At 36.1% G+C, this 121,896-nt stretch overlaps 2 protein-coding genes across 4 annotated transcripts; both read left to right on the top strand.

Annotated features, from left to right (window-relative positions):
* Positions 1-260: 260 nt before the first annotated feature.
* Positions 261-63,168, top strand: LOC128983065 (uncharacterized). Of its 3 annotated transcripts, XM_054402200.1 has the most exons (8): positions 278-389; positions 4,031-4,141; positions 8,303-8,480; positions 18,728-18,873; positions 24,850-24,906; positions 27,327-27,534; positions 49,194-49,344; positions 62,208-63,168. In XM_054402200.1, the coding sequence occupies exons 3-8, from the start codon at positions 8,388-8,390 to the stop codon at positions 63,029-63,031; spliced, it is 1,479 nt and encodes a 492-aa protein (XP_054258175.1). In that variant the 5' UTR covers positions 278-389; positions 4,031-4,141; positions 8,303-8,387; the 3' UTR covers positions 63,032-63,168. The 3 variants fall into 3 exon arrangements, with proteins under 3 accessions (XP_054258174.1, XP_054258176.1, XP_054258175.1); XM_054402199.1 differs by lacking the exon at positions 4,031-4,141 and having other exon boundaries at positions 261-389; XM_054402201.1 differs by lacking the exons at positions 4,031-4,141; positions 24,850-24,906 and having other exon boundaries at positions 262-389.
* A 35,778-nt stretch (positions 63,169-98,946) lies between these two features.
* On the top strand, positions 98,947-100,759 carry LOC129005049 (pyruvate kinase-like). The gene has a single exon (XM_054433826.1). The coding sequence runs from the start codon at positions 99,020-99,022 to the stop codon at positions 100,706-100,708; it is 1,689 nt and encodes a 562-aa protein (XP_054289801.1). The 5' UTR covers positions 98,947-99,019; the 3' UTR covers positions 100,709-100,759.
* Positions 100,760-121,896: the final 21,137 nt, after the last annotated feature.

Here is a 121,896-nt window from a genome sequence, read left to right as displayed (position 1 = left end):
CAGAACTATTTTTGAGATTAGTAAACCTTTATTGCCAAAGTGTTCTCTACTACAGCGCTGTTCACGGAGGAATTTTGAACTAAATGCCTCATTTGTACCTCCCCTAAGTCAGACCCATGTTTTATCTATGTCAGTTACTGACATAGATAAAACATGGGTCTGACTTAGGGGAGTAGGGGAGTCAGTACTCAGTCACTCAGTCCAGTCGACTCAGTCCTCTCAGTCAGTACTCACACTCAGACTCAACCGACTCAACCATCCATCACTCAACAAAACAAACTCAAACCCAAACCAAACTCACAGTTCACTCACATCACATGAAAACAATTCACAAAATTACAATTAACGCTGGTTTTTTTACAAATTAACTGATATGAAAATGATTAAAGGTGGGTTGGTTAGAATAATTAAGTGAGCTTAAGAAACAGCTTTACTCGTTTCTTAAAGTTAATCTAAGTTTTGCTGGATTAGTTAAATAGATTGTTTATTTAGTTTTATAGGTTAAGTTAGCAAGTGTAAACTAACCTCTAGAGCGTTTATCACAATACTAATACAATATTTTATGTTCGTTATGCTCATTATAAAATCTTGAGGCTGCCAATTTACATTGTAAATTGTTATCTTTTCAATATCGATTGAAAATATTGATCGGATTAGTAAAACTTCATGAGACTTTTTTCATTATCAGGAAGTTTGGTTAGGTAGGACAGTTTCATTTTATAATAGATATATTTAAAAATATCGATTATTAATCAATATTTTCAATTTGATAGTTTCAATCGATATTAGCACGATTACTAGAAAAATACTGGTATGGATCATAAACATAAACAAATGACGTTTTTGGCCCGAAAATAAATATATAGTTTAACATTGCTTAAATGGAACTGCCAAAACATATGTTCAATGCTAAGTTATTAGTATAGGATTCGGGCCAACAACGTCGTTTTGTTTATGTTTATGATCCATACCGGTATTTTTCTAGTAATCGTGGATATTAGTATAGCCCAGATAAGAAACTGTATTCGTTATCTTTACTAACTTAACCCTCCGAGTGTCCCTTGTTTTGGCCTTAATGTCTGCCTATTTTTTGCTCATTTGCAAGGTTTTATTAAAACGGATCTGAGAAGCTTGAAAACAATGTTAATTATACTGTTCTATATACCATTTTGTTTGGAAAATCATGGGCTTCAATATTATACATAGAAAATAAGGAACATTTGTTTCAAAAAAATGTTTTAGGTAAAAAAAAATATTTTGGAAAATTTTCAAAAAAAAAATAAGTTTGTGCTCAATAAAATTGTATAAATTATAGGCCTATAAATATTTGAAAATAGCCTAGCCACTTTGTTCTAAATTTTATGAGGATTGCAAATATATAATAATATAAGGAAGTAGATTTGCAAATAAATAAGTTATGGGCAAAAAACAGATTTCAGTACATAGCGTTTAGCTAAGAATACATAGCCTAACCATAGCTAGGAATCTGGCTGATAATTTACATCAATATCACTACCTACTTCTTCAGGATCATCAACCAGCCCTTCAAAATCACTTAAATCTTCTTATAATGCACCACGTATATCACTACTTTTGATTTTTAACACTAAAACAATGATAAACGTAATAAAACACATCAGTCATCGGTCCGAGGGTAACCTAGCTGTTTACAAATACGCACGTCAGCTGTCTGCTACAATTACGATCGGCTCGGAGAACATAAAGTGCTTAGAGACAGACCTCTGGAGAAAGCTTAGAATCTAACGAAAAGAACGATACCTAAATCGATCCAGTTCAATCCGATTCAGTCAGTCATAGAGCCTTCGCCGTAAACAGTGTTTGTGAGTCGCTGCAGCGACACAAAACACTACACAAAGTGTGTTATGTGTCGCTGCGGCGACAAATAACACTCGGAGGGTTAAATCTCTAGTTATCAAAGTAGGCTACTGTGTAAACGTTATGAAATTTCAATAGGCTAAAACTCATTAGACTAAGTTTTTACACTTAACATAACTTAAGGCCTAATTTGACTATTTATTGCCAAACCTTTTTGCAGCTTAAAGCCACTGACTAACCAACACAAGTAGGCTAGCCTAGAATTCTCATCCCATTGTAAATTTTGATTCTCGTTTCTAGTGTTTAAAATAGTTTAATTAATTTTGAATTTCTACCACATCAAGTTCATACTTACTTACATGACATAACGTAGGACAAAGCTGTTAGCTGTCAGCTTATGAGAATATAACAAAATTGTCTAGCCTACATCCCTTATCTTAGTTCATGTCCGGTGACACTGATCGCTACTTAGTGTTGATGAAATTTTGTTTCTATTGCATTAGGCCTAGCCTATTTATGGTTAATTTCATGCATTGTGCTTTACTGTTGGGTTATATAACTAGGCGATGAGTTATTGTTGGTACTTTCCTGTTAAAGGGAACATTCATTATTATCGATGATTTCTTTTCGATAGCCTAAGAATCGATATTTTTGTTTTCCTTTACGATCCATATTCCATATGTTTTAATATCTTCAAACGTATTTAAAATATAGACAAACAGACATAGGTAGCAAAAATGTTTAAGTTATATAGGTAGGCCTACTTGGTTCAATAACCAAGTTAGCCTACCTATTGAGTTATAGTTCGTATTAGAGAATAGGATTAAAATCTTGTTTAGGCAAAGATATCAGTCTATATATTGGATTAAGAAATGAAACTAACCTAACATGAAACCAAACTTGCTGTTTTTTTTTGTCCTAGGACGCTAGGCACGAGCCTGGGATTGTTTTTCACATTACTTCAGGCTAGACCTAGGGGTTGCGGCATTATCACTTAGGAAAATCCATTGGTGACTTGGCGGGAATCGAACCCGGGACCTCAGGGACTGAAGTCCCGCGCTCTAACCACTACACCAGCTCGCTCCCCACCAAACTAGGCAGAGTTACCGTTTCAAAATTCTGTTTGATAACAGAAAAGGCAAATGGGGAATAGGCTATCAAACGGAATTTTGAAATGTTACAGCAAGTTAGGTTAGTTTGGAAAACAGTTTCATTTCAATATAAACTATTTTTTATTTTTTGTTGATACTGAACAATATTTATTTATCGTAGTTGTCAGCTGATAAGTTTCAGTTTGTTAAAAAGTTATCAATACTTATATGGAATAAAAAAAAGTATCGATAGCCTATCTCGAAAAGAAATCATCGATAATAATGAATGTTCCCTTCAACAGGAAAGTACCTTTTTGTTTATGATTAGATCGTTTAACGATGTTTTTGTTTATGATTTGGTTTTAAATGATCGATTGAAATAGGTAGCCTAACAAGAAACAAATTGTAAAATTAAAAACTCTACCTTTACAGTGCGCTGAACAGAATTAACAATAAAATTGGCTTCAGCTGTTTCATAAGGATGAGAAATCTAAGTTAGTAAGCCGAGTACCTATGCTAATTTAGTCAGATTGAAAGGTTGGTGCAGGGACGTAACTAGGCTATTCAGCACCCGGGGCAAACACCTATTTTGACGCCCCCCCCCTCAATTGGACTGAAACTAATTCCTTACAGATCTTCTTTGTGTGGTGTTATTATTTAAAGGAGATGAGGAGCATTCGTTCCTGGTACTTAGTTTCCTTACAACACCAAAAAATGTGTGGTGTGTCCATCAGTACAATACATTAATACTATTTAGATCTTAAAATGCTTAACCTCAAGTTCAAAGTACTAAGGCCTAGATATATGTGGTAAATAATTGAATACAGTACGGTAAAAAATGAAAATGAAATTATCTACACAGGTAAAGTTACACTAAACCTGTACTTTAATATATTTTAACAGAATCAGTTTATACAATTAAACAAAACAGAAATCATAGATACAGAAACTGTAAACAAAAGTCAGTAAATTTTAAATTTTACAAATACTTATACACACACACTCACTCACACACACATAAATACGTGTCGGTGATCGCCCATGCGCACAAGCCCCTAGGACAAACCTACCATGACCATGCGTTCAAAATAGAGATTTTTCAGTGCTGCCACAAACCAGGAACGACTATCAAGGGATTTAATAGATAAAGAGAGATCGTTCCAAAGACGGCAAGCAGTTACAACAAACGCCCTGTCGTAAACTGTGGTCATATGGTGAGTTATAATGATGCATGGTGTGAGTATCTAACACTTTCTTCAGCTACAAACCTAAAATCATCTACAAAATATTTTGGAAAATAGTTTTTTAATATTGAATAGGTTAGCGAAAGAATTTAGATTTTAATTTTGTACGGTACGTATTTTCAAAGACAAATAGTTTATTTGAAAACAAAATTATTCACGAAAATAATATTGCTATTAGCACGCAAAGAAACAGCAGCGCAACCACATTTCGTCTCCTGAACCACTGATTACGAGTAGAATGAAGTATTTGTATATATTTATTTATTACATGCACGGCAAACGCCATTTTACAAGAGATTTTAAGTTGACAGTTATTGTCAACTGACATTGAGTATGAACTGTTGTCAACTACACTAGTGCACAACATACGCAATTAGTCAAGGTCAGACTAACACTCAGTTAGTGTGGTGACTGGTGTGAGGGATGGGGAGCGGAGGGGTAGGTGGCTGCCGGGAGGGGGGTGGAAGTGTTCTGACGCCGCGCCGGCTCTGTCCTAGTGACACTTCGACGACAGACAGACAACGCAGTATGCTCATCCTCATACTCGCTCCGTACAAATTCATACGGACCGTTAACATGATTCGTAAACAGTATAATAACAGTCAGATAGTATTCATCATTTCACTTCGTACTTTAAAAATAAAACATTTAATAATTTTCTTTTGCAACACAAGACGGATTAAAAATATTTTCAATTTTTGTTTGAAAAAATCTGTGCCATGTTGGCGCCCCCAACAACAGGCGCCCATCCGGGGCTCATGCCCCGCGTGCCCCCCCCTAGTTACGTCCCTGGGTTGGTGCGAAACACCATCAATTTCTTGAGGTTGCATTAACAGGTCGGTGTGTGTAAACTGTGACTCTGCCAAATCATTGCACCCTAACTTATAAACTTCGTACGAGAATGGGGTTATCTGCAGTTGGTGATGTTTCAAAATGTTATGTTATTTGTATAAAATGTAAAGAGGTAAATGACTTAACTTAAACGTTAGATGAAAAAATTGCGTTGTGATATAATTTTGTGTTTTCATAGTATGTTAATTATATTGATGTTATTTGAAAATTCAAGTAAAATAGCCTATTGTAATGTTATTTGTTTAATGTAAAGAAAAAAAATTACTTGCGTTAGATTTTGTGTTTTTAGTTTCATTAGTATTTGTAATTTTAGATAGATAACAGATAGATAACAGTGCTTTATTTTTCTGAATCGTTTACAAATTTACAGATTGTATTATTTTTATGCACAAAAGACAATAGTCATTTGACCGTCTGTCTGGTTGGCAAAATCCACTTCCACTATATAAATAAAATCAATACTGCACTGATATAACAAATAATAAACATAAAAGCACTCACTTAAAAGCTAAAATAAAATTTAAACTAATTTACATTCATTCCAATTTTTTGAACTGCACCAAGGATTCTAATCTATTGCCTACACATACTAATACACATACCTACTTATCATACTAGGCTATACTGTAAATACATACATACACACATACAAACATACAGATATATTCTAACATACAGTTTTTAGAGTTAAACCAAGAATTTCCTTATACAGTAAACAGTTAAATAATAAATCTTTGAGATAAAAAGTATCATGAATGCTGAAACATAAAATACTGCTCTAATAAAATGAAAGGAAAAAAAAACAGAGTATATGATTGTTGAGATTCATCATCAAATAGCCTAGTATATAATGTTTTAAACTGCTTAATTCATGTATGCTTATTGTCACCTGTCGTTCAAAAGATTACCCTCCACTTGAATACCTTTGTATTTGTAATTTTTCTAAGGTGCCTCGAAGAGATTGTGCACGCTATGAAAATAATAGGGCTCATAACGCAAATAATAGGGATATGATGAGAAATAATTTTTTTCACCCGTATATATTAGGCCTATATATCAAATATAGGCTATCAAGAGTTTTTAAGTCACAAAGTGACGCAGGTTGTTAGTTTCTGTTTAAAGCCAATATGTATCCAATTATTGTTGTCCTTAAAAATAACACAATTTTAATCCTTTATTGCAGTAGAGCCCCACTAATCTGCCATTGTCTAGTCCGACTTCTATCTTAAACAGACCGTGCCATCACCTAATGATTACAATGTTATCACGGCATTTTATCACGTTGTGTGCGGATGTTCCCATTTGTGTGCGGCCGTTCCCACTTGGGTACGGTGCTCAACCCCCATAGGGTGGGTCCGTACCCGATCAGGAATGCTCGGCAATGCCTTTTGTATATCTTAGTTTTTGCTCTAGCGTCTGTCGAAGGCTGTCCTATACCACGTTAGGGTGTAGTGTGTCACTTGCTTTTGTTGTGGTATAGGTTGGTAGTAAATTTCCCTGTAAAATCCCTATCTGGCAAACTTAAAAATCAACTTTTTTCCCGTCTTTCTCCCTCCAATTGGCAAAACAATGGGACCGGCTATGTTTCAAGCAGTGCTGCTATCTGTGGGTGTTTAAGCGAACTACGTCGACTCTCGTCCTAATGTAGGACATTACCGCATGTTATTTGCTATTTGTCACCGAAATTTGAAAGCCAATCACCCAGCAATTGGGTTTGTTCGACGCTGCAGGCTGTGCCACACTGGGGCTACGCCTGCCATCTGATGGGCCGCAGCAAATGTGTTAACTTATAATGACCATTTCCCTTCGTTGTGTGGACATTATTACTGTTTCCCGCAATCAGCATCATCCTCTAAGATCGTGCAAAATAATTGTACATCTAGAATCTAAATCCTTCGGTCTCGGGGACATTACCATAGTTTTCCTCAACTGTGAGAAATTCCTGAATTAGAATTTCTTCTGTGTTAATGGAAACAACACCGTCTTCCGCGATTGCGGCGAAATCCTACACAAATCCCGGCATCATTGAAAACTGCATCATCTTCTTCGGCGAACGTGGCAAAATTCTAAACATGCTGCTTCTCAGATAATAATCTTTTCTTGTTCCGTCCATGGTCCTGGTCCTGTAGGTGACACATGCGTGGTTGTACTGTATTAGTGTTGGCCTAGCTCATTATTGCATTTCCTGGAGCAGTAGTCATACTACCAACCCACTGGTGCTTACTCTTCAAGCACCATCTCACTTGTGGTGCTAGTGGCACTTCAGTTTTTAGGGGCACTCTTTCTGGCCGGCTGAGTTGACTAACGTGTGCCCCTGATGAGTGTAGCTTTAAGATCTTTCTACATAATATGTGGGTTCGATTCCGGTATGTTTGCAATCAATAAATACTAAGCTTACTGATGTGACACATAGCTGGTGGAAGGGCCTACCTTACAAACAGTGTCTGGCTTGAGTGGAAGTTGACGGCATTATTAGTGATTTAAATACTAATTAGGCTACACACAACCACACATCACATGTTTTGCTTCTTTTCAGTCTAGCATAGTGGGATGGAGCATATCACAGGATTTTACTCTGGCTTTCATTTAGATAAATGTATGGACATATTGTGTTGAAATAAATATGAAAAGATACAAAACATTTAAAACAAGTAGGCTAATAAATATATAGTAATAAATATAGGCTATATAAAGACTTAACAAAAGTAGGCCTACATTTAGGTAGTCTATAAGGAAATCATAAAATTATTTCCTTGTCAAATGGGTTAATCTGATTTCACAATGTAGAATGAGCAGTGAAAATTTATACTATGATGCTAGGCTATGTTACGGAGTTATTGAAAAGTTGTCAGGGTGCAAACATGAAGTGGCTCAAGATAAGTACCTACAGTACAACACTAGTTGCAGCATACTTTCAAATGAGGAAACTTTGAATTGCTTGATTTATTTTCCAAAATATTAGCCAAGATAACTTACTCCATTTATATCTGGTAACTTCAATGACTGTTAGTTATCTGGCCAACTCTACGGTACTGTATAGGCCTATAGTCTCTAGCCTATGCATAATCACAAGGTATCATATGCAATTAAACATCCATGGGCATGTAGCCTGTGCCAACTAATTAAAATCTAATACGAAATTGAAAAATTAATAAATTGTTGGAACACTTGGCCTGCAGCCAAATTTAGCACTCTAATCTAAGTTAGTGCTGCTGATCTAGGACCTTTAGATTTCAACCTATTATTTTGTTTAAATTTATAATTAATGATTTTTTATAGGAAACATCATCATCTTCAAGGTCTCCAAGATTAATACACCTTATTGATTCCAAACTAATTTTGCTTGAAAATCCGATTCAAAGCAATGGAAGATCCAGCCTACATCCAAAGTCTGTTTGACATTAATTCAAACTACTCCTGCTACTTTTGTGTTGGAGATCCACGAGAAGGCCTAGTTGTAAGTCATGGCTAAGTTCAAGTTTATAATCCATTGACTGCCAGTTATTCTCAAATTTAAAATCGTACAAACAATGCTGATGCTAATATGCTACTCTTGGGTTTTGTATTTGATTATCATTTGTATTCAAAGACATAAAGTGTGGTATTTATAATTAATAGCAATGATTGCTCCTTTTTGTTTACGCATGTCTCATTTAGCTGAGTGGTTAAAGTGCTCGCCTAACAGCAAAGCTGAGGATGAAAGTTAATAATACCGGTAGGCCTAACTACTATAGTGGCTGGAAGGTCTAATTCTCATTTTCAGACCTTTCGCTACCCGTTCAAAATGCAAACTCCTTTTAGACCCTCAGCAACTCATTGAGCGGAGCGAGCGAAGCTCTTATACGTCGACTCTTATGTAATACGCTGCAGATAGTCGTAGTACTCACCCGTGCGGACGTTAATCCACACCTGGGAGTATCGCATCCACAGAGCATGCCTATAAATATCCACAATTCTTCAATTTTGATTATTAGCGAATTTCCCTATAGGGAAGTAGCTATTACCGTAGGTGGCACGGTAAGTGTTCAGTAAACTTGAACATTTTATTTCATCGTCTTTGTTTTACTTAAAACTAACTCTCTTCTCAGCAACATGTGTTTGTCGTCATATAAAATTATTCCTTATTATTATATTGTTAACATATGTTGCATTCAAAATGTAAATAAATCAGAGTGCTAGGGTAGTTCTCCTATCTCAAAAGTGTCTTAATTTTTTCTCCCTCTCATAATCTCAATTTAATATTCCCATTTCTCTACATTTCATACCTCTGGTCCTTCGAACTAATTCTCATTAAACCCTTTCTCATTTATATTCCCCTTTCTCAATCATTCCCTATAATTGAGCGGAGCGAGAGAAGCGAGCGAAGCTCTTATACGTCAACACTTATGCATTTCGTAATACGCAAACTCCTCCTAGACGGCTGAATCAATCGTTTTCAAATTTTGCATGGTGATAAAGACCATATCGGTGAGTGCCAACATCTACATGGCGTTAAAAAAGTCTCTCAGGAATCCGCCCCACTGGGTCTCAAAGTTTCAATGTAATCCTTATGGAAGCAGTATTTGACACATAAACAAAGACATATGATCAGCTGTTGACTTTTGAATGCAGTAAATAAAGAAATAGCTGATAGCATTATTCCACAGATATTAGAACAGAAACGGTATGGATCATAAATATAATCAAATGGCGACACTAGCTTGAGGAACATGATGTAGGAAGTGGTGAAGGAAGTAGTCAAGGCGAGCTGTCAGGAGTATAGAAACTGTTTATGACGATTAGATTAAGGTATCTACAATCCTAAAATGCAATGGGAAGGGAGGAAAACAGGTCCGTGATGTAGGAAGTGGCGAAGGAAGTCAAGGCGAGCAGTCCGGACTGTGGGAACTGTTTGTGACGATTACATTAAAGTATCTGCAATCCTAAAATGCTATGAGAAGGGAGAAAAACAGGTCCACGACGTAGGAAGTGGTGAAGGAAGTAGTCAAGGCGAGCAGTCCGGAGTGTGGGAACTTTTGATGACGATTAGATTAAGGTATCTGCAATCCTAAAATGCTATGGGAAGGGAGGGAAACAGGTCCGTGACGTAGGAAGTGGTGAAGGAAGTAGTAAATGCGAGCAGTCCGGAGTGTGGGAACCGTTTATGACGATTAGATTAAGGGTTCTGCAATCCTAAAATGCTATGGAAAGGGAGGGAAACAGGTCCACGACGTAGGTGAAGGAAGTAGTCAAGGCGAGCAGTCCGGAGTGTGGGAACTTTTGATGACGATTAGATTAAGGTACCTGCAATCCTAAAATGCTATGGGAAGGCAGGGAAACAGGTCCAAGATGTAGGAAGTGGTAAAGGAAGTAGTAAATGCGAGCAGTCCGAAGTGTGGGAACTGTTTTTGACAATTAGATTAAGGGATCTGCAATCCTAAAATGCTATGGGAAGGGAGGGAAACAGGTCCAAGATGTAGGAAGTGGTGAAGGAAGTAGTCAAGGCGAGCTGTCCGGAGTGTGGGAACTGTTTATGACGATTAGATTAAGGTATTTGCAATCTTAAAATTCTATGGAAAGAGAGGGAAACAGATCCGCGACGTAAGAAGAGGTGAAGGGAGTAGTAAGGTGAGCAGTGTGGAGTGTGGGAACTGGAAACGGTTTGTAGCAGTTAGATTAATGTATCTGCAATGCTGAAATGCTATGAGAAGGGATGAAAGCATGCCCACGTCATAGAAAATGGTGAAAGAAGTAGTAAAGGCTAGCAGTGCTGAGTGTGGGCAATGTTTGTGGCAATTAGATTAACGTATCTAAAATACTAAAATGCTATGGAAAGTGATGAAAACAGGTCCACGATGTAGGAAGTGGCTTAGGAAGTAGTAAAGTATGAACATATTGTGAAGTGGCAGTTAGATTAATGTATCCTCAATCCTAAAATGCTATGAGAAGGGAAGGAAACAGGCCCCACGACGTAGGAAGTGGTGAAGGAAGCAGTAAAGGCTGGCAGTGCAGAGTGAGGGAACCGTCTGTGCAGTTAGATAAATGAATCTAATACTTAAATGCTATGAGAAGGGAAGGAAATAGGTCTATGACTTAGGAAATGGTAAAGGAAGTAGTAAGGCTTGCAGTGCAGAGTGTGGGAACTGTCTTTGGCAATTACTGTACATTAATGTATCTGCAATCCTAAAATGCTATGGGAAGAGAGGGAAACAGGTCCACGACGTAGGGGGTGGTGAAGGAAGTAGTAAAGGTGGGCAGTGTTGAGTGTGGGAATGGATTAATGTATCTGCAATTTAAAAATGCTATGGGAAGAGACTGTAGACTGTAGGTTAAAATAATTATGAAGCACGAATCGTTACATATTTCGATACATGCAATTGCTTACAATAGAAATTTACAACTGAGTTGACAACAGCTGAGTTTTACTCCATAGAGGCTAAAAACGAATTTTATTCCCTAAAGAGTAAAAATGCTACTTTAGACCCGCAACGCATGCACCAATGATCACTGTTTTTACTGCAGTATGACAAAAACAATATAAAATGAACCCTTGATGACTCCGCTCAATTTTGTGGATGCCTCTGCGAACGCCACCTAGTTTGTACATACAGTTTTTCTTAAAATGTAAGCCACCACAATGTAAACATTTAATGTTTATTTGTCTGAGGGTGGATGTATCACCAAGGTGGTACTGCCACTCTTTAACCTTCAAATGTTCCATTGGGAGATTGATGCAAGCGGCCACGTTCGAATTTTTTCCAGCTACTCACAGTTCTTCGACTTACTGGTGGCATTTAATTTTAAATTTGGATAAAATACTAAAGTTAACCAAACAACAGAAAACACTACACAACAGAATTTTTTAAATTACATGAATTACAAATAATCACTTTCAACCATTCATTTCATCACACCGAACTGTAACTAAACAACTCGATAATTTAGTAAAATACGATGTAAAGTAAACAAATTAAACTATTACAAACAATTTGTTGTCAAGTGTCTTGCTAAGAAACTATTAATTTATGAACCAGTCTTAATAAAAATATAAATTCCGGCTTTGCTCTGGAAGTAATAATCCCTGCAGTCTGTGATTAACCTTAAAAATCATTACAAACTACGTCCATATGTTTAGTTGTAAACAAAGGAAAATGAGTTTGATATACTGTCAACAGATAGCGCTGCCATTCCCTAACTTTAGGCCTTAACTGTGCACTTTAGGCCTGTACTTAAGTGATGCCCATTTTTTAATTTTCTGAGACGTATTTGCACATCTACGTAAAAATACCTTTAATTTGACACCTCAAACGTTAAAATCCGTCAAGCCGTTATCGAGTTATGACTGTTAAAAGAAAACTGCTTGCGTATTAATATATAGATACTGAAAAATCCGGTACTTTCCTGTTAAAGGGAACATTCATTATTATCGATGTTTTTTTAGATTCATCGATATTCTATTTTTTGATCCGATATACCGATATTAATGAACGAGATGTCAGCTGACAACTACGATAAGTAAATATTGTTCAGTATCAACAAACAATTTAAAAATATTATATTGAAATGAAACTGTTCCAAACTAACCTTATCTAACCAACCAAACTTGCTGTAACATTTCCAAATTCTGTTTCAAATTACTTACATGCCTTTTCTGTTATCAAACGAAATTTTGAAATTATAGCCCTACAGCAAGTTTGGTTAGTTATGTTAGGTTAGTTTAGAACAGTTTTACTTATTTCTGGATCCACATAATATACTATTTTTGCCTAAACAAGATCGGATGTCAATTTGTAATTTAAATGTGTTTGAAGATAAAACAGAAGGCATGTATTGTAAAGGAAAGCAAAAATATCGATTGATATATCGACAGAAATCAGATCGATAATAATGAATGTTCCCTTTAACAGGAAAGTACCAAAAATCCAATTAATGAAAAAATCAGACATATCAGGGAAAAATCTAACACATTCACATATAAAAAAAAAAATACTCCTAACCAATTAAATCAAAATTTGCTATGAATTCAAAACATATGTTATCAACTGTTTATTTATTTTATTTGTTTACATACTTTTATAACTCATACTGTAATCATGGCCTTAGTGCCGAAATACGTATCAGTTTAAATAAAAATTAATTTCAGGGTACTCTGGTTTAAGCAAATTTCCCATATAAGGAAAAAGCTATTACCGTAGTACTCATGGTAAGACCTGGACCCGGGACCGATTTACTTTATCGTTTTGAGCTCCCTAGAGGCCAAAAACACCATCCGTTCAAATTCATATATATATACCCAAATTTTATCAAAATCGGATCATTTTTGCTATATTTATCGTGCTAACAGACTCATATATATATATATATATATATATGTATATAAAATCCAATGTATGTTTGTATGTATGTTTGTTTGTTTGTCCTTTATGGACTCCGAAACCGCTTGACAGATTTTAATGAAACTTTCAGGCATTATTAAGCATTATTCAAGGATGGTTTGTGTGAAGTTTGGTGCAGATCCGTCAAAAGGGCTCCGCCCCAGTGGCTCTGGAGTTTCCCATGTTAACCTTATGAGTACTCATATTTAAATGGAATTAAAGAATCTTAACAGCTGGTTCATTTAAAGAATTTGAATACTTACTTACTTGAATACTTGAAGTCTATGTCGTTGACTGATGATATCGGTATGACTGCGTCATATTTACTTAATACTAAGAAAACTATTTACACACTATTTACACTGTGGCAATGGCTAAAAAGTGGCTCGTTGCCTAGCTCTTCAAGGCTGTAAAGAGGCCTATTAACCAGCTTGTCACGTAGGGCCGTCTTAAAATCGTCTAGGTCCAGATCGCGTACATGCACCGGCAAGGAATTAAAAAACCTTATCGCAGACCGAGGATAGCTCTTCAGTGAGCGGGCTAGGCGGCATCTCGGCAAATCAATGTCACAAGCTTGACGGGTATGGTGACTATGAATATTGTCTCTCACAACAAAATGGTGGATATTAACCTTCAGCAGGATCAAGACATTGAGGACATACTGGCTATAAACAGTCAACACACCCAGCTCCAGGAAGATGGGACGACAGTGCGCTTTGTAGCCAGAAGATGTTATTATCCTCAGCGCCTTTTTCTGTAGCAGACGTAATTCCTGTGTCCATGGAGAATGGCCCCACAGAACCAGGCCATACGTGAGGTGACTGTGAAACAGCGCATGATACACCGCTAGCAAATACGGTCTGGTAATGGTGGTCCTAAGCTTCCTTAAAAGGCGGAGAACTCTTGAGAGCTTTACACATACCTTTTCAATATGGTGGTGCCAACTTAGCTTTGAATCCATCCAGAACCCAAGCAGCTTCACGCTGTTTTTCTCTAGACCGATCTTCAAGGAACATAAAAGGATCTGAGTCTTCTCCTCGTTGATCTTAAGTTTGTTGGCTATAAACCAGTCCTTGGCCAGCATCAGGGTGCTGTTTGCCTCCTCCAGCAGCGGGTCGATGTTCTTCCCCTTTGTGACCAAGGGTGTGTCATCTGCAAAAAGGAGGGCATGGCTGGTTGTAGCAAGGTCATTGATCATTATTGTGAAAAGAAGAGGGCCCAGGACCGATCCCTGCGGAACACCATGGGGAAGAGAGCCTATAGTAGAATAAGCACCCATAATTGTTACTATTTGTTTGCGGTTGCCAAGGTAGTCCGCAAGAGAGCAGAAAACTGCGCCACCGATACCATATTTTCTCAGCTTGGCCAGAAGGATGTCATGTGACACAACATCGAAAGCCTTGCTGAGGTCACAAAGGCTGAGGTGGACCGATTCATTTTCCTCAAAGGCCTGGGATATGGTGTCGACCAGGCTCAGGAGTGCGGAGGTGGTAGATCGACCACTACGAAAGCCATGCTGTGAGTCCACCAGTAGGCCATTATTTTCAAAGTATGAGAGGAGTTGTCTCTTCATCACAGTCTCCATCACCTTAGAAAAGATAGGGAGGATAGAAATGGGGCGAAGATTTTCCATCAGTGTAGGGTTTCCTTTCTTGAAGATGGGCACAGTACAGGCCTTCTTTAGAGAGTCCGGAAAAGATCCATGAGCCAGGCACAAGCTAGGAGGGTGCTAGGGGGTACCTAGCTAGGAGCTAGGTGCGTGAGAGGAACGGCCACGAGATCTGCAACAGCCCTAAGAACATGTGTAGACATCTTGAAAGATCATCCAAGAAAGGCCATAGACATCTTGGCTCTTGGAGTCTTTGAAATTCTTAATCATTTGGGATATCTCTCTTACACTCACCCTATTCCAGCAGGTAAATGAATGGACGGAGGAGTAGTCCGGCACAGAATCCAGAGGATCCGTCTGCAACACAGGTAGATCAGAGATGATGTTTCCAGCCACACTTGTAAAATATTCATTTAACTCATCAGGGGATGCTTGGATTTTAGGCCCGGGACCTGGCGCTCTTTCTTTATTGATAATGTCCCACGCAGCTTTACATGGGTTAGGGGCACTAAGGATGCATTCTGCATTAAAGGATTTCTTGGCCACATTGACTCTAACCCTATAGTTCCTCTTGATCTCCAAATAAAGAGAATAGAGCTGCCCTTTCCTACACATATCACTGGAGCCCTTATACAGGTCATGAACAAAAGCCATGTAATTTCTCATCCTCCTCAGTTCAGGGGTGTACCAACAATAGGCTGATTTGTTAAGCCTTGAACCAGAGCCAACGGAATAGACTTTACTCTTGGGGTTATATAATTAGGCTGGAAAAACATGATTAAATTCATCAAAAAATATACTAGAGAAAAGCTCAAAAGCAAGTTTAGGCTCGGTCAATGTGTACAGGGTACTCCAATCCACATTCGAGAGCTCATACCTAAACAGAGGCAAATTTTCCATACAGATGGGTCGCTTTATGATAGAGTAGTCCTTGAGCCAAGAAGGGTTTGAATTAAGGCAAGGTTTTGATTCTATGATGTTCAATAGCATTAAGAATTTAATAGGTTTAACAACAGGGTGCAGCATTATTATTATTATTTTTTATTTATGACAACAGCTAATTTGCAACCAAAAGGTGAGTGAGCGTAGCAAACGAACTTCAACCCGGAGGTGAGTTAGTGTAGCGAACGAGCTAACCTGAAGGCAAGTGAGCGCAGCGAACAAACTTCAACCAGGACTCATCTGGAAAATGAACTAGCATTTGACATAAAACCTCATTAGGACAGAACGACGTCTGTCGGGTCAGCTAGTATATTATATATTATGGACTAGATATATATATATGAGTCCGTTAGCACGATAAATATAGCAAAAATGATCCGATTTTTATGAAATTTTGGTATAAATGTGTAGGCCTAAACCTACATTTATTTGAACGAGTTCACAAACCAGCATGAGCTATGGACTATGGGAACGGGGGTTTATGGAGGGTTTTATGGGGTAAAAATATATTTTTCCCATTTTTGACTCTAAAAAGACAAAATTTAAAAATTTCTTTTCAAACCATTTTGTAGAGCTTAAAAACAAACAATTTAAAATGTTGAAGCGTTATTGTGCACCTAATGGTTCCGGAGAAAATTAAAAAGAAGTGTAAATTTAAAATTCCCAGTTATTCTTATGGAGAATAAGTCAACTGTTGTAGTTTGCTTGTTTATGAAAATAAAATATTTTGATCGAATTTGGAAAACACATTAATTTCTTACTGAACTATTTACATTTTACAACAAAAAACACTTTTTTACCCTCCCTGTTGCAGCAAACCTAAGTAGGCCTACTCGTTAAACTAATTATATTTAGGGAATAAATGTGATATTTTTTAGGAGGCATTTTAGTGTAAATCCAAACAGGCAGATAGAAATTCGCTTAGTCTGCAGGTTTGCTGTGGCGGAGGTATTTATTATTTTACTTATATATATATATATTTATATTTATAGGCCTATATTATATATATATATATATATATATATATATGTGTCCGTTAGCGCGAAAACTTCAGCAAAAATGATACGATTTGTGATAAAATTTGGCATAAACGTGTAAACCTACATTTATTTGAACCAGCATGATGGGACCATGGAAATGGGGGTTTATGGGGGGTTTTACCATTTTTTACCCAAAAATCATAAAATTTGGCGATTTCTTTCCACACCATTTTGCAGAGCTTAAAAAAACAAATAATTTAGTATATTAAAGCTTTACCATGCGCCTAATAGTTCAGGAGAAAATTCCATAAAATTGTAGATTTAAAATTCCTATGGTATTCTTATGGAGAACTAGCTGGCCCGACAGACGTCGTCCTGTCCTAATGTGGTTTTATGTCAAATGCTCGTTCATTTTCAAAATGAGCTCATTCGCATGGCTCAATCATGTCCTGGTTAAAGTTCGTTCGCTGCGCTCACTCACCTAGGTTGGAGCTCGTTTGCTGCGCTCACTTGCCTTCAGGATAGCTCGTTCACTACGCTAACTCGCCTCCAGATTGAAGTTCGTTCGCTACGCTCAATCACCTTTTGGTTGCAAATTAGCTTTTGTCATAAATTTAAAAAAATAATAGTGCTGCACCCTGTTGGTAAAACTATTAACTTTTTAATGCTATTGAACATCACAGAATCAAATTGTTTAGTTGAACCAGCTGTTAAGATTCTTTAATTCCATTTAAATATGAGTACTCATAAGCTTAACATGGGAAACTCCAAAACACTGTGGCGGAGCCTTCTTGACGGATCTGCACCAAACTTCACACAAACCCTCCTTGAATAATGCTTAATAATGCCTGAAAGTTTCATTTAATCTGTCGAGCGGTTTCGGAGTCCATAAAGGACAAACAAACAAACAAACATACATTGGATTTTATATATATACTAGCTGGCCCGACAGACGTCGTCCTGTCCTAATGTGGTTTTATGCCAAATGCTCGTTCATTTTTAAGATAAGCTCGTTCGTTAAGCAATCCCTCTATTACGTCCTGGTTGAAGTTTGTTCACTAGGCTCACTCACCTTTTGGTTGCAAATTAGCTGTTGCCATAAATATAAAAAAATAATAGTGCTGCACCCTGTTGGTAAACCTATTAGTTTTTAATGCTATTGAACATCACAGAATCAAATTGTTTGGTTGAACCAGCTGTTAAAGATTCTTTAATTCCATTTAAATATGAGTACTCATAAGGTTAACATGGGATACTCCAGAGCCACTGGGCGGAACCCTTTTGACGGATCTGCACCAAACTTCACACAAACCATCCTTGAATAATGCTTAATATTGCCTGAAAATTTCATTACAATCTGTCAAGCGGTTTCGGAGTCCATAAAGGACAAACAAACAAACAAACATACATTGGATTTTTTATATATATAGATATTGGAAGATAAGTTAACTGTTGTAGTTTGCTTGTTTATGAACATATTTTGATTAAATTTGGAAAATGCATTTATATCTTACTAAACTATTAACATTACGGTATATATATAAAAAAAAAAAAACACTTCCCAGGACCCTCTTTGTTGCAGCAAACCTAAGTACTCGTTAAAGTAATTATATTAAAATAAGGAATGAATGTGATATTTTTAAGGAGACATTTTAGTGTAAATACAATCATTCAAATGGAAATTCGTTTAGTCTGCAGGTTTGCTGTAGCGGCGATATTTCTACTTTGTGTTGTAGGAGCGCATTGGTCTTGTGCCTCCCATGTTGATACTTTTGCTAAGATTTTTTTCTACTTTGTCTATTGTTGTACTTTGTTGTAGGAGCGCATTGGTGTTGTGCCTCCTATGTTGATGGCCCACAGTCTGATGTTCCGGCGCACCCTTGATATACAGAGATCTGAAGTAAAAAAAAAATGGGATATTACTGTAACCGATATTACTCCGAAAGCCTTCAGAAATGTGCTCAGGTAAATATATTTCAAGCAAATTTGTCATCATTATTATGTTTTTTTCTGTCTCATTAATTTAAGTAAGTGAACTCATAAACTAATGAGATTCTAATTCTAATGAGAGTCAGTCATCGGTCGGTGACTTGCTGGTCAGAAATCGTTTTTCAGTGATTAGTACCAAATGTGATGGTTCAAATCTTTAAAATTAAATAATATTAAAATCTATGGACTAACATAAATTCAATAACGGAAAATCGGACGACAGTGATAGTTCTTGAGTAACAAATCAATAACTATTTGCAGAATTAAATGCCCGGAGCGCCGGTAACGAAGTACAAAGTTGCCATAAAAGACCACCAGGGGGTGCGTGTTGCAAAAATTACTCGTTTCTTGTAGTGAAGGCAGTCGGAGATAGAATGTTCAGGGAGTGAGTTGTACGTGTGCGCGGTGGATAACAGACTACGCCGACGCCATCTTGTGACACCATGTGAGTTGAGCGTGTACTGCGTAGTGACCGTTACTCGTTATATCCTCTAGTTATTCGTCATACTAGAACTATCACCACTCCACATTTTGATCGTTTGAACAGTAATAACAGTATTAACTACTTCTTATATAGTTAAACTCCAAGTAGGCTTAGTTAAGTTGTGTAACATGTGACATTTTTCGTTTCTTTCATCTACATTAAAACTACATAAACTATTACTGTGTGGTTTTTCATCAAAAATCCCGAAGCCGATCCACCTAAATAACAACAAACGAAGGGGACCGTAGTACAAAGGAGTAAATAGACATATCTTTTGTGGGAGCTCAGGTAGTCAGTTGCCATTTTAACCCTGGAGTGCTCACGCTGTTTGCTATATGGCGAGAGCTCGTGCGGGGTAAATAATATTTACCCCATAATTTTTATTGGATTAAAAAAAAGAAGTTTATTCTGAACCCATTACAAACCTCAATGTGAGCTGTATTAAATGTATACGGGTGGCGTCATCCTGTAATCCAGCTACTAGGAAGTCACGAATTGTGGATATTTATAGGCATGCGCTGTGGATGTGATACTCTCTGGTGTGGATTAACGTTCGCACGAGTTAGCACTATGACTATCCGCAGTGCTATCCTGATAATTAGACCAATTCGTATATACCAAGGCAAAAATGTGGTTCGGATTCCACTATATAAACTGTAGGTCCCTTAGTTGGCATTAGCTGTAGGGGCTATTAATTAACAGCTGTGTCTAAGGAATATGTCGGACTTAGTCAGTAACAAGACTACAGGATCGCGCCACTCTTCCTACACTCATCTCCATTCGTACTTGGCTTAAAATTCCTACTTTGTATGGTCGCCATTTCATTGAAAGTATTAAGTATTAAAGTATATACATTATTTTGAAAAAAAAGAAGAAATATAAACTTGTAAAAACAGTCAATTTATTACTCTTGATTACTAACAACCACATCGAATGATTATGGTCACCATGGTTCGTTTGGGGTAAAATGTTTCAAAACAATGTTTCCATCACGGTTTGTACAACTATTATATTTTATTAGTATAATATACTAATGTATATACATATATTATGTTCTAAAATAATTACAATAGATATTATGTATTTGTATTGTAATTATTTTAGAATATAACACAATAAAATGCTAAAAATAATAAAAGTAGCATTTAAGTAGGCCTACTCTACTAAATCTCAATAATACACTATATTGACAGACATAATGAGGCGGTTCTCGAGCTTGGGTTTATCGTAGTACGGCCCCAAAATCCGGAAATAACAGGTATTTGCGCTGCGACTTAAACGGATTCACGAGCTCAAGACGTTATAAGCCGCCGACCAAACTGATAGGCTCCACTCAATTAGTGCAGGGATAAAACCTGGTATTAAAAGTTGGGTTCACAAGTCCAATTATAGATAGTCCCGGCTTTCCCTCATTAATCCCGATAGGTTCACAAGTGAATTCCGAGACCAAAGCAGATGGTCCGAGCCCAAAAGAACAAAGATGTTTGAGCTCGAACTCAGACCTGGTAGAAGGCAGGTTTAAGGTGACATCATGCCGGTTTTATCTAATTAGCTCCTTTATTTTTATTATTTTTTAAAAACTAATGTTTAGATATGGTTCCTTATTCAATTCCGAACAATTTTATTACCCACGACGCATATTAAAAAAATATGTAAAAATGGTAAAAAGGCTCATAAAACGTAAAAGAATTCATAAATACCCCCGCCGCAGCAAACCTGCAGACTAAGCGAATTTCCACTTGTCTGATTACATTTTTACAAAAATATTTCTATAAATAAGACATATTTATTCCCAATTTAAATAGCATTAGATTTAACGAGTGCTTAGGTTTGCTGCTACGGGGAAGGTAAAAAGTGTTTTTTGACCAAACGTCAATAGGCTAGTATAGTATGAAAAAAATTTGTCAAATCTTTTTAACATATATCTATTATAAACAAGTAAACTACAACAGTTTTCATTTTCTCCATAAAAATAACATGGGAATTTTAAATTTACACTTTTTTGAATTTTCTCTGTAACCATTAGGCATACAACAATGTTCAATATACTAAATTATTTCTTTTTTTAAGCTCTACAAAATGGTTGGGAAAGATATTCCAAAATTTTATGATTTTAAGGTCAAAAATAGGAAAAAGCCATTTTTACCCCATAAAACCCCCCATAAACCCCCGTTCCCATCGTCCGATCATGCTGGTTCGCAAACTCGTTCGATTAAATGTAGGTTTACACGTTTATACAAAATTTCATCAAAATCGGATAATTTTTGTTCGAGTTATCGTGCTAACGGACACATATATATATATATGAATTTGAACGGATGGTGTTTTTGGCCTCTAGGGACCTCAAAAGGAAAAAGTAATTCGGTCCCGGGTCCAGGTCTTACCATGAGACCTACGGTAATAGCTTAGGCCGGCCACACACAGAACCAGGCAAGGCGGGGCGTGACAGGGCATTTTGCCCCGGGGCGTCTTGTGCGACGGGAATTGCACGGGCGCATATGGAGCTCCACACACAAGACCAGGCGAGGCAGGGCACGTCGAAAAGACGCCCCCGGGCGCCCTCAGGGCAAAATGCGAAGGTCTCCAAAATTATGCCCCGAGGCAAGTCGCTGCCGGGCAGAACTTTCTGCTCATGCGCGTTCATGTGGTTTATTCCCTTACGGGCTAATTTTGATAAGAATTATTTTACAACTGATAAAATTTACATACAAGACTAACAATTAATACGACCAAAGATTACACCCTTTGATAAGACTATACAGTGATGATATTACTACAGTGGTTGAATAACTAATAATTTATCTTGGTATTGATAACTGAGGAAAGAGAGGGCTAACGTTCATATCTTAAGGGTTTAAAAAACCACTCCTCTGGGGGTATGACTTTGAATTTTGTTTTCTACTAGTGTACATGTTGCTCGAATTCGAGCAATTGCAAAGTATTACAGGAGTTATTTCAAAACGAATAACAGTCATATTTACAATGAGTTTAAAAGAGTCAACTCAAAGACAACACAGGCAACACAGGTGATTGATAGAGGGCCAATTGAGAACGGAAAGTCGTGTTGGGGTAGTGTTGGGCCAGGGTCAGGTGCTGAATGTGTTGAGTTAAACACAGAAAACATACTACTAAACCTATTACGCGCCACTGTTCTGTAGTTGCGGTCGTTATCACGATTAAACTCCTGTCTATGTTTCGTTGTCGTCGCGTCGGCGGCATTTAAAAGAAAAAAAAACAACAAATAAACAAATTATATCTACACAAAACAACGATAAATGCACAAATTTAAGTTACAATCATGCTAACACGATCCGTCATAGCGACACAAAACAACGATAAATACACAAATTTAAGATACAACCATACTAACACTATTCGACTTGGGGGTTATGTTTAAACAAACTCAAATATTAAATAAACATACTCAATGTGTTTCATTGGATTGAAAAATAAATAACAGCAGTTAAATTATACAGCTGATCAAAATGTAAACAATTATGTTCTTCATAAGGATAACATGGGAACTTTCAAAGCCACTGGGGCAGAGCCCAAGGGACTTTTTTCAAAAATAAAAGGCCAGTTTGCAAATCTACGCGGCACGCTCTTTCCAATGAGACGTCAATGGATAAAATCGGTTAAGAAATGGCGGAGGAGTTCAACCGACAAAGTTTCATGTAGCGTATTAATTATATAGGTTCTGCTCCCAAGTATAAAGTCAAATTTAAAAGTTGGCTAAATCGGCTCAAGGCTCAGAAATAAAAAATCCTATATTAATTTTCAGGTTTATGGGGGCTAAACTTTTTACTTGACGTGCCCTGCCTCATTCTGTGTGTGACAGCAACAAGACAGGGCTTAAGTCAGGCGTCTCGTCGTGCCCTGTCGCGCCCCGACACGCCTGGTTCTGTGTGTGGCCGGCCTTATTCCCTATATGGGAAATTCGCTAAAACAACTCTAAACGAAAAATAAATTATGCACGTATCAAAGTAGTATAATTACAATGATATTTTTACTGATAAACGTCTTTTTAGCGAATTTTCCTATCTAGGGAAGTAGCTATTACTGTAGGTGGCACGGCAAGACCTAGGCCCGGGACCGATTTACTTTTTCATTTTGATGTCCCCAGAGGTCAAAAACACCGTTCGTTCAAATTTATATATACTGACTTCATGTTTCTGAGAAACTCCATTATCAAGTCACATTTATCATAACCAGAATCATTTATCATTTAATTTAACATTCACAGAAGTGTTAACAAAATAAGAACAAGAAATTAACAATAATAACATCGTGGGTTCGCCCAGACCTGAGATACCCTGTAACATAATTAATTTACATAAACATATTCAATCTTCTTTAGGATTCATTCATTCAGTAGATCTTGAGGGAGCCTTCGTCGTAGCCTCCTGTTCTCAGTTGCTTCACCAAGATTTAAAGCTAGTGCAACAGGAACATTGTTTAAATACTTCAGAAATTTGGAGGTGGTTGTTTCAATAAAGGCCAAGATAGACTCCACTCCTAGCTCTTCATGTATATGCCTGTTTCTAATAAACCAGGAAACATTCGCCGCTATTCTTAGAATTTTGTTTTGGATCACTTGAATTTTGAAGAGTTTGTTTTTTGATATAGTTAATCCCCAGATAGGATTTGCATATGTAATCAAAGGCCTAATTATTGATTTGTAGATTAGAATTGTACAAGCTGGTTTCAGAGTAGATTTCCTATTGATCAAAAGGAAAAGCTTTGAAAGGCGTGCATAACCTTGGGACAGTTTTTTATTGACGTGGTAGTTTCAATTAAGTTTTTTTGTCCAGCCATATCCCAAGATATTTTATGGGCTGGTCATCAGGGTTTCATGGTAGAAAGTTACCATATATTTGAATTTCAAGTGGCAATGTATGTTTTTTCAATGAAAATATTTTGGCCTCACATTTAGTTGAATTTAGGTGAAATTTCCACTTGTAGAACCAGTTGATGAGAACGTCCACAGAGTATTGCAGGGAATATGTGGCCTCGTGAATATCGGAATGTTGGCACAGGATAGCAGTGTCATCAGCGTACAGAGCTAATGAGGCATCTTCTGGAAGAGGGATGTCTGCCATGTACAGATTGAACAGTACAGGGCCCAATATTGATCCTTGTGGAACACCTGCATTGGCTCGTCGAATAGGTGATTTAAAAGAACATATTTTAACAGAGAAGGCCCTCTGACAAAGAAACGATTTTACTATATCGGTTAAATACTTTGTAAATCCAAAACAAAACAATTTTAACAAAAGATTGTCATGCCATACCTTATCAAAGGCCTGAGATATGTCAAGAAATGCCGCTACTGTGTGCTGCTTCCTCTCAAACCCTTTGACTATCGTTTCATAAATGTAAGATTTGATGTATAGGTGAATGTTTTGGCTGAAATCAAAATTGATTAGCAGGAATTATATATGCAGTATGTAATAGGCAATTTGTTTCAGGATGATTTTTTCAAAGACTTTAGAAAGTGAAGACAGCAAGAGCAAGTTGATTGGACGGTAACTTGATGGTGAAGACTTTGGTTTATTGGGTTTATGAATAACTAATATTTCTGCAAGCTTCCAAATAGAAGGGTAGTAAGATTTAGACAAATAAGCATTAATAATTGATGTGAAATATGAAAAGCATCCTGAATGTGACATCCATTTTCCTGATGAAGTCAGAATTGAAGATCAATCACCTCGACGTTCCGCGAAGGGCCAAATACCAGTAGTTTAGGCTCAGCATACTGTATGTGACATCCAGATTTCCAATGAAATGAGAATTGAAGATTAATCACCTCAGTTACGCAGATCAACACGTGTTCGGCAACCGCCAAGTTACCTTGAGGCTTATGTGTGAGCTTAAACTTATGTGGGGAAGATTGTTATAATCTATATAAATAAAACGGTCGTGTTAGTTACACCATTTATAACTCAAGAACGGCTTGACCAATTTTAATGATTTTTGATTTGTTTGATTCGTTTTTCTCTCGATCAACATATATATATATATATATATATATATTGTCCTAGGACGCTAGGCACGAGTCTGGGATTGTTTTTCACATTACTTCAGACTAGACCTAGGGGTTGTGGCATTATCATTTGGATAAAATCCATTGGTGACTTGGCGGGGATCGAACCCGGGACCTCAGGGACTGAAGTCCCACGCTCTAACCCCTACGCCAGCTCGCTCCCCACCGATCGATTAACATATAGGCATATTCAGTTTTAAATTTAACCGTAGTGCTAAGTCCCACTGGCCTGTAAAGTTTGTATGTTAAGCTTATGGAGCTATTGGAAGAATGTAAATAAACAAATATATTAATTGAAGTCAGCTGTAATAGTTGTTTACGCAACGATTGCCTAAAGGTAGTGTTAACGACACGAGTAGAAAATTTAAGGTACGAGCCTTGGCGAGGGCCAACTATATACAGGGTGTCCAGCTTCAACGTGAGAACCATTAATGGGTTATTTGGTAAAAAGGAGGGAGGGTAACAATTAATAATGTTTAATAATATATGGGGTCATTCACTGGTGCAATGATTTACATGTGATAAATTGTATTTTCAACACTCTGAACATAACACATGAATTTTTATCATCAGAAGTACAGGAGAATCCTACAGACACAGCGTTTAAACTATTATTTACACTGTAGCTTAATAGCCAACTTTCTCATGTCTGACACAAGTGGAAACTCAAGCTTAAACGGTCATTCACTGGTGACCTTGTCCTAATACAACAAACACATCAAAACAAAATGCTGGTGGTGGAGATTAGTGATGTGGGCCGGGTAAATACCCAGTGGGTAGGTAAATATAAATTGGGTATTGGGGTAGATACCCAAAAAATGGGCATTTATAATTTTTATTAAAGTTAAAAATGATTGAGATTTTTTTGCAATTATTACCCTGTAAGGATAGTAAAATGATGATAAAATGAGCTAAACAAAATTTCATATGGTCACTACTAGCATTGTACTTCTGGGTATAATCGCTATAAATACCCAGGTCTGAGCATAAAGCATATAAGGCATATAAATACCCTGGTCGCATGGTTGCACTGGTCCTGACTACTTATGTTTTTTTAATTTCTATGATAGATAGATGAATTTATTTTATTGAAAGTGAAGAAAAATAATTTATTAAGTAATAATTATTATTTAGAAAGACAAGAACGTTTAACCTAGTAGTGGCCTTTGTGTAAACAACTTAAGAAAATAATTAAAATTCAATCTGTAGGATGGCAGGATTTAATAATATTTTTGTTCTAGATCTTTTGTTGGTATCGATGGTATCAAAATAAAAAAAAAAACTAATTTCATAAACTTGTGATACAAAACATTTGAATCTATAGCACAATAAATCTTTCAAAATTATATTAAGTTAGACCAAAAACAGGAGATACATTTTTTTAGTAGGTTTATCCAAATATATTATTGTTTCCAACTAAGCGGTAACACAGAAAAGTTAAATTACTTTTAGTATTCTGCCATTCTGCCTATGTCAATCCTAAGGCCTTAGGACTGTCTAGCCAGCCATTTATACAGTAAAAAAATAACTAGGCCTATCATCCTAATATCACCACTGGAAAGTTCAATGACATAGGTTATACCATATTATTTTAATATTTTCCGTGGGGGTGGTTTAATAACAGTAGAAGTAGGTTTAGGTTCTCTATTTCTCTGATGAGGTGTTGTCTTGATTTCATAAAAAAATTGCTAAATCATTTAATAATAGGTACTAGCAAAGCTTCAAGTAGCCTAACTGTAAAAGCTGTTACATACTCTCCAAATTTATCATGTAATGATAACAATAACATAATAACATTAGTACTAACTGCTGCAACACATGGTCCAGACAAAATGTCTCTTGAAGTAAATTCTGGAAACTTTTGTTTATTGTGAATTGATAATTTATTTAGTTTGTATACAGATACGCATATGGTTACAACATTGTCAAGAATCAGTCACTACCTCATTCAGTGGAGCTCCTTGCCTTGACGGACCGCTGGGTGATGAAGGCCATGAGTAATGACCTGGCCAACCACATCTCCTCCCTCCTCACACCAATCAACGTCTGCCTGGCGATGACAGACCCAGTCTGCCTCAGAGTCAAGCGGGTTGAGGATGAAATTGCAAGGGTAAATCACATACTGTAAAACTAATATTGTTTCATCAAGGGCCTTTGACAACCCGAGATACTTAATTTTAATACAGCACCAACAAAAGTTGTTCTCAAATTAAGGTTTTCAACAAGCACTAGTCGTGGCAAAGTGAAATAATTCAAATCCCTTGGAAAAAAGTAAAAATTCCAATGCTAAACTTCAAAGCAAGTGAGCGCAGCGAACGAGCTCCAAACTAAAAGTAAGTAAGCGTAGCAAACGAACTTCAACCAGGATGTGATAGAGCGATGCAAATGAGCTCATCTTGAAAATGAACTCATCTTGACATAAAACCACATTAGGACAGGACGACGTCTGTCAGGCCAGCTAGTGATGAAGTAAAAACCTTTATGTCAGTTGGTTAAATGGATTTTAAAACATATGTTAAAGATTTATTCTAAACTTTTTTTGTAAATTTACTAACATTTATATTTAAGGTTATGTTTTTAGGAAAAAGCATTTAGCTTGGATTAAATAAATAAATATAGGATGGAGAGGACACAGCTAACTCACCTGATGAAAGGTTGCAGATGAGTCAAAGAACACATAAAATCACACACATAATTTACTTAATATTTCGCCTCTTTCAGAGGCTTCTTCAGAAGTAGGCCTAGATGGTAGTTACAAAACAACAGTTTAAATAGGATGACACAGTTTGAATTCAAAATGTCTGACAGGTTGTCCAACTGACACTGCACAAAGCACTAAATACAGGCACATTGCAATATTGTATTTACATATAATATGTACATTGAAAAGCAAATTAGTTTTGTCCATGAAAATAAATACTTAAAGAGTTAGCTGTGAGGGTGAGGATATGAGGATATTATCTAATGTTGAGGTTAGGTGGGGTTCTGGAGTTGGTCACAAACTGGTAAGCTAATTCCCATCTTCTGAGCATTGAACTATTGCATTGGTTCTTTGGCAATGATTTTAGAGCTTTTATGGTGAAACAGTCATCAAATAGAAGTTGGTGGGATAAGGCATGTTGTGCAACTGGTTTTTCTTTGCTAGTTTTAACATCATGTCGATGGCCGTTCATGCGTTTTCGGAGAGTCTCGGTTGTTAGGCCTATGTACTGGGCTGGACAATGTGAACATTGAAGCTGGTAGATAAGGTTCTCTGAGCTGCAGGTATGATGGCCTTGGATTCTGTAATTTTTATTATGGTATGTGCTGGTAAAAGTTTCTGTAGGATGGTGTATCTGGCAAGATTTACATCGGTTTTCATTGCATGGGTATGAGCCCGGTCTTGGTTTCTCAGATGGTATTTTTGATGGATTTGGGAGTTTTGGGTGGACTAGCATATTCCTCAAATTTGGGGGTTGCCTATAGATTATGGAAGGGGCTCTTGAAAGGAGGTTTTTGGTTTGGCTGGAGGACTCTAGGATTTTGAAACCTGTTTTAAGGAGGTTGTTTAGTTGTTGCAGGCCAGGGTGGTAAGTGGTTATCAAATTTACTTGAAGATGGTTGGTATTTTTCTTTGTAGTTGGACGTGGGTTCTGAGCCGCTTGGATCTGAGATTTTACGAGAGTGCTAGGATAGCCTCGGTTTTCGAAGGCTTTTTGAAGTTGGGTTTGGTATTGTGTACGGTCTTTCGGTTCTGAAATTAGGCGATTTCCCCTTAGGGCAAGACTGTAAGGAAGTGATCTCTTGGTGTTATTCGGATGACAACTAGAAAAATGGAGGTATTGTTGGTGGTTGGTCGGTTTTATGTGGATAGATGTGGTGAGGCTATTGTTCCTTAGATGAATTGTAAGGTCTAAAAAGTTGATGGAAATCTCAGAGAAATCCCAGGTGAAATTTAGCGGTCCAAAACTGTTGAGGTCTTCCAGGAACTTCCGTAGTGATTCTTCACCGTGGGTCCAAATTATGAAAATATCGTCAATGTATCTAAACCAGCAGATGGGGAGGTGTTCACGGCTAGACAAAAACTTTTCTTCATAATTCCCCATGTAGAGATTAGCATAAGATGGGGCCATTCTTGTACCCATGGCAGTGCCCTTGATCTGTAGGAAGTGTTTGTCCTGAAATTGGAAATAGTTCTTTTCCAGAATGAATTTTATCAGTTGAGTTATAAACGAAGTGGTGGGTAGGGATCCTTTGGGTCTGTTTTGAAGGTAGTTTTCTGTTGCTGTTAGGCCGTGGACATGAGGTATGTTTGTGTAGAGTGAGGTGACATCAATAGTGGCCATGAGAGTGTTAGCGGGCTAACACTCTCATGGCCACTATTGATGTCACCTCACTCTACACAAACATACCTCATGTCCACGGCCTAACAGCAACAGAAAACTACCTTCAAAACAGACCCAAAGGATCCCTACCCACCACTTCGTTTATAACTCAACTGATAAAATTCATTCTGGAAAAGAACTATTTCCAATTTCAGGACAAACACTTCCTACAGATCAAGGGCACTGCCATGGGTACAAGAATGGCCCCATCTTATGCTAATCTCTACATGGGGAATTATGAAGAAAAGTTTTTGTCTAGCCGTGAACACCTCCCCATCTGCTGGTTTAGATACATTGACGATATTTTCATAATTTGGACCCACGGTGAAGAATCACTACGGAAGTTCCTGGAAGACCTCAACAGTTTTGGACCGCTAAATTTCACCTGGGATTTCTCTGAGATTTCCATAAACTTTTTAGACCTTACAATTCATCTAAGGAACAATAGCCTCACCACATCTATCCACATAAAACCGACCAACCACCAACAATACCTCCATTTTTCTAGTTGTCATCCGAATAACACCAAGAGATCACTTCCTTACAGTCTTGCCCTAAGGGGAAATCGCCTAATTTCAGAACCGAAAGACCGTACACAATACCAAACCCAACTTCAAAAAGCCTTCGAAAACCGAGGCTATCCTAGCACTCTCGTAAAATCTCAGATCCAAGCGGCTCAGAACCCACGTCCAACTACAAAGAAAAATACCAACCATCTTCAAGTAAATTTGATAACCACTTACCACCCTGGCCTGCAACAACTAAACAACCTCCTTAAAACAGGTTTCAAAATCCTAGAGTCCTCCAGCCAAACCAAAAACCTCCTTTCAAGAGCCCCTTCCATAATCTATAGGCAACCCCCAAATTTGAGGAATATGCTAGTCCACCCAAAACTCCCAAATCCATCAAAAATACCATCTGAGAAACCAAGACCGGGCTCATACCCATGCAATGAAAACCGATGTAAATCTTGCCAGATACACCATCCTACAGAAACTTTTACCAGCACATACCATAATAAAAATTACAGAATCCAAGGCCATCATACCTGCAGCTCAGAGAACCTTATCTACCAGCTTCAATGTTCACATTGTCCAGCCCAGTACATAGGCCTAACAACCGAGACTCTCCGAAAACGCATGAACGGCCATCGACATGATGTTAAAACTAGCAAAGAAAAACCAGTTGCACAACATGCCTTATCCCACCAACTTCTATTTGATGACTGTTTCACCATAAAAGCTCTAAAATCATTGCCAAAGAACCAATGCAATAGTTCAATGCTCAGAAGATGGGAATTAGCTTACCAGTTTGTGACCAACTCCAGAACCCCACCTAACCTCAACATTAGATAATATCCTCATATCCTCACCCTCACAGCTAACTCTTTAAGTATTTATTTTCATGGACAAAACTAATTTGCTTTTCAATGTACATATTATATGTAAATACAATATTGCAATGTGCCTGTATTTAGTGCTTTGTGCAGTGTCAGTTGGACAACCTGTCAGACATTTTGAATTCAAACTGTGTCATCCTATTTAAACTGTTGTTTTGTAACTACCATCTAGGCCTACTTCTGAAGAAGCCTCTGAAAGAGGCGAAATATTAAGTAAATTATGTGTGTGATTTTATGTGTTCTTTGACTCATCTGCAACCTTTCATCAGGTGAGTTAGCTGTGTCCTCTCCATCCTATATTTATTTATTTAACATTTATATTTGAGATTTATTGTAGTGTTTAATCAATCTTTTGTATGAAGTGGAATAGCCTCAATGGCCAATCTTAAAAACAACCTGGGAATAAAGATGAAATAGGTAGGTTCCTCCATACAGGTATTTGTTCATTATAAGTAAGTACTATGACAAGTTCCAATGGGCGGAAAAAAACAATATTGTTTGGAGGGGATTTTAACCAGGTACTGCCTGTTGCTCCAAGCAAAAAACGTTCAAATAATATAGCCTAGCAAGCACGGTAGTAAAGGGAGCATCCATATATAACGGTTAAACCTAGAGGTAGTTTCTGTTTCTTAAAACTAACCAAAAATATGCATGTCGAAGATTCTGCTGAAAAGTAATTTTGAGATTGGTTTTGATTACTGGGTAATGGAACCCTAACCAGTCGCAAACTGGTAAGTAATCAGGCATTGATTAAGCCTTTTTTTGATAGAATATGTAAAGTCAATCGCACCTTAAGGAGGAATACCACCACATAAACTTACACTAGGTTAATAGTAGTTTATTTAAATGTTGATCAGAAATGGTTAAGTTTGGTCAATTGGATGCCTTTACTTTACAGTAGTTTTGTTAAACCATTACAAAAGGAGCATAAACTTAGAAATAATAACTGGTAGTACAGGTAAAACTCTCCCAAGAAAAAAAAAAAAAAAAAAAAAAAATAGTCTGTTTATGAAACTTGCAGGAAACGTAGTACTTACCATTAGGTTTTGAAAACTGAAGAGTCCCTAGTGATTGTGGGGGACGGGGGTGGAAGTACTATTTTATAGTGGTTAAAGTTTATGGGGGTAGTGATTTTGAAAACACTTTTATAGATGAGTGAACGAAGTGAACGAATCTATGTATCGTGTATAGCGGAGTCGGAGAAAATTTGTCCGCTTGTCCGTGTGTGTGTGTGTGTTCGCACCAAAAACTCAAGAACCGTCGCACTTATAGCGTTCAAATTTTGCAAAAATTATTATGGCACCAGTGGGAAGACACCATTAAAATTCTAGACGATTCCGCTCAGTATTAATTATAAAATACTTAAAAAACATTTTTAAATTTGTCCCATAAGAATAACATTAGGAGCTACCTTCTTCTTCTCTTTATTTGTTTACGTTTTGCGACCAACAATTTTGTTGTCTACCTACTTAAGACAGAGAGAACGATTTTTACTCTAAGCTCTTTCATTCATGGAGTAAACAGTTTGGCGTCTATGAATATATATCATTATAATTTCACAGCTTTCAGAATAATGTTATTTAAGCTAATTAAATTTCACAACTTTCAGATTATTAAATTGAACTTAACAACAATATTAGTCGGCAGTTATATACCGTTTATGTTTAGTATTAAAATTCACCTTTAAATTAAAAATATATATGCATGTATTTAGAACAAAGCAGCTTTTTACATTTTTCAATTTAATGTTGGCATTGAATATTAAATATTCAAAGATGTTGGTATATCTTTATACTAAAAAGCTATGCGAGGGGGGGGGGATAGGTCCACGACGTAGAGAGTGGTAATGGAAGCGGAAAGGTGAGCAGTGAAAAAAAAGGAGTACGGAAACCCTTTATGACTGTTAAATTAATGTATTTGTAATACTTAAATGCTATTGAAATATCGGGAAACAGGTCTACGATGTAGAAAGTAGTGAAGTAGTGAAAGAAGTAGTCAAGGCGAGCGCTGCGGAGTGTGGGAAGCCTTTGTGACAGTTAGAATAATCTATCTGCAATTCTAAAAATTCATGGGAAGGGAGGAAACAGGTCCACGATCTAGGAAGTGGTGAAGGAAGTAGTCCATGCGAGCAGTCTGGAGTGTGGGAAGCCTTTGTGACAATTAGAATAATGAATCTGCAATTCTAAAAATGCTATGGGAAGGTAGGGAAACAGGTCCATGACACGTAGAAAGTGGTGAAGGAAGTAGTCAAGGCGAGCCGTCCGGAGTGTAGAAACCCTTAGTGACAGTTAGATTAATGTACCTGCAATACCAAAATGCTATAGGAAGGGAGGGAAACATGTCTAAGACGTAGGAAGTGGTGAAGGAAGTAGTCGAGGCGAGCATTCCGGAGTGTATAGCCCCTTTGTGATAATTAGGATAATGTACAGTATCTGCAATTCTAAAAATGCTATGGGAAGGGAGGGAAACAGGTCCACGACGTAGGAAGTGGTGAAGGGAGTAGTCAAGGCGAGGAGTCTGGAGTGTGGCAACCCTTTGTGACAGTTAGATTAATGTATCTGCAATAATAAAATGTTATGAGAAGAGAGGGAAACAGGTCCACGACGTAGGAAGTGGTGAAGGAAGTAGTCAAGGCTAGCAGTCCGGATTGTGGGAACCCATTGTGGCAGTTAGATTAATGTACCTGCAATACTAAAATGTAGGGATGGTCAAGTCTCGAAATTTCGGGAAATTTTAAATCTTGTTACATGAGACGAGACTTCTTTTTGGCCGAGATTTTTATAGAGACGAGAATAAAAAAAAAAAAAATTAAAAACGCCTGCAGAAAGTCAATGCAATACCCGCAATACAGGAGCGTGCTGTAGTTGCGTTTCCTTTGCGAAGGCGTTCTTATTTAATTAATTCTTAAAACGTAAATATTACTTTAATTATTTTAATAATATTACTTTAATAACATTTGAGAAGTTTTGTTAAGTGTAAGCAGTGTGAGGTATGTTTTATTACTATAAAAAGTCAAAACAAGTACTATTTTATAAAAATTAAAATTGCTTTTATTTTAAGATTTATTTTATTTTAGGATAAGTTGAACTCTATCCTAACTGATATCGATATCACTATGTTTCCTAATCGTAGGCATTTTTAATAAGTTAGCCGTGATTAATAAAAAAATGTTATGCTGATGTTTTTTAATAAAAGATTGTAAATATTCTTGCCTATTATCAATCATTATTTTTGTAGGCCTATTTAAACAGTCATCTAACAATGTTACAAAATCAGGTAAAAATGTTGAACGTGCATTTCCCGTTGTGTATGAGAAGGGAAATCCCGTCTCGATCTCGTCTCGAAATTTTATGAGAAATAAAAAATCTTGTCTCGTCTCGTCTCGAACTAAAAATCCAATCTCGTCCATCCCTACTAAAATGCTATGAGAAGGGAGGAAAACATCTCCACGACGTAGGAAGTGATAAAGGAAGTAGTCAAGGTGAGAAATGCGGAGTGTGAGAACCATTTGGTGACAGTTAGATTTATGTATCTGCAATGAAACAGTTGCAATACTAAAATGCTATGGAAAGGGTGGGAAACAGGTCCATGGCATAGTAAGTGGTGAAGGAAGTAGTCAAGGCGAGCAGTGCGGAGTGTGGGAACCGTTGGTGGCATTTAGATACATGCATCTGCAAAACCAAAAGGCTATGGGAAGGGAGGAAAACAGGTCCACGTCGTAGGAAGTGGGGAAGGATTTGGTAAATGCGAGAAGTTCTGAGTGTGGGGACATTTTGTGGTAGTTAGATTAATGTACATTCAATACTAAAATGCTGGGGGAAGGGAGGGAAACAGGTCCACGACGTAGGTAGTGGCGATGGAAGTGGTAAATTTAAGCAGTGCGGAGTGTGGGAACCGTTTATGGCATTTAGATTCATTAGTTAGATGAACATTTATTGGGTTTTTAATCATTTTTAGATGATATAATAGCGCTATCGTTGATGTAAATCATCATTGTAAGCAATACGATATTTTTTTGGAGATTCCTTACACTGTGCTTTGTGCAATTTATTTAAGTTAGATTAGTTCAGTTTGGCTTAGTTTTGTCTATGATAGGCCTTATAAAAATATGGAAATAGGCAGGTTTTATTTATACAAAAGACGTTTAGTACAGGAACGATGGATTTACCTCCTATCGATAACTGTTGGAAATCCATTACGTATATTACCAATGACTTTGGTTAATTAATGGACGAGAAGTTAGGATTGTTGTTGACTGAGATTTGGTTGATTTGCCCATACAAATAATATTATTGTGTTCACCAGTGACACCGGTAAGTAGGCTAGATGTGGGTGGACTCTTTCATTATTGCGCTCATGTTAACTCATCCCGTTACGCGCAGAATAAGCGTAATATACTAGTTTATAGGATCCAAACAAGTGGGGTGTCATTTTCTGTGTTTCTTAGGATGCAGAATCGAAAACAAGCATAACAAAATCAATACAACCGACAGTTTATGAGAAAAAGACAGATTTATTTATGAAAAAATAAATATGACAAGTTAATTAAGGTAAAATAATTCAGTTAATATCAATTATTATTTCCCTCACTGATCAGGTATACAAATGTTTGGGCACTTCTAGACGGGGTAGGGAGTTGAAATTTGTCACACTTTTTGGTAAAATTTTGGTCAAAGCACTGGGGGAATCCAAAAAGTCACATTTTCAAATTTTAACCCCCTCTGAATTTCCAATTCTTCCCCCCCCCCCAAGGTTATTCTTATGGAGATTAACATTTAAAGTTACCGACTTTGGTACGTCCATCTAGAAACGAGCTATAGAACTGAAATTTAGCAGCATTGTAAAACGTGATTTTAATAAATCAAAGAAAAACATTCAAAAAGTCACATTTTCAAATTTCAACCCCCAAAAATCCAAAATGGCAGAAACCTAAAAACCACAAAACACTTTTTCAAATGGTTAAAGCTTGAAAACGGCAAGAGCTTGAAAAGTTTTGAAAGAATTTTCATGGGCAGGAATTAAATTTTCTACAAAATATTTTTGAGTGATTTTCAAAATTCCCACTCCTTCAACTTACAAAAAATACCCCCGCCCCAGCAAACCTGCAGACTAAGCGAATTTCCTTTTGCCTGATTGGATTTACACTAAAATGTCTACCTACTTAAAAATATAACATTTATTTCCTATTTTAATCGAATTAGTATTACAAGTACTAAGGTTTGCTGAATCAGGGAGGGTAAATCTGTTTTTTTTTTTTTTGTAAAATGTTGATAGTTAGTAAGAAATAAAAACATTTTCCAAATTTGATAAAAATATATTCATAAAAAAGCAAACTGCAACAGTTTAGCCTACTTGTTCTCCATAAGAATAACATAGGAATTATTAAATTTACATTTTTTTGGAATTTTCTCAGTAACCATTAGGCACATAATAACGCTTCAATATACTAAATTATTTGTTTTTAAGCTCTACAAAATGGTTTGGAAAGAAATTGCTAAATTTTATATTTTTTGGTTCAAAAATGGGAAAAACCTATTTTTACCCCATAAAACCTTCCGAAAACCCCCGTTCCCATAGTCCGATCATGCTGGTTCGCGAACTCTTTCGAATAAATGTAGGTTTACACCTTTATACCAAATTTCATCAAAATCGGATCATTTTTGCTCGAGTTATCGTGCTAACTGACACATATATATCTTATACAGGGAGCGGCAGAAATATCTGACGGTTTTCAAGCGAGTACAGTCCGGCAGCCGAGTGGAGGGGGGTGGTAGGGAGCGGCTCATTCTCAAGGCCAAGTGACCCCATTTCAGTCGCCATGGAGCAGTGGACCGGTATACATTGCACGTTTGTCGTTGAGGCGTATTTTAAAAGTGACGATTCTGTTGTTGATACGCAACGTAAGTTTCGTAGGCATTTTAATGTGGCTCGTGGGGAACCTATCCCATCCCGAAACACCATCAAATTGTGGGTGGATACCTTTAGATCCACATGATCAACTGCAAAACGTAGGCCTACAGGCCGTCCAAGGTCAGTCAGGACGCCGGAGAACGTGGAGCGAGTGTGACAAGCTGTGCTAATGAGCCGGCATTGCCCGGGCTGCTCTGAAAATGTTTGACGATTAGCGTGGTCGTGAGGCTGAAGTTTTTGGACGATTGCTATTTTATATTGGTAAAAGTGAAGGTCTGAGTTCAAAATTCGTCGAATAGAGCGATCAGACATGCCAAGAGCAGCAGCTTGTCTACGCGCCGGGCATAATTACACAATAATTATACAATCTATATATTAAAAAATATCGGTTTTTCTTTTCCGAGTCCGTCCGCCTCTTCTACCCGACCGAGTTTCATGATTTTGGTCTTAAATTAAAGGTATGCATGCGTAGATTTGCCATCAAGCATCAGCATTCATTTATCTACAGTATTAGTTGACCAAAAAACATAAATTAGATTTTTTTTTATTGTTACTTCTATTGAAGATATATTTCCTCAGTTATAATTACGTAATCCTATATGTTTTGGTCTAAGAACCTTCAGTGAAATACCAGCTTTCATTTGAGCCCTTGATTATTAAGATCGGACGTACCTGAAGCGCGCTGCTGAATTCCAAACAATAAAAAATGTAATTATTTTGGGATTTACCGACGACCAGTGATCAATAACCCCATTTTTATTTTAGTTTGTTTATATGTTTTGTTCTTAAAATACTCCTAGAAATAAAAGCTTTCATTTGAGATATAGATCGTTCGTATCAGTTATGTTCAAAATACTGTATTACTCAATCAAAAAACATAAATTTGATAAGTTAAGGAAAAGTTACTCTTTGTAAAGGAATAAACAATAATTTTATATTCCTCTATGTCAGCTGTTTACAAATGTTTAACAACATTTGTTTACATCAATCATATGTACTTTTGTATTTTTCATTACAACAATTCAATTCTTTCTAATAAGTCTTACTCTTTTTTCTCTTTACGTTTTTTATCAAATTAAGTTTTTTTACACTAAATTCACTCGGTCCTTCAGTATTATTCCCCATAAGTTTAATTGTTTTTTTTTTTTTTTTATTATACAACAGGTCTTTTAAATGGTACAAGGCTTATTGTAAAGAAAATGCATAAAAATATTTTAGATTTGGAAATAATAACGGGGAAGAACATCGGGCAACGTGTACTCCTGCCGCGCATTCATCTTTCGCCTTCAGATACAACTGTGCCATTTTATTTCAAGTGAAGACAATTTCCAATTAAGGTAGCATTTTGCATTACCATTAATAAAGCGCAGGGGCAAACAATTGATCGGGTTGGAGTCTACTTGCCTGAACCAGTTTTTAGCCATGGTCAGCTGTATGTCGCCTTATCGAAAGGGAAATCATTCGAAAACGTTAAAGTGGAAATAAAACCAAAAGGACGACGCACATTGAATATTGTATGGAGAGAAGTGTTGTTAAGGCAGATGATTTAATATTTGTATTTATATTTTATTTGTTATTTAATGTAATGGTGTAAATAAACAAATTTTATTTATAACATAAATTATTATATTTGAGTAAAATGTTAACACTAATATTCAGTTTAATAAATTATCTTAAGATTTTCTGAAATAAATTTCAATGCTGCGGAGCAGCACGGGTCCTCTTGTCCTATATATTTTAGTCTAAGAACCTTCAGTGAAATACCGGCTTTCATTTAAGCTATTAGCTATTCAAATCGGAGAAGTTTCAAGCAAACGCAAGGTTAGCAACCAACATAAAAATAATTTTCATAAGCCTTTTCTATGAATAAAAATCAATCTCTCCAGTATTGTTAAGGTTTTTAAAGGTTTTGGCCTCAAAATAATCAGTAAATTAAAGGCTTTAATTTGAGCTAATGATCGTTTGAATCAGTTAAGCTCCAGATACTGGATCATTCAATAAAAAATCATAAAATAGTTTATTTCTCAGATATTATATTTATTTTAACGCTGCAGAGCAGCATGGGTCTTCTAGTATATATATTATATATATGTGTATATAAATGTATATATATATATATGAATTTGGATGGTGTTTTTGGCCTCTAGGGACCTCAAAACAAAAAAAATCAGTCCCGCGTCCAGGTCTTACCATGAGTACTAGGGTAATAGCTTATTCCCTATATGGGAAATTCGCTAAAAACCTACTTTTAAAATTTGGTAAATTTCTTTAAAATTGTTAACGGTCTTTAAAATTGTTTTGCAATTTTGCAATTTTTTTGTACATATTATTAATGCTTTGTATTCTCCTGTGTAAAAAATTTCACCCATTACATGTTTTAATAACTTTAATGAATAACACCCCCCCCCCCCGCTAAATATCGACCCCCGCCAATGTTATTATAGGTATTATAGGATGTTATTATTATCAGTCTAAATCACGTTTACCCATTTCTAGATTAACTAAAGATCTGAAATTAGGCACAATTGTAGGTCTTGCGCCCATTTCAAAAAGTGACATTTTACAATAATAACCCCCCCCCCTCAACTTTCCCAATGTTATTCCCACAGGTGCATCGGTCTAAATCACATTACCCACTTTAAGATTACCTGGATATGTGAAATTTGGTAGGATTGCTAGTCTTGGTCTCAAAAAACCCAGACCATTTCATAAAGTAACATTTTCCAAAAATAATCCAAAAACAATCGGGTGGGGGGCCACCTGATTTAACAATTTCTCCCCCCACCATGTTATTCTTCTGGGGAATAGCATTGAAAGTTTCTGACTTTGGAATTGGGCATCACAACCTTTTAACAACACGCTAGAAGAATTCCCTGGAACAATAGTAAAAAATAGTCCCGATCAACCCAGCATAATAAAAAACGTTACATTTTCAAATTTTAACACTCTAAAAATATCATTTATAAGAAAACATTTTTTTCCCTTAAACGGCGATATCTCCTAAATTGTAAGATTTAAATTGTAAATAACTTTCCTAAATTGTAAATAACTAAGCCATTCCTAAATTGTAAAACTATCATGCCATCTGAAATCCAAAATCTTATCTCAGAACAAATTTTTGAATGTTGTTTAATTGAAATACAAAAGGCTGTATCAAAGGATAAATTACTTTTAATTGGTTGTTACAGAAATCCTATCAAGCAAAACGAATCAGAGTTTATTAGAAGGTTTAACATTTTAATTGAAGTTCTCAACTTAAAGTACAAATACATAGTTTTTATTGGCGATATTAATATTGACATGCTTGACAAAAATTATAGAAATAGGAACAGTTTATTACATATTGTGAGAGCAAATGGATTTTCTTCATTAATTGACTTTCCAACTAGAATCACAGAATCTACTCAATCTACCATAGATAATATTTTTACTAATTTGGAACCTTATAATTACAGAGTAACAGGCATCAACACTCAGTTGTCCGACCATGATGGTCAGATGCTGGAAATTTTAAATACTGTGACTAAACATTCTTCCCAAAAATTTTATTTTGAGTATAAAAGAAAATTCTCTGACTCACAAATTGACCAGTTTAAAAACTTACTTCAATGTGAGTCATGGGCAGATCTTTATGCCTCTCCAGTGGAAAATAAGTAGTCTAGTAAAATTATGATTTGACCTGGGCAAAATTGCTTTATAAGCCATTGAAGTGGTATTCGACTCAACAAATGTTACTTTACAACATATCAAAAATCCGACAAAATCCGACCATGGGAAAGTGTCTAAAAGTAAACTTTAAAATGGTGGCTATTTTTCTTAAGAGCCATTTATTTTAAAACACCTATAGTCAGATAAATATGGGATATGGCCTTAAAACAATGCAAGAAAACATTGTACGGTTTTATTTGGTATAGTGTTAGGTGCGCAGAGTGACGTACTAAAAGTTGCCAAAAATCTGTCTACAGGAAACCCCCTATAATGACGATTAAAAATGGCAGTTATCCCCAACATTGGACACATTAAAAAATATGTCACATGCATTTTCATGCATATTTTTTATACATTCACTTATTTGTTATTTATTATTTGAGATTACCGCCGATATTTATTGTGTGGTTAGTCCTTTAATATGATAGGGAACGCATTTTGGCCGCCATCTTGGATCTGCCATATTGGTTCCGCCATATTGGATATAAATATAGATTTTTAAACGTAATGATAGTGTTGTGACACATCATTATAAATTAGATTTTCACGCTGATTTCAATGCAAAAATCCGTCTTTAAATATATTTTTTCGTTTTGAAGATGTATTCAAACTAAAATTCTCCCTTATCCATTTCTTATGGACGTTACGTAGTTTGAACATTTTTTAAGATAATTTTTCTTATATCTCAAGTTTTTACTAACGCTTGCAATTTGTTCTAGCCTTAAAATATTTGGCGATAAAAGTGTTTTTATTTAAGCCATTGATCATTAAAATCGGACGTGTTATAGACAAGCTACAAACCCTTACACAATATTAAATTTAACTTTTTAAAAATAATTTTTTATTAAAAGATGTATATCTTGGGTTGTTAATATGTCACCAAGTTCTTTCTTGTCTCAAATTACTCAGTGGATGTTTAGCTTTAATTTTATGTATCACTTAATAAAATCCGACAAATTTAAAATGAGTCATGAATCTTTATTTAACAGTAAATTATTCATTTTACAAAATTTGTCTTTAGTTTAGGTCATTTATCCCCAATTCTAATAACTCTCAATAAGTAATACATAGCTAAAACAGAAGTCAATAATGTTACTATTTATTTAAGACCGTAAAGATTTTTGGAAGTTGTTTAGAATTGGGGATATATGTCTAAAACTGAAGAAAAATTTTGAAAAACAAATAATCTACTGTTAAATAAAGATTCGTGACTCAATTACAATTCATCAGATTTTAATAAATTGTTAATAAAATTAAAGCCAAAGATTCACTAAGTATAATTTGAGACCAGAATGAACTTGGTGACATATTAACAACCCGAGATATACATCTTTTAATAAAAATGTATATCTAAAAAGTTAAATTTAATATTGTTATAGGGTTTGTAGCTCGTTTCTAAATCATCCGATTTTAATGATCAATAGCTCAAATGTAAACCCTTTATCACAGAATATTTTAAGGCTAGAACAAACTGCAAGCGTTAATAAAATCTGGAGATATAAGAAAAATTATCTAAAAAAATGATCAAATTACGAAACGTTCATAAGAAATGTATGGGGGTACGACTTTTTGTTTTGTAGTCTTTTTGCATTGCCTGTTTCGATGTTGCATACTATAGTATTCATGTTTACTGTTTCCTATAATAGTTATTTCTCACATATATTTGTTCAAACGTCTGCGAATAATGTCCTTCTTGGTGCAAAAACTCGTACTACCGTACAGTATCTGAAATACCGCCAACCCTAGAGTGATTATTGAAACTGGTCCATTCTTCTTTTATAACCCATTGTGCAACTGTGGATGTAAACACAATGGCCTGTCTTGTTCTGCTTTTTGAGGGGAGTGCCAGATCAATGAATGTAAGAACATTGAAACAAAATGATAACAGTTATTTAAATGAATAGTTTGTCCAAGAAAACCTATTAAATTTAGTTCTTTTTAAGTAACTATGGAAACTAAAATGTACATACAAATATGCCCTTGTCGTTTTAATAAAGTCTATTCTTGTAAATATTAGATATTTCAACATTCAATCTGATATTTAATTTATGTATATGTGCTTTCCGTCATCCCATACCGCCAAAAGTCCTAAAACAAATATCTCAAAAATATGAAATTTTGCCGCCATTTTGAATTTGATTTTTTAGTAATTTCCCATGGTCGGATTTTGTCGGATTTTGGATATGTTATAAAGCATTATTTTCTGTGTTGAATACCACTTCAATCGCTTGTAAAGCAATTTTGCCCAGGTTTAACGGTAATTTGTCGTATTTTTCCTGGACTAAAGTATAATATATTTTATGAAACATTTTGTTATTACTTTAACATATGTTTCCCTAAATCTCTGTCAAGGCAGCACACACAGCCTAACTTGATTAGCAATGAGTTAAAAGAAGAAAAACAAAAAAATTTTAATCTTAGCCAAACAGCCCGAGAGTTAAAATGTAAATCTTTATATAAAAAAGTTAGGAAATTAAATAAAACATTCAGGTCAAAATTGAAGTATTTTAAAAAGCAATATTATAAAACAAAAATTAACAAATAAAACAATGTAAATAGAACCTCTTGGTCTATTATAAATTCAGAAGTGGGAATAGGATCTAAGAATGTACAAAACATTAATTTAAAAGTAGGTAATAAGTTGAATTCTGACCCTGTATTTATTTGTAACAGTTTTATTGAATATTTTTCAAATGTAACTAGTATAATGTCTAACTTTGAACCAATGTCTGAGAATCAGGTAGACAATGAAATATTTCAGTTTGGTAAAAGGTTTCGATTCAGCTTTGTTAATGAGAATGAAATAGATATAATTATTAATAGTCTAAAGAACTCTTTTAGTATGGGCTATGATGAGGTTCCTGTGGTTCTTCTGAAAAAAGTCAAGACATTTTTACTAAAACCAATCACCCACCTAGTTAATTCTTCTTTGATATCCGGTATATTTCCTGATAAGCTAAAAATTACAAAATTAAAACCACTTTTTAAAAAGGGGGACAGGCAAATGGTGTCAAATTACCGACCTATAGCTTTGTTACCCTCTATATCTAAGATTTATGAAAAAGTAATTTATAATCAATTGGTAACATTTTTTGAAAATAACAATCTGTTTGACAACTTTCAACACGGGTTTCGCAGGGGTAAATCAGTTATAACTGCTGCCACTGATTTTATAGAATCGGTCATTGATAGTCTGGATGGTAAATTTAAGGTAGCGGGTTTGTTCTTAGACCTGCAAAAAGCATTTGATTCAATATCCCATGATTTATTAATTTCAAGGCTTAGTACCTTGGGTATAGAGGGGACTGCTTTAAATTTGCTTAAATCTTATCTCTCTCACAGAAAACAGTTTGTTGAAATTATCTATCATAACCGTAAAAACTATAAAATTCCATTAATCTTATACCACTGACTTAAAATATGGGGTTCCACAGGGATCCATTCTGGGGCCTCTTTTATTCATTATTTATTTAAGAGATTTTCCGCAACTTAGCAATTTAAGTAAACTCTGCTTGTATGCTGATGATACCAATTTGAAAATCATAGCCTCAACAAATGAAGAATTAGAAAGCAAGGCAAAATAAGACATATGCGTTTTAAATGATTTTTTTAACTCCCAAAATCTAAATCTCAATGTGGATAAAACAAGTATCATAAATTTTCAAACTCGAACTACCAGAAATCAACGTCGACCGATTATTAAATTTAATAATAAAACCATTGAAGTTAAGGATAGTACTAAATTTTTAGGATTAGTAATAGATAAAAGACTCAATTGGAACTGTCATGTTGAAAAAGTACTTTCAAAAGTTTCTTCTGGATTATATGCCTTAACTAGATTAAAAAACTATTGCGAAATAGAAACTTTGAAGTTGGTTTACTTTTCATACATACATTCAGTGATTTCATTTGGGATTTCCCTTTATGGCTCAACCAATAAGAGAAACTTAAAATATATATTAAGAATGCAAAAAAAAAAGCTATAAGAATAATTTACAACCTTCCACCTAGAACTTCTGTTAAGAGAATGTTTAAAACAGAAAATATAATGACAGTTTTCGGTATGTATGTTTTTGGAACAGTGGTATCTGTTAAAAACAGATTTCATGAAATAGAGCTGGTTGGAAGGAAACATGATTATCTTACAAGAAATCGAGGCAAGTTAGCATTAAGTCCTCATAAATTGCGCCTTTTCGAAAAAAAACCCAAATACGCCGGAACAAAATTCTATAATTAACTTCCAAAGGACATACAAGCAGAAGTAAATATAAAAAAATGTAAAAATAAACTTAAGAAATTTCTCATTAGCAGGGCTATTTATTCATTTGATGAACTGTAATTGACTTTTCTTTCCCTACTAATCAAAGTATGTTTTAACTGTTAGTTTTATGTTCTTTTACAATTTTTCCCATTTACTATAAGCATGTATGTTTTATTATAACTTATAAGAAATGTGACACTATTCATGTATATATTTCTAATGTACTTGATGAATAAAGATAATTTGAATTGAATTGAATTGAATTGAATCTATACTCCGCGCCAAAGCTGGTGGCGGCTGAGGGATTAGGACGGCCAGGTCGGTGAGCAGGTCCGACCTATGTAGTTCTACCTGGCGGTCCTAATCCCTCAGCCGCCACCAGCTTTGGCGCGGAGTATAAAAGTGGTAAGAGTTAGCAAAGATTTTAGGGAATTTTCACAGTCATAAAATAGTTATACAAAACCCTCTTAGGCGTCTCCAAAAATTGCCCCTTCACCCCCCAAAACACCACATAGTACAAACTTTTTTCAAATTGCTTTTATTTGGGACATGTTATAAATTATTTTTATTTTTTTGTACACATAAGTTATACCGTATGGTATTTTTAATGCTCTAACTCTGAAGGAATACTCACAAAAGCGATATTTTAAAATTTTCACCCCTCAAAATATTTGAAATGGTGGATTTACAAAATATTTTTAATGGGCACTACTTGTGCAATGGTCTACGTCAATAATTCACAAACTTGCTAGGTACTTGACATCTTATACTAATACTCAAAATATTTAAGAAATTTGCATTATCAAATATTGACCCCTCCTCAACAAATAATTAATTGATCCCCCCTCACAAAAAATTCTTAAATCACTTTCCTTGTGCTAAGGACTAGAACTATCTTCCACAGTTATTAGCCTTCGGTTATAAACAAGGGATACTTACGATTCTTTATTGACTAACAGCTAGGGGGCCTGGAAGTGGAGCCCCCAGCGAGCCAAAGGTGAGTAATTAATATTAACTGGATTGTTTTATCCTAATAATATTTAGTTTTTCATGAATAAATTTGCCTTTTTCTCATTACCTGTCATTGTATTGATTTTATTATGCCTTTTTTTCGATTTTGCATCCTAAGAAACATAGATAAATAATTGAACCCCCCTCCTCACAAAAAATTCTTAAATCACTTTCCTTGTGCTAAGGACTTGAACAATCTTTCCCAGTTATTAGCCTTTGGTTAAGGGATACTTACGATTCAATCCCACCCCCCAATATTTAATTAAAATATCCTTAAATGTCAACTCCCCCCACAGATATATAGAAACCCACCATTATTGCTTGTGTTAACTGCTTCAAATCCGACAGAAACTTGAGAAATGCTGTGAATGCTATCTAGACCACTTCTAGGTGTGCTACGGACACAAGAAATTTTTGCTGACTTACAGCCAGGGGGCCTGGAGGTGGAGCCCCCAGCGAGCCAAAGGCGATTAATATTAACTGGATTGTTTTACCTTAATTGATTTGTAATATTTAGTTTTTTATGAATAAATTTGTCTTTATCCCATAAACTGTCTTATTAAGTTGTAATGATGTTATTAGGTCTTTTTTCAATTCTGCATCCTAAGAAACAGGGTTATCCTGCATTCTGTTTTTGTAGAGTTATTGGTAACGGAGAAGATTAAAAAAACTGTAGGTAGATTTAAAATTCCCACGTTATTCTTATGGAGTATAATGTTAAATTGTTGTAGTTTATTTGTTTATGGATATATTTTGATCAAACTTGGCAAATTTATAATATACTAAGGTATAATATAAAACAAAAAAAAAAACACTTTATTAGTTGTAGCAGCAAACCTAGGTACTCATTAAACCTAAGATTTAATAACAAATCAATTCAGATACTGCTTAGTCGGCAGGTTTGCTGCGGCGGGGGTATTTCTCATAAAATGTCGGTTGTATTGACTTTATTATGCTTTTTTCAATTCTACATCCTAAGAAGCATAGATAATGACACCCTACTTGTTTGGATCCCATAAATAAAAATGTTCCCAAAAATCACTACCCCCAATTTTTAACCCCCCTAAAATGGTATTCCACCCCCCTTATCACTAGGGACTCATCAGATTTCAAAAACATGGTAAGTACGGTACTATGTTTCCTGCAAGTTTCATGAACGGACTATTTTTTATGTTTTCTACTAGTCTTTTGGTGGAAATTTACCTGTACTATGGGTCGGGGTGCTAATTTAGCGGATTTGGCCAAGAACCAAGGTTATCTCAACACACCTTTATTTGCCTTTTCATATTTGACAAAGACAATTTCCAATATTTTAATATGATCATTAACTATGTGAAGTGATTAATTCAGGAAGGGTCACCTAGCCTAAACTTACCTCCGTTCGCTTGAGTAGTCCAGGGTTCTCACGCTAACAGTCTCCGTTGCTCGCTTCTGCTTTTCGGCCTTCGTAGATAGTACCTTTGTCGTCATACACGCAAGAGTAAACTATGGTTGTATGTCAGCACGACGACACACTGACTAGGAATAAATCGGCACTAAATACGATGCTTACTATGTGAATTAAAATACATGACCAGCTTCTAGGCCTAACAAAAGGAATCGCTTCTCAAATAAAAACTAAAAATAATACTCTCCTAGTGAACAAAAATGTCGTAACACGCAATAATAAAATAACGAAATAAAATTAATCAGCTCATATGCCAATGCACTTCTTGGCTTCGAAATAACTAAATATAATACTTAATATTAAATAAAATAAAATCGCTTTAGATAAATAAACTAAAAGGTGTAGGCTACTGCGGCACTGCACTCGCAGTGCCGGCCGGAGAAATAGAATACACAAATCTCTTACAACTAAGATGACTTGTCTAATAAATAACTTTTATTCGCCAAAGTAAAACGGGAAAATAAGACTAATAATGTAAGGGTATACTGCAGTACTTACGCCTGTCGATACTTATTTCGATTTATATTATTGTTTTTATATCTCGCTCGTTGCGAGTCGCATCCACAACTTATGCTTGCTGCAGGTCCGCTGTATGGTCTCATGAGAGGGTGTTTAGCGAACGTACGCTCGCCGTCAACTCTCTCAAGAATTGTCCACTGTCCGGCGGTATCGGCTTCTCCCCACCACCGCTACGTCAGCGCTCCGGGGTGGTGACGGCCAAGTCACGAACTAGGACACTTGACATGCCTAGTGTTATGTCGGTCATTGTTGTGCTCGAGCAATTCATGGCCTTAAAATAATTAAAACGTACCCCTAACAAAATTGGTCCGTTACAACCATAAGACCAAATCTACCTTAGTAAACCAATATTTATTCACAAAAATGTTTGCTGTCTTTAGCAGGGTTTTTTATTTTTTTCCCTAGGACGCTAGGCACGAACCCGGAATTGTTTTCCCCATTACTTCAGGCTAGACCTAGGGGTTACGGTAATATCACTTAGATAAAATCTTTTGGTGATTGGGCGGGGTTTGAACCCGGGACCCCAGGAACCGGAGTCCCGCTCTCTAACCACTAGACCAGCTCGCTCCCCCGCCTTTAGCAGGGTTAAACCTCTGGAGTCATTCAAATTATTTATTGAAAACAACATCAACAAAAGCAAACAAAGACAAACAACAAACTGTTTTTCACACAAAAGATATGTTGTACTGGGATATCTATCCTGACACATAGTTATTTGATTCAGAGTTTATATATTACAATAATTTGTTTTACATTTGAGCTTTTTAGGGACCTATGTCCCTACAAGCCACTAGTGTCTATATAATTCAGTGTTTTATTTCAGCTACAAAAATGTAACAATGGGATAGTAAATACTTTAAACCAGACAAATGAAGTTATTACAGCATTCTACAGCCCTATATTATTTTATAGAACCGTTTTGGTTAACCGGGTTTTTGTTAACCCAAATTCGGTTAACAGGGGTTCTACTGTATAATAAGGAAATCACTTGTTCTATCCTTCAAGTAAAGCTCACTTTACTGAGGATGGGTCAATGCTTCTGAATCCCAAATTATGGTTTCTAAATTTGACATACAATTGATTACTTTATGACCTTATTATGATAGAAAAACTGTTATTTACTTGCTACAGTGATTTATTTTCACAACAGTTGATCAAAAACAACCCAATGAGGGTGCTCAACAGCCCGTATATACACCGGGTGTGTCCAGCGGGTATGAGGTATATTGTTCTACTCAAGTCTCTGAAGGCCTCGGACATAGATGTGTGGCGAACTGTCATGACATGGGCACGGAGCAAAGGTTAGTATACCTACAATAGCTTGTCATTTTATTGTCTTTTAATTTCTGTTGCAACTTCCTTATAGCAAGGGATAAAACTTAAGTCTGTTACTATCTAATGTTGACCAGGCCAGTTAGCTCGCTTACAGATTATCCGTGTTTCCCATTCATTAACAGATTTCGTTAACAATTTCTTCAGTTCAATTCCAAGTGCTCTTATCCATTGACGTCCCCAGAGTGCTTCATGTCCGGTTGGAACAATGTGGAGTTCCTCTTTGACAAATCTTCTGCAGTGAGAAACTATTATTTTCACTTTTCCTTCAGGTTTGATAATATGACCTGAGCAAACTCTGAAAGCAATGTAAGGCCTTGTCGATTCCATTGAAATGTCTAATTTGAGTTTGCCAAAATCATTTTTGGATAGAGAGGTGATAATTTTGCTCCTGTGTCTTTGAAATGTTGTGGTTTACCATTTTAATCAGTTTACTGTAATCATGTATTTGTCTGAGTTGTTCTTTACTTCAAACAATTCGGGCTTGGGTTAATATGCATTTTAGGGTATTTACCAGATTTTTTACATTTGTTTTTTTTTATTCAAAATTACTCAAAATTCAACACTGATTCGGAAAATTACATTCTTTTTCTGCGAAAAACCCCGAAAAACAAAGAAAACGATTAAAATGTTTTGATAAAAATACGTCATGTGGTCTCTAATTATCCGGAATAATGAGCAGATCACAAATATTCAATATCAAGCGAAATATTTACAAAAATGTGCGGTGAGATTAGGTTATGGGTACCACTTCACCTAAAATGTTCTTATAACGCTTTTATTTTGTTTGATATAAAAGCTAAAACTTTCTGTTATAAAGTAAAGTTTATTTATTAAATCAATATTAATATTTTTAAAAAGGTAGAAGAGCCTTAGTTTAGATTCATACAATCAATCAGGAAAAGGGACATTTTAAGAACGATAGTATAGTGGGCTACAGGGCCTAAAATGAACTTTGTACCTGTCCGCCCTATAACCCATCAGAGGATGAAGCCGAGCAATAAGGGGCAGTCTCAGTCATGATAAAGGCTCGTGAAGACCTATGCTAGTACTCCTCAGTATATTTAATATTGTGCGTTTGCCATAAGCAGAGTTTTACCTTAAACATAAGTTTATTCCGGGTATAATACTTTCTAAATGACTTTTGGCACTGTGACCTTTTTCTATCACAGTTGAACCTTGATAACAAGACCCTCGATAACAAGTAATTTTTGATAGTCCGGTTGCCAAACCCTATATTTTTGGTCGACCCAAAATTTTTGGATTTTTTTATTTATAGATAGTTACTAGGACATTAAAACTTCAAGAAAATGCATGATGACATTCTGTCACCTTTGGGCAATTTGAGATTTGGGCGCCATCTTGAATTTTTCCAAATATTTTTGGATTATTTTTATATTTGGTCTATAGGGTTGTTGTATATCATTTTATATGTTTTTAAGTACGATGAGATCAATGGGAGGACTTCAAAGTATCTAAAAAATAGTTGTGTCTCAGAAACCGCCGCCATCTTGAATTTTGCCTTTTTTTAAATTAATTTTATATTTGTTATATAGGGTTGTTTTATATCATTTTACTTTTGAGTACACCGAGATTAATAAACACACTCAAAAGTTTGTAGAAATGAATAGTCTTTTGTTAGCAATCGCCGCCATCTTGAATTTTGCCAATTTTTAAAATTAATATTATATTTGTTATATAGGGTTGCTGTATATCATTTTATATGTTTTTGAGTATGCTGAGATCATTTAAAGCACTCAAAAGTATGTAGAAATAGTAGTTTCTTTAAAATTGCTGCCATCTTGAATTTTGCCAAATATTTTTATTCATTTTACCTACTTGGAGTGTTTTATTTGATCCCACAAGAAGCAAGCTTTTATCAGTAGTGTTCCTTACCAGCTGATTAAGGAAGTTAGTATACAATGTACAGTGTACAAGACACGCACAAAGAAGAAATGCAGTCTCAAATCATTTCTGATTGAAAAGACAGAGAAGGAATAAGAAATAAACTGAAGCTCTTCATTGACCCTTTGGCACCTACTATAGAACTCACCCACAAAATATAGTAAACGTAGCGTCTGGCTTGGTTCTATCGGATACTGACACAGTGAACATTGGTGATCAGCAATTAAAAATATTTCAAGGGGGTTGGCCAGCAAGTTTCCATTTGCCAGTGAAATAAATAGTTGTAACTAGCTTTTGTACCCGTGCTTTGCAACGGGAAGAGGACCTGAAATAGAAACATTTTGATCTTAAAATCTGTTGTATAAAATATACACATCCGCCAACGCTTTTACAAACAAAATTCAACCCTAATGGCCTTTGTGCTCAATGTGGAAAGGGACCAGGTTTCTGCACTGTACGTAACAACAGACCTAATTAGAGTTTTGAATACCTTCATCTTTGTCTTGGGGGTCATCAGATTGGATTTGAGGTTAGCGTAATATGCTCTGTTACCAGCCATGATTCAGTTTGTGATTTTTTGTGCAACAGTGTTTTTGCTATTCAGCTCTGCCCCAAAGTAAACAAACCCATCCACATTCTTAACACATTTGTTTTATATCTTTAGTACATATTATTTAATTAACAAATGAAATTGAGCGTTTAAGATGGCAGACAAAACTAATTATTATCAAAACATCAGAGGACAAAAACATTAATAGTAATAGGCATTAGGTATATGTTTCATTGCATCTATTATTTTTCTCTAAAAAAAAATTCAACGAACAACATAATATAGAATCCAGTTCTTTTATTTAGTTCCATAGTCTACTGCCTTTACATTTTCACACTTACCATTAAGTAAACATAATAACAAATATTTTATTGATTTTAGAAACAAAAGAACACTGTGTACAGCTAAGTTTTATGATATTTTCCTTAGTTTGATTTAATCAGTGGTGTAGTGAAACACAACTACTAAATTTACCTAAATATAAAAAAATCTATGTGAAGTTCAAGTTGTTTATCCAACACATTTTAAGCAGTTGGAATTCATAAAAAAATCCTCCAAATTTATACAAACCATCTATACACTGTAATTTTCATACTGTTTCCATGAAATAACCAATAACATTATTTTCATAACTTAAGACGCTTTAAAAAATCCAAAGCAGAGCCGGAGTTGATACAGCAACGGTTATAGAATCTTTTTTTATAATCATTGACATAGTTTTTGAATAAATAATCCATGATAAAACTTAAGATTAAAATATACATCATATATAGTTATGGAAAATATTATAATCAATTTCTTTGTATCAGCTGTCTGAAATTGTGAAATATGCAATTTACCAGTTCTTCTTGTTTAAATTGAAATGTCAAAGCAAATGTAAACAAACATTATTAGTGTTCTCATCGCAGCCATGGAGACAAATCAATATTTACTTTTAAAATCCTCACCTCAGAAGTTTTAAAGCCAAAGGGGCAAAGCCCATGGTCAGTATCAAAGTGTGAATAGTCCTATAATGGTCCTTGGTATGGTAGCTATATTATTGTAAAATTTAAGCCCAGTCGGTTCAGTAGTTTTTGAGCCTATTAGTAATACACATACAGACAGACACCATTAGGTTTTTATATAATAGTATAGATTGGGTCTACATCAAAGAAACACGTAAACATTGGCAGTGTTAAGGTTTTCAATACAGCTGGTATTACTTACTCCTCAGTTATAGGACATCAAGCAAGCTCAAACCAAGTAGATGTAAGTCATCTTCCGTCTCAGGAACTGTCACCTGTACAACGTCAATGTTAACAGATTCTGGAGAAATTAGGAATTAGGATCTGCAAAGCTAAATCTACTGTAAAGAAACTTCTCCAGGTTTCGTCCTCAACAAGAAAGACGTGCATTGGAAACACACTTATTGTGATTGATGGATCTGCACTTTTATGGTGTGTGCAGTGACCAGAAAAGGGTAGTGTTCAGGACTTCATAAATTCACTTAAATCATATATAAGCAAACCTTTGCAATACGGAAATGTGAACCTGCTTTTGATCGGTGACAAGCAGTATAGTACTAAGGATCACACAAGATTGTGTAGATCTCAGGAGTGACATGAGTTCACACACTCACATATACAACACCTCTGCCTCTATGTAGGGACATTTTGGGCTCAAATGAAAACAAAACAAGATTAATTTAACTGGTTTGCAGAAGCATTATTAGAGACGAATCTTTTAACAAAGGCTATATTACCAAACTCAGACTTATTGTAAAAGGTCCACAAGAAGAACCCTACGAGATTTATCGAGGAGAAGTAAAAAAAATGCATGATCTAAGAAATACTTAAGAAGAAGCAGATACGATTATTGTACATCAAGTTATATTAGCTGCTGATGATGAAGACAAGCAGATCGTTGTTTTATCAGATAACACAGATGTTTTTCCTTCTTTACTTCTGCAAACTTGAAAACGTTTTTGTAACTATTCTGATGGAATCACCTGTTCAGGGTTGCTCAAGAATTGACATTAGTGCATCTGTCGTCAAACGTCAAACAAAATAAAATAATACCTGATGTGCTTGCAGCTCATGCTATCACTGGATGTGATACCACTGCAATGTGTTATGGATTACGGAAGATTAAAGTAATTAAGGTTTTGAAAAATGGACACTCCTTATCATCGGTTGAAGAAATACATTTATTTCATCAAAGTTTATGTCTGCATGTTATGGTGTATCTATTTGTAACACAACTTCTGAAGCTCGTGTCAAAATGGGGGCTGACAAGTTCGAAGTGCAACAACTCAATTGCCGAATCTGTGCACACTACCACCAACAAATTCAGCAAAGAAAACCTTAAGCGAGCTCACCTTCAAACCTGTATTTGGAAGCATTCAATGAACTCTGACCCACCAGATTAAGATCCACTGCTTCACAGTTTCTACAAGGATGAGTACTGAAGGGAATTTTGAAGTTGGTTAAGTGCTCTTGTAGAAATGTATTGCCATGCAACAGCGATCGGTGTAGTTAAAGGAGTGCCAGCCTACTATGCACCGTGGTCTGTACACATGCTCAAACAGTTTTTGTTCCAATGATTTGACACGTGTTGCTGAATTAGAAGAGAAGTAGACTGGGATGAAGACTGTTGAAGAACCAGTGGCAGACTGATCTCTGTTTGGACAATGTTTGTTTGTTCTTATTCAAAAATGTTTTATTTTATACCAATACTAAACTTCTAATCAATATTAGAATTTCACTCATTAGGTTGTTTACTTGAAAAAATCCACTATTTTGTTTGTACAATAAAAAGTGACATACTTAAATAGTTATTTGTGTAACTAGTGAGCAAAGTGGCACTTTGCTACACACGAGAGCAATGTTTACGCTCGAGCAAGGCTCGTGCGTAATAATCTCGAGTGAGCAAAGACCTTTTGTACTTGTGTTACACATTATATTTTTCCTACAGTCACTATTAAGCATAATAAATAGTCTTTCAAACACTATATAACTCGTTTTTAGGTTAGGTTAAACCCAAGCCATGAACGGAATGGGAAATACTGCACCAGCTGATTGCAGTCGTAGTATCTTTAAGTGTTTCAAGAGTACAGGTATAAACAGTAATAATCAGTATAAACACATAATAAACAAGTAGATTGTTCTTCAGAATATGCCAATAAAACATTTTCTGACAGTTTTGTAACTTTCTTACTTACGCGCCAAGAGGAAAACAGTTTGTTTGCTCATTCATACTTCTTTCTAGATTTTTCAGGTAACAGGTTTTTAACGAAACATGTTTCAAGTTTCTGCTATTTCTGGTCTACCATTATATTCACAATCACTTTCACCAAGTTCATTATTTTTAAACATGTTAGGCCCACTTATAATTAATCTTTCAAATAGGTACACTTCAGGTTATGTTCAAACCAAGCGTTGAACGAAAATATAATATAAACACGAAATGACAGGTTTAATTGGAGTTATAATAGTTAATCAGCTGATCATAGTATTATTATTATCTTTAAGTGTTGCCAACCTATTTCCAAGCGTACACGGATAACGTGCATAAAAAAACCACACTGTTTTGTGTTGTTTGGTTGGAATCCTGATGTGAGCCAAAGTATAAACTGTACGACAAAGAAGAAAACCGTGCGACAAATTAAGTAAATGCAGCAATTAGCAGCTTTCTGAACTATAAACAGTGCAAGGAAGCCAACTTTGTCGGGTGACTGTAGGGAAAAAAATATTCACAACACCTAAAAGAGGAAGTATGTATGTATGTATATGGACTCCGAAACTGTTCGACAGATTGTAATGAAACTTTCAGGAATTATTAAGCATTATTCAAGGATGGTTTGTGTGAAGTTGTGAAGGAAGTTTGGTGCAGATCCGTCGAAAGGGCTCCGCCCCAGAGGATTTTATGGGGTCCAATGTCAGACTTTTGCAACTACAATGTTTACAAATAAATATAACGAGCTGTTGGCCCGTCCTACGTATGAGAATTGAGTAATCAACTAAAACTGGAGTTTTGTCAATATTTCCATTTCTAATCCAAGCAAAGTTTAAGCGGGTAAACATTTATTGTAAACAAAAAGCTGCCAAGATGAATTAAAACATGTAAACTTTGTTGCTTTCATATTCATTCCTCAAAAAGTCGAACAGAAAAATATTTTGCATAACCTTTCCTTTGAAGACTCGGGGGCAGAGCCCCAATTTGTATACATCAGTGGTTATAGAATCTTACTTATTTCGTATAATCAATGGAAAAATCACAGAATTATAAACTAACCTCATAGTTCTTTAGGATATTTTTATATTCAACCAGCTGTTAGTTAAAACAAATTATATTGCTCTAAAACAAACTTAAAATTTTAAAGACTGCTCTGAAAAATGAATTAGAACATCTACCATTTTACCATGTATATTTAAATAGTCTGTCATTCTCTTATCGAATAAATTAACGTATCTATCAGTATTGCATTACACATAGAATAAATAAGTCAACTCAGTGCATGTCATTATTATCCAAATGCTGAATTTGTGTCATATACTCTTAATGTTTACAGCTGTTTGTTAAGCAAATGGTATTATACCAAAAGCTAGTGTAAAATGTTAGCGTCGACTGCTAGACTTTTTAAAATTTTAAACTTATTTTCTAAAAAACTGAAACCCTAATCTAAAATTATAGCTTCGACATTCCCTAGTTCTCAAAATTATCTGGTTGATTCAGAATCGTGAAATAAAAAAAACCTGTCACGTTCTAATACGAGTTATAGATTTAAAAGCAGATGTTTACTTTCACCAACTGTTTTGTAGGTTTGAATTATCACAACATTCTGTATAAGTCATGATTTGAAATAGTGCCACACTGTTTCCGGATAGAATACAGCACAGAAGACTATTTTACTTTTGGATAAGTCCAAATATATTAAATCCCAATCGCAGCACACCTGTGCACTCAACAAAGTTTAAATTCTCCACTATAAAATATGTAAACATAAAAAGTAACAACCTTTATCAAAGAATTATAAACATTAAAAGGGGTGGCAATGCCTTAATATTTGTATCTTTTGTTCTATACCCACACAATAGAGTGTGAGTCGGTGGCTCAGTCTGTAGCGCCTCAGACTTCGGGCCCAAGGCAGTGATGTCGTGGAATCGGATCCTGGTCACTGCTGTTAACATTTTATCAGTACAGTTCTCCTTTGTACTGTACCGGCTCACCCTTTGCTTTGCTGGATACGTTTCACACACAGATCTGTAGTCTATGTGGACGGGCAAATGCAAGGTTAAAAGAGGCTGCTAACCACTAAAAATATATATAGGCTACAGGGTGTTCAAAAAAGGTGGGAACATATTTTGCCTAGTGATTCCTTGGATCAAAATAAAGAGAAAATCAAGAATAACATTTTTTCCAAAATCGCTTCGTTAACCAGATATCCGCCATTTTGCATTTTTTACATAAACATTTTTATCTTCTAATTTTTTCAACCGATCTTTATGAAACTTGGTATGCAGGTTAAGGTAGAAGAGACCCGTGTTCAAAAAATATTTCATCTTGATTCAACCTAAAATTTCAAAATGGCGGCCATTTAAAACTTTTAAACTTAAATTACTAAAGAATGGCTGATTTTATGAAAAATTCAAGAGCACTTTTATTTAGCATTTTTAATTACCTATCAAACGATACCAAGTTCAAAAAGATTGAATAATAAATAGCCGTAATAACTGTCGTTGACTACGGTAATAAACTGAAAGTAATTTATTGAATTTTCGTGTAAAATGCTATACGGAACTGATGATGGTAATTAAGCCTGTACTGTACTGACTTTTTCAGTGCACTGCAGACCCCTACTTTTCAGTGTTTTTACTGATCTCAGTGTACTTAAAAACATATATATAATTATCTACGACAACCCTATACAATGAATATAAAAATACTCAAAACATTAAGATTCAAGATGGCAGCGAAAACTCGAATTGCCAAAAGGTGACAGAATGTCATCATGCATTTACTTGAAGCTTTACATGTCCTAATAACTATCCATTGAAAAAAAACAATCAACAAATTTTTGGTTTTGTTTTGGGCTTGGTAACCGATAACATGATAACATGTCGAGTTATTTTAAAAATTCACTAAAATTTACTTTCCCCCTGATTACATTTTATTGCAAACCTTGATAACAAGTCTACCTCGATAACAAGTCTACCTTGATAACAAGTCTACCTCGATAACAAGTCATATTTAATAATCCCAATGAGAGTCTTGTTATGGAGGCTCTACTTTTTTTAGGGAGAGGTGGGAAAATGCGTTTACGCAAACAGGTGGCTAGCCTATAGTGTGGGACTCCAACAGATTTAAGAACCAAAGACCACCCACTTAAAACCTCCTCTACTCTTCAGACACTAGCCTGGGAACACTTGTCGCACTTCATCAGAAGTAGGCTGAGATTGCCTATGCCCGAAGATCTTACTCTGTGTTAAGCTGTTAATTTCCTACACAATTTAGACTGCGATCCGATCTAGATCGTTATATTTAACTTTAAAGATATTCCGGACAAATTGCGACCAGCAGTCCCACCCTACATCAAGGTCTCACAAATCGATTCAACTGACAGAACCCCAAGATGTTGAGCATATCCCATCTTGTATAGTGGAAAAAGGTATGTCGGCATAGTCTAGAATGCTTGGGCAGTAAATACAGTCAGGTGAATTGGTTTTGGCCATCAAGTGCAGGAAAATAGCGGTGGCCTGACAAGAACTGCGTGAGATTGTATTGTATGTATTGTGAGAGGGGTGGACTCGTGGTCCAAGCACGTCAACCGAAGCTTATTCTGCATCCCACTTGCCACTAACTGGGTAAGCCTATGCCTGTGTCCTTGATTAGGTACAGGAGCTTTTGCCCAATGATAGCGTCCGGTTCATCACCTGGCTGCTTTAGACCAGAGCCCTTCTCCTGACCCCAAGTCCGTCGCAATCTAGAATAATGTGTTTTGCAGTCTCATCAACGGGTTACAAAGTCGACACTCCTGATTGTCATTGACAATTCCTAGATTGTGGAGATGTTTCCTGAAATGGCCGTGTCCAGTGATAAGAGTAAGTACCTGCTTGACCTGCCAACTTTAGCTTTAGCAGCCAGCGAGTGAAGAGGGTGCTAGGTTCTGAGTGCAGTTTTTTGCTAAGTGATTGTCCAGGATAATTACGCCAATGCTCTAGGTGTTGTCCCCTGCACAATTTGTTGATTTCATGTTTAGCGGTAGCTTTGCTGATTCTAAAAAAGTCTCTGGTCCAAAGAATGGCATGCTCGCACCTTTTTTTGCCAGCATATCTACACTCTCGTTGCCGCCAATGCCTTTATTAGCCTGGAACCCAGCCGAGAGTTACAGAGTTCCTTGTGGAAAGTTTGCAGAGGGTGTTGAAACACTCCCAGACCAGTTTTGAGGTGACTTCATTTGAGTCAAGAGCTTTAAGAGCAGCCTGACAATCAGACAAAATAACTATCCTCCTGTCTTGGTAGCATCTGGCTAGTCCAAAGTTGGCACAAGCCAAGATACCATAGATTTCTGCCTGGAAGATGGTACAGTATCATCCCAGAGTTGCTGAAAGATCTGTTCTTGGTGATCAACTGAATACTCCAAAGCCAGATTTTCCATTGATTAAGGAGCTGCCCGTTTACCAGATGAAGCTCTCCGTATCTTGGAGATGCCCTTCCTGATGTTTCCACTCTACCCTGGAGCGGAATTCAACATTGAAGGGTATGGTGAACACTGCTTCTGTGCTTAGGAAGTCCGAGGTCATGTCAAGCACAGGACACGCAGCCAAAGTCTTGGCAATGGCCTGCCCCTGACAGGCCGCCTCTCCACAGATTTGCAACCCTCAAAGAGTAAGCTGCCTTGAGGGCTTCAGATTTGATAAAGATGTCCAGAGGTAGCAGCCCAAGAGCAACTTCTAGTGTAGCTCCTAAAGGCTCCAGTGGCTTGTAGCGTACCATATGGCTATGACAGTTACCTGATATACCTTTGTCCATCAGACTAGCGAACCATAGGCCCTGGTAGCAAGACGTCTGGCTCTCAATGCTGCCCGTCGCAATTCTACGATCTCGTTTGTCCACCAGTACACAGTTCGCTTATCGCACCGGGATCTCCTTCAAGGCACTGATTCATCGCAGGCCGAGACTATCAGCCTCATCAATGATGTAACTGATGTCTCTGCGTGAGCCACGCCAGATACAGCAGGTACCACCGGCTCTCCCAGTAGTAGGTATGACTTCGGTGAATTTGGCCACGTCCAGCTTTTTGGTGTTCCACCGAACGGGCACCTGCCGAGACACGGTAGCTTGTCTCTGATGACTATCCAGGACATCAAAAATGATGTACTGCTGGTCACTGGCTGTATAACCCTCCAGGACTCTCCAGGCTCGTATCCTCGGCAAGAGGGACTCAGATGCAAGAGTGATGTCTGGGATCGTTCCCCTCATTCCGGGACGCTGGAAAGTTGGCGTGTTGCCCTCGTTTATGACAAGTCCAGCCCTGGCAGCAAAGTCCAGGGAAACGAAAGTAGCCAGTTAATATTTTAAGTTATTACTTTTAGTGGATTTGGATTACTAAATGTTTATCTACTTACAGCAGATCTATGGAATAATAATCATTCTCTTAAGCGTTCTCTTCCCGTTGCAAAGCACGGGTATGGTGGTTTACCAACAGGGTGCTGCACTATTATTTTTTATTTTTTATTTATGACAACAGCTAATTTTTACCAAGCAGAAACAAAAATCTGTGATACATGGAATGGATGGATTTTTTACAGTAATGTTTCGTAGCCAGTTAATACTAATAGTAAATTAGTAAAAGTCTATCTACATACAGCAGATCTAGGAAACATAATAATTGTTCTATTTAGCTTTCTCAAGCTCCTTGCCATTATTTTCAAGGAACAAAATTGTCTCTTCTGCATCTTTACCCGGTTGCAAGGCACGGGCTTAGCGGCTAGTATTTCATATTAATAAATACACACACTGTAAAACATCTAACATATTTATTGAATGACGACATTTTTTATTAATTTCTATTGAACAATGAAGTATGTAAACTGTAACAACAAACACACCTGTCTTAAGAATCCTTGGAGCCTAGACTTTCTAATAAAACAATAAAAAACTACAAGAAAATGTATAATCCCACAGTGATATTTAAATTACAATCACTGTTACAATCTGATATTTAAGTTGCAATCATAGTTATTGTAAGAGTTACAGTGGGTTCATTCATACATTGAGACTGGTTCATTGTAACCTCAAAACAGCAGTGGAGAGGAGTCCGACCGGTTGGGTTCGATAGAGAGGTCCTTCACCATTCGCACTTTCGTTTAGTCGCCTACGGTTATTCATTGAGACAGGAGGTCGATATTTGGGTCAAGTGTTTATTCATTGTGTCTTCACCCCAACAAGGAGTGTACCGTCGAGCAATGTTGTGAAGTTTTGCTTTAAATTCTGCATCCGAGACCGTTGCCCTCATCTCGAATATTTTGTTTCGGGTCATACTGGAACACCCAGGTCATTTAACGTTGTCCAGAAAATTTAAATCTTCCTGAACTCAGTCCAAGATATCTTGTAAAATCTCCACCCTTGACAGTTTTTTTTGTTCCTAGCTCAGAACTTTTGGCACCAGCTTCACGCAGACTCTTCTCATTGCCAAATTCTCCGTAACTATAGTGTGGACGGTTCCCTTTGAAAGGCCGGTCTTCTTACTGGTGTGGGATATGGTTAGACACCTGTCAGACGTGTACTTTCACTTTGACGATGTGAGCTTCAGTTCGAGTGATTGTCCGGCGTCCAACGCGATGTTCGCCTTCGACGAGTTCCCAGCCTTCCGTCTTTTGGTGCCACTTTGCACCACTTTGCCACATTTGGCACCCCTCAAAACACTTGTGTGGCTTAAAGCATCATTCGCATAAGCTTGTTTAATGAAGGCAATTGTCTCAGACGCGGATTTCTGAGTTTAAAGCAAAAATTCGCAGAGTTGGTCAACGGTACACTCCATGTTGGCGTTACGACACAATGAAAAAAACACTTGGCGCAAATATCGACCTCCTGTCTCAACGAATGCCCGTAGGCAACTAAACCAAAGTGCTCCTAAAGGGCCCCTCTATCGAACCCAACAGGTCGGATACCCCTCCACTGTTCTTTTGAGGCTACAGTGAACCAGTCCTGATACTGAATGGAGGGTGTATACCAGTTGTTTTCAAACAGACCCAGGGGTGTGACAAGGCACCAGTGTCAGTATCAGTATTGAGACTCGATAAATTTCTAGTTATAATGAATAACATTTTTGCACTTAAAAAGTTTTGTTATGCTTAAAGCAAAAGTTACCTAACTACGTAATATGTTTTGTTACAGTTCAGAAGCAAAAATTTGTTCTGGCCCATTCATATCAACCAGAAAAATATATTCATCCCAAACTCTTAGTCCCTTGTGGGAAGTTCATGAGGTTGTGTTCATTGAACATGATTGATCTTGTAGAGGAAGTGCTTGCAAATCACCCAGATAGAGAACAGAACATTGAAGCAATCATCAAATACCACTACATGAATGCCAAGCCTTCAAAAAGCTTGTATATTTGTACAGAGAGCAAAAATGCTCACCATTTGAAGCATGAAAAGTTCCTAGTGAAAGTTGTGCCTATTTGTGACGCCTGGGTTGATGCGGTCTATTTGTTGAGTTCTACTATTACCGTAACCAATCAATTGAGTAGTCCTATTGAGCTGTTCTCCATTGTATGCAGTGGTAAACAGAAACTCGCTCTTGATTTCAAGGAGGCACAAGAGCTCTTGTCTTCCTCAAACCCTGTCTTACAGTCTAATCACAATGATATCAGTTACAACGCCAGTTGTTCTGTAAAAGTAAATTGGACTGGAAAGGAGGAATCCCCAGTGTATGAGGTTAAGTTAGATACTGATGTTGCCTATGGTCATGACTTTCAAATTACGTTGAGTTCAAAGGATAAAAGCCTACGTTTACAACCTTGTGAAAGCTACACTATTGTGACAAACTTCTCAAAGCCACACCCTCTGTGGTACAATCTTGACAGAGACCAAATCACCCCAGGTCAGAGTAATGACCTTGAAATGTGTTGTGGTTTGGTCGACAAGGAAAGGATGTATTTTGGTAGTCATATTAAATATATTCTTTATAGAAAATGTATTGAAGACAAACAATGTTGATTATTGCAAAAGGGAGATATCTTCGACAACAGTATTTAAACAAACTTTTTGGGAGTTTTTAGTTATGAATTTATTTTTTTACAATGGTCTTGAGTTGTATAAATAAAGAAATATGAATAAAAATTGCATTTATATAATTGATTTTGTCAATGCCTTAAACCTTTAATAACCATAGACAATGATGGCTTAGCTGTTCAAGGACCACAGAATCTGGTTACTATCTTGTTGTAAACTTCAATTTAAACAGTTTAGACTTACCCTAAAATACCCCCGCCGCAGCAAACCTGCAGACTTAGCGAATTTCCATTTGCCTGATTGGATTTAAACTAAAATGTCTCCTTAAAAATATCACATTTATTCCCTATTTAAACAGAATTAGTTTAATGAGTGCTTAGGTTTGCTGCAACAGGGAGGGTAAAAAAGTTTTTTTTTTATGTAGAATATTAAAAGGTACTGTGGTTTCGTAAGAAATTAATGTATTTTCCAACTTTTATCAAAATATGTTCATAAACAAGCAAACTACAACAGTTGACTTATTCTCCATAAGAATAACATAAGAATTTTAAAATTACAATGTTTTTGAATTTTCTCCGTAACAATTAGGCGCATAATAATGCTTCAATATACTAAATTTGTTTTTTTAAGCTCTACAAAATGGTTTTAAAAGAAATTGTTAAATTTTGTGTTTTTAGGGTCAAAAATGGGAAAAACCTATTTTTACCCCATAAAACCCCCCATAAACCCCCGTTCCCATAGTCTGATCATGCTAGTTCGCGAACTCATCCAAGTTTATCCCGCCTTACACCTTCAAACCAAATTTTATCAAAATCGGACAAAAATTACTCAAGTTATCGTGCGGATATAAAAATTTGAACGAATGGTGTTTTTGGCCTCTGGGGACATCAAAATGAAAAAGTAAATCGGTCCCGGGCTTAGGTCTTACCATGAGACCTACGGTAATAGCTACTTCCCTATAGGGAAATTCGCTAAAATGGCTCAAAACTATTTTTAATCAAGAAAATTTTTATTTATTGTTTGAATATTAGTGAGCTGCTGGAATTAGGTCAAAATGAACCCACCCACTCTACCTAGCTCGGCAGGGTAAATTTTTGTAGGATAAATTTTTGTAGGGTAAATTTGAAGCTACTTCCCTCATGTTAAGACCTCAACCCGGGACTGATTTTTCTTTTATGGCCCCAGAGGCCGTTTTTGGGATTTATTTTACAATTAGGCCCCCCATCCAATTTTAAGTTTTTTTAATTGACCGAGCAAAGAGAGCGGATTAAACAGCCAGTTACAGTATAGATTTTATATAGGAAGGGGGAAATTATATTGGTTATGTATTTAAAATAACTAGTTGCTCTGCCCGTGCTTCACTACGGGGTGAGAATGCAGAAAAGAATAATTCGGTTTGGTTTTACTATAAGATACTATAGCCTAGTATAGGCCTACTATAAGAAACAGTTACAACACACTTACCAGGAAACATATAGGCAAAGGCTCAATCGTGCTTATTGATTATTTAAATGAAGGTCTATTAATGTATTACTATAATTTTATACTAGTGAAGATGTTGCTCGAAATCGAGCAATTGCAAAGAAGTAAAGTAGTTATTTAAAAACGAATAAAAGTCATAATTTCCCATGAGTTTAAAAGACTCAACTCATAGATTACGTACCTAACAGTTCCATATAATCAACATTTCTTGTAAATATTTTATCATTTTTCAAAAGCTGATCTGGTTTTTTAGTGTATTCAACAAATGTTTCCCACTTATAGCAGCATTAGGTTGTCCAGTCCATCTTGATCTTCGTCAATGATAATGAATGTAGGGCCTAGTCTGCATGGTACTACCCATTGTCGCCAGTACGTTTACAAATTTCAGTCATTTTTTTATAGCGATAACATTTTGTTTACATTAATCTTAATCTGCCTGATTTTCTGCATAACCTCTCTGTCACAATTTTATTTGTTTCAATTGCGAATGGGCATACCACTGAGCTATAATAATATAACTGGAGTAACCACTCTGTGTTTCAAAAACGTACCACTGTTTTTGCTGGTTTTGTTTCAGAGTTTCGTTTTGTTAGGTTGGCCAGGTGATCGGGTTGGTGGGACTTGTCAAATTAGAGAGGCAAAATCAAGATGGCGTCATCCTGTTTTGTTGATGATAGTAAACAAAAATCTGCCAACTCAACGTTATGATTGCAATATAAGTTTATTTGTTTATTTTACAAGCAAGAGCAACCCATTTTAACAAGATCATAAACCGATGGTCGTTATTTAATCAAATGCCGTTAGGCTATTGGCCTAAACCAATATCTCCAAACCAGGAAACTTGACTAGCCTATTTTCACCACATAGCTTTAAAAGAGGTAAATAAGTTAGTATTTATTTACTATCAAACAAAAACAATTTATAATGTTTCAAAATAACTTTAAATACAGAGGTTTTAACGTGCAATAACTTAAATAAGCTTTTGATACAAGTCCCTGATATAACGGATAACATAACCCCAAATAAATAGTATGGTTAGGTTTGAATGAATTGGAATTATTTGACAGCATCCCACCAACCGATCACACGGCCAACCTAACAACACGAAACACCAAAAACAAACCAGCCAAAACAGTGGCACGTTTTTCTCTAACGTTTAACCAGAGAGTAGTGACTCCAGTTATAATCTAAATCTCAATGGGGCATACGGGAGGGACGATGGCTAAAGGTGTGGTGACGTCATATCTCGTGGCTATCTTGAGGCAACACGATTACCGTAACTAGTAGTACGCTTATTCTGCGCGTAACAGGATGAGTGAACATGAGCGCAATAATGAAAGAGTCCACCCACACCTAGCACACTTACCGGTGTCACTGGTGTACACAATAATGTTATTTGTATGGGCAAATCAACCCATGAGTCGGGGCAAATAATGGTGAGTCGGTGACTCAAGTCGGTAGCGTCACGCGAACTTCGGGGCCAAGGCAGCGATGTCGTGAGTTCGGATCCTGGTCACTGCCACTAAATTTTATCAGTAAAGTTCACCTTTGTACTGTACCGGCTCACCAATTGCTTTGCTGTAAACGATCCACGCACGGGCGAGGTTAAAAGAGGCTGGACCAACCTCTTAAAAAAACCAAATCTCAGTCAACAACAATCCTAACTTCTCGTCCATTAAATAACCAAAGTCATTGGTAATATACGTAATGTATTTCCTGTTTCCCTCTCTTCTCATAGCATTTTATTATTGCAGATACGTTAATCTAACTGTAACAAAGGGTTCCCACACTCCGGACTCCTCGCCTCGACTACTCCCTTCACCACTTCCTAAGTCGTGGACCTGTTTCCCTCCCTTCCCATAGCATTTTTAGAATTGCAGATACTGTACATTATTCTAATTATCACAAAGGGTTTCTACACTCCGGAATGCTCGCCTCGACTATTTCCTTCACCACTTCCTACGCCGTAGACGTGTTTCCCTCCTTTCCTAGAGCATTTTAGAATTTCAAATAGATTAATTTAACTTTCACAAAGGGTTCCCACACTCCGGACTGCTCACCTTGACTACATGCTTCACCGCTTCCTACGTCGTGGACCTGTTTCCCTCCCTTCCCATAGCATTTTAGAATTGCAGTCACATTAATCTAACTATCACAAAGGGTTTTTACACTCCAGAATGCTCGCCTCGACTACTTCCATTTCCACTTCCTACGTCGTGGACCTGTTTCCCTCCCTTCCTATAGCATTTTAGTATTGCAGGTATATTAATCTGTCACAAAGGGTTTCTACACTCCGGACTGCTCGCCTTGACTACTTCCATCACCGCTTCCTTCGTCGTGGACCTGTTTCCCTCCCTTCCGATAGCATTTTAGAATTGCAGTTACACTAATCTAACTTTCACAAAGGGTTTCTACACTCCAGAATGCTCACCTCGACTACTTCCATTACCACTTCCTACGTCGTGGACCTGTTTCCCTCCCTTCCTATAGCATTTTAGTATTGCAGGTATATTAATCTAACTGTCACAAAGGGTTTCTACACTCGGGACTGCTCGCCTCGACTACTTCCATTACCACTTCCTACGTCGTGGACCTGTTTCCCTCCCTTCCCATACCATTTTCGAGTTGCAGTTACACTAATCTAACTGTCACAAAGGGTTTCTACACTCCAGAATGCTCACCTTGACTACTTTCATTACCACTTCCTACGTCGTGGACCTGTTTCCCTCCCTTCCTATAGCATTTTAGTATTGCAGGTATAGTAATCTAACTGTCACAAATGGTTTCTACACTCCGGACTGCTCGCCTTGACTACTTCCATCACTGCTTCCTACGTCATGGACCTGTTTCCCTTCCTTCCCATAGCATTTTAGAATTGCAGTTACACTAATCTAACTGCCACAAAGGGTTTCTACACTCCAGAATGCTCACCTTGACTACTTTCATTACCACTTCCTACATCGTGGACCTGTTTCCCTCCCTTCCTATAGCATTTTAGTATTGCAGGTATAGTAATCTAACTGTCACAAATGGTTTCTACACTCCGGACTGCTCGCCTTGACTACTTCCATCACCGCTTCCTACGTCATGGACCTGTTTCCCTTCCTTCCCATAGCATTTTAGAATTGCAGTTACACTAATCTAACTGCCACAAAGGGTTTCTACACTCCAGAATTCTCGCCTCGACTACTTCCATTACCACTTCCTACGTCGTGGACCTGTTTCCCTCCCTTCCTATAGCATTTTAGTATTGCAGGTATATTAATCTAACTGTCACAAAGGGTTTCTACACTCCGGACTGCTCGCCTTGACTACTTTCATCACCGCTTCCGACGTCGTGGACCTGTTTCCTTCCCTTCCTATTGGAATTTAAAATTGCAGTTATATTAATCTAACTGCCACAAAGGGTTTCTACACTCCGGACTGCTCGCCTTGACTACTTCCTTTACCGCTTCTTACGTCGTGGACCTGATTCCCTCCCTTCCTATAGCATTTTATTATGGCAGATACATTTATCTAACTGCCACAAAGGGTTCCCACACTCCGGAATGCTCGCCTTGACTACTTCCTTCACCACTTCCTGCAGTCAGGCAAGTGCAGTGGACCTGTTTCCCTCCCTTCCCATAGCATTTTTAGAATTACAGATACATTATTCTAATTGTCACAAAGGCTTCCCACACTCCGAACTGCTCACTTTGACTACTTCCTTCACCACTTCCTACATCGTGGACCTGTTTCTCTCCCTTCCCATAGCATTTTTAGAATTGCAGATACATTATTCTAACTGTCATAAAGGCCCCCCACACTCCACAGCGCTCGCCTTGACTACTTCCTTCACTATTTCCTTCACTACTTCCTACATCGTAGACCTGTTTCCCTATCTTTCCATAGCATTTAAGTATTACAGATACGTTAATTTAACAGTCATAAAGGGTTTCTGTACTCCTTTCTTTTCACTGCTCACCTTTCCGCTTTCTTTACTACTCTCTACGTCGGGGACCTGTCCCCCCCCCTTCGCATAGCATTTTAATATAAAAATATACCAACATTTTTTAATATTTAATATTCAATGCCAACATTAAATTCAATAATGTAAAAAGGTGCTTTGTTCTAAATACATACATACCTATATACTTTTAATTAAAAGGCGAAATTTTAATACTGAACATAAACGGTATATAACTGCCGACTAATATTGTTAAATTTAATTTATTATTATGAAAGTTGTGAAATTTAATTAGCTTAAATAACATTATTCTGAAAGCTGTGAAATTATAATGATATATATTCATAGACGCCAAACTGTTTACTCCATGAATGAAAGAGCTTAGAGTAAAAGTCGTTCTCTCTGTCTTAAGTAGACAACAAAATTGTTGGTCGCAAATCGTAAACAAATAAAAAGAAGAAGAAGGTAGCTCCTAATGTTATTCTTATGGGACAAATTTAAAAATGTTTTTTAAGTATTTTATAAGTACTACTAAGCGGAATCGTCTAGAATTTTAATGGTGTCTTTACACTGGTGTCATAACTATTTGTGCAAAATTTGAACGCTATAAGTGCAACGGTTCTTGAGTTTTAGGTGCGAACACACACACACACATACTCCAGCGGACAACTTTTCTCCGACTCCGCTATACACGATACATAGATTCGTTCACTTCGTTCACTCATCTACGAGACAATGTGATTGCAGCGGCGTTCGTGGCATAGTTTTTCGGACTGGTGTTCAGGAGGTCCCCAGTTCAAAACCAGCCGGGGACATTAACTTTTTGTCAAAGATTTTGCTCTGAATGCGACTACTTCTTAACTGTACATCTTTTGTTAGAATTTGATGCATTTATAACTTTATTTATGAACAGAACTTTTTTTTTAATAGTAAACTTTTATTCGATTTTTATCTTATATTTTTTTTAAATAGTAAACCTTTATTCGATTTTTATCTTATATTTTTTTTAAATTATCAGCAAGTTTGGTTGGTTAGGTTAGGTTATGACAGTTTAATTTTATAGTAGGCCTACTAAATTTTAAAATTAATTTTATAATTAACAGTTATAAGTAAACATTCATTTGATTTTTATCTTATATATTTTATATATAATCAGCAAGTTTGGTTGGTTAGGTTAGGTTATGACAGTTTAATTTTATAATAAAACTTTTTAAAATTAATTTTATAATTACGAATTTATTTTATAATTAAAAAGTTAATTTTATAACTAAAAATTATAAAATGTATTTACATTTTTTCAACCTAGCGGTTCTAGCGGCGAACGATGACACTACAAGATATGTTAGCCATCGTCCCTCCCGCCAGGGGCGTCGCCTTGGGGGGGGGGGGGGTAGGGGGGGGAGCCTCCCCCCCCCTAGAATCTGGGAAAGAGAAAAGTTGGGAATTTGCTTGCTACGAGTTGGGACAGTTGGGAAGTCAGATACAAGAAAAATATATTTTTAAACTAAACAAAATTTAAATATTTGCAAAAATCCATCAAAGATAAAAATTTCTTTGACTTGGACAAATAAACTTGACGCTTCTTTGATTTCATTTAACTTTGATTAAACAAGGCTAAACCATGGCTAAACACGCGTTATTTTAAGAAATCAATAATCAATTAGCGGTATAGCTTGTTGGAATTTCGTTTACGAGAAATTTTGTTCCTTATTGGACGTATGTGGGCTAATTTGATCCTGTCCTGTGTTGATGATCCTGAATGATTCGTCTGCGAGACTGCGAGTTTGAATTTTGAAAGTGCAAGCAATGTAGCTCTTCTGTTCAATTATGTTGTTTGTTAGTGTTTACAAGAAATTCAAAAATATTTTTCCCGTCAGTCACATGAAATATATTTTTCCTACAGTTACCTAACAATGTACATGTTCTCTCACTGATTTGAGAAAGCAAAGTGGCCAATTCGCTCATCACTTCTCTCACTCTCATCACTTCGCTCTAATTACTTTGTCTCACTCCAGATTTGCAACGTGAAGGCACGAAATAGTGAGCGCGTAACCTGCAGGCAACGTCGTATGCGCGCGAAATACGTTGGCAGCACTGGCTGTAAATCAGCTGGTCAGCTGCTGTACTGTTGTATTTGTCACTTCACATTAAATGTTATATTAAAAGTTCACTTTTGTGTAAAAATAGGTTATGTTTCTTCACAAATTTATTTGTTTTATGGTAACTGTAGGAAAAGTATAATGTGCAACTCGAGTTCAAAGTACAATTGCCTCACTCCAGAAACCATTCCTCACTCGCCTACGGCTCGTGAGTAAGGATTTCTCTCGAGTAAGTCAATTGCTCACTTTTCTCACTAGTTGCACAAATAACTATTTTACCTTTTTTTGCGGTATTTGGAGCAGGCTGACCGGAGTACTTGCTAATAAGCAGATTAAAATAACAGATAGGTTTTGTGTATCGGTATTACCTCTAAAACTCTTATTTTTTAATAACCTAAGTGAAATATGTAATCTCTGAATATTTTTAAAAAATCTACACAAGTTATTTATCATTCCTAATTAAGGATTTACAAATGAATCAACTAATCACTCTGAAACAGATCTACGTGGACAAAACATAACCTAAAATTTGATGTTTGACTTTCACTCTAAGTTAGATTTTTGTCTAAGTTCTAGTTTCATGAAGATGAAGGTTAACATTTTTATTGTATGTATAAGTTTATTATCAACCAAGTTGGACGTTTTTATTTTATACGAGTCTTATTTTAGGTTTATTCTTTTCTATAGACTAGAATAATATTATTCACAACACTGATATTAATATTTCATCATTACAAACTTGTTTAGGCCTACCCTAGTTGTAAGTTAAAATGTTGATCTTAACTTCTAAAAGTATTTTAATTTCATTATTTTTTTATACAATATTTTTTCTATACTAATTTGTACTCTGAGGCTTATTTTATATCCCTAAAATTTTACACTGCTACGTCTGCTACCACAATGGTTTGCAAAGTTTTTTGGATTTGAAACATTACTTGTTCTAGCTTTTTGAAGTCATAAAATTTCATTATGAATTGGTAGAAGTTTTAGAAATTGAGTAATTTTGTATATATGTAAAACTAGCTATGTTTTGTTAATGCAAGTTTATAAATACTGAATTGAATGTTACTGCAGTATAGTATAATAATTTGTAGATTTTTAAAAATAGTACAGAACTTGATTTCCAAAAAAAAAAATTGTTGGGAAATCTATGCTAAGCAGTTGGGAAATTTGAGGCTTCTCCCCCCCCCCTGGAATTTAACCAAGCAACGCCACTGCCTCCCGCGTAGGAGTTCAACCGACAAACTTTATGTTCGCGTATTAATTATATAGATCGTTTATTGCATTTAAAATATATGCAAAAGTATAATTCATTGACCACATGGCACCAAGAAACAATTCTCCTTGTAAACAGATTAAAATAAATAGCAGAACAGCATTTCTGACAACAGCTGGAGTTTCATAAAAATGTTTGTTTTCCATGTTAATCTTATGGAGAAATATGAAACTTTAAAGGTCCGCAGGGCCTCACTTGTTGAATATTCCGAGAATCTACAAATTATCACTAACTAGAAAACTATAAAAAGTTATTTTAACAAAAACCTGAATAATGTTGTTTATTCAAATTCAACTTAAAGACTAACAAATCGTCTGTTATTAAACATTAATTAATATTAATCACAGACTTGTAGAAAAATGATTAGAGATATATTACTAAATCTCAACACTTTCCCTCATGTTTATAACTGTTTCAAAAGTTTATTTCAATCCCATAGCTTCACACACGGTCTTCAGACGTGGTCTGTGCTGTGGTTTGGTCAAACAGTCTGCTAACTGAAATTCTGCTGGCATATGCTTAACGGCCAGTTTGCCTTCTGAAACCATTTCTCTCACAAAGAAGTGTCTAGTCTGAATATGTTTCGTTCTTCTATGATTCTCAGGGTTTTCAGCTAGGCGTATTGCTGCTATGTTGTCTATATTCAGGATTGGCAACTGCTTTAGATTAATTATATCCTTTAGCAATCTAACAAGCCAAGATATTTCCCTACAAGCGTCACTTGCAGCAACAATTTCAGCGTCTGTACTTGAAATAGCTACAGATGATTGTTTCTGACTGAACCATGTTATAGCTCCTCCACTATACATGCAAACAACCCCAGTTGTCGAACGTCCACTGCTATTGTCCCCAGCATGATCAGCATCACTGTAACATTCTAGCAGTCCTGATTTATGATTTGATTAATATTCCAAAGACCAATTAATTGTACCTTTCAAATATCTTAGTATCCTTTTAACTTTAATCCAGTCTTCATATGAAGGGTTCTCTAATGACTGTGATGCTTTCCCCACAGCAAAAGCAATATCAGGACGAGTTCCAGTCACCAGATACATACATGCTCCAACACATTTTCTGTAGGGGAATTCTTTAGATTTCACTTTTTCTTCAAGGTCTACTTTCCCTACTGTTGTATCCTTTATGATAGGGTTCATTGCCGGTTTACAGTCTTCCATGCCGAATCGTTTCAGAATTCTTTTGGTATATCCCTCCTGGTTAATTCTTATAGATCCAACTTCTTCTTGCTTTATTTCTAGCCCAAGAAAGTAAGATGCCGGTTTTTCTACTATTTTAAACTCTTGTTTCAAGTCTTTCATGAAGTCTTCGAGCATTTCAGGATCCGTTGATGCAACCAGCCCATCGTCCACATAGAGTGCAAGCAGAAGCTTCTTTACACCCTCTTTCTTGATGAACAAACAGGGATCTGCTTCACTCTTATTTAAGCCAAGTTGAATCAGGAAGTTGCCAATTCTTTTGTTCCAACACCGAGGAGCTTGTTTGAGACCATACAAACTCCTTATTAAACGGCATACTCTTCCTGAACCATCATCGTATCCCTCCGGCTGCTTCATATATACTGTCTCTTCTAGGTCTCTATAAAGGAAGGCTGTAGAAACATCAAACTGTTTCAGTGACATTTTCTCATTAGCTGCAGTACTTAACAGTGCTCTTACTGTTCCCAGTCTAGCCACAGGACTAAATGTCTCAAAATAGACCACTCCTTTCTGTTGTGAGTACCCCTTGATCACCAGCCTTGCTTTGAACCTATCGACTGAACCATCAGGATTAGTTTTAACCTTATATACCCACTTGCAAGGTATACATTTCTTACCATCAGGTAACTTTTCCAATACCCAAGTTTTATTAGTGCTTAGCGAATTCATTTCATCATCCATTGCTCTTTTCCAATTTTCATTTTCTTGAGATTGTATTTCCTCATAGTAATTTTGCGGTTCATGTATGTCACTCATATGACATATCACAAACATTACATAGTCTTCCAGTCTCTTGGGAGCTTTGATGTCTTCACGCTTTCGCAATTCGTATTTTGGACTTTCTTCTCTTTCTGATTCTTCCTCAGAATCCAGTCCAACGATATTTTCCCCAGTTCCTACTTCTTCTGAAGTATTTTCTTCTTGAGGTTTTGATGGTTCATCGTTTGGTAACTGTTACAAGGGTCTCTGAAACAATGGTTCTTCATGAAAAATTACATCTCTCGATCTAATCAAAGAGTTATTTTGCTTACACCAAATTCGATATCCATCGTTATCATCATAACCAATTAAGATCCCTTTTACTGACTTCTTTTCCATCTTTTTCCGTTTAGGTTTAGGAACATGTGCATAACAATTGCATCCTATAATCCTTGGATTCTTTATACTGGCTTCTTTCTTGACCACAGCTCAATAGGAGATATCCCTTGTACACTTGATGGACCAGTTCGGTTTAAAATGTAGGCCGCTGTGTTGACCATTTCAGCCCATAACATTTCTGGTATTGTCTCATGGGCGTGCATCATTGCTCGTGCAGTCTCGACCAATGTCCGGTTGTCTCGCTCACTACAGCCGTTTTGCTCAGGCGTGTATGGCATTGTTAACCTATGCTTAATCCCATAATGCTGTAATATTTGTCTCACAATACCACTATCAAACTCACCACCGTTGTCACTTACCGTAATATTTCCTTTACAATCACTCCTGTAGTCTTACTTTCAGCAAAAAACTGCTTAAGTTTCTCTGGTACTTCTGACTTCTGCTTCATGAAATACACCTGTCTGTATCTAGAGAAATCATCTTTAAACAGTACAAAGTATCGATAACCTGATACTGAACTTACAAATGGACCACAGACATCTGTGTGAATCAGCTCACCAGGCTTAGTCGCTCGTTCTCGAGTACCAAACTTCAACCTGTGACTTTTACCAAAAATACATCCTTCACACAACTCACTGTCCAGTTTCAGCTTTACTCCAAGTTCTCGTTCAATTGTAGCTTTCACATGACGATTATTTTGGTGTCCTAAACGTTCATGATAGATCTGCAACAAGCTCTCATCTGATGTTAGTTTGTTGACTTGAATGGAGTTCAGTGGTTTGATTACTCTCAATGCTAGCTTGTACAAACCTCCTCTCCTGGTGCGTGAACCAAACAGTTTTACCTCACCATCAACTTTCAAAAAACAACTTTCAGTTCTTGAAATGAACTCACTCTTGAGATGCAAATCTTGAGTGGCAAGCACAGAAAATAGGTTTTTCTTAATACTAGGTACATACCAGACATCAAGAAGTTTATGTTTCATCCACTTTTCATTTACTGCTGCTTCCACCTCTACAGTACCTTTCCCTAGAGCACAGATTGACTCTCCATTTGCTGTCTTCATCACTCGACTGTCTACAAAGGGCTCAAAGGTCTGAAATAAATCTACTTTAAAAGTTACAAGATTAGTTGCTCCGTTATCTACATACCAGCAATTTTCATTAGAGCCTTCAGTAAAATTTACTTCACTGAATGTCATGAGACCCATGTTCTTCCCAGAATCTCCTCCCTTTGATTTGCTAAAGTTAGATATCTGATTGGAAGGTTTGGCTGGCCTACCATCAGCTTTCCACTTATTACATTCAATAACTCAATAACTGATTTATTTAGCTAGATTAACATTACAAATGCATTAGCCAAGTCAAATTTACTAAAAATAACTATTAACTAACTTTTAAAATAATTAAAATTCATTAGGACTGTCCGTCAGCGAGAAAGGTGCGGACACTGTAGTAGCCTTTACCCACGAGAAATGACCTCAAGTGCCTTTTGAAGCATCCCGGATCTGATGTGGACTTGATTTGAAGTGGGAGAGCATTGAACAGTTTGATGGCATTATAGTTTAGATGTCTTTCAAAGAATGTGGTTGAATGGGCTAGAATTCTCAGATTGAAAGTATTGCGAAGCAGATATGAGTGGGTGGTTGTGGTGTGGAAATGAGAATAATTTGACTTCAGAAAAGTGAGGACTTCTAGAATGTAAATACAGGGAAAAGTTAGAATTGCGGATGATTTAAATACAGCTCTACAAGTTTGTTTGTAGGGAAGGCCGTGAATTATTCTGATAGCTCTCCTTTGAAGGCGAAAAAGGAAATGGGTTCTTGTGCTTTCACCTCCCCATAGTGCAACTGCATATATCATGTGTGGATAAAGTACACCGTAGTAAGCAGTAAGAAGTACATCTTTGTTTGAAAATTTTGCTAGTTGGCGCAGAAGACTAACTTGCCTAACTTTATGACCTGATTGCTTACAATAATGGCAAACTAAGCTTTTATTTTGTTTACTGTCCTTTACTCCTGAATTCTTACTCAAGGCATGGTCATTAATCTTTCTTCCAGATTTTACCACTAAAGCCTCACTACAGTTTTGCAAATTTCTGGCATTCAATGCTTTTTCATATGCACAAAGCTGTGTAGTAAGTGTGTCAATGGTTCTCTCAGATTTCCCCATTAACATCCAACTAGACTTAAATGAGAAAAAACTCATCCAGTAAGAATTTTGCAAATTAGAAATAATTCAGGTAAGTCACAGTTACTTTAAGTGTCTTTACTAATTTCTAGCTTTAAGTCATTCCATAGGTTTTTGAGCTTTGACAAATGGCTGGATATGTCATCAGTGGAATCTCTTTTGTAGCTAAAGAATTCCAAACAAATATTGTAAGCTTTGTCCTCTGAGACACCATCGTACCGCTTATGAAGTTCTAGCCATACTTCCCTAGCCTTTGAAAAACGCATAACTTTTTGTAAAGTTTCCTCCGTCATGTTTGTTGTCATAACTATCAGTGCCATGCTGTCAGCCTTGGTAAAATTAGCTACATTTAAATCATACCTAGCCTTCTCCTGTTCTGTTGCTCCTGGATTCAGCTCCTTGGGCATTTGCAGATTCCCCTCCACAACATCCAACGCTTTTGGTATGCTTCTTAGAAGTATGCATATTTTATATTTCCAAGTTGACCAATTTTTGCCATAAAAAAGTCCTACTTGCAGTTTGGTAAACTCCATTATTTATTTATATTTCCTAACAAATAATCTTGAAGAGGTTTACAAACAACACAAATATTTAATTTTGACTTTTGCAAAATAAATTAACATTGACACAAGACAAACATGAAATTAGTTAGTGAATTTGAACCACTCTCTGCTACCATGTTGAATATTCCAAAAATCTACAAATTATCACTAACTAGAAAACTATAAAAAGTTATTTTAACAAAAACCTGAATGATGTTGTTTATTCAAATTCAACTTAAAGACTAACAAATCATCTGTTATTAAACATTAATTAATATTAATCACAGACTTGTAGAAACATGATTAGAGATATATTACTAAATCTCAACATCACTCTCTAATTACTTCCCTAAAAAGAAAGTTTCCTGCAAAATTTCACGTTACGCTCTTTCCAGTGAGACCAAAAACATGTCAATCGTTTCAGTAGTTTCGGAGGAGTAATTGTCACTAAAAACTTGCTTGCGTATTAAATAAGTACTAGTGTCCCTGTTGCTCGAATTCGAGCAATTGCTAAGTATTACCATAGATAAAACATACTCCTCAAGTTTGGAGTAGCCTATGTTGGTAGGCCTAACTTACTCTATGAGTTTATGAGTTTACTTCATGAGTTTCATGACAATGTTTGTTTCCCATGCTAATCTTATGGAGAAATACAAAACTTTAAAGGGCCCCAGGGCCTCACTCTCTAATTATTTCCCTAAAAAGGGTGTAGCATAGAGCACAAGGGCCTAGATTTTTTAGGATTTTTTGAGAGGATAGCAGGCTTACCTGAATGGGAAAGAGTCCAAACTGGCACAGGAAACACAAAACAAAACTTTACACTATATACACATATAGTGTAAGTAGTAAAGGCTGGCATTGCAGAGTGAGGGAACCGTTTGGGCAGTTAGATAAATGTATCTAATACTTAAATACTATGAGAAGGGAAGGAAACAGGTCTATGACGTAGGAAATGGTGAAGGAAGTAGTAAGGCTTGCAGTTCAGATTGTGGGAACTGTCTTTGGCAATTACATTAATGTATCTGCAATCCTAAAATGCTATGGGAAGAGAGGGAAACAGGTCCACGACGTATGGGGTGTTTGTGTATATAGTGTAAAGTTTTGTTTTGTGTTTCCTGTGCCAGTTTGGACTCTTTCCCATTCAGGTAAGCCTGCTATCCTCTCAAAAAATCCTAAAAAATCTTTTACCCTAAAAAGAAAGTTTCCTGCACAACTTCACGTTACCGTACGCTCTTTCCAATGACACCAAAAACATGTCAATCGGTACAGTAGTTTTGGAGGAGTAATTGTCACAAAAAACTTGCTTGCGTATTAAATAAGTACGGTATATAGATATATATATGGATATAGATAACAAAGATAGAGCTACCAAACTTAGAGCAATGTTACTAGTTATTTAAAGCCATTTAAAAACAATATTCAGTGATGAGCTACCTCTTCGTGGGCGTCCCCTTTTTACCTCAGTTCTCAGTTCCTCAGTAATGTGGATTTTCATGATTATCGTAGGTAGCCTATATCAATTTATGCTATTATATATAAAATGATTAAAAATATATTAAGAGGGTTCTACCCGGTCAATTCAAGATGGCGGCTAAACATGCTAATGTTCCTGAACGGTGTATTGCGAGCGCCGAGTAGGACGAGCGCCGAGGCCATAAAGGTTCTGATTGGTAAGGGTCTGCTCAATGAAGCAGAAGTATTAAAGAGTGTTGTATATCGTTGGGGTTAATACATCTCTCTGTGGTTGGTAGGCCTTATCCCAACTCTGCGTGGTGGTCACTTATTCGGGTCCCTCGCGGCAGGTATTTACTCAGGGGAGGTATAGAAGAGGCTACGAAGACAGCTGAGGGCTTCTTATTAGCTGAGGGAACGCCATTACCGTAACAAAACGGTCGATAGCCATCGGCTTCGGTGGTCTAATGGATAGCGTATCGGGCTGATATACTGCAGGTCCCAGGTTCGAATCCCGCCGGTAGCATTAACTTTTTGTTCAAGATTTTTTTATTTTCAGCAAGTTTGGTTGGTTTGGTTTGGTTATTACAGTTTAATTTTATTATTAAGTCATTATAAAATTTTAACTGAGCAATTTCTAGTTTTATTTTATAAACAGAATTATTTTTCCGATTACTATAAACTTTTGTTATATTATTTCTTTATCAGCAAGTTTGGTTAGTTCGGTTAGGTTATGATAGTTAAATTTTATAATTAAACATTAATAAAATTGAATTTTAGGCATTTATAATTTTATTTTATGAACAGAACTATTTTTGCGATTAGTAAACCTTCATTGCCAAAGTGCTCTCTACTACAGCGCTGTTCACAGAGGAATTTTGAACTAAATGCCTCATTTGTACCTCCCCTAAGTCAGACCCCTCGCGGCACATGTACAAGTTCGGAGAGCCAGCTGTTAGGTTTGGTTTGGTTAGGTTTGGTTAGGTTAGGTTAGGTTTGGTATGGTTAGGTTATTAGCAAACTTTAATGCTATTATTATTAGGTATAACAACGCTCTTAAAACACTAAGCTTAAAAACAGTTTCAAAAGTTTACATATATGGACGCAGATGCACCACCATATGGATAATTTGACAAGTATAAGTGTACACTTGATTTATCTGGTTCCCTGTCAAAACTGTCTCAATAGTCAGGTAGTCCACGCTTCGCTCACCCCACCTGGCGCTTGGCCCACACGGCACTCGCCTCAGGTAACCTCTTGAACATGCCCGGTACAAGCTCTCAACATTCTAAAACTAATTTGTTTCCAATGATTGTCTGCTCGTTGTGCTCTTAACATATCAGAGCTTGCAGTGGGTGGAGCAAAAATAATTTATAATTATTATTTATAAGTTAAAACCGCATTTGAAAAATACTAATTTAGGGATTTTCAAAATGATTTTGTAAATACTTAAAGAAACAATTATTACTAAGTTTCAGTTCAGCCAGTGCATAGTTTGGATCTTTGTGAGTATTTTACAGTTTATTTCAACTCAATAAACACTTCACTAGGTGGCGTTCGCAGATGCATCCACAAAATTGAGCGGAGTCATCAAGGGTTCATATTATATTGTTTTTGTCATACTGCAGTAAAAACAGTCGTCATTGATGCATGCGTTGCGGGTCTAAAGTAGCTTTTACTCTTTAGGGAATAAAATTCGTTTTTAGCCTCTATGGAGTAAAACTCAGCTGTTGTCAACTCAGTTGTAAATTTCTATTGTAAACGATTGAATACGTATCGAAATATGTAACGATTCGTGCTTCATATTAATTTTAACCTACAGTCTACAGTCTCTTCCCATAGCATTTTAGCATTGCAGACACATTAATCCATTCCCACACTCAACACTGCCCACCTTTACTACTTCCTTCAACACCCCCTACGTCGTGGACCTGTTTCCCTCTCTTCCCATAGCATTTTAGGATTGCAGATACATTAATGTAATTGCCAAAGACAGTTCCCACACTCTGCACTGCAAGCCTTACTACTTCCTTCACCATTTCCTACGTCATAGACCTGTTTCCTTCCCTTCTCATAGCATTTAAGTATTAGATACATTTATCTAACTGCCCAAACGGTTCCCTCACTCTGCAATGCCAGCCTTTACTACTTCCTTCACCACTTCCTACGTCGTGGGGCCTGTTTCCTTCCCTTCTCATAGCATTTTAGGATTGAAGATACATTAATCTAACTGCTACAGACGGTTCTCATAATATGTTCATTCTTTACTAATTCCTAGGCCACTTCCTACATCGTGGACCTGTTTTCATCACTTTCCATAGCATTTTAGTATTTTCGATACGTTAATCTAATTGCCACAAACATTGCCCACACTCCGCACTGCTAGCCTTTACTACTTCTTTCACCATTTTCTATGTCGTGGACATGCTTCCATCCCTTCTCATAGCATTTCAGCATTGCAGATACATTAATCTAACTGCTACCAGTTCCCAAACTCCACACTGCTCACCTTACTTCTTCCTTCACCTCTTCTCACGTCGCAGACCTGTTTCCCTCTCTTCCCATAGCATTTTAAGATTGTACAGGGTGTCCTCATTCTGGAAAGTCAGGGATAGTCATGAAAAAAAATTATGGTCATTGAAAGTCATGGAAATAGGCAAAAAGTCATGGAAAGTCATGGAAATGCCCAATGATGGATGGATTTCAGGGGACCTTTCAATGCTCTAGTCAGCCGTAACCGCGACTATTGTAGCATTTTTCCAAATTTTTCACAAATGTACAACAATTTCAATTTATACAGTTGTCTTAGTTTATGGGTTTTGAGCTTGTATTAGTTCATTGTTGTACCTATTGTACTCCATTGTTATCTGTTAATATATATTTCAATATTTTCTGTGAAATAACTTGTCTAGGCAGTATTATTCGTGTGTGTACGGTATTTTATAATTTTTGAGTTAAGTTCGTGAGTCATGGAAATCAATGGTTAATGGTCATAGATAGTCATGGAAAGTCAGGGAAATTTATGACAAAATTTCTGTGGACACCCTGTTGTAGATACCAAGATCCTTAATCTAATCGTCATAAACAGTTCCCACCCTCCGAAAAACTCGCTTTTACTGCTTCCTTCATCACTTCCTACGTCACGGACCTGTTTACCTCCCTTCCCTTAGCATTATTGGAATGCAAATACCTTAATCTATTGGTCATGAACAGATCCCACACTCCAGGCAGCTCGCCTTGACTACTTTCTTCACCACTTTGTACATCGCGGACCTGTTTTCCTCCCGTCCCATAGAATTTTAGGAATGTAGATACCTTAATCTAATCGTCTTAAACAGTTTATACACTCCAGACTGCTCACCTTTACTACTTCCTTCACCACTTCCTACGTCACGGACCTCAAGCTAGTGTCTTCATTTGATTATATTTATGATCCATACCACCGTTTATGTTCTAATATCTGTGGAATAATGCTATCAGCTATTTATTTATCTACTGCATTCAAAAGTCAACAGCTGATCATGTGTCTTTGTTATTGTGTCAAATACTGCTTCCATAAGGATTACATTGAAACTTTGAGACCTATAAACATATGGAAATTTTAAATTTAATTTATTAAATTATTTCTCTTTACGAACAATAGAAAACGTTCGCTGACCCCTCATAGAAATAAAAAGTAAAGATGATCGCAAGATCTCAGGTTCAAGTCACGTTCTCATGGGCAAAGACCTGGCTGAGAACAAGCCAGGCATAGATTGAATTTCGATCTGGAATGCATCGTAGAAGAAATTGTAACCGATGGGAACAATCGACGAGAAACAATATTGTTCCCATCGATTCCAAGAAATTATACATGCATAGAGAAATTGTTTTACTTACGGTCAGCACCACGCCCTCTGGAGGCTGGACATGAGGGGAGAGGCCAATGAGGACGATGATCGGAGATATTCCACCGATGATTGGAGGGTAGGCGTTTCCCGAAGACATCGGGGGAAGAACCAAACATCGAAGGAGGGAAAGGAGGTCTTGGAGACGAAAATTGTTAATCAGTCTTGGAGAGGTCTGAGGAAGTAGAACTTCAAAGAAGAAACCGTCGGAAGTCCCGGATCGAGTAGGGACAGTGACTTAGCGGGTTAGTCTGAAGCGCCTGTTAAGATCCCGACCAGACTCGAGACCACGAGGACACCACAACCCCACGACTTTTCTTCAAGACCCAAGGCCACCAGGACACTACCACGCTACCAAGGACCAAAGCGAGGACCCGAAGAGGACGGCCCAGGACGAGCGACCGACGACGAGAGGAAGGACTGCGCTTCGATCAACCCTTGTGTCCCGAGCGAGCAACCCCGGAGTGTACGCCCGCACCTAAGGAACGCCCCGGGGAACCCTTCAATCGTCGCCCAACTGCCTCGTCTTGTGGTATGTCAAAATATCTTCACTCATTTGGTCCTAGTGTGCACAAATTAAATGTGAGGAAAACTCCTTTAAGATATAACAAAATATATATATATAAATGAAATAAATAAACTTTACTGTAAGAAAGATAAAGTAAATATATAAAAATAGGGCAAATTAAGGAGAGTTACTTTAAAATTCATATAAATACTAACCCTCAATTAAAGTAAAAGAGGTCTACCAAAACAAGAGCAATTTAGAAGTTTGATAATATATGATTCAAAATGAATCCGGATAAATTAACCTGTTAGTTGGACTATAAATATAGACGTGTAAAAAGGAGACAATTTCAAACTTGTGTAAATAATTGAAAATTAGGGTGTTAAACACGTATTTTAAATGTTTGTTTAGTTTATTTATAATATCAGAGGGATGAACTAACTTGTATGTAAATTTCGGTTTTAATTTAGGATAGGATAGGACATTGCAAGTGGTTACAATTTATATTTTTAATACATTTAAGTGTCAAGAGAAATATTTCATTTTATATCATTATACCGATAACAAACTCAAAACATAGGGTGTAAATATTCAATAATATCATTTCAATTGTATTTGTGTTTTGCTATTCTCAATTATTATTATATCGCTGTGTAACAATTATTTACTCTTTATTAACTCTTTATTTTATGTACTTATTTTATGTGTGCACATTTAATTAGACTTATTAAATCATAGTACTATACTGCACTGGTGTTCACTTATTCCACGATCCTAGAGGTCCTCCATTTAGAGAGTACTCTGCCCTAGCTACATTTTTTTTTTCCCCTTTGAAGTAAGTTTTTGTTTGGTGAAAGTTTTCGTAAGTTTCTTTTACCTCTACAGAGGAGTAGAGGCTAGAGAACTTTACATGGTGGAGGCGCCGGGTATGTGTAGTTCCGCATTCCCCTGTCGTTGTTGACCCTCTGTTGTTGGTAGCTAGTTGATGGCTGCCTTTGTTGTTGAGGGTTGTGGTGGATGGCCATGTTGTTGATTTGCTCCTTTAGGCTTTTAATTTCTTCTTGGAGAAGATGTATTTCTTCCGGCCTGTTACCTACGTTAATATTGCTTTGGCTTGGGGCATGGGCATCTAATCTACTGTGCTTTTCCCTATTTGCTGCCTTAATTTCTAGCTGTAACTCGACCTTCTTTAGGCTTTTCTCGAGGTCTTCGAGCGTGTCACAGGGTTCGGTAACAATCTTGTCACAAAATTCCGGCTTTAATCCTTGGATTATGTACTGCGCGATACGTTTGTCTGTGATTTCGGGGTCGTACCGCCTACACAAGGTTAAAATTTCGAAGTAATAAGCTATAACTGGTTGATCTTTCCCTTGAATTTTTTTTATCTAAAATGTTTTGTAGATTTGTTGCCTGCGCTGCCGGGGTGAATGTAGATACAAATGTTTCTTTGAGATTGTTCCAATTTACCGGTGCGTTGTTTCTGATCTGATGTTTGTACCACGAAAGGGCTGTGCCGGTTAAATGAGCCGGAAATAGATTAAGTTTAGTTTCTTCCTGCCAATGATTCGACAGAGCCGCAAGTTCATATCGGTCTAAAAATTCGTTAGGATTTTCAGTTGGTAGCCCGTGATATGTTCCCGCGGATATTAGGGGAAGTTTTTCTTTCCTATCTGCCATTTTTGCTTGTTCCGGTCCTAATTGGAAGTGAATTTCCTCGTACTCTGCTTCTTCGGTTTGATCTTCAGCGGTGTCGTATAAATTGTCCCTATCCTCTATAAAATTTTGTACTCGGAGTAGACCTGGGTATTTGATTAATTCTACGTTCGTGAGATATTGTCTTCCTAATAGTTTTCTAAGTATGTGTTTCTTTTCTTCGGTTAGGTTGTGTTTTATGTAGGATTTTAAGTCTGCAATTATTGGTCTAAGATCAGCTACAGTGTCACTATCCCTATATTTTATGTTGAATTTAGTTAAAGTGTTTTGAAGTTCTTCTTTACTGAGTCGGTAAACGTCCTTTTGTAATGTCAAGGTTATTGCCCTATCTTCACTCATGTCATTTTAATGGTAAAATATGTATTATTGGGTATAGACTTAGTGAATTTAATAATTTGGGGAAGTTAATTAATTAATTAGTAAAAGAGCGTTTTATGTAAGTTGACCCTAATTTGGCCCTAACACTTTGTTGAAATATTTAAATAAACATACACATTTGATAATCTTAAATAACCATTTATAGTAACAGATATCTTATATCAATATAGCATACAACCCTCTTAAGACTAACACATGCACTATCACTGAGTTCACTTATTCCTTGATGATTAAATCAAAGCGGCGCCTCCACCATGTAAAGTTCTCTAGCCTCTACTCCTCTGTAGAGGTAAAAGAAACTTACGAAAACTTTCACCAAACAAAAACTTACTTCAAAGGGGGAAAAAAAAATGTAGCTAGGGCAGAGTACTCTCTAAATGGAGGACCTCTAGGATCGTGGAATAAGTGAACACCAGTGCAGTATAGTACTATGATTTAATAAGTCTAATTAAATGTGCACACATAAAATAAGTACATAAAATAAAGAGTTAATAAAGAGTAAATAATTGTTACACAGCGATATAATAATAATTGAGAATAGCAAAACACAAATACAATTGAAATGATATTATTGAATATTTACACCCTATGTTTTGAGTTTGTTATCGGTATAATGATATAAAATGAAATATTTCTCTTGACACTTAAATGTATTAAAAATATAAATTGTAACCACTTGCAATGTCCTATCCTATCCTAAATTAAAACCGAAATTTACATACAAGTTAGTTCATCCCTCTGATATTATAAATAAACTAAACAAACATTTAAAATACGTGTTTAACACCCTAATTTTCAATTATTTACACAAGTTTGAAATTGTCTCCTTTTTACACGTCTATATTTATAGTCCAACTAACAGGTTAATTTATCCGGATTCATTTTGAATCATATATTATCAAACTTCTAAATTGCTCTTGTTTTGGTAGACCTCTTTTACTTTAATTGAGGGTTAGTATTTATATGAATTTTAAAGTAACTCTCCTTAATTTGCCCTATTTTTATATATTTACTTTATCTTTCTTACAGTAAAGTTTATTTATTTCATTTATATATATATATTTTGTTATATCTTAAAGGAGTTTTCCTCACATTTAATTTGTGCACACTAGGACCAAATGAGTGAAGATATTTTGACATACCACAAGACGAGGCAGTTGGGCGACGATTGAAGGGTTCCCCGGGGCGTTCCTTAGGTGCGGGCGTACACTCCGGGGTTGCTCGCTCGGGACACAAGGGTTGATCGAAGCGCAGTCCTTCCTCTCGTCGTCGGTCGCTCGTCCTGGGCCGTCCTCTTCGGGTCCTCGCTTTGGTCCTTGGTAGCGTGGTAGTGTCCTGGTGGCCTTGGGTCTTGAAGAAAAGTCGTGGGGTTGTGGTGTCCTCGTGGTCTCGAGTCTGGTCGGGATCTTAACAGGCGCTTCAGACTAACCCGCTAAGTCACTGTCCCTACTCGATCCGGGACTTCCGACGGTTTCTTCTTTGAAGTTCTACTTCCTCAGACCTCTCCAAGACTGATTAACAATTTTCGTCTCCAAGACCTCCTTTCCCTCCTTCGATGTTTGGTTCTTCCCCCGATGTCTTCGGGAAACGCCTACCCTCCAATCATCGGTGGAATATCTCCGATCATCGTCCTCATTGGCCTCTCCCCTCATGTCCAGCCTCCAGAGGGCGTGGTGCTGACCGTAAGTAAAACAATTTCTCTATGCATGTATAATTTCTTGGAATCGATGGGAACAATATTGTTTCTCGTCGATTGTTCCCATCGGTTACAATTTCTTCTACGATGACTAATTAAGTATCATATATGGTGGACGAGGCAACAAAGAAAAAAAAAATTATTTCATCTAAATACTTAAGAAAAATAAACTTGGATTGAATGGAACGCTATATTTTACACGCCTACGCAAATAAAGAAGATTTTAAACCTTGTGAATAGAATATCCCTAAACTTAAGGACCTCACGATTCAAAATACCTTCACAATGTTATTCCAATGTATTCCAAGAGTTTTAGGAACCAACACTAAATTCGTCACTGCCCCTACACAACGGACCGAAACACGACAACTCACAAACTGAGCAGTTAGAAACTAGAACAAGAGTGGGTGTATAATACAAGATGGCCGAATACTAAGAACATACGTGCATTCCTCCAACATCTGTACATTTTATAAGATAACAGCACCGAGAAACGCAGCGTTACAGCCTGGACTCAGCAGATCCCACGCGCTAGTCTGCAGCACTTCCACGGAAAATGGACAAAGCTAGAATATTCATCTCAACTCTTCAGAATACTTCTAGAACTTTGATATAAAACCACCAATTACTGTCATTTAAAGCCATATTACGGACTGATCACCCGTGTTATGTCTATAAACCCACAGTAATAGTCACTACGAAAAACAATACAACCCACCATTAATTTATCATCAAAGTTACGATTTTAGATAGAAACAATAATATCCTTATAACCAGGAAGTCATATTCTTAAATATAGCATGAGCTAATCTAATTTAGTATCACAATGTCAAAATATTGAATATTACTAATACAATTTTGCGGTCCAGATATCCTACGGCCTAGAAATGAAGTATCGAAAGCTACTACTGTTATTGATGTTAATAAGTGCAGCCAAGACGGTGACGGCTCAATCACAAGACAACTCGACACGATTCCAAATTTTCTCAGGACATCACTTTCAAGAAAGAACAGACTACATTCCTTACGAAGCTATAATACCGGCAATATTCACTACAACTATCCTTACTAAACCTAAAGTAGACCCTTGGACAACTACTGAAACAAATTTTTCGGACTGCAGCGAAACTCAAGATTTGTGTACAATTCAAAATAATCTTGCTACACTACATAATCTAATCATAGACCAGATAAACTCAAATTACCTAAATACTGAACTTTCCAACCAATCTTTCTCGGAAACTAGAAGCAAGAGGGGACTATTATTTCTACAAAATTTCTTTGAATGGTGTTGCGACCTCGCAAATAAACAACAAATCTCAAACATTTACGAAAACCAAAAAGGTATCGAAGAGCATACTAACAAAATTATCGATTCCGTAGGAACTCAGTATCAAGATTTAGTTAAAACAACAACTAACCTAAACAACTTTACAAAAAATGTTGAAAACCTAGCCGTCAAGGTACATAAAGGATTTACAATTGTTAAAAATAACCTAAACGAAATGAAATCTCAGCACAATAAAAACATTTTACAGCACATCTATGCTACAATACAACAGTCGTGGAGCCACATTTTATACAACTACATTCAAGATAAGCAGCGGGAGATAATAGAAAAATGCAATCAAAATTTACTATCACAAAATCTTGTCAACCCACAAAATTTAACTACAACGTTGAAACAACTCCAAGAAGACGCAAAACTCAAACAGCTTAAACTCGCCATTCCCCTATCGAAATTACATCTATACTATAAACTTAAACTTACCCATTGTACTATATTTGGAAGTACACTAGTTGCTAAAGTACACATTCCTTTAATTAACTCCAATATCGAAGGAGAAGTTTTCAGAACTATAAACACCCCATTGATTTGGAAAAACAAAATATGTTCACTACACATGGAAGAAAACATAATTTTGAAAACTTCAACATACACCAAAGTAATAAGCACTTCAGACAAGAACTGCAATGAACATTCATATCCTTTATGCAAAATTCCACGTATAACAATAACTGCAAACAACATGCAATTATGTCTTCACATGATTCTCTCTTCAGCTTCTTTTGACAAACTACAACAAAATTGCCATTTTATATGTGAAAATCAACCAAAATATCCAATAATCACAGAACTATTACCAAATAAATATCTTATTACGAACATACAGCAAGAACTAAATTTAGTTTGCCCAGATGACAAATCTTCGAAATTATTGCCAGCCACAGCTATTGGAACTATTCAAATCAACATCCCATGTGACTGCCAACTAAAATTGGAAACTTTAATCCTCATCACTACAGTGAGACCATGCGGTAAAGAAGATAACACAACAAACATTATAAACCTAATCCCAGCATCTTGGACTAAATTAAAAACAATCAAACTATTTCCCCTACGCAAAGGAATCAAACATGAATTTGACAACCTTTCAGAGATACTTGATTCAAACTGGACCTTCAATAATCCAACCTTTGAAGTCACCAAATTAAAGAAAATGGAACACCTCGTCTTACCAAATACCGACTTTGACCTTTTTGGAAACACTAAATTATTATTTTATATTTTGCTAGGATGGTCCACAGTCCTAACTATAACATGTCTCGTTTTAATATATTGTCTGAGCCTTCAAGCAATACAAATAAAAATGCTATTACCTAATAGAGACTATAATCAGCGCCAAGAAACCCACTAAGAAAATATCATTCACAAAAGAAGGACGATAAAAACTTTGTTCTAAAGTACATGTATATATCTGTAAATATCTGTAAATATTTTATATGCTTACAAAATACAATAAATATATATTAATTAATAGAATTATAATCATAAAGAAAACCATAATCTCTACTCTACTTGAAACTGCATAACAGTCGACACAGTGACATACAGTAGCAAGGTCTGTTTACAAACACTACGATAGCGAACAGCTGACTCGTCACAACAATCCACAGCTGCGCGTTGAGGAAGGAGAACTCCGTCCCACCTCAGCGCCACAGCGTTCTACACAACCACCTACCCTCCTACAACAAAACTAACAGAAAAATTAATTAATAACTTAAAACGAAACTTGAAGAGGAAACTTGGGGACCAAGTTAAAAGGCAGCGGGGGAGTATAAACATATGGAAATTTTAAATTTAATTTATTAAATTATTTCTCTTTACGAACAATAGAAAACGTTCGCTGACCCCTCATAGAAATAAAAAGTAAAGATGATCGCAAGATCTCAGGTTCAAGTCACGTTCTCATGGGCAAAGACCTGGCTGAGAACAAGCCAGGCATAGATTGAATTTCGATCTGGAATGCATCGTAGAAGAAATTGTAACCGATGGGAACAATCGACGAGAAACAATATTGTTCCCATCGATTCCAAGAAATTATACATGCATAGAGAAATTGTTTTACTTACGGTCAGCACCACGCCCTCTGGAGGCTGGACATGAGGGGAGAGGCCAATGAGGACGATGATCGGAGATATTCCACCGATGATTGGAGGGTAGGCGTTTCCCGAAGACATCGGGGGAAGAACCAAACATCGAAGGAGGGAAAGGAGGTCTTGGAGACGAAAATTGTTAATCAGTCTTGGAGAGGTCTGAGGAAGTAGAACTTCAAAGAAGAAACCGTCGGAAGTCCCGGATCGAGTAGGGACAGTGACTTAGCGGGTTAGTCTGAAGCGCCTGTTAAGATCCCGACCAGACTCGAGACCACGAGGACACCACAACCCCACGACTTTTCTTCAAGACCCAAGGCCACCAGGACACTACCACGCTACCAAGGACCAAAGCGAGGACCCGAAGAGGACGGCCCAGGACGAGCGACCGACGACGAGAGGAAGGACTGCGCTTCGATCAACCCTTGTGTCCCGAGCGAGCAACCCCGGAGTGTACGCCCGCACCTAAGGAACGCCCCGGGGAACCCTTCAATCGTCGCCCAACTGCCTCGTCTTGTGGTATGTCAAAATATCTTCACTCATTTGGTCCTAGTGTGCACAAATTAAATGTGAGGAAAACTCCTTTAAGATATAACAAAATATATATATATAAATGAAATAAATAAACTTTACTGTAAGAAAGATAAAGTAAATATATAAAAATAGGGCAAATTAAGGAGAGTTACTTTAAAATTCATATAAATACTAACCCTCAATTAAAGTAAAAGAGGTCTACCAAAACAAGAGCAATTTAGAAGTTTGATAATATATGATTCAAAATGAATCCGGATAAATTAACCTGTTAGTTGGACTATAAATATAGACGTGTAAAAAGGAGACAATTTCAAACTTGTGTAAATAATTGAAAATTAGGGTGTTAAACACGTATTTTAAATGTTTGTTTAGTTTATTTATAATATCAGAGGGATGAACTAACTTGTATGTAAATTTCGGTTTTAATTTAGGATAGGATAGGACATTGCAAGTGGTTACAATTTATATTTTTAATACATTTAAGTGTCAAGAGAAATATTTCATTTTATATCATTATACCGATAACAAACTCAAAACATAGGGTGTAAATATTCAATAATATCATTTCAATTGTATTTGTGTTTTGCTATTCTCAATTATTATTATATCGCTGTGTAACAATTATTTACTCTTTATTAACTCTTTATTTTATGTACTTATTTTATGTGTGCACATTTAATTAGACTTATTAAATCATAGTACTATACTGCACTGGTGTTCACTTATTCCACGATCCTAGAGGTCCTCCATTTAGAGAGTACTCTGCCCTAGCTACATTTTTTTTTTCCCCTTTGAAGTAAGTTTTTGTTTGGTGAAAGTTTTCGTAAGTTTCTTTTACCTCTACAGAGGAGTAGAGGCTAGAGAACTTTACAGACCCAGTGGGGCGGATTCCTGAGAGACTTTTTTAACGCCATATAGATGTTGGCACTCACCGATATGGTCTTTATTACCATGCAAAATTTGAAAACGATTGATTCAGCCGTCTAGGAGCAGTTTGCGTATTACGAAATGCATAAAAGTCGATGTATAAGAGCTTCGCTCGCTCCGCTCAAAAAATTTGGTTTTCTTTTCCGAGTTTGTTTGGCTATTCTACCCGACCGATTTTCATGATTCAAATTGAAGGTATGCACGTGCAGATTTTCCATCAAGCATCGGCATAAATGTATCTATAATCCCACTCGACATATACGTAAACGAAATTTGCTCCCCATGTATTTCTTATGGGAGTTAAATTTGGGTTTTCTTTGCCGAGTTTTTTTGGCTCTTCTACCCGAACGATTTTTATGATTGAGGTCTCGAATTGAAGGTATGCACGCACAGATTTGCCATCAAGTGTCGGCATAAATTGTATCTATAATCCCACTCGGCACATACGTAAACGAAATTTGCTCCCCATGTATTTCTTATGGGAGTTAAATTTGGGTTTTCTTTGCCGAGTTCGTTTGGCTCTTCTACCCGACCGATTTTCATGATTGAGGTCTCATTTGAATGCATGCACGCCAAGTTTTCACATCAAGTATCAGCAAATATTTACCTACTGTATTTCTCGACCAAAACACATAACTAGATTTTTCTTCTTTGAATTCTTACTTCAATTTAATATGTATTTCAAAAGTTATAATTATACAATCCTATATATTATAGTCTAAGAACCTTCAGTGAAATACCGGTTTCGTTTAAGCTATTACTTATTCAAATCGGACGAGTTTCAAGCTAACACAAGTAGAACAAACAGCATAAACATTATTTTTCATAAGGGTTTTCTATGATTAAAAATCAATAGCTCCAGTATTTTTAATGTTTTTCCATAAGTTTTAGACAAAAAAAATCAGTAAATTATTGGCTTTAAATTGAGCTATTGATTGTTTAATCAGTTAAGCTCAAGAATCAAGATACTGTATAACTCAATCAAAAATCATAAATGTGTTTATTTCTCGGATATTATATTTATTTTAACGCTGCGGAGCAGCATGGGTCCTCTAGTACGATTTTAATATTATTTAGAGGTTCTTCCAAAAGAATAGACACCAGTTAACATAGTAATAATAACTCCGATGACGTACTCTATGGGAAATATTTTATTCGTGAATGATCAACTGTATTTTGTAACTAACGCAATAGTCATTATTGTTTTTACATTCACTCATTAAAAAATGCTATATGCTCAAAATTTGTAAAATTTTACTCTATTTATCGCAGTTAGATGAATTAGCGTAAGCTTGAAAGTAACTGTAAATTTTGACAGGTTTCACTTAGTAATAAATAATTTATATAGGCTTGTTATATAACACTGTCTAAATGCAAATATGCACAACATTGTTCAATCACATTTTGGCCACTACTCAACTCAAATAGAACTGGCGGGTGAAGTTGTTGTTTTTGAATATGCCAGATGGTATTAATCAAGCGCCTATTCTATTTGAGTTAACTATAGTTATCATCAACTACGTTAACTACAGGACTAAGTTAGTCTTGACTGTAGTTAATTAGGTTTTAATATCCACATTAATTAAATTTGTCATGTGCAATATTCTATATCAACTAGGTGAAACCCGTCAAAATCGACGGTTACTTTCAAGGCTTACGCTAATTCATCTAACTACAATAAATTGAGTGAAATTATACATATTTTGACAATTTAGCATTGTTTAAAGAGTAGTAAGTGTAAAAACAATAATGATATTAATTGCGTTAGTTAACAAATACGGTTAATCATTCAATGAAGAAAATATTTCCCATACCGTACGTCATCGGCGTTATTACTAGGGTTGCTTTCAGAGAGGTGAAAGCCAGTTGAGCGGAACAAACGTGATTTGATATTTGTATAAGTAACTAAATGTAAAAAAGTCAATAGATTTATTTACTAATGCCGGTTTTATTGATTAAAATTATAATAATTCAAATTTACCTCTTCCAGAAGTGCATTATGGTAGTTTTGACCAGGAAAATATTACAGTAGTTGGAATCTGATATTAACATCCAAAAAGGGCATTAAAGAATAGTATTTAATGATATACAACTTTTCACATTTCATAAATTATATGTTAGTTTTGCTATGGTCAAAAGGTCCAAATCCAAATGTTCTTTTCATTTGGTTTTTATGTAGTAATTTGCTAGAATCATTGACTTTATATAAAGTCAATGCTAGAATACTGTAGATGGTTTGTTAAGACCAATAGGGTATAAGTAGGGACGCCATTCAAGATTCTTGTCATTCGCCTATTGGGTCTGATGATTATTGGAGTGTCCAATCGAAATCGATCACCACTTACCATCGTTTTTGTATATTTACCGTCTTGTGAGTAACAGTATAAGCGTAAATATATGTTTTAAGTGTTATAAGACGTTTCTTTTATTTACTTTCCGTTAAGACCATATGCAAGCATTTTTTAAATCGTTTCCCCGTTTAACCAACTATTCCAAAAGATAAAAATTATATGGTGCAACACAAATAAACAACCCGATCACCTTAACCAACGACTTATAACCTACACTTTACCTTCCTAATCTAACTTTACTTAAAAACACAAACCCCGACCTACCTTCCCCACATGCCTAAATTAGATCAGTATTCAATCTGCGTTTTATTAATAAGTGTAATAACTTACTGCACCGTCGATGTATTCAACATAATATAACCTGTGAGGTATTCGGTATTATCGGATTAAATATCGATTTCGATGCGGATCGATATATCGCTTATTAAATCCTGATTTCTAACATTGGCTGTTTCTAATCAGCTGGCAACACATATAGGTTCCCAAGAAAGTAGTCACCGGTCCGTATCCCTCCGCTCCTTGTTTATGCTCCGCGTATTGAGAAAGTAGTTCCGTATATTTTATCGATTTGCAGTGAATTCCGCGCCTTAAAAAAATGTTTTAACGGTATTTTCTTGTTTATTAAGATCATAGGAATGGTTTAAAAACGTTTAAAAGAAAAGTCTAGAAAGTTCAGAAATACCTTATGATTCTATTGTTTACATTTTTCTTGTAAACAAAAAACCTGTCATGGCTACTTTAGTCCCATAAGCCTAATGTTAAAAATTGGAAATTGTAAGTTCGTTTTAAATTGCATTAGCATTATCTAATTGAAATTTGTTTGTTTAAAAACCATCTCACTATTAGTCTAAGTAATTTTGTTAAGTTTGGATAAATTGCGTTCAGCCGTTATCGAGTGATGTTTCTCTATTTGTTGCATTGAAGTTGATCCCAAAGAGCTTCGCTCGCTCCGCTCAATTAGTATGTTAACTGGTATCCCTTTTTTAGGAGGAACCTTTTTAATAGTATTGAAATCGTATTGGTGGATCTTTTGTAGTTAAAAACTTCCGCGATTTCATCAGTGTAATAAAGATCAATCTATGATTTTATTTGAGAAAAAATATCTGTTTGTTGAGAAGACACGTTCTAACTTCAAAGGGAAGTCCATCCGTTACAGTGTGAGTTTGATTTTTCCTTCGCCACGTCGCGTCTGTTCATATCGTACTTCTGTGCCAATGAATAACCCTCTAGCATAGTTTTGAGAAATTGATTGTTGGGTTACTGTTAAAGCCAATAAGACACTTCTGCACTTGTATTATTTTGTATTGTATTACACTATCGAAGATTTTTCCAATGATTGAAAACATGTATGACAATAACCTCATGAACCTATGATGGTCTGTCTAGAATCTATATATATAAAATCCAATGTATGTTTGTTTGTTTGTTTGTCCTTGATGGACCCCGAAACTGCTTGACAGATTGTAATGAAACTTTCAGGCAATTTTAAGCATTATTCAAGTATGGTTTGTGCAAAGTTTGGTGCAGATCCGTCAAAAGGGCTCCGCCCCAGTGGCTCTGGAGTTTCCCATGTTAACCTTATGAGTACTCATATTTAAATGGAATTACAGAATCTTAACAGCTGGTTCAACTAAACAATTTTATTCTGTGATGTTCAATATCATTAAAAGGTTAATAGGTTTACCAGTAGCACTATTATTTTTTTTTTAATTTATGAAAACAGCTAATTTGCAACCAAAAGGTGAGTGAGCGTAGCGAACAAACTTCAACCTGGAGGCGAGTTAGCGTAGCGAACGAGCTAACCTGCCAACCTAAAGATGAGTGAGCGTAGCGAACGAACTTCAAACCAGGACATAATTGAGCCATGCGAACGAGCTCATCTTGAAAATGAACGAGCATTTGACATAAAACCACATTAGGACAGGACGACGTCTGTCAGGCCAGCTAGTAATATGATAAAATATAGCCAAAAGTGGTGAAAAAAGCAGACACCAACCCGTACAATAGATATAAGATAGTTCAAGAAATAATTGTAAGAGTTACTGTGATAAAAGGATTTTCCACTAATTTAGTAATGGAACGTTATATTGCAAAACATGACATGATATAGGAGAAAATCAATTTCAAAATCAGAAAATAGCATTGCAAATACTTCTTTTGGACAATTCAGTTCCCAATAAATGTGTGTTGTTTAAAATACAATTCACTAATTAACAGCTGTTTCATTAAAAAGTATTATCCATATGGCCAAAATGTAAACAAATCTGAGGAGGGATCTATAAAGGCTTCTGGGGCAGAGCCCTAAGGGAATTTACTTTGTTTTTCTTTTGATAGCTCATCTACAAACCAAGACATTTTTTTGACACCTCTACCAAGTTTCTACGCCCAGCCGTTCTCTCAAATTAGCGGAGACAAAGTTTCCAATTAAATATTTAGAGTCCCCCATGTTAATCTTATGGGAGCTAGACTAAGCGAATTTCCTTTTGCCTGATTGAATTTTTGCTAAAATATATTCTGAAAAATGTCTTTTTAAATCTCTATTTAAATGGCATTAGTGTAATGAGTACCCTACTCAGGTTTGCTGTTACAGGAAAAGTAAAAAAGTGTTTTCTTAATAGTTTAGTATGAAATACCATAGACTAAGCAACACAGATTAGCTTGAGCTGTTCCATAAAGATGACAAATCTACTAAGGGAGTATGTTTTATCTATGGAAATACTAATAAAAAAAAATTTTGATACTATAAACACTTTTTTTCAAATTTGAATTAAATATGTTTGTTATAAACAAGCGAACTACAACAGTTTATTTATTCTTCATAAAAATAATATGGGGATTTTGAATTTTATTTTTTTAATGTTCTTAATAATTAAGTGCATAACAAGGAACTATACTAAATTATATTTATGCTATACAAAATAGTTTGGGAAGAAATTCCAAAATTTTATGTTGGCATATAATCCCCCATAAACCTCTGTTCCCATGGTCATGCTGGTTCCCGAACTCATTCGAACATATTTAGGTTTACACGTTTGTACATTACTTAATCGAAATTGGTAATTTGTGCTTAAATTTCTTTGATAACGGACTTACACACACACACACGTAGCCTATATATACATATGAATTTGTACGGATGGTTTTTTTGGCTTCTGGGAATCTCAAAACGTAAAAGTAATTCGGTCTTGGGTCCAGATCTAATCATGAGACCTACTGTAATACTTATTCCCAATATGGGAAATTGGCTATAAGAACCATCTTAATAATGTTGTTGATGAGATCCGTAGTGAATTACACTTTAGTAAAAGTTTTAAATCAAGGAAGTTCCACTACTGAAAATCACTCTCCAAGTTTCCACAAGATAAGAACCAACATTGATCTTATTATTTCTTTGAATGTCCGGACTTTTTACTTTGTTATTGATCCTATTATTTCTTTGAATGTCGATACTTTCAACTTTGTTATTCAAGTCAAATATTATTATGTACATTTTCCTTACCACTGTATACAGGTATAGTATTTTAATAACACTAGTTTTCAAGGAAGATAAAATATAATATCACTCAATCTCAAGAACAGAACAAATTCCAAATAACAATCCTCAAGTTTTTGATGTAGAATTGGTTTGAGACAGTGAATTTAAAATTTTTTCAAAATCACAAAAGGAGGAAGCAGAAGTAAATACCCCTGCCGCAGCAAACCTACAGACTAAGCTAATTTCCATTTGCCTGATTTGATTTTTAATTATATATATTTCAATAACATTAGGTAATAATTACCTAGGTTAATAATGAGGTTAATAATTAATAATGAGTACCTAGGTTTGCTGCTACAGGGAGGGTTATATAGTGTGTTTTTAGTAAAATGTTCATAGCTTAAAAAAAAAAAAAAATATTTCCCAAGTTTGATAAAAATACATCCATAAATAAGCAAAATACAACAGTTTACTTATTCTCCTTAAGAATAACATGGACATTTTAAATTTCATATGTTCATTTTTAAAATTCATCCCCAATATATTATAGTAATACCCCCCACATTACTAAGTAACGCTTTGGCAAAATGTGTAACACTTTTGACACAAACAGGAGCTCAATAAAATCTTCAACTATTTGGATGTTACACGTTACAGCTGCAAATTCGCGGTTTCGGTTCTTCAATCTTAAAAGCACGGTCGGGGCATCCTCGATATCATCCTATTCCATACTGAAAAAATTCAAACACTGGCCAAACAGCTGGTCTTCTGCTTTGTTATTGAACTGCTCGACTAAAATGTCTCACGCTTCCTTAGCTGATAATCTTCCAGAAATACGTTGATGTAGATCATCACTAATGCACTGAAAAATTACTATTTTTGCCTGAGTCGTCGATTTGTTGAATTTCTCAAGTTTTTCCTTTACGGCTTTAGTCGGAGGCTCAGAGACGGTAGGCTTTTCTCTCTTTCCCTCGACGATATCAACTGCGTTGAACAACTCCAGAACGTCCAACACACGGTCTTTCCACATTGGCCAATCTTCTGCTCTTTTCAATGGTTTTATACCTTTCACATATTCCATTTGTAGCGCTGGACAAACTCGATAGAAAGATATTCCAAAGAAATACTCGTGAGACAGAAAATCGTGTCAGAACAAATTGTTCTTACACTGTTATGTACATAAAACAATTCTCGGGACCATAACCTCTTTGAATTATTCTCCCAAGTGGAGTTGTTTAGGGAAAATCTAAGTTTAACTACGATGAAAAACCAATTTAAACCATAAAACAAGCAAAAGACATGGAACAAAATTGGACCAACAAAACAGACAGCTGATAATAAATAATATTCATATCATCTGTAGTATGACTCTACCAAATAACAAAAGGCAGGCATTTTCAACAAGCCATTGAGAACTTGTCATTAGGTAAATGCAGAATAAAAAATATTCACATTATCTTCGGCAATAAAATCAAATATATTATACCTTTAGTGCAATCTAAAATGCTAAAATGGTGGACCATATTGCAACGACTAACAATACAATTTTTAATATAATGAGAGGATCTATTTGTATACTGTGTATACTGTATTTAGTCTACACCAACTCAATATTTGATTAACTATTTCTGTTGTACTTTATGTTATCACAGGTGATTTTTGAAACTCACAGAAAAATATAAAAACCACTGATAGTCAAACACATTTGTTTTTCAAATTTGTAAAATATAGTTTATTTAAACACGATGAAAACCATTTGCTAGTCTTTGTAATGTGTGATTGTCAGCAAACAAGAAGTGGTTTGAAAAACATTTGCAGAAAGTGTAAACAAATTTATTTGGTTGATTTCAATAATTGTGAATCTCAGAACAAGACTTCGTGTTTAATGACCCAAATCCACAGCCAAATTGGCACTGAACAGATAACAGTTACAACTAATCTAGACCATTTGTGTTCATTGGACATAAGAATGAAGGTATCAAACATCCGCCTGTCTAGTATCATATGCACTATCGGGCCATCGTGTATCAGCTCAGATATGCTAGAGCAAATGATGGAATCTGGGATGAACGTAGCTCGTCTCAACTTCTCCCATGGTTCTCATGAAGAACATGCAATAACTATATCCAACATCCGGGAAGCAGTCAAGAAGCGCAGTAAAAGATTAGGCAGGACTGTCCTGCTTGCTATCGCTCTAGACACCAAAGGTCCCGAGATCCGAACTGGCTTATTGTGTAAAAGAGGTCCATCAGAAGTTGAGCTTAAGAAAGGCAACACTACTAGACTAACGACAGACAGCGAGTTTTATGACAAGATCAGTGAACAAAATATTTGGATTGATTACTGTAACATCACCAAAGTGCTTCGTCCAGGAAACAAGGTCTTCATTGATGACGGACTAATATCACTTGTTGTTAGTTCTGTGGGATCAGATTTTGTAGAATGTAGAGTTGAAAATGGAGGAAAACTAGGTAGTAAGAAGGGAGTAAACCTTCCTGGAATTTCAGTAGATTTGCCAGCAGTGTCTCAGAAAGACGAAAGTGACCTATTGTTTGGAGTAGAGCAAAGGGTTGATATGATTTTTGCCTCTTTTGTACGAGATGCTGCTGCAGTGTATAGGATCAGAAGTATTCTGGGTGATAGAGGGAAAGACATTAAAATAATTGCAAAAATAGAGAACCACCAGGGGTTGGCAAACATGGACGAAATTATAGATGCTGCAGACGGTATCATGGTAGCGAGAGGAGATCTTGGAATTGAAATACCAACAGAACAAGTCTTTTTGGCTCAGAAAGCTATGATTGCTCGCTGTAATAAAAAAGGCAAGCCCGTAATATGTGCAACACAGATGCTGGAGTCGATGACTAAAAACCCTCGTCCCACTCGTGCTGAAAGTTCTGATGTAGCTAATGCTATTCTAGACGGCGCAGACGCTGTTATGTTGTCAGGAGAAACTGCTAAGGGAGAGTATCCTCTAGAGTGTGTAGCCACCATGGCTAATATCTGTAAGATGGCTGAGGCAGCTGTTAATCATAAGCAACTCTTTGCTGATCTTGTCACGCACATGAAGGGACCCTTAGAAGCTAACCACACCATCGCCATTGCTGCAGTAGAAGCAGCTGACAAATGTAAGGCAGCATCTATTGTTGTCACCACCACCACTGGCCTCTCCGCCCACTTAATAGCCAAGTATAGGCCACATTGCCCTATTATTGCTATTACTAGAGCTTTACAAGTAGCTAATCAATGTTTAATCTACCGCGGTATCACACCTCTTTTGTATGAGGAACCAATGGATCCAGAGTGGCACAGGGATGTAGAAGCTAGAATAAATTTTGCTATTAACTTTGGGAAGGTTAGCAACTTTATCAAACTAGGAGATCCAGTAATTGTGGTGTCTGGTAGAATGGAAGGAGCGGGCTTCACAAACACAATTCGCATTTTGTATGTGCTTGAATAACATCAAGCCAAAAGGAGCTGGATCATAATCATTAAACTTTGTTCTTTATTATTTGGTTGTTTGAAATATCACCAAATAAATGTCTCTCTGGACTGTGGTATAACAGAATACATCGTCCATACTACCCTGCAAACAATGTTTAATAATTTAAGCACATTTACCGTACCGTATAGAGAATGGAATATGCTATTAAGTTTACCGTAGGTGTTATAGTAAGACTAAAGCTTTCACTTTAAAAATAATAAAAGAAACCCTTTAAATGTTAGAACACAAACTCAGTTTATTCATAACAGAAAATTACAAAAAGTAAAGATAAACATTTAACAGACGACTTAGATAATTTTTGACTGAGCCAGGTAATGTGAATTTATTACAATCTTCCCCTCTAAAAAGAGAAAAGGCAGACCAAACAATTTACAAGTTCAATCTAACAGGTTGAAGTCTTTTGGTGTGGAATATTCATAGCTGATAGGTACTTCATAGGGTACTTGATGGGGTGTAGGCACAGCCACCTCTAAAGCTGGGTTTTCCTAGACGCGGAGTCGGCCAGCGGAGAGCGGACAACGGAGAGCGGAATTGAAATTAACATGGCATTCCGCTCCGCTGCTAGGAAAACAGTAACATTAAATTACCTAAGACAAGCTGAGTCCGCTCTCCGTTGTCCGCTCTCCGCTGGCCGACTCCGCGTCTAGGAAAACCCAGCTTTATACAGTATTAGAGGTGGCTGTGGTGTAAGTAATTGGCATTAGGGTTTCCACTGGATCAGGTGTATAGCTTACCTACTGGAGTAGTTTATTAGGAGTAGGTTTGGTCTGGAACTGGAATAGAGTATTTAAAATAAACAGGAGCGGGGTTGAATACTAAACAGGGTCAAGAGTCCTTGGGGGCCAGCGGCCATCTTGGATAATTTCAAACAGCTGATGAAGGGTTAATCTATATCTATAAAAGAGGAACTATGTATGTATGTATGTGTGTGTGTGTGTGTGTGTGTGTGTATACGTTATGGACTCCGAAACCGCTTGACAGATTGTAATGAAACTTTCAGGCATTATTAAGCATCTTTCAAGGATGGTTCGAGTGAAGTTTGGTGCAGATCCGTCAAAAGGGCTCTGCCCCAGAGGGTTTTAAGTGGGCCAATGTCAGACTTTTTGATCTACAATGTTTACAAATAAATATAATTTAAAAGCAGATGTTTACTTTCACCAACTGTTTTGTAGGTTTGAATAATCACAACATTCTGTATTAGCATTAGTCATGATTTGAAATAGTGCCACAGTGTTACTACAGAGTGCAGCACAGAGAACTATTTTACTTTTTAATAAGTCCAAATGTATCAAACCCCAATCGCAGCACACCTGTGCAGTCAACATCGTTTAAATCCTCCAATGTTAAATATTAAAACATAAAAACCTTTAGCAAACAATTTATGACAACCGCTAATTTGCAACCAAAAGGTGAGTGAGCGTAGCGAACGAACATCAACCTGGAGGCGAGTAAGCGTAGCGAACGAGCTAACCTGAAAACATGTGAGCGCAGCGAACGATTTCCAACCTGAAGGTGAGTGAGCGTAGCGAACGAACTTCAACCAGGACGTGATTGACCCATGTGAATACTTATGAAGTTAAGCGGGGCAAAGCCCGCGGGTACAGCTAGTTATCATCTAAAAATAGGTTTTTAAACATCAAAGTGTTTAATTTAAATATCTAGTAAACTATGAGATTAAAAATTTGCCTTGTTGTTTTAAATTGGTTTCCAAGAATCCAAGGGAGTTCATGGAAGCATACGGCCATCTTGTATTTGCCCGCCATTTTTTTGTTGGGAGAGGAGATAAAAATGCTTTTACGCCCACAGTTAAAGTTTAAGTTTAGCCAGCCTGTTGTGTTGAGACTCCTGAGCTTATCAGAGAAAAAAAGCACTGTTAATTTCGTTATTTTCAAACAGCCGCTGAAGAGTTATTTACCATCCCAAAAATATTTTTTTTAATACCAAAGTGAATAGTGATTGTAATTTAATTATCTAGTATACTGTGAGATTATAAATTTTCTTTGTAGTTTTTTAATGGTTTGAGTTAGTACGTCTAGACTCCCAAAAACTCTTAAGGACAACTTGGGACTTAAGAATTGGCGTGGTCGATTTGTAACCATAGGAAATTAGCGTCGAAGCTGAAATGGAATCTGCGTAGCTCACTGTCGGTGGAGAAGGAGTTGAGTACACAGGGAATCAATAGTTTTACCAGAACAGCATAGGTACATATTCATAGCTAACTGCAGGTGCTGGTGTTGAATACTTGATAGGCTTCAATGGAGTTGGAGTAGAATGTTTAAAGTATGTGGGAGTAGAAGTCATATGTAGCCAACTGGACTGGTTTCAGTGGCACAATCAGTGTTTTGAGAACTGTCGGCACTACAGGTTTCACAGCTGCACACGACTACTCGTAGGAGATAGCCGGGGCGGGTGGTGTGTAAGTTAGGCCTACTATATAGTTTTCATGGCTTATTTGCGTAGGTTACAAAACCATTTGAACTAGAACTGCAGAGTAGCCTTAGCTCACACAGGTATGACAGAGGGTGGTCGAGGCACCGAGGATTTAGTTACAGCAGGCTTCACTGATGGAGGAGTGGGGTGGAACTGTATGAAATAGCTGGTGCTACTGGCTTCACGTAGCTAACGGCACAGAAAACATACTACTAACTATAACCCAGAATGCTAACCGCATGGTAAAAAGCGTTAAGTACTCGGAGAGAGCTTTACCTGTCAATATGTAGGCAGCGCCACCAGCGCTGCTATGCTGGTGGCGCTGCCTGCGAATTGATAGGCAAAGCTCTCTCCGAGTACTTAACGCTTTCTACCATGTGGTTAGCATTCTGGGTTATAGTAGTATGTTTTCTGTGCTGACGTGCTCAATGGTTGCTGGAGTTGGCTTTAAAAACTTGACAAGCGTTATCAATTAAGTGTTAAATTGCAGCAGACATATGGAGCATTACCGATCTTTTCTTCAAATTGTTCTGAATATTGTAATGAGCTTCTTTTAGCGAATTTCCTATATAGGGAATGAGCTATTTTAAGATTAGAGCAATTTAAAGTGGTTAGTTTATGAATGGACAGTTGAGAGTCTAAGGGAATTTTTAGTTGTCGCAACCAATCACGCCCTATTATTTTATTAGTTAGAGCTATTAGAGCTATCCATAACAAACAAGTTGAGGTTTGTAGATTTGTTGTTGTACCCTACGCTATGTACTACCATATGCTGTGGACCTACTACAGACAGGAACATCTTTTCCAACATAAAAGTTAAAATCCATTTCATCTTCAAGCTTGCCAGGATCATCATGTTCTAAGTCTTCGTGAACTTGGCTTCTTGATTTTGTTAAACTTGATATACACACTTTTTAGATATCACTACTATGGCATATAGATGGCTATGGCATAGACTACAAAATAGGGCCTTAATGTCCCGGTCACACAATTTTGCCAAGTGGTTACTCTCACCACAACGCACACATAGTCCTACAATTCAAAGACACTCATAACATCTCTTTGGATAATTTTTAATTTGTCTTGCGTGGTGAGTTATCATAAACCTGTTTGTTTTTTATGTAAACTTTATTAAATGAGGTACGGTAAAGCGACAACAGGATTGAATCTGACCTGGGCCGTCCTTGGCCCCCTGGGGCAGCCATGCAGAATTTTCCGAGGGTGCAACAGTAGGACTGAGAGGAATTTCCTCGTTCTCCCTGCCTGATTACCATCACCCTACCATACACATAGTGAACTAATGGGCTAGTGGCTCATGTAATCGTTCATGGAATTATTTACTCTAGGTGTATATTTGTCAGCACTTGTCTTTTATACACACTTTTGTCTTTATTAAAACAATTTAGACAGGTATAATTGCCTTTTACAGTAACTAGTGTCCCTGTTGCTCGAATCCGAGCAATAGCCAAGTATTACAGGCATTATTTTAAAACAAATAACAGTCATAATTTCTGATGACTCAAAGATTATAGAAATACTCAAAGATGTACCTAACTGATTGGTATAACCAACATTTTTTGTAAATATCTATCGTTTTTCAAAAGCTGATCTTGTTTTCTGCAAATAGCCATACTCATAGCCGCATTAGGTTGTCCATAATGATGATTATCAGTGTTGCCAATCCAATATGGCCCAATTACCCCCTCCAGAGCAAAGAATTACCCGCTTTTTCTCAAAATTACCCTCAACAAACCAAAAATTCCCTTTCGACACTCTTGCCTGTCTCTAAAAGTAACGAATACAAACCCTGATAAATTAGTTTTGAGTAATCCCACAAATTAAGATGTAAAGAACTAAATATGGGACTTGAGACTTGTAATTAACCTTCATAATGAAATTTTCAATCTTATGACCTTAAAAAAATAATTACATAAGTTACTTAGGCCTACAATGATTTGGTTTTTTTTTATGATAGCCTATGTGATATAATTATTTAGTAATGAGTAAGTACTGTTAAAAATTTAATTTTTTATTATTAATAGGGAGAAAATATAGTTATTATAACCAATAAATATTATTATTCCCCTGTTTTATATTTTTCATCCTCTTTAGAAGTAGACTAGAGACTAGACTAGTACGGTATTTTCCTTCCACCATGGTTTCAGGCATTAAATTAAGGCCAGGCTACCACCAAAAGTTTTTCCACTCCAATCCAAAAGAAAAGACTACAAACAACCGTACTGACTGAAACTGAAACTGAACCGAACGAACCGACTGAACGCTGTAGCCTACTAGAGTGACTGAGTCACTGAGTGAACTATATCTCAATGGTGAGAACTGAACCAAACTAATGAAGGTTAAGAGAAGTTGTGTAAAACGATAAAAAGTCTATGAAATTACTTTAATGGGAAACAAATACAGGGAAATATTTTTCTTTTAGTGAAATATAAAAGTAATAATACGAAAAACAAATAATATTTGATCAGTTGTCATTTACCCGCTTTTTACCCGCCTATTTGCCATTACCCGCAGCATTACCCCCAGGTAACTAAATTACCCGCTTTTCGGGTAATTACCCGCTTTTTGGCAACACTGATTGATTATAAATTCTAAAAAAAAAAACATTATTTATATTTCTTCTCCTTGGTGGCGGGCTATGAATTTCCTATGTTTCCATAGTTTGCAAATCCGCTCTTTCAATGATTACTATAATAAATGCAGCACAGTGTTAGTTCAGTTTTCTTTTTACTATATCAATTCATCCAGGCTCTCTCGCTTTTTCCATTGTAATATTTACGCCAACCCAAATTCAAATAGTAAAATATTTCATTTCAACCAAGTCAGTAAATGTTAGTAGCAAACTGTTAAATTAGCAAACTTATTGATTGTTTACAATTAGCATATGTGTTCTTCCCACTTTTAATTTATGACAACAGCTGGAGTTTCATAACAATTTTTGTTTCCCATGTTAATCTTTTGGAGAAATACGAAACTTTAAAGGGCCCCAGAGCCTAATTATTCCCTAAACTAAAAAAAGTTTCCTGCACAACTTCACGTTACGCTCTTTCCAATGACACAAAAAACATGTCAATCGGTTTAGTAGTTTCGGAGGAGTAATTGTCACAAAAAACCTGCTTGGGTATTAAATAAGTATACAGTAGATATAATAACTGTACAATAATAAAATAATAACCCCGTCGCAGCAAACCTGCATATTAAGGACATTTCCATTTATCCGGCTTGATTTCTACTAAAATATTCCTTATAAATTTCCAGATTTATTTCCTATTTAAATAACATTAATTTTAGTGAGTAGTTAGGTTTGCTGCTACGGGGAAGATACTGAGATGTGCAGGGCCGGTTCTAAGAATTTTCTAGGAATTTTTCAGAGTTAAGTGAACACCCGAATCAGCGCCACTTAGAATCCCCCCTTATTTACCACCCCACCATATTTGTGAATTTTTTCCCTACGATTTTGGGAAGAACTTTTTTATAAGTTTAGGTTAGAAGAATACTTGCAATAAAAGACTGTTTATTATTCCCAGAAATTTAACATTTTTACACTTTTACTCATCACTTTAGCAAAACCAAGGCCACACTAAAAAAACAGTCCGTAATGCTCGTCAAGCATGACGTCACTACCTATAGAAGACGGCAATGGCGCAATGTTTGCCGTTTGCTGGTTTTAATCTTTCCTTGGAAAATAAATAAATAAATACCTACGTCATTGCCGTCGTCTATCGTGACGTCATGCTTGACGAGCATCACGGCCTAAATTAACAATTTATTTCTAAATGTGAAAAAATTAGCAGTTAAAAATTAATTCTCCTAGCTTTGATCTTGGCAAATTCTTTAATTGCTGAGTCGGTATCACTCTGGTTCAGAACAGGTGTACGTATACAACTAAAAGAGTGCAATACAATACAACGTAATGCTCTGCTCCAGGAGGGGAGAGTTATCAGAAGTAGAAGAGAGGGAAGGGGGGGGGGGTGAAGTTTCGGTGCTGCGCGCTTGCTTATCTCGAGCATGAAATGAAACCCAAAGGCGCCGTGTTGTACGCTGCCGAGCGTCAGCTCACTACAAATCGAAACTATTTAATATATATTATACAATAAATAATTTAACTGCAAATGGCTAACTTTGTTGTAGTCCTGTACAAATATACGCATTTTTCAAGTGCTGTTGGTACAAGCAGAATAAATGCCTTTATTGTGGTGCTTTGAATACTTGAACTCTGAGCGAAAATAAACAAAATTACGTTGTTAAAAAAAATTCCGTTTGCGCCACTTTTTTGTGGCACCATATGCGGCCGCGTAGTTCACGTATGGGTTAAACCGGCCCTGGAGATGTATTTTTTTAATTGAAATGTTGATAGCTTAGTATGAAATAAACCAAATTGCCAAATTAGATTAAAATATATCCATAAACAAGCAAACTACAACAGTTTATTTATTCTCCATAAGAATAATATGGGAATTTTTAATTTAACATTTTTTAAATTTTCTCCGTAGTCAATGAACATTCAAAAACACTTCAATATACTAAATTATTTGTTTTTTTAAGCTCTTCAAAATGGTCTAGAGATAAATTTAGAAATTTAAAGTTTTTAGGGTCAAAAATGGGAAAAATAGATTTTTACCCCATAAAACCCCCCATAAACCCCTGTTGCCATAGTCCGATTATGCTGGTTCGCGAACTCGTTCGAATAAACGTAAGATCACACGTTTGTACCAAATTTAATCTAAATCGGATCATTTTCGCTCGAGTTATCGCACTAAACGGACACATATATAAATATATATATTTATTTAAAAAATGTCCTTAGAGACGAAACATGTTGTGTTTTATTAAATAACAAAGAATATAAAAAAGGGTTACCGTACTCATGTTATTTTATATATTATTTATTAATTACTTATAGTAGCCCTCATAAGTGAACAAGTTTACAACAAATGTATATATATATATATATATATATATATATATATATATATATATATATTAATAATTGGAAACATTATAACAACATTAAGTACCCTTTTAAATTCCTTTTAATTAAAAGGGTACCTTATGTTGTTATAATGTTTCCAATTATTAATATAGTAGTAGCCCTAATCACAACCATACTTATTATATAAATAAATAAATATATATATATATATGAATTTGAACGGATGGTGTTTTTGGCCTATGGGGACCTCAAAATGAAAAAGTAAATCGGTCCCGGGTCTAGGTCTTACCATGAGACCTACGGTAATAGCTTACTCCCTATATGGGAAATTCGCCAATAATATTGTGGTAAATATTTTAATGGACTGAGGTTAGGTTCGGACATTTATCTCTTGATCTGAAAATTATGCCGCACTTCCATGAGATGATCTGTTCCCTTGCCTGTGTGTGTGTAGATACGGAGAAGGAAGCTGGACGCGGGATAACGGAAAGAAACCGACGCGGCAAGGGAGATTTCTCTCAATCGTTTATTGTCACACCCCTGAAATTGTCCGCATGGCTGCCCCTGCAGACCAAGGCTGGACCAGACCAAATTCACTACTGTTGTTACACCACCATTAAACGAACTAGTTCCATTAAAAAGATTTTCAACCTTTCTTTAAAGCTTCAAGAATCAGAGCATGTTCATACGCAACTTCAAAGGTCAAATCTGGTTGCTGAAGAATCTTTTCACTGATTGATTAATCTTGTAATCCTAAAATGAATTGTGCACATAACAATAAATCAACTACTGAAGATTCACAGGTAGGATGGTTAAAATTAAGTCTCCTTAGTGCCGCTACAAACTCAGATGGACTATTTCGGACTTTGAAAACACCATACAAAATGATATTACTGTACAAAAACATTGGGTTTTAGACATAAATGTTTTTCAGAGATGAGTCGAAACTGAATGACGTTTTTACGCTCTGGTGTAGGTATTGAAGGTCTTGGATTCTGTTCATGCATTTGTGTAATTTCATTGAACTTGTTTACAAGTATAGCTTGCTGAGCAAACTTTGATAGAATTGTAGAAAGTTCTTCTGATATGATAGTACTGTATGTGAAATTAAATTTTGTATCCTGTGGAAATGTTTTTAAATCATTTAAAATGTTGCACTAGCTGCCACATATTTCACTTTTGAACTAATAAAAGCAACGCTTTAAATTTTAGAACAAAAACTGAATTTAATCACAACAAAACATTACAAAAAGTAAACGTAAACATTTAACAGAGGATTTAGATAATTGTTCAAATGAGCCAGGTAATGTGATATATGACAAAGACCTAGACCCGAACAGATTTTTGTTTTGATGTCCCCAGAGTCTAAAAACACTATCCGTTCAAATTCATATATAATATATATCTATTATATTATTAAAGTGATACAATCAAATTTTATGTAAACGGTTAAGGCCATTTACCAAATAAAAATATAGGCATATGTCACATCAAAATGAAGCTTAGAGTGTGTAGATTTGCCGAAAAGTATTGATATGGACGAATTTCCTAAGGGCTCAGCCCCACAGGCCGATTTCCAAAGGGCTACGCCTGGCATGCTTTCAAAGTTTACATGATTTAATTTAATTTAGTTAATGAAACAGCTGGTCAGTACAATGAACTGGTGTTTGTTTATTTACTCGAAAAAGATGTTTGTGATGCTTTATGTAGATTTATAAGGGTTATGTTTGGTTTTAAAGAAAGGTTGTATACGTTTTGTAAAGTATTGCTCAAAGTTTCATTTTGTAATTTATATAGTTAGCTACATGTAAAGAGGCTTGAGTAAAGTAGAAAAAATATGGTAAAACATGTCATTCGTGAAGCATCAATATGAAGCAATTGATGCTGTTGCTACACTAAGGTATGTTGTCATATACTTTTGGATCTATTAACATAAAGTACAAGAACAAAAGTAGGAGTTTGAAAGTAAGTAGGTTTACACATTTAAATCAGTTTATATTTTCAAAAAATATCATAGAGTTGCAGTATTTTAAAACTCACATCAGAATTACTTTAATAGCTCTGTAGGTCACATTTTCTTCCCGTCGCAAAGCACGGGTATAGCATCTTGTATAATATTAACACGTAACAGGGTTTTTTTATTTCACGCTTCCGAATCAACCACTCGACGGATTTTCATGATTTTTGTGTCGAAAGAAAGATAATTTTGAGAACTAGGGAATGTCGAAGCCATAATTTTAGTTTAGGGTCCCAGTTATTTAGAAATTAAGTTTTAATTTTTGGAAAGTAGTAGCCGACGCTAAGATTCTAAACTAGCTTTTGGTATAATATAATTTGCTTAACATGCAGCTGCAAACATTCAGCGTTTGTAACACAAATTCAGCATTTGGATAAGATTAAAAGACATACTAAGGGTTGACTCATTTATACTATTATTATAATATACTGTATATTATATGTGTAATGCTAATCATTGATACGTTCAATCCTTTGGTAAGAGGATGACATATTATTTAAATATACATAGTAAAATACTAGGATGTACAAATTATCCTTAAGTAATCTTTGTAATCTTCGGTTTGTTTTAGTGCAATAGAATTTGTTTTAACTAACAGCTGGTTATTAGTTATAAAAATGCTCTATAGAACTATGAGGTTATTTTATTTACTCTGATTTTGTCATTGATTATAGGAAATAAGTAAGATTATTCAAGTGAGTTATTAAGTTATTAAGATTATTAGGATCTCAATAGTTCCAATTTTATATAAAGTTTTTGAAGCTCTCATGTTGAAACAACTCAATAATTTTTTTGATTCCAATAAGTTGATGTCTGACTCTCAATTTGGTTTTAGAGCTGGTAGATCAACCACTATGGCAGTCTCTCACATTTCCAATTACATTATTAATGCTTTTGAAAATAAAAATACTGTGTCCATGCTTCTTTTTGACTTAACAAAAGCTTTTGATTGCATTCCGTTTGACATTTTGCTGACAAAACTCAAATTTTATGGACTTAATAAAAACTCAATAGACATAATTGAATCATATCTGACCAACAGGAGGCAATTTGTTAGTGTGGAGGGTAAAAACTCAACATTGACAGCAATTAAAGCAGGAGTTCCGCAGGGCTCGGTCCTGGGCCCTTTTCTTTTCATTGTTGCAGTTAATGATCTTCCATGTAACATCCCTATTGACAGTGTTATATATGCAGACGACACCACAATTTTTACTTCTGATAAAGATCTTATATAAAGCTCTCAGAAACACTTTCTAATGCAGAAAACAGTGTTTTAAACTGGTTTTCTACAAATAAACTCATCTGTAACCAATCCAAAACCCAGAAAATAGAATTTTCACTCTCTTCAAACAAATTAGACCATTCAGTCAAACTTCTTGGCATTCACCTTGATAGTAAATTAAATTGGAAAATTCACATCACAAATTTAAGCAAAAAACTATCGAGAGTTTCATGTCTATTCTGGAAACTCAAGTCTTTTGTTGACATTGAATATCTCAAACTAGCCTACTTTGGACTGTTTCAATCCCACATTCAATATGGAATCCAACTTTGGGGCCATTCCCCCCATGTTCATGAGCTTCTACTAATACAAAAAGAAGTCATCCGCACTATGTCGGGGGCTGGCCCTGCGGAGCACTGCAAGCCACTTTTTGTCAGACTAAACATTTGCACAATCATTAACTTATACATCTACAATGTACTTATATACACTAAAACTAATCTCAATGAGTTTTCCACCAGGCAGAATTACCATTTCCACCATACACGAAACAAGGAACAACTGGATATACCACATCACAGGCTGGCCATCACAGGTAATTCTTTTAAACTTAATTGTGTGAAATTTTATAATAAGCTGCCCGAGCCTCTTCAGGCAGACAGCCTTTCTCTTCCTCTTTTTAAGTCAAAAATTCATAACTGGCTCATAGCTAACCCATTTTACTCAGTTAAGGACTTCATGAATTATAAAATTAAAGCCGAATCTTTCATACTGTAAATCAAAACTCTCAATCGTTATTCTTAATCTTTGTTATCTATAGATATGAACATGTTTAGTGATATTTTATTTAATGTAATTTGACAATGCCTATTCCTATGTACAACTTGGTCAATGGCAATAAACTTTCTTATTCTTATTCTTATTAGTAAACCACCGAGATAAGTAACGCCATCGATGTACACGAGTCTTAAAAAAAAGGATTATGCAAATTATTTTACTGCTCAACTTTTTTTTAGGAAAGTATTAGTATAAATTCGTAGAAAATATATATGAACACAACTATTGATTCATGTTTATTTCTTTATTATGAAAAGTAAACATTGAATTATTTACAATATGAAAATTAATCCAGTCATATGATAAATATTGAAATTAAATGAGAGAGTTTTAAATATATAACAATTCCTCCCCCACTTATTTGAGAGAAAACTCATTTACAAATCCATCCTTTTGATGGGTTTCCTGATTCTCGTTGATCGGCGAATCTTGGGGGCATCTGGTTTTGAGTATGCGGCGCTTTGTTGTCTGCTGGTACTCGGCTCCTGGGCCTCTTGTTGTCTGCTGGTACTCGGCTCCTGGGCCTCTTGTTGTCTGCTGGTACTCGGCTCCTGGGCCTCTTGTTGTCTGCCGGTACTCGGCTCCTGGGCCTCTTGTTGTCTGCTGGTACTCGGCTCCTGGGCCTCTTGTTGTCTGCCGGTACTCGGCTCCTGGGCCTCTTGTTGTCTGCTGGTACTCGGCTCCTGGGCCTCTTGTTGTCTGCCGGTACTCGGCCCCTGGGCCTCTTGTTGTCTGCTGGTACTCGGCTCCTGGGCCTCTTGTTGTCTGCTGGTACTCGGCTCCTGGGCCTCTTGTTGTCTGCTGGTACTCGGCTCCTGGGCCTCTTGTTGTCTGCTGGTACTCGGCTCCTGGGCCTCTTGTTGTCTGCTGGTACTCGGCTCCTGGGCCTCTTGTTGTCTGCTGGTACTCGGCTCCTGGGCCTCTTGTTGTCTGCCGGTACTCGGCTCCTGGGCCTCTTGTTGTCTGCTGGTACTCGGCTCCTGGGCCTCTTGTTGTCTGCCGGTACTCGGCTCCTGGGCCTCTTGTTGTCTGCTGGTACTCGGCTCCTGGGCCTCTTGTTGTCTGCCGGTACTCGGCCCCTGGGCCTCTTGTTGTCTGCTGGTACTCGGCTCCTGGGCCTCTTGTTGTCTGCTGGTACTCGGCTCCTGGGCCTCTTGTTGTCTGCCGGTACTCGGCCCCTGGGCCTCTTGTTGGCTGCTTGTACTCGGCTCCTGGGCCTCTTGTATATATATATACATTTGTATCCATTAAGCAAAATGACTCAAGTAACAATCATCTGATTTTGATGAAATTTTGTACACACATTTAAACCTACGATTCAACAACCAGCATGATGGGACTATGGGAACAGAGTTTTTATGGAATTAAAATTAGTTTTCACATTTCATACTCCTCTTGAATTTGCATTTTTGACCATTTTACGTAAAATTATCTGCTAAGTTATGAATATAAAATGTTGATTGAATTTGGCAAATTTATGAGTTTCACCCTACACTATTAACATTTAGTAAAAAAAGACTTGTTATCTTCCCAGTAGCAGAAAACTTACCGGTAAGTACTCATAAGATCTAATGTCATTTAAAGTTAAACAAATATAATATGTCTTGTTTATGGAAATATCTGAGTAAAAATCCAACCAGACTAATTTAAATTAGCTAACCTTGCATGATTGCTACTGTGGGGATTACATGAGTTAACTGTTTAAAAGTTATAAATAGTTTTATACTAATATATTTTATCCAACATCTATCTATAATATAAGAATAAATACAATTAATCCTGGAATCGACAGTAAAGTGTTTCCAAAAATACTAGATTATTAAGTATAAAAGGAAAAGGGTTGTTTAAATAAATAGGCATATCAAAAGGGAACATCCTTTTGATTATTTATTCTTTGAGCACCGAAACGCTCTTCTTGTAAACTCAGCTGAATTTCAGTTGAAGCTTTATCTAATTTTACAATATAAATCTCGCTTCCTAAGAAATCTCACTTTATGCTCATTTTATTTATAAAGAGATCTAAAATAACATTCACTCAGTATTTAAAAATACACCGTGTCCCAAAAAGAATGGATCAAATCTACGGCTTAATATACGTAGAAAGCTTTAGGCTGCCAAAACCAGAATCACGGCGGTACAAATTTCACGCGCTATTGCGCCTCGGGTTTTTTTACTACACGATAATTTAAATTATTCAAGACCATATATGTGACCATATTGTTTGCTTTAATGTTTTGTTTGTATATTTTAAGAGATTCATGCTTTCAATGACGTTTCTATCTTGATCCATTCCATAAATAAAACTCTTTTGCAAAAACCACATTTTTTTAGTACATAAACAATTCTAAAACTTATTAATGCTTTAAAACTATTTATATGTTCTAAAAGCTGTCATAGTTCCATGACGATTGGCTTAGTATAGTTAATACTATCTTTTAAAAGTCAGCCGTTGTCTTGAAAATATAAAAAAAAACTGTGCTTTTTTCATTCAACCTGCTAAATGACTAAATTGAAATCATATGACTGTAAAAATTTCGAAAGTTACTTAGTTGGACGCATAGTTAAATTTGTCTGAACAACGCTAGAAAACCTGTACTTTTGTATTCAACCCGCTTAAAGGCGAATTAAACTATATTACAAATTTGAAAGCAACACAGTTGAACGCAGAATTAAATTTGTGAAATTTATATACAACTGTTATGTTTAAAAGTCTACTTGTTACGTTGCAGTTAGAGCTCAAACTCGAGTATCCTTACTTTTTGACCCGAGAGTTTGTCTAATTTATGGTGGTGCTCTGTTTTGACAGGCAGCTATGAAAATGAATGAATGGCCAACATCGAGGAGGTAGATATACGGTCTGTCCTTATAAATTTTATGGCTGACAATTGAATAAACGTGAACAATATTTCTATCCATTTAATTACACTGCAAACTAAGAATTATTCGCGGGATTGAAGATTACAAAACGCAACGAAACTTGAGTGTCCGTGACCAGTGGCGGCTCTAGGACTTTGTCAAGGGGGGTTTGGGGGCGTGGAGCAGCCGTTTGGTGACTTTCTAAAGCAATTTTTAACGCCTAAAACTGTGTCCAATAATAGTCCAAAAACTCCCATTTCAACTGTTGTTTGTCATGAGCAAGTAGACATAAGTAGAGTAGAGTAAAGTATATTTTTTTAATAGTTTTTACCAATTTATTTAATAGATCAGATTTATTATCCTAATAGAACTAGGCCTATATTAAATATGAATAGATATTACAAAACATAACAATTGATCCTCTATTGTAGTTTCTATTTCATAATTTAACTTGCACTTTTTAAACCTAGTTTTTATTTTTACTGCTCAGTTCGGAATTTTGGGGAAGGGGTTTGACCCTCTAACCCCCCCTGCCTACGGCCTTGTAAAACGGGTCTACACTGTATTGAAAATATAAAACTACCAATTAATAATTTAATAGTAAAATATCCATGGCAATAAGGAGTAGATAACCAAACGGTGAGGCCTACAATAATTGAATTGTAGGCTATATTTAAACATCCACGGCAATAACGAATAGAAAACCAAACCATGAGGGTAAGGCTTGACTAATTGTATTTTATATTTAAACATCCACGGCAATATGAGTAGAAAACCATACCATGAGGGTAAGGCCTAACTTTAATTGTACTGTTTGAATGTGAAATCCATCCTCCTTTCTTTCTGGCCGGCGAAGTGATCTATTACTTTTTCGTTGAAGTTTGAAGTTGACAATAGCTTTTTTCGATAGAACACATAGCAAGCACACTAAGTCTGTCTTTTTTTCATGGTACTCCTGGTAAACGTTTCAATTCGTTTCAAATTAGAGAAACAACGTTCACTTTCCGAAGTAGTCATAGGTATTGTGCTTATGATTTTTAAAAGTTTGATTGACTCTGGAAGAACATCTTTGAGGTTGTTGTCGCAGACAAAGTAGTCTTAATGACCCTGTGGCCGTTGAACAATCATCCCTATTGTAAATAACATTTAACTCCTGTTTCAATTCAGTTTTATTTAGGCTAAACAGTTCCGCAGCAGCGTGTAACTCTTTTTCGGGAAACTTGGTTTTTAACTCCTCAAACAAACTTGGCTGAAACAGTTTTGCCGCGGACAAATGATTTACAAACGTAAAACGGTCATCAATTCCCGACGTAATTATGTCACACACTTCCTTTGCGACAACGCGTTTTTGATCGTCGTGTTTTCTCCGCTTTTTGCTCGATTCGGATTCACTATCTCTCGGTTGATCTAACATGGTCGAGTAGGTCTACAAGTAAAAGGAACTGTGAACAAGTGAAGAATTTTAATACAAATCAAATGAGGCCTTGTTTGTTAAAATCGGATAAAAAGTAACTGAGTTATCAGTTTTTTTATACATTTGGTTACGCAATTTTATAGGACTACCATACTTGAGAACATTGGTTGTCCTATTAAATTGCGTAACCGAATGTATAAAAAAACTGATAACTCAGTTATTTTTCATCCAATTTTAACAAACAAGGCCTCATTTGATTTGTATCAAAATTCTCTATCTTTTCGGTAGGGTAAAATATTTTCTTAATATTTACGGTTTTCATGAAATTGTATTAGCTTTAAAGTCTGACTTTTGTTTCTCTGATTGGACTTAAATTTGACGAGACCTATTGTAAACAATATATTTACTTAATGGTCAATAAATTTCTTATTATTCTTAATCTGCAAAAAACCTCCACTTGGTGATTAAAGACTGAATTATCAGATCGAAGCTGTCGGATAACTGATGCAACACAATTAACATGATTTTTCGCAATCATATGCATGTGTTGCTCTCTAGGTAATATACGGAACCGTAGGGCACCTTCAAAAACGCACCTGATGAAGAATTCCTTAGACAAAACACGCACTATTAGGCGTAGGGCCTACAACGTCACGCTGCGGCAAACAAATTAGAAACTGTAAAGCGGTTCATCTGCCAAAGTTGAAGAAAATTCAACTAACATCTAAGAGGACCAGTCCAACGAAAAACTGCTTACTTATATCTGAATGAGGAGCATATATAAGGCATTTACATATGAGATTCTCCATTCAGTTTGAGAGGCAATTACAGTTGTATATATTTTAATTGCAGGTCCCAAAGGATCTGTAAAACATTCGTCTATAAAACGCTATCCTATATTTTAGGCCTAGGGGAAAATAAGTTAGTTGTACTGAAACTGGTGTGGAATGGAATCGCTAAACAACTTCTACTTACTTAGTGGACGAATCTCAAATTCGCTCTTTAAACTATTAGTGCCTATCTTTGACACTTACGTCTCATCGATACGTACTCGCACAGAGGACGTGCAAATTCATAGACAATGAACAAGACAAAGAAATGGCTTATCTTAGTTCTGATTTGGTTTTCTACGGAGGGGGAACTGCGATTGAAAAATTGCATCCAATCCATTGGAATTGTTGAACCCATTAGGCCATTCGAGACGTAGGAATTGGCTACATTCAAGTTTGTCACCTCATAAACCTATGCTTAAAAGACTGTTGTTGACATGTTAAACATGTAACAAAATATACGGCAAGCAGGGCGTAATTAATTAATGGCATGATTAAGATTGGTTTTAGCTAACTTGGGCAACCACACTATCACAGGAACATTTAGGTCAAACTACGCAATACGACTTGGGCCTAATCCTTTCGAAATGATTAGGAAGCAATTTCCCATAAAAATTATCTTCCGGATTACTATAAATAAGGCAACAGGATTGATCAAAAGAAGGACTGTATGTGCCAGACCCAGACGTTGTTTTTTTTCAAATGGTAAGTCGTAAATGGCGTTTTAGACGAGTAGATTTAGCCCAAAAAAGCCTCCAAGATAGAACAAATGGGTTTTCGACGGTTTTTGGTAGTAATATGTATAGAAAGTACCAGGAAAAAAGTCTACCAAAATCAGACAACCGGAAGTCGGGTTTTTCCAAGATGGCCGCCGTGAGGCCCTCAAATCTACAAGATGACTGCAAATTCGTCGATTCATAGTTCAGGATTGGCCAATTTCCACGAAAATTGGCAAACACATGTAGAACTATATTTCCAACCTTGAATATGCAAACCAGGCAGACAACGTAACCCTAAGATGGGTTTTCAGGGTGTTATGTACTAAAAATAAGGTTTTTTTTACTCAAATATAAGTTTTTCAAATATTTTGTACGAAGTATATTATAATTTCAAAATTATTTTTTCGCCATTAGATTCAGCACAAAAACCTAACAATTTGGTATATTGAATCTTTGTTCTGCTTCAATTTGTTACAGATATATTGAAAGTAATAATTAGAGTATGTTTTCTTGCTGAGATATATCAATGGTACCTATTCTTATGGAGAATAAGCATTAATAAATGTTAATATTAATTTTCAGTAAACCTATAAGGATAAGACTTTGTGTTCTGCTCATATTATCTGTTTTTTTTTCACAAAAAAATACCTTTTTGGCAGTTACCATTGCAGCAAACCTACGTATTCGGTTCCTTAATCATAAAGATAATAAGGAAAAATCAATTTCTTATTAGTCCAAGAAATATAGAATATAACCTTAAAAACAATGCAAGAAAACCTTTTATGGTTTTATTTTGTAGTTTTGGGTGTGCAGAGTCGGATTTTCCCAACATTGGACAAATTTTGAAAAAAAAGATACCATATGCATTTTCTATGCACAATTTTCTAAATATTGACTTGGGACCAACACCGATATTTATTGGGTGGTCAGTACTTCATTTTGATGGGAAACATATTTTGGCCGTCATTTTGGATCCACCTTATTGGGGATATAATTTTTTTTGTTTTAATGACAGTGTTGTGACACATTATTACTGTATAAACTAGATTTTCACGCTCATTCCATTGCCGAAATCCATTTTTAAATTACATTTTTTCGTTTTAAACGTTTTGTACTTAAACATTTTTTTATTATTATTTTCCTTATATCTTCAGTTAGTATTAACGCTTGCAGTTCATTCTTAAATATTTAATGATGTAAGGGCTTTCATTTGAGCTATTGATCATTAAAATTGGACGAGTTAGAGACGAGCTACCAAACTCAACAAAATATTAAATTTAACTTTTATAAATCAGTTTTTATTAAATGGTTATCTCGAGTTCTTAATACGTCACCAAGTTCTTTCTGGTCTCAAATTACTCAGTAGAGAATTAGGATTTTATTTTTTTGTCACTAAATAGTCTGACTAATTAATAAAAATGACTAGTCTAGACTCAACTTCCGTGTCGCCCGCCGCTCCACCGATCGGTACCATAATAGTTATTGGCCATTTTTCGTGTTTTGTGTTTTTGTGTGTTTTAAATGTTAAAAACTGTTATCTCAATGTTTTTTAAAAAATGACGTGTTCGCAAGAACGAAAAGACGATGACGACGTCCGCCTGAAGATGATCCCGTGAGGATCGAAACCGGTCGCCTTTCAAGGTCAAAAGGATCACTTGACAGCAGGTAATTTCACCAGTACACGTTTTGATCAGTGATTCGGAGGCTTAACTCAAACAAAATGAAAAGTAAAAATGAGTCATGCACCTTAATTTAATATTAAATTATTTGTATTTCGAAATTTGTCTTTAGTCAAGTACATGTATCCCCAATTCTAATAACATAACTCCCAATAAATAATCCATAGCTACAGTAAAAGTCAATACTTTGATGAATCTTTTAAGATTATAAAAAGTTTTGGGAGTTTCTTTCGATTTGGGGGTATATGTCTTAAACTAAAGACAAATCTCGAAAGAAAATTACTGTTAAATAAGACAGACCCATTTTAAATTTGTCACATTTTATTTAGTGATTTAAAAAATAAACCCAAACATTTACTAAATAATTTGAAACCAGAAAGAACTTGGTGGCGTATTAAGAACCCGAGATATAAATATTTTAATACAAGTTTATTTCTAAAAAGTGAAATTTAATATTTTGTTGGGGTTGGTAACTAGTCTCTAACTCGTCCGATTTTAGTGGTCAATAGCTCAAATGAAAGCCCTTACATCACTAAATGTTTAAGGCTATAACGAACTGCAAGCGTTAATATGAACTGGAGATATAAAAAAAAAATAATCTTAAAAAATGTTCAAAATACGAAACGTCCTTAAGAAATGTATGCAGGAGAGTTTTCGTTTGAATATATCTTTAAAACAACAAAAGATATTTAAAAACTCATTTTGGCAATGTAATGGGCGAGAAAATCTAGTTTAAAATAATGTGTCACAACATTGCCATTACATTAAAAAAATATTTATATCCAATATGGCCGATCCAAGATGACGGCCAAAAACACGTTCCCTATCGAAATGACACTGTTATTACATTAAAAAATATTTATATCCAATAGGGGGATCCAAAATGACGGCCGAAAACACGTTCCCTATCGAAATGAAGAAATGACCACCCAATAAATATCGGTGGTGGTCTGGTCATTATCAATGAAAATGCATGTAGTACAGAATATTTTTTTTTATTTTTGTCCAATGTTGAGAAAATCCGTCATATTAAATCTTGATTCTAGGGGTTTCCCGTAGACCGATTTTTGACAACTTTTACTATGTTACTCTGCACACCCAACACTACAACATAAAACTATAAAACGTTTTCTTGCAATTTTTTAAGGTCATATTCTATATTTCTCGGACTAATAAGAAATAGATTTTTGCTTATTCTCCTTATGATTAAAACTGAGGAACCGAATACGTAGGTTTGCTGCAATAATAACTGCCAAAAAAGGAATTTTTAGAAAAAAGGTATTAAAACAGATAATATGAAGCAGAACAAAAAGTCTTATCTATATTAGGTTTACTGAAAATTAATATTAATATTTATGCTTATTCTCCATAAGATTAACATTGAGTTGTCTCAGCAAGAAAACATACTAAAGTTATTACTTTCAATATCTCTGTAACAAATTGAAGCAGAACAAAGATTCAATATACTAAATTGTTAGGTTTTTTGTGCTGAATCTAATGGTAGAAAAACTTCGTACAAAATATTAGAAAAACTTATATTTGAGTAAAAAAACCCCTTATTTTTAGCACATAACACCCTGAAAATCCATTTTTGGGTTACTTTGTCTGCCTAGTTTTCATATTCAAGGTTGGAAATATCTACATGTGTTTGCCAATTTTCGTGGAAATTGGCCAATCCTGAAATATAAATCGACGAATTTGCAGTCATCTTGTAGATATGAGGGCCTCACGGCGGCCATCTTGGAAAAACCTGACTTCCGGTTGTCCAATTTTGGTAGACTTTTTTCCTGGTACTTTCTACACATATTACTACCTATCAAAACAGTTGAAAACCCGTTTGTTGGAATTTGTTCTATCTCAAGTACCCGACTATTTTCAAGGGTTCGTTCGATCCCTCGGTGACAACTACGTCTGTATGAAACAAAGCCACTAACAGACCATAACATCACTTCAATTCAAACATAATGTTCAAAGGGTTCCGTAAACCTGTAAATACCTTTTAGGCTAGTAAAAATAGTTTTTTGCCCGGAAATAATTCTCGGAAAGCTGGAAATCGTTTTAATCCTTTTGTTTTGTATAGAAGTAAAAGGAGTTGAAGTTTGTCCCATTTTTCCAGGTGAGCTGGGACCACAAAAACCTTGAAATTTAGGGTTATTTTTTTAGTTTTTACTAAAACGTCAAAGAACCG

Source organism: Macrosteles quadrilineatus, unplaced genomic scaffold, assembly GCF_028750875.1.
Source record: "Macrosteles quadrilineatus isolate MER2022 unplaced genomic scaffold, UCM_ALF_1.0 Scaffold_1__1_contigs__length_201487025, whole genome shotgun sequence".
In the NCBI taxonomy this organism is placed as follows: Eukaryota; Metazoa; Arthropoda; class Insecta; order Hemiptera; family Cicadellidae; genus Macrosteles; species Macrosteles quadrilineatus.
Note: the sequence above shows the minus strand (reverse complement) of the source record. Positions and strands in the feature narration are given on the sequence as shown.

What these genes read in the sequence shown, in the direction of transcription:
- LOC128983065 (XM_054402199.1), top strand. Translation starts at nt 8,388, where the DNA reads ATGGAAGATCCAGCCTACATCCAAAGTCTGTTTGACATTAATTCAAAC. An exon ending in ATCCACGAGAAGGCCTAGTT is followed by an intron (nt 8,481 to 18,727) that starts GTAAGTCATGGC and finishes ACTTTGTTGTAG; the next exon opens with GAGCGCATTGGTGTTGTGCC. An exon ending in GCCTTCAGAAATGTGCTCAG is followed by an intron (nt 18,874 to 24,849) that starts GTAAATATATTT and finishes AATTTGTTTCAG; the next exon opens with GATGATTTTTTCAAAGACTT.
- LOC129005049 (XM_054433826.1), top strand. Translation starts at nt 99,020, where the DNA reads ATGTGTGATTGTCAGCAAACAAGAAGTGGTTTGAAAAACATTTGCAGA.